The sequence below is a fragment of the Ambystoma mexicanum genome, chromosome 11 (genome assembly GCF_040938575.1).
Source record: "Ambystoma mexicanum isolate Mex_15411 chromosome 11, UKY_AmexF1_1, whole genome shotgun sequence".
In the NCBI taxonomy this organism is placed as follows: Eukaryota; Metazoa; Chordata; class Amphibia; order Caudata; family Ambystomatidae; genus Ambystoma; species Ambystoma mexicanum.
The window spans coordinates 103,177,907-103,322,085 of record NC_090934.1 but is presented as its reverse complement, the minus strand read 5'-3'; positions in this window follow the sequence as shown (position 1 = coordinate 103,322,085).

Genomic DNA, 144,179 nt, shown 5'->3' with positions numbered 1-144,179 from the left:
GGCCGGCAAATTATGGCAGATGTTGAAAGAAAAGAAGGCCAACTTCCTATCGACCTATCTGTGGCCTTTGAACATTCAGCTATGAAATCCACATAGCCTGCCCATCTGCCATCATTATGTAAGTGGTTTCCCTGCCCTAGCGTATCTTGTTTCTTACTGAATGATGTCAAATGTTTTCCCTCACACCCTAGCAACCCAACACTTGGCTCCTCCATTGTGAGCTGCCCCAGGGGTCCTCCTGTGGCCTTACCCTCTACTAAACACCACGTTCCTGATGAGATGTGACAATCCACAGTTGACAACATCCAATGTTGCATCACTGCCATGTACCACTGGATTCACTGTAACTGGCTAAAACACAATGATGATAAACTGAGGTTCTCATTACAAACCACCACCCATCCATGTGGCTTTCCTCCTTCTGGCCTCCAGTTCATGGGCCTTGTATCCAATCAGCAGTGAAGAACCTGGGCTGCCATATGAGGGCAGATTACTCCCTACCCTCTCGCATCAATGCTGTTGTAAGATTCTGCATCTTTGTAATTCACTCTCTCAGAAAAGTTCTATCCATTCTAGTCTGCCCCCCAAACAGTAACCAAAGTGCATGCGTAATCTCTTCGAAACATGATCATGGTATGAGAGCATACTGTGGCCATCCTTCAAGGCCAATGCGCAGATTCCTGAGGGTACAGAAGGTGGCCGCTCGCCTTCAGCTTCATCTCAGAATCGATGAGCACATAACACCCGCCTGATCCTCCTTACATTGGATCCCCATTCACATATAGATCTCCATCAAACTCCTCTGCATCTCTCATCATGCTTTCAACAAGACGGGTCTCCCCTTCTTTGCCTCAAAATGTTATCAAAACACCTCAGCTAGAAATCTCCAATCTTCCAGTTTGCTTCTCACAACCCCCATATTCAACAAATCCTATACTGATTGATTGATATTGATTGATATTTTATTTGTATCGCGCTCATACACACGTGTGTCAGAGCGAGACAAGGCAAGGGAGGGGAACAAGGGAGAACATAAACAGCGATCTTACTAGGCCCAGTGACATTGAGAACGTGCAAGTACATGGGAGAGGAAGAAGGAGAAAGTGCATGGGAGGGGGGGGAGTAAAAGTGTTGAGCAAGGAGAAAATAAACAAAACATAAATAAAGAAATTAATAAATACATAAATAAATAAATGGCAGAAGGGCCTTCATCGCTTTGGCCTCTAGACTCTTCAACAACCTTCCCTAAAAGCATAGAAATATCTGTGATCATCTCTCCTTCCGGAAAGCCCTGAAAACCTGGCTGCTCCAACACCTTTGACCTCCTCACCCTTTGCCGTTTTGGATCATTTTGGTATTATAAAACAATTAGTAAAGCATATGAAGGTAAGTGCCATTCCTAGAATAAACTGCTAGTGACTTTTATCTCTCTCGTACAGGAGAATACAAAATAAGTCAAACGATCAGACAAATTTACAAAATATAACCACAATTATTAGAAGAAAACTACCTATGAATAGACTCAGTGCTCCGGACAGGATTTGGAAGTGGGTGTATATTACTCTCTATTTTTTAAAGTTGGGAGTAAAATTATTTTGTAGTGAGTAAAAATGCAAGTCCAATTCCCAATGAGTGTATTCTATAAGCGAGTAAAAATGTTTTAAAAGAAATGCGGAAATGTGTTTGTAATATTTATTTCTTTGTGACTAGTTATTCATGCACATTACAAGTTACACGTTTACTTCTTCAAATCAGACAGTTAAAAATAGTTTCTTCCTGTGGTACTTTGTGGACTGCTTGTACAAACATATGCATGGAGTTGCGAGGAGGAAAGCACAGGGCACAAGAGTGTACGTGTTTTTTCCAATTTTCTGTTGTCAGTATATTTACTCCCTATTTTAAATTTTTCCGAGTATTTGCTAATTTGTAGGGAATAAAACGATCCGATACCCCCCTTATCTGTAGGGTGTAATAGATATGTTACAGACAAGACAGGAAGACATTCTGGTGACTTTAGATGTGGTTTCCCTCTATACAAGCATTCCCCAACAAGATTGTATAGAGGTGATGTCTGGCTATTTGAACAAAAGAACAACCACATTGACCAAAGTACCAACTGCATTCATTTTAGAATGCCCATGATTGGCACTGACTGAGAACTTCTTCTTGTATGAAAATAAGTTCTTTAACCAACTACAGGGTACCAGCATGGGTGCTACATTTGCCCCATGTCTGGCTAACCTGTATATGGACAATTTTGAGATGAATGCTATCTACCATGCAGACAATCCATTCAGTCCGAATATTAAGGCGTGGTATCAATATATTGAAGACGTTTGCATGGTGTGGAGAGGTTCGACTGACCTATTGACCGCATTTCATGGGTGGCTCAATGCACAAAATCCATTGATTGAATTCACTATTGAACAAAGTGAGCACAAAGTGCCTTTCTTAGATCTAGAAAAACTAATAATGGCACTTTAGAAACGGTCCTCTACGGAAAACCAACTGACAAGAACATGATTTTGGATTACAAATGCTTTCGCTCACAGAGCCTGAAAGAAGGCCTCCCTTTCAGACAGTTCCTGCGAAAACTTGTTTGAATCCGATGAAGAAAGATGCTCTATATAAAATAACATGCGTCAGTACATTTTGTCCGATAAGCAGCTCCATACGTAAAGTAATACTTAAGAACTGGTACATGATTAAGATGGATGATTTCAACCCTCTTACACTGCGGTTTGCCTTTAAAAGACAAAAGAATTTAAGGGATACACTAGTCCATACATACCCTGCACAAGACAATGAGAGAACAGGCCAGGCTACACTATGAGGTCTCCCGCCTGTGGTGGGGCACCACTGATGCCGTAGGTGTTCTGTTTGTCCCCAGAACAAGGACATGAAAAGTATCACTCTAGGAGGCAGAGTTTTACAACTGACACTGTTCACTAATTGCTTAACAGAATGGGCAGTTCATGCTATTACATGCCCTTGAAATTTAGTATACTTTGGCAAAACAAAAAGACAGATAAAACAGAGGATATGCGAACATAAATCTTGCATTAAGAATAAAGTGGATATTAAACCACTTGTAGCCCACTACATACAAAAACAACACAAGTCTACAGATATGTTGTCGTGTATACTACAGATGATCAAACCTTCCCCTAGAAGAGGTAACAGGGATCTAACATTGCAAAGGTGTGAACAAAAATGGATACATGATATGGACACCGTAAAACAGGGATTGAACATATCGGTGGAGTGGAATGTGTTCCTTTAATTTAAAGGCATGCTGAAAAGAAAGCAGCCATTTACCTGCTCATTAAGAACCCCGGAAGCACAGGCAGGAATCATGTTTATTTATAAGAACCTATAATTTTTGGGATAAAAAATATTTCAGAGATACAAATTTGCGAAATGTGCAAACACCTTTTCGGAATTAAGGTTAGACACTATTTTTTCACAAGAACATAAGTAATATTACATAAAAAAAGAAAAGAAAACCTTTAGAAAAGGACCAAGAATCCCTTTTTAGTAATTTTTGTGTCTTGAAAATGTTGATAAAGCCACCAGGATGAAATTGCAACCACTGACTTCCACGTTAGTGGAGAAATGGCACTCAAATCCAAGTCAACAATAAGAAGTCTTATTCATGTAAGACGTCAAAGTGAACATGCTTAAACAAGGGATACTGAAGAAAATGAATATGTCATGCAACAGTGTGTAATACAGTAGTGCTCATAAACCGTTTTCATTATGACATTGTCCTTCACTATTCACAATATAGCTGAGAGACTAGGCAAGAGGACTAATGTATTAAGACTCAATAGATTATTTAGAGTTATCTATTTAAGTATGTTCTTTCACAAAAAATAGCTGGTCACATGATTTTCCGACATCATGTGACCAAACATCATTCTGTTGATGTCGTAGTTTTTCTACATTTACAAATTTGATTTTCAAACAAAGATCGAAATATGAGACTATAGCCAGTTTTTCTCTGAATATCTAGAAACAGATTCATACCCGAACCACTTCTGAGTTCAAGTTAGTTCAAAATGAGCCGTGACACGTGACTTGGTATCACGCTACTTCTTAGGATAGAGCGCATATAGACATTAATTACACGCAATGGCGACCGAGACGCAGACAAACCGAAGATCGACAGATGCACTTTGCCTTCTGAAATAAATGTAAGAACAAGCTTTTGAAACATTCCGTCATGCAATTTATGCCTGATGCAAAATGTAATGCATGAGATCCAGCTAGACGATACCTCAGTCTAGAAGTATGAGACTTGTTGACAAAATGCAGCCGCAAAATAAAAACATTGACAGATCCTTTTACTATTAATGGGCGGCATAACAAAGACTTTAGAGCCTGTTTGCAACTAAGACAAAGGCAATTAGGAGCATTACTGATAATGGTCCAATCGGAGAAGAAAGACATTTTTTGTTCTTTCTTCGCAGGATAGCCTGTTTCTTTACTGTCGAAGGTAGAAAAGTACCTCAACTTCATCCAGAATCATCTGATATTCCTGGAATTGTCATGAAGACACACCGGATTAGAAAAACCTTTTTTTTATTTATTTTTCTTTTCATAGAATCAACAACAAAGGTAAATTGTTTCTAGAATACTTCTCTAGGACACCCAACTAGTTGTACAATTAGACAGAGATCCATAGTCTATCTTTTTGTGTTTTACAGGTAGCTTGGCGCACCTGAAATCGAGACTGAGATTGCTTCATGGTCCAGTTTTGAATTCTCTCAATGTCTCTAATCTAGCATTGTGAATTCCAGGCCAGTAATCATGGTGGAAGTTCTGACTGATACCTCAGACATTGCCTTAAAGATTCTGTTGGGGGTTTTTAATTATGTCACTTTAAGTAAACAAATCACTTTAACTTTTGTTGTAGATTGATGTTGAAGACGCACCTATGTGGGGAGGAATTGAATTCTTGAAAAATCATTTAGTCCTGAAGATGGCCGTAACACTAAGTAGACCAACAGCACACGAGATTGTGCAGTATGTGTTTGAGTGGCCGAAACATATGTCGACTTAAAAGGAAAACACATATCTGTTTTTCTCCATCTTTATTTGCAACACTGAGTTACAGGTTGCTTAAAATGAACTGTATTGTTGACCGTAACAATTGATTAGATCAGAAAGCTAAGGGAAGACAAAATAACCTCAAACATTAACCACAAAAACTCCCTCGCACTGTATGTATATATAAACAAGTGCTAGACTGTATGATCTTTTGGTCCACATCCCCAATTTTTTACAATTCTATCCCCAGGTTTTTCAATGTAATTGTTTTGAAAATGTTTGTCGTATGCTAAAAAATAGGCCTACAAAAAAAACCAAAATGTCTTTTATGATGTGATAACCCACTAACTTTTCTAGTGCGATGTGTGTTCTTTATGATCTATGGTTTTTGATATAAGTGACCAGATGTTTTTTAGCTGTTTTTTTTTTTATAGAAAACGAAAAAAGAAAGATGAAATAAATATACATGTTTTTGGATACTGAGAAATGGTGTATCTTAACAATTTGCTGATTGATCTGTTTATCTGTTTAAAAACAGATAAATATAATGTACTGCAAGGTTTTCACTAAAGGTACAAAAAAGAGGGGTAGTTGGTCTGTTGTTCTTGATCGTGCTAAAATGGTCTCTCAATAGTACAGATCTGCCCACCCCCCCCACCCGATAGCAAAAAATAGTGAGTACCCAATCTGTAAAACCGGGCTGAATAGACAACATACTTAAATGTGTCACACTTTTTGCAAATCAAATGTGCTCAGTGTCCAAACACAAGTCCACTTTCATGCGGTGATCTTAAGATAGATCCAAGTCTACTCCTTTTTTAACACGTTATCCATATCGAATGAAATTGCTCTCTTTACGTGCATGTTTAAGTTTGCCTCCGTTGTGTGACTGCATTTTTAAGTTTCCCGCAATTTTGTACATCAGATGTACTTGGAATTTACAAATTAGTCCACTGTGTAGTGGTGATCTTTAGATATGTCAGGTCAAGATACCACCCCTGTGGTGACTGCTGAGCTTTACACTTACCACAAATAAATAAATAGATTAACCGGGCATGCCCAGAGATAACGTAGGTGACAGGGAGGGAGAACTGGGGATGTTCTACGCACGTGTTGCTTCTGGGAGGAAACGTGCACCAGGGTTAGAGTAGAGGGAGGTCAACTCCTCTCTCCAAGCCAAGGGTGGACTTGCACAGGCTCCAGAGCCAAGGCCATGATCAAACCTTGCTTGGGTGTCTGTGCCATAGCGGCTCCATTGGACTGAGGGTGGTGCCTGAAGAGGCTTGTGGCCCACACATGCTAGTTTTAAGGGTTTTAAGGATGTGTGTAGGGTGCCAGACACAGCACTTTGCCTGCTTCGCTCCAGGAATAGGGCCTGGCTGTGTGTTCCACAGTGAGAGTGTCTCAGGAGGATAGCTCAGCAGCAACGTGCTCGCCTTGGAAGCATGACGACGCGGAGCAACACACGTTCCATCCCCGGGTGCACCTTAGAAACCTCTGAGTATTTTAAATAACCTCATCATATCATAACTCGTGAGGCAGGATCTTGGGTGAGGAAGGCAGGGTGGCACGGGCTGCTTGTTGTCCTATGTGTTGTGACCTGGTTGTAAATGAGTTATTTACTTAAACCCAAGGAAAACTGCACACAGTGCGCCATTCTCTATAGGAAATTAACTCGAGGCACTTCCTGAAAAAATGTTTTTTCACTCTATTTGAAGTTGTACTGAGTCTATACATTTTACTATACAATTTATAACACACTATATTTTAAAAACATTAAATATGTGAAAAAATAAAATAAAAAAACAGTACAGTACATGCATCCAATCTGCAATGCCTTATTGTACATTCCTAGACATCACACACGTATTCTGCTAACCAGGGTTGCACTGTTCTGTGCCATTTGTATTCCTGGATTATGAGCATGGATCAGGTGTTCAAACGTTCCAATGCTCCTATCAATGCCCTACATGTACACGTTTCTGTCCTAAAGGACTCAAATCCTCTAGACATTCATCAGGGGCCTCACACTTCTGGGTATGTGTAGTTTACTTGAGAGTAGAAATCTCCAAGCATGCACCAGGAGTCTTCCCGACGTTCCCTGGCAGGTGTGTCTGGAACTAATCTGTAAAACCACCAGCAACCACAAATGTTGAACACGTAGACTCCGTTACTTCGAGTGTGTCAACCTGTTTTAAAAGAAAGTGTTACAAATTGTATAATAAAATGTATACATTTTTATACTCAGTACATCTTCAAATAGGGTGAAATGTCATTATTTCAGGAAGAGTCTAGAGTTATTCCTATATGGTAGAGAGTGTCTACTCACTGTGCAGCTTTCCTTTGGTTTAAGTAAAGTTGTGTACCCAACAAGCTAGGAAGGTTATTTATCCCGTTCACTGTGGTAGCCGGTTTGAGAATAGTTATGTTATGCTATGCTGTGTTATGTTATGTTAAATGACATTTGTACCGTGCACTATCACCACGGGAGTGGTCCCCTGGCGCTCTGGCGGATCTTACAAGGAAAGGGGGTAGGGCGAGTTAGTGGAACCGGCTGGGCAAATGAGTGCTGCCATAGACAGGTGGATATGTTGGAGACATGAAATGGAAACTGCTGATTGCTCGAGACAGCTGTAAACATAAAAGTCAGTTCTACGTGATCCCACCTAACGTTGGCACGCGAGGCAGCTGCGGCTCAGTGAAGCAACTTACTTAACGCTCCCAGGATCACACTACCTGACTCAGTCAGAATACGAAGCCGCGTCTCCGGATTCTCCAGATGCAAACCTAGCCACATGGACTACACCTCGCCTCACGGCGCGTGCATTAGCAGCCAGAGAAAGCAAGCAGGCAGGCAGCGCATAGAAGCAGAGCGCTTGGTCGCCAGAAGTCTATTTTGCGCCGCCAAGGGAAATGCCCGCAGATGAAATCCTCGTGGCAGCTCGCGGGCAGTCTGCGCCCGGGCTCAGACTCGCGGCAGAAATTGCTTTCTGATCGGGTGCCTGTGTTGAAGGCGGCGTGGCACGGCTATATTTCACTTGTGAGGCTGAGCAGCCAGGCGTGTTATTCATGATTTGACTTCAGGTTAGAGCAGTTTTTGTGTCAAATGTTCCGTTTCCAGGCGATTTAATGGAGTTGGCCTCCCTACCCTTCACCGCTCCGTGCAGTGGCGGCGACTCTGCACATATATCATTCCTATTTACAAACAAATCACATTTATCACACCCGTGGTTACAGCTCGAAACTATTAAAAATGTTTGAGGAACTTGCCAGGGTGAGAAACAACATTTCCGGCGGGGTGTGGAGGTCAGGCGGGACGCAGAGGTGTCGTGGGCGGGACGGTCATTTGCCCGTTTGTTATTTTGGAGATAACGTTTCCAGTTTTTATTTTATTTTTTTATTTTTTTATTTTTTTTAATCCGCACGCCTACAAAGACTGGGTTTGTGGAGGTATGTATCGCTTAATCAAGCCTTAGAGCCCGCACCCGAGGGCACTATTGACGCCACCCAAGTTAATGATCCTGAACCGGAGGTGACGGCCTCTAACGAGGGCGCAGGTCACATATGATGTGATATGGCATTTATAACGCCCCTATAAACATAGTGCACAAAGGAGCCAGATGGTGAGGGCGCTATAGCGCTTTTAGAGTCGATAAAAGGGAAACTTTTTTCCTGGGGCATCCTATGACTGTGATTTTTTGTTTTGATAACGCGCAAAACCGTCGACCTGGGGATCGATCCTGTGTCAAGCCACGTCGTTTTGCTCTCAACGCTAGCGCGTTGCCCCTGAGCTATCTTCGAGGATCTGCTTGCTCATGTCTCCTTGCCCAGTGTGGCCAGTATGTACCCATCAGGAAGGGAAACTTGAACTGCAGCCTGTCTACAGGTAGGCTGAGCCAATGTCCAAACTTTCTGATAGAGAGCCGGACACAGTGAGAAGAATAAGACTGAAACATTAAAATACAGGCTACTATTGGTGATTAGCGCCTGTATTCCACACTTTCTGATTTTCCTATGAGAAGAAAACGTGTTCGAATAAAGACTGGAGATAATGATCCTGAGTGGAGCACGCGTGTTCATCCATTACAGAATTGCAACACAGTCTTGCTGCCTGTGGCACAAGTCCAACTATCACGGACACCAAATTATTCAGCGCTATTTGTGTATTTGACAAATGCGCGCATGCGCAGTCATTCCCGGAAGTGCTAATATTTGGGAAATTATATAATCACAACCTGTATGCTGAGAATAAGCGGAGGTCTGTGCCAGTGTCAGTCTACCAGGGCAAAGTAGAGACTGCGGTCTGTAAACCTCTGCACCCCTGCCTCTCCAAATGTTTGATCTACTTCTTCCATCATCTCTCGTCAGCACAGTCTGTGGTGAGGCATCACGGGACAGTCCGGGGAAATCCGTCCACCCTGTCTGGGGTTTGCATGTTTGGGTGGCTACAGTAATTAATATTGTAATTATTTTTCACAACACTTTCAGAATTTGAAGTTGGAGGGTTGGCTGAACCCCACATTTTTCAGGTACAAGTCACAGCACTTACTGACTGTGCCACAGAGAACAGCAAGCCATGTAATATCAATGAGAGCAAACGCTTGTTCTGAATTAACATGACAAAACTGCACAAATGCATCACACACACTTTATAGAAAGGAGAAGTGCTGGAACTATGATTAGGTGGTGGTTGTGGGGGCGTGTTGGGGGATGGGCGGTAATTGGTGGGCTGCAATGGGGTAGTCCCTCTTTTATGTTGTTGATCGTCCCGGTTTTTCATTTTGGAAATCTGGTCACCCTAGGCATCGCCCGAAACCTCAGTAGAAGCGTGAGTTACAGATTCCCCGGTCTCAGGTGTGAGCGCTTGGTGCACAAAGGTCTGCATTGACACATGGAATTCTTTCACTGCCCTGAGATTTATAAACATTTAAATAAATAAAAGACACTTTTTTTTCATTTTTGCATGTTTGGCGCTGTACAAATCACCCACCATACTGCATGCTATGTTAAACCTAATGAACAGCCAGCATGGCACTTGTCACGGGATACGCTTGAAAGGCTGCCATCACCACAGGCGTAGTTAATGGCCTCCTACCACAACTTGTCCGTAGGCCATGGGAGAGGCAGTTTATGACAGTGTCGGTGGTCTTTCTAGACTTAAGCAGTGACACGTTGGTGCCTATGAGTAGAGGCGGGTAAAAAGGGCAGTTATCGTATCGTGGGCACAGTAGCGGATTTGGAGGAAAATCCACCCCCTCGGCCATCATGCCGGCTAAGAGAAACTCGTGATTTGGCCATTTTTGCAGGCACACATGTACCAATGGGAAGGCACAAAATGTTTCGGCCCCAAATTGGCTAAAATGTTCCCGTAGACTAAGAAAAAGTGATACAAATATATACATCCCGAAGAGGCGGAACTGGCTGGAGTCCTGTCCTGCCAATGGAGTGAAATTACGGGTGATTCTGCCAATTCCACGGCACTGGCAGATATTTCATAGCCCTACCTACGAGAAAAAACATGATCACAGTGTGCTCTAGCACCTTGAAGCGCCTTTTGTGCTAGATGGAATTACAATTAATGATCTCAGACCAAATAATCGGACAGACCCAATGAATATGGCAAAGTACCACAAGACCTGAAAAACATTAAACTGATGCATACACACTCTCACAGTAGCGCAATAACATAGAGGTCTTATACCACAATGTGCGTCATGTACGACATCAATATACGTTGCAAAATACAAAACCTATCGAGGGAAGGGATTGGTTAAGGGAACATACCTACGTATAGGACATATAAGGATTAGTGGATCATTGGCTACCCCTTATCTGTAGGGCATGCCTTGAACTACCTCTAAACACGTATACCATGGATTATAGCAGACAAAATAGCAGTGGATTGGTCTATGCAACATTGTCTGTTAGGTTGCACCTCAAATCCACTGATTGGTTGGCATATTATTCCAATCTTGGACTTTCGGCTCCTTAGCAGCATGTACATGAATCTAAACGTAAGTGTTTGAATTCCATCAGACTACTCCTCATTTTCCCAATTAGTCCATCATCTTTCTTTGGTCGGGTATAGGCCAACGTTTTCCGTCTGTAGTTGACCTTGCAGCCTGCTCACTGTCTTGCAAAGATTCAAGGGAGTGTCTGCACACCACCATCTTCATCTGAGGCTTAATGATTAGCCCTTGTTCTCTTCCTCAAAATCATGTGTTAGCTGACCACAAATGTGCCCATTTCAACCGTCTATTTAATGCTATTTGATTAAATTATGCAGGGTGCACCTGCTCCTCTTGGCCTCTACAGACTTGCTCACCCTATCTCATATGGGTGCACACTTTCAATTGACCATCAGTTGGCTCTTGCAGACGTTTTCTTCTTATTCAATCTATGAGGAATGTCCCACATTCAGAGCTTATCCATTACACTCCCTTTGTGCTCTGTGCTTATTCCTTAAAATAGCATCTGTAATTCTGGGCCAACCTTGACTCATCGTCGGCTCTGCACACAGAGCTGTTCTTCCGCATCCCTGATTCTACAGCTTTGGTTTGTCTCTGAGGTAGCTCAGTTGAATTCAACATGAGCCATCGTCCATTTTCTTATCATCGCCGTCCTAGCCACATTATACATTCCTCTATATCAAGCCTCTATATGTTTCCTTTCGACCTTGCGTTACTGCGTATTTACAGTTATTGGCCATTAAGTTGCTTCATCTTCTTTGTTTCCATGATTACTTTAGCTTTAGGTACTTGTTTCTCTTGGGGCTTCAGTTACATTGTTACGCTTAAGAATGTTCACATTGTTTCACCATAGGTTGATATATCTTCACTCTGCCCGCGTCAGATTTCACTTCACATTCCGTGATGTCCATAGGTGCGTGCTGACATCCTTCCATGTAGCATCCTTCCACACTTTCAGTGCGAGGGTACATTCTGTATGGCTGAGTGCATAACGTCTCTCATACACTCGATGTGGTATGGGAACTATGCAGGGGATCCCATTTACTGCTCTTCTCCGACTATTGCAGTATGATGGTGGTGAGGGGCGGGAACTAGTGAGAAAGCATCTACCTGCTCCTTCACAACAGCACTGCTGTCTTTGCCTCATGCCCACCCCCATGTGAGAAGAATCAGAAAGCTGGAGTAGGGCCTTTGTGAAAAGAGTCCCCCCATATAGAGGACAGGCCAAATCCACTAGTGTAACGCTACAATATTGTAAGACCTATCACTGTGCACTAGCTCCCTAGCGAAGGTGGGAAGAGATTCACTGCGTCTTCCCTCGCCCCGAGGATCCACTCCTCCCACATAGTCAGCGTACGTCTGTGTTGCCAGGTAACACTGTCACAATGTGGTGTTGCTCCTGACATTGAACGCCACAAAGACAAGACAGGAGTACATGACCTGTTGCAAGCTGTCTTAAGCCATATCTACACACTGTGAGTGAAGTCTTGATACTTCTTAAGAAAACTGCAAGTCCTGCCGGACTGTACACTACGAAAATCACTCTGAAATAATGAAGAATGCTGAAATAAAGAACCAAAACAACTTTAACCAATAATAACGTAACTAAAAATGACGAATGAAAAAACAAATTCACTATACTGTTTAATAAAAAGAAACATACATAAAATGTAGGGCAGAATTGGCTATTTAAACAGGAAAAGACCTCTGTGGGCCAACGTAGAGGCGCCACCCATCCCCAGAGTCCAGCCATCAGCATGGATTCACACACTGCATACACCAATTAAAAATAAACAGAGATATTATTTAGCTGCAGTGAAGTGCAAGGGCCAAATCTAAACGGCATGTGGAATGGTACAGAAGTCTCCTGCCATGAGTGTGGGGGTGGCAATTGGATAGGCACATTGGTGCTTATCTACTGTTTCTGGTGTGAGCATCAAGAGCTCAGGAATGCAGCCATCATAAGACATGGCGGGGGAGAGAACGCCGAATGGGGACAGGTGGTGTCTGCAAAATGCAGCCAGTTCCACTTCATGGGGAAAGAGACAGACAACATGCTAGGCCAGACGTCAAAATTGAGAGATACCCCCAAGGCTGTGAGGAGAAAAGGGGTGAACATTGAGCAGTGGACAGGAGTGTGGATAATTCAAAAATAGAATAGGTGTCGCTGAGGGGAAGGAATGTACAAAAACATGGGAGGCAAAAAAGGAAAGGAACCAAAATGAAAAAAAGATGAAAAAATGTGTCCGGCAGAAGGATTAAATGTGACGGGACTGAACGGGGCAGTGAATAAGAAAAAAGGCAAAAGGTGTGATCTTGGGCGGGAGCTGGTGGGTAGCTGGTGTTATGAGTGCGCTAAGATAGCCGAGGCTGGGGTGGGAGGAGGCTTGCTCTACGACAATGATTAGTGGACCTTTTATGAATTGTCAGAGTTAAAGTAAATCAGTGTTGTCAGTGACCCTCTCCCGATCCCACCGATATGCAACATTCATGGGATATGGGCCTGCCTTGAGCTTTTACTAGTTTGATGTCACTAAATATAAAGAGAGGTAGAAGACCCTAACACATTTCAAAACATAACATACATAAAAACTAAGAGAAAATACTTGAACACTTTTGGCTGGGAAGAGTATGCTTTGTAGCATGGGAGGTATTTGGGAGGAAAGTTGCAAGGATACTTGAGGGTATGGGGGTGTGTCCAACATTTTGACAGTATAACCTCAAGGACAGCAATAGTACTAAATTGTTACAAAACCAACAATGCACACATTTAAAAGAAATGCATTTAGTCATACAGAATTGGAGTTGTTTGGAAAACATAAGTGAACTAACATGTTTAGGTATTTTTACATTTCTGATGTAATACTGCTTGATGTGTACTGTTCATGTTACTTTCAATAGAACATTAGTTATGTTTACCTCTTCAATTTAACAACCTCATTTTCGGATTGTTTTGTATTTCAGGGTATTTTACGTGGAACGGCGTTGGTCAAGGACCTCAACATTGCAGGTGTCGAAGATGAACAGGGAGTGGGTGGAAAAGAGTACTCCCGTAGACGGGGGTAGAAAGACGTGAGCCTGACAGACCAACACAGACTTTGTGATTGACTGTGCCCAAGACAGCAGAGAGTTTATAGGAACTGGAGGAAGAGCAATTATGGCAGTAGGATTTTCTTGGGGGGAAGTTTGAACCTTGCATGAGAGCTGTCTAGGAATACAGTCCGCAAATGTCTATCTATAGGAGGTTTTGGAGGTTGTTGGCAGGGATCAAGGGGTTGAGTCTGTTAAATTGCAGCTTCTGAAGGATTTCTGAAAATTAGGGGAAGGGGGAGATGTGATAAGATATATGATATTTTATTTACATTGCGCTGGTACACAGGTGTGGTATTTTCAGGTGGTTGTGGCGTAAACTGAGTGTTTCCTCCCTAGGGAAATGAGCACAGAAATTCTCAAACCACGAGAGTAGGCGCCAAGGAGCAGATATCAAGTGAAGAGCTTACGTGGATTGGTGAGGTGGGGAGGAGAGTGTCGGATAACCTAGGGAGGAAGCAAAAAAGTTCAACAAGATGATAGTGGGGCATAGGTCACCCTAAATATGTGGCAAAGAGGGAACAGAAGGGAGGATGGCATGGCAGGTTGGGCGGATGGGGTGTCTGCATTCAAATGAAGGAAGCTCAGAGGGTCTAAGTTCTTGGAGGTGGAAGGATATACACTTGTATTGGCCTTGGGATGACTGTACCTGCCCGGCTGGGAGATTCGAATCCAGAGTGGAGACCTTGGCTACTGGGGCAATGACCGCAGAGAGGGAAATCAAATTTCGGAAGTAAGAAGGGCTCGGCACAGTTGATGATGTAGGTAAAGCGCTTGAGAGAAGGTTTTAGCATGCTCGGTCTATTGCAGTACAGTTTTTCCACCTAAGCTCACCCTCAATTTAGCCTGTGTATTGAGGTTGAACTGAACAGGAACTGTTTCATGCTCAATATTGCTCAATATTGTGGCAATAAGACCCTCGGCGGCGGGCGATAAGACCCTGTGCGGCAAGCCAATACCGCCCCAGGTAATGCCCCCGGGGTTGTAATTATAGGCCCGAGCGTAGCGAGCGCCTTAACGAAGCCCCAGGGGCCTTACCATGGGTGGAATTGGCCCACCGCCGAGGGTCTTATAGGCATTTGTACCCGGGCCGTTAGACCGGGGTACTAATGGCATTTTTTTCAGTTTTGAAAAAAAAGTGAAAAAAATGGCCGCCTGGAAAGGGAAAACGTAGTCCGTTTTCCTTTTCCATGGTGGCCATCGGGAGAGGACGCGCTGGGAACAGAAGTGTTTCCAGCTCGTTCGCTCCCAAGCAAAGAAGAAAAAAGAAGGTAAGTGGGGTTGGGAGGGAGTGGAGGGGATAGTTTGTAGGGGAGGGGGATGGAGGAAAAAAAGAAACTTACCTGAGTCCCCGGCGGGGGACGAAGGCAGCCTCCAGCCATGTGGAGGCTCGGAGCGGGGATTGGCCCGTTTCAAGCCTCCTCATTGGCTAAGGGGCTGCCACGCTCCCCGCCGGGAACCAAAGGCACATACAGCATGCAAGGGATTCCCGGCTGGGTAATGCCCGGCGAGGGCCAATCGGAATGCATGTTGCATTCTGGTTGACCCTCGCCGGGTACTAATTTCAATTAGATGAAAGTGTAAACGTTATTTGCTTGGAGGTCAAGGAATAGCGGTCGATCCAATATCTGCTGTGGCCTATACCTCAATTTAAATCAAGGGCTTGGCGTTTCTGTATTCATTAACAAGGTGTGGGACAAACCAGGACCAAGCCCTGGGCCTACTCTTTGGCCTTCCTGCAGTCACCACCTTCTTGGCAGAGTTGAATCTCACATTTTGGGATCCATCTGATCTGATAACTTTAACATGTAGGGGGACAGGTCAGCGATGGCACATCCTGGATGTGTGATATAAGCAGGACTAGGAGTAACGTTCACATAGGAACCCCTCATGGTGGGACGGCTGGCATCGGCTGCAGAGCTCTTTGTGGCAGCGGCAGGTCATGGGTTCAAATCCACTAAGGACGGCGTAGCTCTTTATCGATCGGAGGTCAATAGAAAGAGATCATTGAGTTCGGCAATGGGCATTAACCTTACTGGGCATTCCCCCAAAAGCCTCAGTAGAACTGGACTCCATTGCTTAGCGACCATTGTCCATACTGAGAATTTATGGAGAAAAAGTTAGTTTACCCCCTTTATAAGGACACCAGACAACACGAGTGTAAGATTTGTCTCAACAATGATGGTATTGTTGCCATCTGTGTTCGAGACCTTTCCCGTCTTGGCGCCCGTATACCTCCGGGCCTATTTGGTTGCAGCAATTACAAATAAATTAAAGCAAAGCAAAGTAAAGTATTGGACACCTTAAGCATGCAAAGAAAATATGGTAATCACCTATGTTCCGGATGTGGTCTTTACTGCCCGCGCGAGAACACTTCCATTTAGACAGTCATCATTATGAGTTTTATCTCGATCCTTGTTGTTGGATATTTAAATAATTTGAATTCTGAAATAATTTGCCTTATCCTAGAGTTTATACGTTGATAATGGAATAGCTTCATTTAGATACTATGTCATTGTTTTAAATTCTTGCCTATATGATGATTTGTCGAATAAAGCAAATTTGGAGGCAGTGATTAAGATGATGAGGGTACATTTCAGCCTCAACGCTTTGCCAGCAAAAGTTACTATTAAAGATATGATAGGTTATTTATAACGCGCTTAATACCCAGAGGCTTCTAAGCGCGGACCCGGAGATGAAACCTGTGATGCTCCATGTCGTTTTGCTTCCAAGGCGAGCATGTTGCAGCTGAGCTATCCTCCCGAGACAATAATATTAAAATTGGTGAAAATGTGTCGACCACAACCAATATTTGGGCAACTGCACTCCGGCAAGAGGTACTCCATTTAAGGGCGCAGGCTCCCATTTGCCCCATCCCCCTCACTTATAGTTCCGGGGGCTGCCGCAACAGTACTGGGTGATTGAAGTTTATAGCGAAAAATGACTAACTTCCATAATCAGATTTTTTTTTGCCGCTGTGCTGGGAAATATCCGGCGGCGCGTGAAATTCTCTTGTATTTTGGTGCCAATAGCCTAGGCGCTGGATGCGGCGGGCAGGCAATTGTAATGATTTCATAGCCCGTCCATCTGAGCAGATTGCAGTCTGTTTTCATCACCGCCTAGACATTCTGAGTGGCAAGAAGGGGGCGGGCACTTCTCTGCTGGCGGTGAGTGACAGGCCGCGCGAACGGCGGTGACAGTCACAGCACTGCGATTGCTTTAGAGTCTCCGACGCAGCCATTTTGTCTGGTGGCGCCTATGCTGGTCTCTCTCAGGTCTGAACATCCCTTTGGAGTACCACGCATCAGCCACTCTAATTTTTCAACCGCTACCGTTGCAGGGGAACTGCAAGTGTGCCAATAATTTCAAATTATGGAAGGCTATAGCCAAGGATGGACCGGGAACCAAAATATGCCCTGGAAATAATTCTTAAAGTGGCCCCATATTACGCATGTTCATCAAGCCCAACCCTTTTTCATATGAGAATATTAGGAAATAAAACAAGTTATCACACAAAATCAGTGGGGTGTCCAGACTTTTTTGACTGGGGTGTCCAAAGTGAGGCGCTGATTTATGCCTGGGTGGCATGAACTATGAGCGCGCCCACACATAATGATCATAGTTTAGGACAATGCGGTGGCCAATCAGATTCCAGGAGTAGCAGGTGTCACCCTAGACCACTTCCTGGACACGCCGCTGCTCAAAGGAGGCCCAGGGTGCAGAGGCCCACTGGAAAATCTCCAGAGTTCTCTATAGGGCAGTCCAACCATGCCTATAGGGTGTACAGTGGGGACGTGGTAGAAAGGTGCAAATACAGAGATCAGCACAGTTCTGCGCAAGGCAGAGTCAAACGTGGTATTGCATCATACATGCCCACCTCCGTTGGTTTGGGGGCAAACATTCAATGGATGCATGGCCCGGTAGAGAGCTGGCATGAAGCAACAGACCTCAAGCTCTGCCAAGGCCATTACACAAGCGCTCCCTTTGCAGAGCGCCAGGGGACCACTCCGGTGGTGATAGTGTGCGGTACAAATATCCTTTAACATTAACATTAGCATTTGCAGTAAGTCAGTGGATACCCGTGTGGGGCCATCTGGACTCATAATGTACCCCCTGGCCATTATGAAAGTAATGGGATCCTTTGGGCCCCTTCCCACAAATCCCTCTGGTGTGTTCAGTTGTCAGACCATATGTGATGTGATATAACAATTCTACTCACTCACCCTACGCACAACTGCCGTTACATTTCTCTTATCTGGGAACATGGGCACAAGTGGGGGGAACGCCTATTTATAGACATGCACAAATTCCAATCTGGGGGTGTCTCCGCTCCTGCTATTGCACTGGCCTCCAGAGATGATAAGTTTGTCGGCCATGTCATGTTGGACAGTATACTGTTCATACATGCTTTTCAGGTGGTTCCTGCAATCTTGAAGGGGCTCCGAGGTTGTTGGGGTAGTCAGTGAAGTTCCATTTAGTGTGGGGCTGATGTGCTAGAGTGCCACCAGACCTGTGATGTGGTTGGCTTCTGCGTGCTGGGCAACATTCAGTGGGACCCAGGGCTGCCGCTATAACTCCTGCAACAAGAACACCAGTGCTTGGACTACGGTTTTGAAGTTCTGGGAGTGGGTGTAGGGCTTGAGTCAGCGGAGGAGTGAAAGCTATCACTAGGATACCGTTGCTTGATTTGCAATGTGTGGTGTGAAGTTGAGGGACTTTGAACTGGTGGTGCGATGAAGGCAGAATCCTTTGAGTTCCATCTCTGTCAATCAGTTTTGTAGGTGTGTGCATTTGGTCCGGGTTTCAGGTAAGCACCTGACATCCAGGCTTGATTGACTGAGAGCCAGTGTGGCAGCTGGTGAATGTCCTCAGACACCGTGGTCATCAGCATGCTTGTGGCTTTTGATGCCCTGAGTGGCTCCATGTGGATGTTGAAGATGGCTGGAGGGAGGATGGAGCCTGAGGCACTCACTTGGTATTGTTGAGATTGTCAGGTCTCCGACCAGTGAATGGCAGGGGCATCAAAGCACACGCAGGTGGACAGGGTGTGGTGGTGTGCTTTATCGTTGACTGCATCCAACGTGTCAGAGAGGTCGAGAAGAACCAAAAGATAGGGTGTTCTGCATATGGCTTGGAAACTGGGTTGGTCTTATGAAGGAGCGTGTGTAGGGGTATCTTTTCATGTAATTGGAGACTTCTGTTCTTTGTAATGATGCATGCAATTAGGGATAGATTGTTTATTGACAGTAAAAAACAATATTGGTTAAAGACCCTGGGGTGTGCGCTATGTTCACTTTCTTCTTAATAACGGCCAGCTGCGTCGCCAAAGTCAGGACGTGGGTGCACCCATCAGCACCTACAAGTTATAAGGTTTAACTATGATATGACTGGCATGACGCGCTCAACCCACTATTCAAGAGTAGATACAGATGAGTGATTGTATTCCTTGTTCAAAATTCAAATGCAACTGATATCCACATTTTTCAATGTCTATTGAGATGGGATGTCAGCCGACACGTGTTTCGACATGCGTCGTTTTCAAGGCAGTCATCCAGTGTTGTTCGGAATTGTATTGTTGCAATATGTTTGCCACAGTAAGGTCACAATAAGTAATGACTCCAATTTAATAAAGGTTCGTACCTCTTCATATGCATCCCTAACTGATGTGAGGATCATGATAGGTCTTCTTAAATTCCAAATGTGCCGTTAAAGGTTCATTTTATGATAACCTGATATTATGTAAGCTTTTACGCATATCTGTTGCATTTGAATTTTGAACAAGGAATACAATCACTCATCTTTGTGTACTCATGGATAGTGGGCTGAGCGCGTCATGCCAGTCATATAATAGATAGTTTATTGGTTGGTAGTTGTGCAGGTTGTCAGGAATGAGTTTGTGCTTCGTTAGCAACAGCGGAGCAAGACCGTTTTCAAAGTGTCCGCGAGACGCCACTTTCCATGGCATTGGGGAAGATGTCGTGAGTGACGGTGGCGTTTCCAATGTGGACGGATCAAAGTAAGAGACAAACATTGCAGAATAATTGACATATTTCCATAGTGAAAAAATGATTCCATAGTGAATAAATGCAATCTTATTCTTTAATGCGCAGTTCTAATATATTTCTTACCTGATAACATTGCCAGTATTTTTTAATTAAATGGCACACATTTCCATAATTATTCTCCTTTTTGTAAATTTAGTTTTAAAGTTTGCCTCAGCGTTTAGTGGTGTAGCCGATACTAGCAGGCTTCTTTTCAATATCTAAGCATGTTATCGACTTCATGTAGATGTGCAGTGAGGGTGCTGCGCTCTCACGGCGATGTCGCAAATTCCGGACAAGAGGGCACCAACTGCGACATCAGAGCAGGTGAGGGTCGCCCTGCGCAGGCCCCTGGGGAAAGGGAATTTAGTCAATCGAACCAGTCTGTTTTACCAATAGAAACCACTCAAAAAGGAATGGCAAAATGCACATTTACGAACATGGTAAAGAAGAGGGACACCTACTCTAGAAAGACATGCTCAGTTTTAAAAAGTATTCTAATTAAAGAAAGACCAGCGTGAAATGTTAACCGGAAATACATCGTGATATTAATAATATTGGCATCTGGCATACAACAGGCTCACAGGGTAATCAGAATAACGCATGAATTACAGACCATTCACTATTTTAAAACACGACTGGGCCGACTCAGCCTCATCTTTCAGTGGTGAATAAATGACACACGATTGAGTTGGGTAAGACTTATGCGCATTATTTGATGGCCGAATGAGGATCCCACATGTGGTGTGACTTATATAAACAGTGCAAAGATATCTCCTTTTAGGTTCCCAGGGCAATGTACTGTTATGCTGCTGGCATAAGAGCACTGCAAACCCTTTATATTCTGTATGAAAAGCTCCCTCATAAGTTGTTGTGAAGATGTGGTGCTGCCTGTATGGTGACCGGAGAATAATAATATATATATATATATTTTATATAGTGCTAGCTCACCCGAGGGCATCAAAGCACTGTAATAACGGATGATATCATTACCCACGTGGTACTCAATTTTTCGAACTCGGAAGGATGAAAGGCTGAGTTGACCCTGTCAGGAATCAAACCCGTGTCTGCAGACTATCAGAAACTAGCACTCAGCTTGTTGTGCTATCTGACTTGAGTATCGATGAATGAACACTGATGCAGAGCTAAAAGACAATGCGGTGTCCCCCCAACCCCTCTAAGATCAGGGTTGGTAGGAGGCTGAGCCCTGATAACTCAACCAAACAGAGACATTGGGGGTCATTCCGAGGTTGGAGGTAAGGAATTACCGGCACCGGTAAGGGTGCCAATGCCGGTAATCCCTTACCTCCGTATTCCGAGGTCCCTTTGCGGGTCCTTCCTTACCTCCTGCTTTTAGCATGAGTAAAGTACGGGACCCGCAAAGGTACTTCAGAGGTAATTACGGTACGGTAATTTACGGTGCCGTAATTACCTCCTTCCCCATTCCCATTGAGCCCCATGGGGCAGAAATGGGAATGGGGAAAGGCAAAAGGTGAATGGGGAATTATCGATCCCTCCAACCCTGGAATGGACCGGTAATTACTCCATTCACCATGCCGGATTTGGGACGGTTTCGGAGGCAACCATGGAGCTAATTACTCCATGGTTAGCTCCAAACCCAGAATGAGGCCCATAGGAAATTAACGAACTCTACACGACAGAGAGGACACACCTCTGCATTCATTGATTTATTTAAGAAGCCGGTTTTAAAATTAATAATGATGTGTGCACCTAGCATGCTCCTCCCACTCCCACAGGCCCACGCACATGCATGCTCGTGAGCCCAGGTACCTTCTTCGTAGGTGTGTGTCTGTCTGTGTGCGCGTGTGTGTGCGCGCACTCTTACACAATTGTGTGCATGCCGAGCATGCCTGCTTGCTCTCACACCGGTCCCTGCACAGATATCCAGGGATAGAGACCGAGATAGAAACGCCATCTTCAGTGGAATTGGCTACTGTGCAGTGCAGTGATACAAGGTGTCCCTGTAAAGAATGTCAGACTTTTATACATCCACCGATGCTCGTTACTTTGTGACAGTTACTGCGCAGTGGCACACATTCAAACTAAAATGGCTCCCCACAAAGCAGCAGATTTGATTGCTCATTTTGGAGGGACATTTACATAGTCACATTCAATCTATTGCTCTTTTCCAAGGTGGCACTGATGATTATTTCGTTGTAAAACAATAAAACAAATGGAAAGGGCTAAGAAGTTGAAGATGCATTGAACGCACAGTGAATGTTTACGCTATAAATAACGTATGAATGAGGGTGTTCAAGAGTTTACGCAGCAGAGTATTCCAGAGACGGGTGACCCGATGATCAGTGCTTTAAGTGGGATTAGAAACTGAGGGGTGGGGGTGGCGGTGGGCTCTTACAGGTCATGATGCAATATTTGGGGGCGGGCCTTACAAATGGTCCCGTGCAGGCTCAGATCCCAACTAGCCATCACGGATTACTGTGATTTGCTCGAAAAGATTTGACCTACTGGAGAATTGATTGCATTTTGTTTGTTTGATTATTTTTTTTTAAAATGCAGGGGGAGGCTCCCGACTTCCCCTTACCTTAACCTATTCCCTTCCCCCACACCACATCTATATTTAATCAAAAAATAACCAAAATACCTAACAAATTTGACCAAAATATTCGGTCAATTCTCCAGTAGGGCAATTTGGTATTCGATCAATTTGAGTAATACTGCCAGTACACCAGAGATTAAGGAGTGACCTAACAGACCAAATTGAGGTTTTATATGCGCAATGAAAGGGACGAAATTCTACTTTAAAAGATGTCTGCTGCAAAATATTGATCAAAATAAAAATATACAAATGTAAAAAAGACCATCAAATCAGAATGGTTCCGTGCTCCATGCAGTGCCATAGTTCTTTTGATAGAAATCGTTCATTCTTATGCACTAAATAAAATAATTGTAAATACAATACTTTAATACAATGTGTTGCTCAAATCAAACCGTACATTGTCTGATGTACCTTACGTGTTTAAAAGAAGAATACGCCGTTTAAGCCAAGACAAACATGCCAACCACGCTGCCAACTTGTAGCCATCAATGGAAGTTCACCTGCAGTTGAAAAAAAATGAATTCCTTCCAAATGTCTTTAACTGATGCCGTGATTCTCAAACATGGTTAATTCTGACATCTATTGTCAAAGTACAGCATTGCAGCTCCTTTTATTTCCGTTACCACCAAAAGAAATCTGGTCGGGGGGGAGACAGGTGTGAGACCCAGGCAGAGTCCTGGTTCAAAGGTGATATTTGGAGACTTCCAGGGCTGAGCCCTGGCTAGCCCCGGCCAACTTAAATCCCTGATGATGAGAGCATGCCCTGCGTCCCTTCCTGAACGGACGAAACCTTGCAATGTTTGTCACTTTCAAAGCTGCCGATTATGGTATTAGCATACTTGGTCAAAAAACATTTAACTTTTTACCTTTGACTGATTATTTTAATGTTATTTGGGTCAAAATTCAGTAAAATTGTATTATATATATGGGATGGGGTAAGGAAATAGGGGGCGGGTGAGTTTGTGTGTGTCTTCACCTGCATTTTCGAACAAAAAAAGAGCAAAACAAATTCAGTCAAATGTGAAGGTCAAATATTTTCTGCCAATTAATTGTAATGGGTTATTTATTACGCACATCATACCCAAATCCTTCTAAGTGCGGACCCGGGGATCGAACCGTCTTGCTTCCAGGAAGAGCACGTTGCCCCTGAGCTATCCTCCCATAGACCCAACCCGCGGATCATAGCGAGATGCTGACCTGGCAGGAAATATGATTTGCTGCATTGTCTCTCAAAATCATCCACTGGTGTTTATACTGCATAATTGAGCTACTCAAACAATGTAGGGCTGTATTGGGGGTCAACATTTCCAGTTGAATACAATACTGCAGCCATGACCGCTGATTGGGAGGTGGTAGCGCTTATGTTTACGCTTTTGTGCGGCCTGTGGTTTCAGGGAGTCTCGGCCCTTCCTCCCATACTTTGCTTCCAGAGCTCAAGCCTCATTCAGTTCTGTTATTCATTCCTGCGCTGGATTTGGAATATTAAGGTCAGACCCTTTAACCCTTTGTTGATGGAGCAACATGTAACCAAGGACCCAGGGACTGCAGAGTTGCATTTTAACAAGAGCGTTCAAATCTCCGGAAAACGTGCTCCTTCTGACCCCATCAGCGTGCAGACGTGTGTGCCGGGCACTCAGGAAACCGTGCAGCGGCAGCCCCAGGGAGAAGGAAAGTACTTCTAGGCTGTATATATTTTCACGTTGCCGTGAATCCATTTCCGGCTGTGTGCCCGCGCAAAAGGCAGGTGAGAAGAAAGGAGACCCGGGAATGGAAGGTGCACAGTAGCATGGACTGCAAAGGTGGGAAAAACGCTGACTTAACAGCAGGATTTGATGCCTTTTCGCCTGTGTTTACCCAACTGATTACACACAAGAATAATATTCACGCAGAGCCACGCTAGAAAATAGATTCTGACCAAGGGCCAGATTACAGAAAGTACTTTATTTATGTATTTATTTATTTATTTATTTATTTATTTTTGGCTTGGCTGCCTGTGGCCCGGCACAGCACGATCAGCATCCTCTGGTGCAGAACCGGCCTTGGGGGGGGGGGCGAGCCGGGCGACTGCCCAGGGCGCCAGGCCCCCCAGGGTTCCATTAGACCCTGCCATGCCAGCTCGGGTGAGTCTTTCAAGGGCTCCCCGAGCTGGCGTAGTGGGAGAAGGCACGGCATGCAGGCTTTTGATGTAAAAGGCGCCAACGGCGATGGGCTAAATCTGCACCCAGTAAACAGTACACACAAGTACTGTTTACTGGGGAGGCAGGCTGCTTCTGGCAGGCGCAGGACTTGTTGTGAAGTCTGCCGGAGCACCTCTCCACGAAGGAAAAGTCACTCAAAAACCACCAGGAGGTCGTCTTACTGTGTAGCACCTTGCTTCCTGGAGTCATCAAAATAAAAAAAAGTTGACTGTTTGGCTTCCTGTGCTCGTTTGAAAAACAGTGCAGTGCACGTTAGGATTTTCCTAATTGGTGAACGTTTGGAACAGCCTCTTTTGGATTTAGCCTCCCCTTTCATTGGTCCTGACACTGTACCCTTTGTGTTTCCCTTTAGGACTCCTCCTATTGATTGCGCATGTCGCCCCTCCTCAACAGGATATAACCCAGCTGACCTGCGCACCCGCGCGTGTACCCAGAAGTACACACAAGTACTGTTTACTGTTCACGGGGCGCGGCGCAGGGCGCAGGCGGCTGAAGTCTTCTTTTCAGGCAGAATTCAACATGATCATATTGGTGTAGGGTAAGGCGGATACAGGGGGGCATATCTTGTTGTGCTCTCCGGAACTGTATTGTTCTGCTTATCTGCTTTGACTTATATTTTGATTCTTTGCTACAATTTGGGCGGAAATGTTACATTGTGTTCTGTGGGTTCAACTGTAAATTGAATGAAGGCAGTAAAATTTGTATCTTCTATTGGAATATGTGCTGTAAAATGTTATACTGAGTAAACTCAGTCCTATTTTGTTTTGATGGTGGAGTATGGTGGGCACACTCCGAAACGGTAAATTGGTGAGACCTTCACAAGCAGCCAAAAAATTCTACTCTTTGGCCAAACCAGTTTTTGTGTATAAAATGGACAGCCGGATGGTGGAATGTCCACTGTTAGACCCCACCACAACCAAAGGTCCTAGTGATGTTAACTTACCAGCTGAAGAACGGCACCCACAAGTTTTGAATAACTGCACAGGTACTACCCCTTCAATTGGGGGGGCAGGTATTTTGGGAGAGAAATCTTCTTACACAGACCCGGCAGCTATTGCGACACAGAAGAGTATGACGGGCACCGTAGATACTCTCTGGGGCAAATAGAGGAAGGAGGAAAACCCATAAAAGGAGCCTACACCTCTCTCTTGGCACCGGTGGTTAGGGCTGAGTTGGACAGAAGGGTTCGACTGTCAAATGAGCCATCTACACCCATTAGACCTAGAGCTGGGGGATTTGATAATGTCCATTTACACGAGACTACCGAGGAGGGTCCATTCTCCCCTGAGCATCCTCCTATGATGGATAGAAGAAACCGCAATATCAGTTATGGGACTAAGGAGACAGGGCCTCTTTTTGGGGGTCCTGGGGGACAGGGTGGGTCAGAGCCCACCCAGATAAAATCATCCAGTCCAGCCTCACATATGTCTTCAATGTTGAATCAATCCTTTGGTACTATTGACCCCCTTACAGGACCATTTTTTGAGGGCATCAATCAAGAAGACACAGCCTTGTCATATGCCACCTTTCCTGTGTTAACCAGGATCCTGAATCTCCTAGACAAGGGTCACGAATGTACCCATCTGGATATTCAGGAACTTAGATCGATATTATTGGTTAACACAGAAAAGATCTGCAAAATGGAGGGTTTCATTATGGCATTGGGAAGAAGTGCACTTATGGGAGGGCGTGGTAATCCTCACGTGATCTCCCACGACCAGATGGTGCAGACTGATAGCGAGCCCGTGGTTTCCCCCAAAATGCTACGCAGAAGTTCTTTCACAAGGAAATAAGGATTTGCAGGCTGCTTGGCTGCATGATCTGGTCGAGCTTAAAGGAATGGTCTCCACTAATGGCACTCAGATGGTGAGTCTAGGTGAAAAGATCAAACTGGTTTTCACAAATGTTGTAAGAATGGATGAAAAACTAGTATCTAGCATAAGCAACCGAGAGGCCTCAACGAACTTTCCCGACACGGATAGTCCATCTGTATTAATAAGGGCCCTAGAGGAGGGAGTAGAGCCAGGCAGTGATGAAGGGGGCGCACTGGATGGAGACTCGTCCCTAGATTGTTCAAATAATCATAACCCATCGCTATCTCGAAGAGAGAAAAAATGAGGGCTAGGGCCATCAGGCATAGGCTGGCCAGGACTAATGGTACAACAAAAAACTGTGAAAAAAACGTAAGAATCTACAAGCATTAAAAATCCACAATTCCAATACAAATTTGAAAGATATATGTGGTCTGGCGGTTGAGGGTTGTATTGACCTGTCTCAACTGGACGATGAAAGCAAAAAAGCACTGGAATTGAAAGAACTGGAGGCACCAAATAATGCAAGTCAATGAGAATTGAATCATCATACCTAGAGTGCTACTAGCCACTCGGCTATTGTAGAAGGTGATTATGGGGAAGCATCGGATACCCTGATTGATGCCATGACTCATAAGGGAAAGGCACAGGCTCGTAAGCAATTAATAAAAAAAAAAAGAAGAAATAAATAAAAAAGAAAAATCCCTTGATAAGAAACCAACAGGGGGGAAACTTGTTCAGGAGTCTAAAAATGACACAAAGTGATCTAACTGCAATAAAAATGCTAGGGTTGCAAATGACAAGATGGACATTAAGCTTTTTTTCAACCCCAAATCTAAAATTGTCTCTATGAACAGTGAAGAGATTAAGAGCTCCTTGCCCACTTCTACTCTTATTCCACCAAAACAAGGAGTAAATAATCCCCCACCCGTTGAGCAAGAGAAGAAGAAAGGTGATGATGTAACCATTGACATGCTAAGGGGGGAGGGGCTCCTGCCTAGTATGGGGGGAAGACCCAGAGAGTGGAAGCACACAACATGGAAACTATATTGGGAAGGAGTGTGAAGGGGGAATCCATGACATCCTCGACATCCTGTATGGTTCCAAGTGAGGATATTAAAATCCTAGTAAAACAGGCATTACAGAATTTGCTTGAAGATTCAAGGAGGACAGGTACGACAGTTACAGGTATTCAAAATTGGACTGAGGTAAGGAGTTTGAGCAGGGGTAATGAGAAGAATCGAGAAGGTGTTTTCGGGGAGGGTATCGGAACCCGACATACACAGGACACAGAAATAAAAGCTTTACATCCATCTGAGCTAACAGCTGATGATGGACTGGGTCGAGATAAAAGTATTCTGTCATGGAATCCGGGAGACTTTGTTGGACAGGGTGGGGAGCTGAAGGTCTTATCCTCAAACTCGGCTCATGAAACCCAATCTGGTCAGGAAGCCTCCAATATGGCCCCTAAAGCATGGATGAATTTGGTACAAGCTGCACACCATAGTGAGGAGGGTAATTGTAAGGCGCTCTTGACGGAGGATAGAGTTTCCAGCAATGAGCTGTATAAAGAGGTGGAAAATAATACCGGGTCTGAATCTAGGACAGAGAGGGAAGCTTTCACTGCCCCCAAATCCACTAAACGAATGGTAAATAACAGGCTGACTAATAGAATGGACTGGAGACCTCCTGCCCTCACCGACTATCCTAGTGTTATGCTTTACTCTATGTTTTCACAATGGAGTCCTTCCTCGCTGAATCGCCATTGAATTCTAACCTTGTTCAGCAAAATACCAAGGCTCTCCATGATCTCCTCAGGTGACATCAAACTCGTTGATTACATACATCCACTGAGACTGGATTGTGTTAGACTGTTTTTTTTCTCTCAGGCTATCATGGATCTGGTCGCCTCAGAAATAGACTCCTTCCACCTTTTTGGACTTGATTTGGAACCATTCAATAATCATTTAATTAGTAGAGGAGTCGAGGCCGAGTCTTTTGATCAGGTGAATATTGACTTTAACAGGCACCATGAGGGAGGGGAGGGTTCCACTATACAGAAACAAACCTCAGAGACGAATCTAAAATGGCTTGCTCAAACACTAACTGAGACCTTAGCAAAGATACAAGTTTTGAATGTGAAATCATAATCTGAACCAATATTTCTAGTGGTATCCTGGAATTCTCGAGGTAATGAACCCTTGAGGACAGAGTCTGACAGTTTACGCCTTCTTACAGATGCCAGCATTTGCTGCATTCAGGAAACCTGGGCCCTTTCTCCGCTGGTGTTGGATGGGTATAGTTTACATTAAACAACAGCGGAGAAGAAGTCCAGGGGAAGGCCGTCGGGGCGGGGGGGTCGTCTTATTGCGATACGAAACACCATGATTTTCAAGTGTCTTAAAGTGTTTTCTCCACATAAAGGATGCATTGCCATGCTACTATATTTTTCTCCGCCTGTGGCTCTTGGTTACCTATTAGTAGTTAACATTTATTGGAGTCCCAAGTCTGATCTAAAGGAATTAATTTGTTTGGTGGATGCAATTATTCAAGAGCGTCAAATAGCATATCAAATTTTGAATATCATGGTTATGGGTGATTTCAACGCAGATGCGGGTACATGTTCATATAACCCTGGTTCATCAAGGAAACAAATACAGGTTCAACAGTGGAATGCCTTTTTTGAGAAATTGGGGCTTAATCTGTGTAAACAATCATCTAGGTAAGGACCTGAGTGCTTTCACTTGGTCTAATGGAAAGGAATTTTCCACAATAGATTTAATTTTTGTAAGTACGTCTTTAAGATACTCTTTGTGTGATTTTAAAATTATTCCAACTTTGAGTAGCGATCATAGTATCCTCAAACTTACCATGCGGGTTCACCCTTCTCCGGAATCCCTTAGTGCTCTTCCTTTGACGTTGGAGCTAAACTCCGCTAGGAATAGAATAAACTGGCACCGGGATAATGTCAAAAAAGTGAACAAGGTTTTATTTTAGGACTACACCATACATGGCTGTGAAAATAAGATCATGATGTATGCACATGGGGAGTTTAACAACTATGTCAGGGAGGTTATCTTGGCGCCAAAACGGATTGGGAAATCTAAGAAAAAAGGCACTATTCACACCCATGTTTTTGACCCAGCCATCCATCAGCTTAAAAAAGAAAGAAATTGTGAGATTCGGAAACTCCAGAAACTCCCATTCACACAATCCCTGGGAGAAACGATTAAAAAAGTAAAACAATCAATGGAGGTACAGGGTACGTACTTTAAAAGCAAACATGGTGCAAAGAGATGCAGGAAATATACTGGAGGCACTCTCAAAAACCAATACTCGACATTTTTGGTCCCTTGTTAATAGACGAGGGGATGTGCACGCCAAAGAACAAGGTGTGACAATACCCTTGGTTATCTGGGAAGGGCACTTTGGTTCATTATATAAACCCTCGGTTTGTAATTGCATGGTTCCGGATGAGATCTCTTTATGTCCATGGAATCTCCCCTTCTCTTTACAGGATTTCCAAAGAATGATTGCTAGGTGCTCGTCTTCCCGTGCACCAGGTCCCAACATGCCAGCCAATGTGGTTTTCAAAGGCAACCCGATTCTCTGGGCCAAAATTCTCTTTTTATTTTTTAAAAACATTGTCATAACCAAGGTTTTTCCAATCACTTGGCACATGTCTTATGTGGTCCCAATCTATAGAAAGGGCGATAGATCTATACCAACTAGTTATAGACCTATCGCTCTGCTTGACGCTGATTCTAAGATATTTGCCTCCCTGGTTCATGAACATATACATGTGTGGATGGAGGAAAAGGATGTATTGTCAGCACAGCAATTTGGTTTTAGAAAAGGGATGGGAACTGATGCAGGTGGACTTCTCCTAACTATTATGCAGCACCAGACCAGACAGAGAGGTAGCCAACCTATCTACTTGGCTTCTATTGACCTCTGTTCAGCCTTTGATCTAGTGGACAGAGGTACATTGTGGAATAAACTGTTTGCTTTAGACATGCCGTTAGAGCTCCTAGCGATCTTATACTATCTCCACTCAGAAACCAAGATAAGCGTTCGACTGAACACCGAGGGAACTCTGTCTGAGGAAATTAATACAGGAAATGGTCTCAGACAGGGGTGTATTTTTGCCCCCACTGTTTTTAATTTGTACTTGTCTGATGTTGGTCCGCACTTGGAAGAGGCATCGTTTGCTGCACCAAAAGTCGAAGGCACCCGGATTGCGTGGACTGCATATGCAGATGATGTGTTATTGTTCGATTTAACACCCATGGGTCTGCAACGAGTTTTGTCTGCATTTAAAAAGTACACGGCAGACAACACTTTAGACATAAATCAAACCAAAACTTTCATCATGCAACTTAGTCATAGGAAAAGACCAGCAAAATTTGCATGGTTTCTGGATCATGTTAAACTCACCATATGTCGTGCTTTCAGGTATTTAGGTTATTCGATTTTTGAGACCGTTACCAGGGTCAATCTACGCAATTATTTGGATAAAAAAAATGGCACCATTGATTTCTCAACTACTAAAAATTGATTGCAAATATGGGAAATTTTCAATGCAACCATGCATAAAAATGTATTGCAGTAAAACGATTGCCCAGTTTAGCTACGGAATGGAATTGGTTCTGTCCTGTTTTGGGAGCGATTTTGTGAAATATGAGGCACGTTTACTAAGGCCATTGGTTTGGTCTCTCCCGAAATGTGTTCCACTGGCAGCAATTCGTTTTGAACTGGGACTATACTCGCTCTCTAGTGTAATTCTTTGGCGTACAGTCTCTTTGTTCAGGAAACTGCTTATAAGTAAAGAATCCACTCTATATGGAATCCTTGGACGGTGTCTAGTCGCGGGAAAGGAATCCTCTGTAGGAGTGCGTGACTTGGAAAAAGAGGTACATGAAGTATTGGCATTAGTTGGGGTTTCTAAAGTACTCCTTATCAATAACCCCACCAAGGTGAAGATACTTCTCCAGCACGCAGACTGGAACCACACTGTCACCATAATACAAAGCAAAAAGCTATATGCGCATATGATTGGTAACTATAAACAAATTGCAACAACTGAACCCTACCTCATAAGATTCCCCAGCAAAAAGCACAGCCAGGATTTTATGCGTTTTCGTTTTAATGTCCTCAATACAGGTGAGATTATGACTATAAGGCAAACTTTGCCACCTCAAATGGTTAAATGTCTTTGTTGTGATTTAGACATTGGAGAAGTATCTTTACAACATTTGTTGACGCAATGTTTGGGTCTAAGATCGGCACGTATTGATTATTTTATTAAATATGTGCCTAACCCAGAGAATGTTGATCTGGAAGCCCTTTGGAAAGACATGCTGTATGGACCTAGGGTCAAACTTCAATTGGCTATATTACGTTTTCTAAAAGATAAATGTAAACTATAGCGAGGTCGTTTTGCTACACAACACTTTGCATGTATTAGTATCCTGTACTTCTTTATTTTATTTTAAGGTTCATGTGGATGTATACATCATTTATTCTTATTTATTAAGATCTGTTATAAGGAATGCTCTGGATTCAAAAATGTTATGTGATGTATTTTAAAGATCTGTTCTTATGTGTTTTATATATTTTTTTGTAAAGGTTACTCGTAACCCAAACAAATAAAGAAAAAAATAAATAAATGTGCCCCTCCGCCACGGGTGCCTTTGATAAAGGGCGTATTAGCCCCCACCACGCCAGCTCACGGGAGTCTTTCAAGGGCTCCCCCGAGCTGGCGTGGTGGCAGAATGCGTGGCAGGCGCCTCATTGTCATTGAATGCACCTGCGGCGGCAGGCTCATTCAATGACAATGGGCTGCTGATGCGCCCTATTCCTATCATTACCTCCTCGCCGGACTATTCATGAAAGTTTAAGATTCATACAGATTTTTGGTCACAGAATGTTGACATGTATGCATATTAGAACTAGGGCACAGTTTGCCCTATTTCTAAAAACACAGAGACAGAGTAGAAAACCATTACACCATCACAAGTGCAGTTTTGAGTGGTATAAGCATCAGGGCAAAAAATGCGTTACTGCCACATTTTTACCACTCTGCCCACCCCCCTATGAAGCTCAATGTTTATTTTAAACATCCATTAAACCCTCATTTGGAGTCAATGGTACTATAAATTGACATCGACAGCAGAACCCTTGCTCAAGGGTTGAGTGATTGTCTTCAAACCAATAACAGGGGTCAAAGCCTCTTTCAAATCTTCAAGACTACACTCAAAATATTTAAAATGTGACTATCCAGCCAGTGTAATGAAATGGTTACATTGCAAATGAATTAGAAACTAAACATGTCCGTAGTGGTAATCCAGATAGGTTCTTCATGTTGTATGTAGCGCTTCAGGCTGGATTCCTCCAACCTCTAAGCACTGGGATTATCATTATTATAGCTGATAGTCAATTTACTCACTTCCAAAGGTTTGTAAGGCCAATTCGGGACAGACAATATTTGAGCATGACATTATATGTAGATTTCATCATTGACCACTTGCCCCTCTGTGCTACCACATCACCACACTGGCTTACCCGTAAGCACTACTAGTTCCAGTAAATGAGGGATTTTCATTAATCCCCATCAAGCCTGTGCTGTTCCCGTTATATGCATGTGTAGCTTCATTTAACTGTTCAGTGTGGGGGTGCTTGCACTGCTCCATCTAACAAAGATTCTTCTCTATGCAAGGGGAACCTCTACTGTGAGCAACGTCACTGTGGTGATCTCATACTGTTGAGACACATGATGTTCCTGTTCCATTCCAAATTATCTACCATATCTTTTCTATATTAGGAGGGGAGTGTGCACTCCTGCAGCCTATGTTGCAACTGTTCTATAGGTCCATCCCTCATCTGCTCTCTGTGTGGGTATCTTCTACCCTTGCTTAACTTGCACGGATGCACTGCACCTGGTCTACATGTTGACAGCTTGCACGGTTTCAGCCCAACGTGTTTCGTCCCGCTTCACGTTGTGAAACGACTATGGGGACTTCTTCAGGGGTAGTGTCATTGGGTTAGTTTTAGCATACATATTCTGGTTTGCAAACAATCATTCTTGGCGCTGGGATTTGTTTACAGAAACAACATTTCTTTGGTCACTCTGTGTTTAACTTCACTGCAACTTTCTATGTGGATGAATTAGAGGGGCCAAGCACCTACTGAATAGTTGGCTGCCTGTGTACTGGTGATTTGACTGGGGGTTCACAATGGGTGTTGCTTTCGTATTACTGTCACATCGGGCAGCACAGAAAAGATGCTTAAGAGTATGCCCATAGCTCAGAAATGTGTGGTTAGTCGAACCTGTTGCGTGAGGGGTTCCTGATTCCCTCTGTGTCACCCTATGCTGTGGCCTGCTAATGCTTCAGCAGCGCCTGAGGATTTTGACTCCTTTTGGAGTAGTCACCCGGTCCCAAATAGTTAACATGTAGAAATTGGACAGTGAACCTCTCTTGACCATGGAAGTTCGTTCCGCCTCGGAAATGTTCTTCGGGCAAAAGCACGTCGTGGACACCTACTCAAGCTTCATTCTCCTCCTCGGGATCCTGTGCTGACTACAGTGCTCCACCATGGACTTCCTTAAGATAGAGTGTTATGTTATGTTAGTGGGATTTATAACATGCACTGCTGCCTTTTGCATGGTCTCCAGATGCCAAAACTAGGTAGGTACTCCCTTAAAACTCTGCTTCAGCGATCTAGGGGTGCTCTGCATGTCCGCTATCCAGTCTGCAACGTTGCTCTCTGGGGTCCACGTTGTGTTTAAATCCACCTAATCTCAAGTATGCTGCATTTACATAAGGAACAGTCCAATCAGGTCTTACCTAAATCCATCAGATTGGTTCCTGGCGGGAAGCGTTATAGACACTGCTGCATTCTATCGGTTCAAAGCAGATGAACCACCGGCATTTAGATTCCCGGTACCGCAAAGTTCTGAAACAGTTTTTGTCTGTTGGAAGGAACTAGGCGGTGCTGAAACAGTTTTTGTCTTCTGGAAGGAACCTGGCGGTGTTTTGGCAGAGCTAAAATGTAACTCAAGGCCACAATCGTCTTCAGCCATGGAAAGTCTGGCAAATGATTACAGTGAGGGTTTTGGAGACAAATTAGAAGTGAGGAGTCTGTTGATGGATTAGAAGCAAGGGGACTGAACTATTAAAAGTGAGGGGTCTGCTGAATAATTACATTGAGAGTTTTGGTAAATTACTATAGGTGAGGGGTATGGCGAAAAGTAAATGGTCTGTTTGATGGTAACAGTGTGAGGTTACATGAATTATTAGAAATAAGTGGTCTCATCAATGATTAGAAGTAAAGGGTCTGAATATTGTTGGAAGTGAGAGGCCTGTTGAATGATCATAGTGAGGATTTTGGTGAATGATTATTAGTAAGAGGTCAGGAGAACGATTACACTAAGATGTTTGAATGATTACAGCTGAGGCGTCTGATGACTGATTAGAAGTGAGGGGTCTGCTATATAAATTTAAGCGTGTGAGATTAGTGAATGAGAAAAAGTAAGAGGTCTGCTTTACTATAACAGTATGAGGTTAGGTCAGTGATTAGATATTAGTGGTCTGATGATTTCTTCTAACCGAGAGGTCTGATGAATGATTAGAAGGGGTGCTATTTAATTATTTATAATTGAGGTCTCTAGTGAATGATCACAGTGAGGCTTTTGGTGAATTATTAAAGTGAGGGGTATGATGAATTATTAAAGTGAGGGGTTTGGCAAATTATTACAGTGTGGAATCCTTCACATGTTTAGTGTCACGGGTCTTGTGGATAATTAGAATCAGAGTTTTGGTGAATGATTGCATTCAGGTGTCTGGGGAAGTGGTCACCGTGAAGGATTTGGTGAATGGTCAAAAGTGAGGGGTTTGGAGAATTGTTGAAAGTGAGATGTTGGGGAATAATTCCAGTAAGGGGGTTGCTGAATTAATAGAAGTGGGGGATCTGGTGAATGATTAGAGTTAGGGGCCTGGTGAATGACTACTATGAGAAGTTTGGCTAATGATTAGGAGTGAGGGGGTTGGTGAATGGTTAGGATTGGGTCGACCGGAGTCAGTGGGTGTGTGAATTATTTCAAGTGAGAGGTTCAGGGAAGGAATGCAAATATGAGTTCTGGTGAATCATTAGATGACAGGGGTGTTGGAGAATGGTTAAAAGGGAAGGGTTTGGTGAACTATTAGAAGCGCACAGTGAGCCTCATTCTGACATTGCCGGTATTCTGGCGGTAGAGTCCGTAGAGTGTTTATACTGTGTTTAAGCTGCACACCATGGGCTTTTTCCCCATTTCCAGAATGCAGCACCCTGGCCATGCCCTGTGGCCATGGACATCAGCCACTTGCAATAATTATGGGCTGAAACAAAGTGTGTGTGTGATTTGCCATGTTTTGCAGACTTTTGAAAAAAGGTACGTTTTTTGTCCCTGAAATAGTTTCCCAGTAGAAAATCCTGCGAGAGCATTATAGCATTTTCAACTTTTCACCAGAATACTTCTTGCGGGTAATCACTGCTGGCAGTTTGGCACCCCTGCCCTTACTCTTTCCGCAGATACATCATTGACTCAGTACAATACACTTTAGAGGCATTCGCCCCAAGAATCTTTCAGTTTCTTAGATGGCTTCATATTAAAAAAACAATTGTTTTAATTATGTTTTGAATAAAGACATTACGGCTCATTACGAGCTCCCCGGTACGGTATCCCACTGGTAATTCGGGCAGGATACAGGGGAACTACCGCACAGTCTCCGCCACCCAATATCCCCATAGAACTCCATGGGATGGAGTTGTCCAAATCACCAGCACTGTTAGTAACAGTGCCAATGATTCAGCCATTGTTCTGTCGGTAGGGGCCTGAGCTACTGGCAGGTCAGGCCTGCTAGTAGATCGGAGCCACTACCAGCAGACTTGTAGTTTGACGGTGCAGAAAGTTGCTAGTATATGTTATTACTGGGATCTTATTTCTGGACCGGCAAACTTATAATGATCCTGATTGTGAGGAATGGCCATCTGGCAAGGGTGCAAAGCCCTGGCTTTTTAGATTTTCAGTACCTAAAATGATGCAGGTGATTTCTTCTCCGAAGGCGTAATCTGCTAACCATGTCTGCCTTTGTCTAAACCAAAAGCATAGTGCACTTGTGCCCTGCTGCATCAGTAGCCTGATCCACAGCACCCGCTCTGCTCGTAGTGCAGAGCAGGTTCAAAGGTCACAAAATGCCCAATCGATTGCCACAGTCACAGTAAAGTCACTGCAGAACAGTGACAACAATTAGGAAATGCCCTCTACCGAATCTACGATGATAATGAGTACCCCATGGCAGGGTAATCTCTAAGAATAATCAACGCCTGGGGTTAGGCACACTGCATCATGATACTTATGATCATGGCCACCACATCTCAATCAATATTGCACATGTTTCAGCTCATGTGAGTCAGCTCTGCTGTGGAAGCGAATGTGTATTCGGGTCAAACAGGCTGATACTGACACACGGCAGGAAGCAAACCCAGAGAACCCTGCCTCGCTTTGATTCTCTTTGTGAGGGCTGGTAACCCCCTCCTTCAGAGACAGCCACACAGTCGGCAGCTGTCCCGGGCTCAGTTATCAAAGGAGCACACTCATTCAGAAGGAGTAACCGCAGACCAGGGTATTGCAAATCTAAAGGTATTTGTTGTCATTAGGATGGAAGGGGCAGGAGTAGGATAGGTAGGAGTGCTCTGGCCACAGGAAGAAGCCTTTCATCATCTTGTTTCTCACTGTCTCACTTTCCCTTTCCTGTTTCCTCCACTTCCTCTAGAACAAAGCCCTTTGGGTGCAAGATCAACAGGGCAAAGTGCACTCCAGCCTGTTGCAGGAATTGGTCCCCTAAAGCAGGCTAGCATTAGATCAATCACATTGGTTCTTGTGCCTTTAAAAGAAGGAGTCTTGCACCTCTTAAACAGAATTCCCTCAGTTCCTCAAAGATCCTTTTAGGCCACAGGGACTTTCTGAACATTCTCACATGGATTTCCTTTAGGACAGTTGCTCTGTCCAAAGCCCCCCGCCGGAGATGAAGAAGGAGCTGTCTGAGACAGAAGGATGATCTGTCCTCTAACCACTCACAAGGGGCATTGGGATTGACTTTGCTGTGGACCAGGACTAAACATTCTGCAATGGATCTTCTGTGTCAGAAGTGCAGACCCTGAACTGGAGAATCCTGTCCTCGAGTCCTTTGAGAAGGCATCACAGCATGGCCTAGCTACCCCAAGAACAGCTCCCTCATTGATAACACATCAACGCACCCTTGATCACCCCTTCAATGACCATCGCCCGCCGACTCGAACTGCTGGAGCCTCACTCACCAACCTCTCCCAGTAGCTATTGCCTGACTGGGCCTGGCCAACTGTGAAGCATTATTGGGACCGCCCAATCTGCATCATTGAACGACCGTAATGCAACCACACAGAGCACCTGCATTCAAACCTACTCGATGCCCTCTTGCTGCCAGGGCCTCAATGATCCTACGTGCCCGACTGAGCCTGATCAGCTCGCATCTTTCTTTGAACCCGGGTCTGATGCGTCAGCCTACCAAGAGCTGAAATCCAGATGCTGTGATGATGAACTGCCCATATGATACACTGGGACACTACTAGAGACTGGTTAGGTCATGATCACTCCTGTTTTCAACAAGATTTCCTTTCTATGGTAGTACCTTACCTGTTAGGGGAGTTTACCTAGAGTCCACTTGAGGTAAGACTTCATAAAACTATCCCGATGGTATGCAGGTCTCCAACTCTTAGTATCAGTCTGTACTGCTCATGGAACCTTGGGAAAGTGGCAGAGCAGTCAGACTTATCATAAGAGGAAGATGTGAGCTGTAGGTAAGTACACTGAACCTAGCTAGTAAATCAGATAAAAGAAACACTTACACCAATAAATACACATATATATATATATATATATATATATATATATATATATATATATATATATATATATATATATATATTATATTTACACAGGCAATATCTTAAAATACTTAAATTATTAAACCATAGATACTTTTCAAAGGCCACTTCTTAATTTGTAGTTGCTCGTGTTTACAATTGTTACAGAGTTTGACACTAATAACAGTGCTACCGTATTATTGGTAATGCCGCGCACTCGCGCACAGACAAAGTTATATAGTAATTGTATTTAGTTAGCAAAACCACATAAGATTAATTCTTATTGGATAGAACACAGTTGGTTAGTGAAACAGTAGCAGAGCGTAAGGTTATAGAAACAGTTTCAGAGCAAGCTGATGCTTTTAAAGCCCGATCCCTAACTCTATCTAAAAGCCAGTTCGGAGCGAGCTCAAAGTCTTACGAAGCAGCAGAACAGTAAAGGTTCCTGTTGATACTTTCAGTCTCTAGGTAAGGATACAAGAAGAATAACAAAACAGTGGAGACCCTATAAAGGACTTGCAAAAGGGGCACAAGCTGGAAGCTTGGTTCAGAGGTAAGGTTGGACACCCTGGACAAATCTTCATGCACTCCAATGCTCTGGAGCGACTTCTCGGTTTAAGGAAAGCAATATCTTTTCACCCCACAGTACCTGTGGCATGAAGACACATTTGTGGCTGGTTTCTCCTCTCTGCAGCAGTGATCGACACGGTCTCCAGATTTCTTGGTCTGGTGACAAAAGGCAGGACAATGAACGGGATGTCTCAGCAGAAGTCTTAAGAGAGGACCTCTGGCGCAGAATTCTTCAACTCCTCTGTTCAGTCTACGGTTTTGGTGACTTTTCTGTAGTACCAACAAAGAGCTTAATTTGCCAAGGCAATCTTCTTGGATTCCTGGAGTCCTGCACTTTGGTGAGGGGACTTGGGTGAGTTGGATTGTGTCTCTGGAGTTTCACCTGGAGCTCAGAAAAGACTTGGACGGATTCAGGCTCGGCAAGACGTTGCAGTATGATTGGCTGTGCTATTTGGGAGGTGCTGGGTTTCTTTTGTTTTATTCAATGGACTCCTTCCCACATAAAGTCCTTAAGCAGTCTAGTGAATAAAACAAAAGAAATCAGGGAGGCTACCAGGGTGTTGGCAGCCTGAGCCCAGAGCTCCCTAGCCCACCAGACCGTTTTGGGACTTAAATTCCTCCTAAATGGCCCGCCAGAGGAGAAAGGAGTGTTGGGCCAAGGTGTGAACACCCCCTGACCAGCTGGGTGCAACCCCGGGCTCTGGGGCCGCCTGTGAGGGGTAGAACCAGACAAAGCCGTAGAGTGGGGAGGAGCGTGTACTGATTATAACCGTGGCTGCGACAGAGAGCACCCGGCCCCCCCTTCGCCAAGGGCCTTGTCGGAGCTGCCCCCACCCTGGTGTGGTCTCTGGGTGGAGTGAGGTCTTGACTAGGAGCTGGGATCACCATGGAGCGGGACAGTGACGGTGTCCCGGCGAAGTGCAAAACCAAATAAGTGAATCAGAGCAACGTTAGAGCTCCGGTGGGCTGCTGGAGTAATGCCACGAAATAAAGAGCTGGACCCCTCTCCTGCAAGCTGAGCAGAGCCAGAGGAAACGGGTACGTCGGGCTCAGCGTCCACTCTGGGACAGAAAATAGAAGGTGGAGTGCCTGGCGAGATGCGGAAGAGCTTGGAGTGCTCAGAGATCTTCTGAGCAAGACCCCAGCCAGAGCGTGTGGAGGTAGGAGGCCGGGAGCATCAAAGGGAACCACTGAAAACTGGGTGAGGTTGGAGTCCTCCTCTCCCTATGCCCCGCCGCCCCCACCGAACATTGAGATGCCCAGCACATGGGCCGGTGGGAATGTGTAGGAGTGCAGACGGCGGAAGCAGTAACACAAACTGAACAGCGGGCAGCGAGTCTGTCTTCCCCACGCTGCAGCAGAGTTCAGTAAAACGAAAAGAAAAGGGGAAAAAGGAAGGCCTGAGGGGGGAACATGGACATGGACTCCACTTATAATGAACATTCAACGCGCATAAACTGAAATGTGTACACCCCCCCTTCCTGGACATATACGTGGGCCCAGGCTCACCCCACACTGCGCAGCTGAGAGAATGATAATGCCCAAAGGATGCGGCACCATGGTCCCCTCAGGCACATATCAATGAGAACCTAGAGGCCCCAAGAGGTGACCCCCTCACTGGAATCACGAGGGGAACGCACTAAACAAGAAGAATTCTTCCAGACTGCTACAGCTGCGAACAGGGCGATACAGCTTGGACTAAGCAGAGGCAATTCTCTCCCTTCACGCCCCGTGAGGGCCCCCTACTTGGGGGTGTGTGCCCGCCTCCCCTGGGGGACAGCAAGTTCAGGCCTCCGAGGAAGGTGCCCCACTGGTGAAGATCAAGCGAACTGAGCAAGGCCCTCTGGCTGCATGAGGGGGGGAGGCACTGAGACCAGGGCTCATCTTGTAGCGACCCCAGTTGAAAGCGACCTGGGTGAGAAATTAGAGCGCCCAGGCCCCTGGGACAGTACACATCGAATCAGTTAGGGAACACACTTGTAGGGACAGCCCACCCGAGAGGGGATCCAAGAACTGCCACCAAGGAACAGGGGCCTGAACTACACTCCCCAGAAATTGAGGGCCGCTTTGGGCTGCATTCGGGGTAGCCCAAATCTCCCATATCAGGGAGCAAACACCTAAGTGAGGCGCAACAGCACAGGAAGAGGACAGCCCGGTGACCCACCGGGGAGTACAAGGGGGCGTTCACTTATACTTCTGAGAAAGAGGGGGGTATTGGCCCCCTGGAAGCAGTGGGCCCCCGGCATTTATTCCACACTTGGGGTGAGGCGATAAAACTCAGAACAGCACCCAAAGTATATTGTAAAGTTAGGGAGAGGTGGGACCCCGATCTCGGGATGTGTGCTCAACCTCCCAGACCAAGCACCACGGCAATTCCCCCAAATAATGGCATGCTAAAGCGCAGGTCGAGAAGAGAACACTGACTACCATCACCCATGGATCATAAAGGGGGGACACCCCCCAGAGGGCCTGATGGGGGACGTGCGAAGAGGTACATGGAGGTGAGGCAGAAGTTGGCAGCTTATAAGTACACGTTGAGTGAGCAGGCTGTCCAAGATACATCGCAATCCAAAATGGCCACTGCACCGGAAGAATCTGCGGCCACCACTCATGGAGGAAATAATGAATATGAGGGCTGACATTGGTAGTAGGGTGGACAGGATCACCCAACAAATTGACAAAATGGAAGAGAGACTTGAGGAAGCAGAGAATAATCCGTCTTCCTCGACACCCTCAAGACACACATGGACATGCGGCTCACCACAAAAACGTAAGGAAGAGGTCAGGATTAAGATTGATGACCTGGAAAACAGAGAGAGGCGGAATAACCTCAGACTTTTTGGCATTCCGGAATGAGAGGGGGAGACAGAACTCGACCTGAGGAGAGTGCTATATGAGGTCACAAAGCTGGTCTTTGAGGATGAAACCATCGATGAAGCAAAGATTGAGAGAATCCACAGAGTGGGTGGGGCTCTGGGAGGCACAAGGTTGATCCTGGTCAAGATCCATAACTACACTGATAAGATGAAAATCCTGCAGAAAGCGAGACAGAGAGGTCCAGTCACATATGGGGAGTCCCGAGTTACAATTTTTCAAGACCTGTCCTCCCTGACGCTGCCCTAGAAGGAAATGTACTCTTCCCTGACCAAATGGTTGAACGAGAAAGGGATACGGTATAGGTGGGGGTTCCCGTTCTCCATCATCTTGGCGCTGGAGGGCCAAAAATATAGATTGACGATGGAGGCAAACATTCAGAGCTTCACTGGGGAAGTGCTGCGTGACACTGGCACGTCAGAGAACCAGGGGGACAAGGCAGTAGATGACAGGCAATGGCTCATCAAGGGACCAAGAAGGAGACAGATCCCTGGATCCAGGAAGTACAGAAAGTTGAACACATCTCCGGGTGCGGACACCTGATTTAGGTCGGAATCAATGAGGCACTGAGCAGAGAACCAGCCTGGCTCTCACCAGGGGATAGAAGGGGGTTGTTGTGCTGGCAGGATAATGCCCTTGCAGTGGAAGCACAGACAAGTGCATGTGGAGGGGGTGGTAGGCTGTTGTGAAACCATGACACAGGGTGTGGATGGCAGGGGTGTGTGCATGAGGTTGATGTGACCAGGGGATCAACACAGGGCTCCAATAGCTGAGGTAGGATCACACAAGGGGTCATATAGACTGTTAAGAGATCTAGAGAAGGGGGGCTTGAAGTAGGATAGGTGTGATGTGCAATGGACCAGAAGGGAGTGGTTCCACCTGGTGGTCTGATATCTCTCCAGTGATGTTAACCAGGGGGATTTGGGCACCTAGGAGGGATAAGAGGAGGGTTTAACGTCAGGGGGTAAGGCAAGGATTTTCTCAGGAAAATGTTTATTGGTTGTTGGGGTTGGGATTGAGGTTAAGGGGCCGCCTTCTGTGCCGGTCGGTAAGTGGATAAGAGGGGGCGGTGGTAGTTCCTGGGGACAAGGGAGTGGCTCTCCTGAGTAGGGGACTTTGAATATGAAAGGATTGAACTTGGCCACAAAGAGGTCACTGGTGGCCAGGGAATTCCATAGGGGGGTTTTGATGTACTGTTTCTTCAAGAGACTAAATATGCCAGAGAGGAAGAAAGGATGATACCGGGAAGGGCACTGGGGCAGGAGTTTTGGGGATCGGGCCCTCTGAGGAAAGTGCGGGTAGGTATCCTTATGGCGAGAGGTCTAAAGATGGAGGTCACAAGGGTGTGGGCTGATGGGGAAGGCAGGGCTCTCCTGATCACAGGGTTAATTAATAAGGTAGGGTTCACATTTGCTACAATATACTGCCCTAACCAGGGGCAACAGAGGTATCTACTGCAAACACTCCCAAAGGTGATGCTTGAAGAAACTGGACATACAATCTTTGGGGGCGACCTAAATATGTGGGCAGATTATCGAAAGGACAGACAGACTTCTCCTCAGAAGAAGGGCCTCGACCAGCGCAGAGGGAGGTCCTGGGTATGTTGGAAGTATATGGGCTACGGGACATATGGTGGCATTTCCACCTAGAGGAAAGGGGGTACACCTTACAATCCGCCCACCATGGCACATTTACCAGAATCAACTACATCTACATATCTAGGGGACAATGGGAAGAGGCAACGTGCTCAGAGATTTCTCCAATCTCATGGTTGGACCACGACTTGGTCCTGGTGGTCCTAGATTGGCTGGGGATGGTGCCCAGAAGCTCTAAATGAAGATGTAATGACTCTCTATGGAAAGATTGAATGAATGAATGATACAGGGCAGGTTTCTAAGTTAATGGTGTGGGAAGCGACATGGAGGGGGGTCCTGATCAGGGTGGGGGCCTGGAAAAAACTGAAGTGGACCCTGATAGAAAACAAGTTACGGACAGAAATTGCCCAGTTGGACAGGAGGGTTGGGGACACAGTGGAGGGGAGTGAAGGGTGGTGCTGGAGACCAGAGGGAGGAACTGAGACTCCTCAAGGAAGGACTGGTGATTCGGAAAGTGCAATTTCTGAAACAAATGTTTTATGAGAAGGGGGACAAGGCAGACGCATTGCTAGTGGCGAGACTAGGGGGCAGCGAGCTGACGGGTGGATTGAGTCCATAGAAGAGGTAGGAAAACCAGAGGACTAAGATGGGGAAGGAATTTGGGAAGCATTTGCATCCTTCTACGAGGACCTGTATAAAACAGGGGTCAACCCAGACCCCACGAGGACAACACGGTACTTAGAGGGAATCCCGATGCCCAGGCTCTCCCATAAGGATGCGGAGGCACTGGTAGCCCCCATAATTGCAGACAAAATAAAGATGACAGTGTCAAGGGTTCCCACGGGGAAGGCCCCAGGAGAAGATGGTTTTCTGTGAGCTTTTATAAATCCTTTCTTACCCCCCTTTTCCCATTCATGGTAGAACTGTTTAACAACATTCTGGAGAGGGGGGAAGCCCTGGGAACATTCTTCCGGGCAATGATTACAGTAATCCCGAAGAATGGTAGGGACCCCGGGAAATGCAGATCATATTGCCTTATCTTACTCCTCAATATCGATGCCAAACCCGGGTCCCAGCGGCAAGACTAGAGATACATATGCCTCATATGATACACTCGGAGCAAGTGGGCTTCATAAGGGGACGCCAGAGGGTGAACACATCAGAAGACAATGCACTTGATCCATGAGGAGAGGGATATGGGGCTAGGGGGCATACTCCTATCTGTTGATGTGGAAAAAGCGTTTGACAGGGTGAAGTGGGGTTTTCTCAACGAAGTACTGAGCAAAGTGGGTTTGGGCCCTGTGTTCATGCGAGGCATCATGGCGGTATATGGATCTCCCCGAGCATGTGTGGCGGTAAATGGTGGCTTCTCTTGATGGTTCACCTTGAGTAGAGGGACAAGGCAGGGGTGCCCCCTATCACCAATTCTATTTGTGCTATCACTGGAACCACCAGAACAAAGAATCAGGGGAGATGCAGGGGTCATGGGATTCAACATGGGGGGATGGGAATACAAGGTGACCTTATACGCAGCCGAGATGCTCCTGCACATACAGAACCCCCTGACCTCCATATCCAGGGCATTCGAGTTGATAGAGGAAAACAGAGATCTCTCTGGGTTTAAAATTAACAAGTCGAAATCTATACTCCTTCCAGTGGACGGAAAAAGGTGCCAGGGACAGTGGGAGGTTCGCCCCTTTGGGACTAGTGGTCAGACGTGACACATTAAGATACCTGGGAATTAATCTTACAAGGGTCTTGGATAATCTACTCAGGGCAAACTTCCCCACGCTTCTGGAGGGATTCTGAACAGACCTGGAAACTAACCATCTTGTGGCTCGGACACCTTAACACCCTTAAGATGCTGCACTTACCGAGATTCCTATACGCGTTTCAAGTTCTCCTGATCGATATCCCTGAAAGATTCTTCCATAAAATAAGGGTGGTTATGATGAAATTTCTCAGGCAAGGGAAAAAGCCTAGAATATCTTTTGCTGTCCTTACCTTATCGAAGGATAGGGGAGGTGTTGGGCTCCCCAACCTGAAACTGTATTACAGGGCCTCACAGTTGCGGATCCTTGTCCCCCACCTTAGACTGCCAAAAGAATATCAATGGGTGGGCTTGGACAATTTACATCTGTCCCCCGCCACAGTTGGGGAATGGCTATTGGTCCCCAGAAAGAGGATCCCCCGCAGAATTTGCAACCACCCCATTCTGGGCACAATGTGGGAAGTGTGGAGACAGGGTGTGGAATGGAGAGGGCAATGACCTGACCATCCCCTTTAAGCCACTTGTGGGCACCAGATATACAGGACGCCATTGCGGATCCGTGGATACTGATATGAGGCGAGTCTTGAAGGAGTGGGTCAGCTATGGAGGAAGGATACATTCATCACTATAAGTAAATTAGAAGAGGAACTGGGCCTGGGCGCACTGTCAGTTTTTTCATATCTCCAATTGAAGGGAGTGCTCATGTGTGGAAAATGGAGGGACAAGATACAGAGGGACCTTACTCCCTTCAAGCAGAACTGGCATGAAGGGCCTCATCTCGGTTATGTGTAGAGAACTTGTTGAGGCCGGGAAGGGGTCAACAGAAAAGCTGAGACAGAAATGGGAAAGGGGCCTCGAGAGGGAGCTGCACCCCGCGGAATGATTGCAATTGTGTAGATTGGCCTCTCAGATGTCGATCTCCAGCCAATATAAGCAGCATGCCATTCAACTCTTACACAGGTGGCAGTGCGACCCCGTTAGGCTCTCTAAGATGTTCCCGATCACGAGCCCGTAGTGTTGGCATCGGTGTGGGGCAAGAGTTGATTACTGGCATATGTGGTGGGGATGCCCCGGGTACAGATGTTCTGTGACAAAGTGTTGAGCTGGATGAAGGAAATTGATGGTGTTCAGCGCACAAAAATGCTGATTCTGACCCTGTTTGGAATGGAAGATTTGGAGGGGAGCTGAGCAGGGCTGGGGGGCTGGTGGCACCGCTGCTGCTTGTGGCGCTGGCCTGCCTGGCAATAAAGTTGAAAAGTGCTCGGGCCCCTGGTAAAAGGGAATGGATCAATGTGTCTTTGAACATATTCATTATGCAAAGGACCACAGAGGCACTGCATGGGAGGGCGGCATCACATGAGACCATGGGGGGAGTTCATAGCCAAACATTTGAACAACTGATAAGATGGCTGCATGATATTGAGGGCAGGATACAGGAGGATGGGCCGGCATGGGTGTGAGATGGCGAGGAGGACGGAGAACCCCAGGGCACCTCCCAGTTCATCGGACTGCGTCCAAAGACTTTGGGGAGGCGATGATGCGGCCACGTACACAGGCACACATTGTACTGCGTTATTACCCCATTTTAGACAAAACGAACAGTTTTGTATTTTTTTTTTTTTTTTTATGAACAGAGAAGATCCTGCTACCCCGGGGGAGGTGGGCATAAGGGATGGGGAGCGCGAAGGGGGTTTCTTTGTTGAAGTGTTTATACGTTTTTCTGGTTTGTGAAGTGAAAATACAGTAATAAAAAAAATCCAGCACCTCCCAAATAGCACAGCACTGTGCTATTTGGTAGGTGCTTGATAGGTTTTGTTTTATTCATTAGACTGCTTCTCACATAAAGCCTGTAAATAGCAGAGTGAATGTGACACTTGATTGTCACTTGCATGGTTTGGGTTCGAATCCAGTTAGTGGAGTGGAAAATAGCCCCATTACTGGCTTTTTGTGGCAAGGAGTCTATTGATTGAAACAAAAAAAATCTACCAACTACTGAATGGCACAGTGTGGTGTGTCATTGACTGGTCCTCGTCACTGCTCGGGTTTGAATCCCCAGCATTGGAAAAGAACAGAAGAGTGTCTTTTCTTGCTGATGAGAGTGGTAGATGATTACATTTAATATGCATTTAAATGACCACCATTAGTGTGTCATTGTGCCCCGCAGCATGCAGTTTTATGCAGTCACAAAACTGCATGCTGTGGGGCACAATGACACACTAATGGTGGTCATTTAAATGCATGTTCTTTCTGCTCATTCCACTACTTATTTTATTTACTTTTTTACACAATTTCGACTGCTGGGGTCAGCCTGCGAGTTACGGGAGTGCAGCAGCACAAAATATATAGAAAAGTAGACGAGTTGTTGCCCAAATCTATGTTCTCACTGCGTAAGATAAATAGATTTGGGCACTAACTTCTTCGTTTAGCAATGTTTCAAAATAGCATGAGACATGCTATAGTGTTAGCTAATCGTTAATGTGTGGAGGTTGGTGCTGGTGAGTTTAAACATTTTTAAAATTTTTATTGTAATTTTATTTGATCACTTTAATGTGTTTTGATGCTTTGTAATTGATGTTGTGTTTTGATTTTAATACTTCGTTTATCTCTTGTAAATATTGTAAAGCTGATTAAGTTCAGTTGAATCAATAAAAAAAAATATATTTTTGCGTACCCCACCTTGCACGACATGCACACCACACGTGAGGTCACGCCCATCATTTAGACAACACCCTCTCATTACAGCTCCCCATAGATTTCTCACCTCACTTAAAGCACTGCATAGCACCGTGAGCGCTGTCCCCCACAGTTCCATTGTTTCTGTGGAAAAGTAGTGAAAAATCCCTGAGTTTGCTGCATGCCCGCTCCTCACAAAATCCCCTCGCTGCCCCACATGACCCTCACTGCTTAACCTCACAGTAGCAACAGGGCAGCAGACGAGGACTTTCACTTGTAGCCCAAAGAAGGACCGTCAGCCAATCAGATCCCCCTGAAGGTTTGTGATGCAAGTGCAACACACAGAGGTTTAGTGTGGGGGGAAACTGCATAGTTTGGTTTTGAACATTTATTACGTTAACACATATATCACTATAAATTGAGTCGAATATACCGCTATGATATGATATGGCATTTATAACACGCCGATACACAAGTGTTTCAAGGCGCGACGAGACAAGGGAGGGGGAACAGAGGGAAGACGGAGACAATGATCTTACTAGGCCAGGTGTCATTCAGATCGCCAAAGTGCATGGGAAGGGGGAAAGGGGAAAAGTGTGGTGGGGCGGGGGAGGGTACAGTACAGTACATGGGATAAATAGAATGAATAAAACAATAAGTAAAAGTACGGCCAGCTGGTGGCAAGTGCAACGGTAAGTGCAGACAGCTGGTATTTGAGAAAGAGAGCGGTGTGAAAGGGTGTGAGGCAGGGAAGAGAACCAGGGAGAAAGAAAAGTGGGGCAGTAATGGTGAAGAGGTAAGATGGAGAAAATGTCTCTATAACGAGCAGGGGGCTCAGAGAGATTATTTCTGCATAGAACTGTATGGTGCCATTAAAAAAACGAGAACAGAAGATGAATTGGTTGAGGACAGGGGTGGCTGGAGGAGGCAGGATGGACTAGGTGAGAAGGGAAGATTAAGCAGATGAGGAAGTGGGAAAGGGGACAGGGAAGAGCTGGGTGGGCCCACTCCAGTCTAGCACAGAATACTGGGCTTGTTGTGTTGCCTAATGTTATTTGCTAACCAATAGCTACAAATTGAAGACTCATTCCTATGACCAGTCACTGGCATCATCTCATTGTATTCCAGTCAAGCCTTTTATTACATTTCACGAGTGGTGTCTCATCCAGAACAGGACTGCAAGACTTGTCCTTGTCCTCAAGCCCAGGGACCGTATCTCTCCAGGACTGAAATCGCTACACTGGCTCCCTGTGGTTGCGAGGATTACGTTCAAAACCCTCTGCATTGTCCACAAGGCCTTCTGGGGCCTTGGGCCAAAATACCTTCAACTCTCTCTTCCTAAATATCTTCCTTCTCGAGCTCTTTGCTCATCCGCCTCCAACTCCCTCAGGGTCAGCCGCTTCTCCAAGCAACGAGCTGGGGGGAGATCTCTCTCTGCAGCAGGGGCCTCCCTCTGGAACAGCCTTCCTGCCTCCCTGAAACTTGAAGAGAACCATCTCCGGTTCTGGAAGCACCTCAAAACCTTTCTCTTTGCTTCTGCTTTCTCTCCCCCTCTCCCCTGCTAAATCACTGAAACTGTACTGAATCAGCAACTGGGTCACTCACCAATCTCGGTCCTTGGCCCAGCCACTCTCCCCTGCACTGCGGGACTGTCTCTGTATCCCTACAGCCCCCCTTCCCAGCACTTGTCTTCACTTATACTGCACTTGCCACCAGCTGGCCCTTATTATTTATCTTGTATTTTACTAATCACTTTGTACTGCACTTTCCCCTCTCTGTTTCCCCCTTGCACTTTTTCCCATCCCCATCCCCTCTACCCATTCACTTGCACGATCTGAATGACACCTGGCCTAGTAGAATCATTTGTCTGTCTCCCCTTGTTCCCTCCTCCATGCCTCGTCGCGCCTTGAAACACTTGTGTATAGGCGCGTTACAAATGCCATATCATATCATATCATATCAAATGCAGTGGTTTGTGTAACACATGTTCAGGCCAGATGCAGTGAGCATTTTAGCCATTATTCCACCTATGGAATCTTTGCGAAGATGGCGACCAAAGTACCATACTGCCTTCTTTTCTGCCAGGAAAGTAGAAAAGGGTTCAGATTGCAGGTCACCATCAGGGAGTTTAGAGATATCATTTTTCAGGGAAATAACAGGACAAGTAGGGTCCTCTGGCCATGCACACATGGCTCTCTGGTGTTTGGATCCAATGCTTAAAACGTGGGCCTCATCACAAGTACGGCGGTCCTGAAATAAGGGTGCAGGTAGCAATGTACGGTAACCTTTTCCGGACCGCTTTTCTATGAGAATGCCGGTTGGGGCCAAGGATCCCCCAGCAGGCCTGACTTGCCAGGAAATCAGGCCCTACGCATGTCTCTCACAAAAGCACTGGCACCTCTAAGAAGTCAAACTACCAACTGACCTCCTCAGAGGTATTCTTCCTTTCCTCTCCTTCCCCCAGAAGTTCACTGTCTCCAGATCTCTGGTTCTCTCTAGGCTGGACTACTGCAACAGCCTCTTTCTAAATCTGCCTGCTTCTACTCTCCGCCCTCTGCAACTCATCCAGAACAGGGCTGCAAGACTTGTCCTTGGCCTTTATCCCAGGGATCGTATTGCACCAGAACTGAAATCTCGGCACCGGCTCCCAATGGCTGCAAGGATTAAGTTCAAGACCCTCTGCATTGTTCGCAAGTCCTTCTGGGGCCTGGGGCCTCAATACCTCCAAATATCTCTTTGTAAATACCTTCCAGCTCTTCGCTCCTCCACCTCCAACAACCATCAGGGTCAGTCGCTTCTCCAAGCAACGAGTAGGTGGTAGATCTCTGTATCTGTAACCCTACCTGCTGTCTGCACCTACCCTTGCACCTGCCGCACTTCTTGTTATTGTTTTGATTCCATGTACAGCACTGCTTGTACAAATCTGTTTCCCCAAGGACACCTTTCCTTTGTATAATCTGGGCCAGTTAAAGTGTGCAAAGCTTCCATAAAATTAAGGATGCAGTGTATGAATGGGAACAAGGGAAGGCATAGAATTGGTCATTAACACACACAGAGGGTTAAAGATTTGTTACAACAAAAACATGTGAGGATACAACATTGGGGTGCAAAATCTGGGAAGGGAATACAGTACGGAGACAGCTGTTCTAGCAGTTCATGAGGACTGGTTGGAGGCTGTGGATAAAGGGGGGGGGTCGACGGTGCTGCTGATGTTGGACCTATCCGCAGCCAACTGTTCCCGTTGTAGCCCCAATTTTAAAAGTTCAGTCTTCAGGGCTTCCCCCTGAAGAGCAGTGTTGGGGTTTGGAACAGAGGCAGCAGGAATGGTGGCATTCCCAGAAACAGATTCAGCAAAAACCGCAGGTGAAGAGTCCTCATTGGTAGCATCCCCCCCTTCAAGAGTTTCACCATCAGTCTGGTAGTCCACCAGGGCAGCTCTCAGCTCAGCCCTAGACCTATCCACAAAGTCTAACTACCTGGCTTCACAAGCACTCTGGAGAGCCTCTAAGCTCATCCTAGTCAATTTACCATTTGCAATATACTCCATTGCTTGTAATGCAGTTATCTTGTACACAACTAAACTTCAATTTAACAAAGTGCAGATATTTGGTAAGTGGCACGGTTTGTCACCCGCAGGCGTTCCGCTTGGCGGCTTCTCCCGCGTTGGAAATTGGGACACAGGTATGTAAGGCACTAGTCCCTCCTTTGTGTCCATCACGCTTCCTCCTCACGACGCGGGGCCGCTGGGAGTATAATTTTCCTTCCCGGCCCAGTGGTCCCTGCGTTGCAACTGTCCAGTGGAAGCCCTCGCACTTCCTGGTTCTTCGCTCCTACCCCGTTCAGCTTTCCGGCTGCTCTGCTCTGCTCTGCTCTGCTCTCGCGCCCCTTCTCGGTGTACGTTTTCTCTTACCTCTCTCTCCTCCAGTTTTCCCTGTGGTCGCCGTGCCTCGGCGACTTCTGTTACATTTCTCTGCGGTTCCGTCCTCGCGGATAGGCTCCGCCCCTTTTTCCTTCGTTCCTCTGCTTTCTCTCTTGTACTGCCTGGCCGGCGCCTTGCCGGTGCTTTTCTCCTGACCTCCTTCCATTCCTGGTCCTCGCCCCGCGTGTTGCTTGACAGGCAGGGGCTTCGGGGATTCCTCCACTCAGCAGGACCCTCCTGCTGCTTTGCTGTTCCTGCAACCAACGCGGATCCTGCTTATTACTTTCTCCTGCTCACCTGCACGGCCACGTATCATAGAAACATTACTACCTTGCTGACGACCTGAGGAGTCCCAGGGTTTTTTCCCCATCTGGGGTTTTTTCCCCTATTTTCGGCTTGGTCCCGGAAGGGAGGTCCCCGGACAGCTGTTCCCAGCAGCAGTCAAGGTGGCCTCCCTCCGTGACAAGCAGGCACATCGAAAAAAGGAGAAGGATTATCTTACTCGACGGCGGCTACAGGAACCCAGCAGTAATTCCGGCAGTTCAGGTGAGGAGAGCTGGACAGAAGGGGGAGAAAAGGGAAATCAGGCACCTAAACCGTCACAGATTGCAACGCCCAGTAAAGACACGATGTCCGCTGAAGGGCAAGTGCAAGAGCTTTGGAAGGCGATCCAAGCTATGTCTCAAGAACTCCAGGGGGTCAAGGCTGAGAACGCCCTCCTTAGACAAATGGTTTCCGCCAGGGAACCCCCTCCTCCAGAACTACCGCCTACAACACTATCCTCGGGAAAGTTTGACGGTGCCCCCAAGAAGGTGAAGGAATTCCTAGAGGCATGTACTGTCTACTTTACTTTCCGACCCCGCACTTTCTCTACAGATCAAGCGAAGGTCGGCTTCCTAATCTCGAATATGACAGGCAATGCTCTGACTTGGGCTACTCCCCTAGTCACAAGCAACAATGCCATACTTCAAGACTATTCAGCATTTCAGAATTCTCTGAGACAAACATTCGAACGTCCAGAACTATCATTCACTGCTTCTGAAGAATTGTTGGATGTCAAGCAGGGTTCCTTGGATGTCCTGTCATATATTTCGGCCTTTAAGACAGTAGCTTCTGGCGCCGGCTGGCCAGAACCAGCACAATATGCCATTTTCAGGAGGGGTCTCAAAGAGGAAATTAAGGACGAGTTAGCCAGGTCTACTCGCTCGCCTACATTTTCGGACCTACTAACGGCTGCACTGCATATCGAGTATCGTCTACAAGAAAGGAAGACAGAAAGACGCAGACAACGAGGCTCAGGATTCCCCCTGGATGTTCGGGCATGTTCTCCCCCTCGTCGCTCTTCCACTGCCGCGTCAGAAGAACCCATGCAGATTGGCGCCACAAGAGCACCTTTGACTGCTGCCGAAAGACGGCGAAGAAGGGAAAAGGGACTTTGTGCCTATTGTGGGTCAGACCAACACCTTCTTAAGGATTGTACTGAACTGCCTAGCAAGAGGCAGGGAAACGAACACCCTCGGCATCAATAGGGACTAGTGTCCGGGGGTTTCCAGTTCTCTCTACTCGTCCCTATGTCTCGCTTACAGTTTCTTCTTCTGAACCCAAGGAAGATACCAGACTCATAGTAGTTACTGCCACTCTTACGGTAAAAGGCGAGAAGGTGGAGACTCTCGCGTTACTGGACTGCGGAGCAGCAGGAAACTTTGTTGATACCCTGTGGGCAGACCAGGTCGGTCTACGCAGGATACCCCGGAAGGAAGGGCAGAAGATAGAAGGAGTCGACGGCTCTCCCTTATCATCCGGACTCATCACCCATACCACTGAAGATCTGTCCTTAACAGTTTTTCATCATTCAGAAGTGGTAAGATTCGACATTATCCGGGCTGCGCATTTTCCAATCATACTGGGAATCACATGGCTTCGCAAACACAATCCCCAGATCGATTGGACTAAGAACCAGCTGAGCTTTAGTTCTTCATTCTGCACCGAACATTGTCTTCCTCCGAAGAGCCAGAAGGGCCCTGAATCCGTTACGGCCTATACCTCGGACTGTGTGAGAGTGTATGCGTTGCCCAACTATTGTTCAAAATACTCTGAGGTGTTCCGGGAGAGCCTTCACTCCAAACTGCCACCCCACCGGCCCGAAGACTGTACCATAGATCTGGTACCCAATGCCCTAGTTCCCTTTGGCAGAATGTTCTCCCTTACTCTGGCGGAGAAACTAGTGTTACGACACTATCTGGACACTAATATGAAGAACGGGTTGATTCAGCCTTCAAAATCCCCAGCAGGGGCTCCTCTGTTTTTTATAAAAAAAAGAGACTCTACTGATCTGAGACCCTGTATCGATTACAGAGGTCTCAACAAGGTGACGATCCGTGATCGTTATCCTATGCCACTTATCTCCGATATCATCGAGGCGGTACAAGGGGCCAGAATATTTACTAAACTTGACCTCAGAAACGCTTATCATCTGCTCAGAATCTCCCAGGGTGACGAATGGAAGACGGCATTCCGCACTCCATTCGGCCTATATGAGTATAAGGTGATGCCATTCGGGCTAGTTAACGCCCCGGCTGCGTTCCAAAGATTTATGGACAGAATGTTTTCTGACATGCTCTCTACTTCCGTCATCATCTATTTAGATGATATCCTTATCTACTCCTCCAACCTACAAGAACATATCGTGCATGTCACTCAAGTCCTGGAACGTCTACAAAAGAACGAGCTGTTAGTGAAGGCTGAGAAGTGTAAATTTGCGGTCCCTTCCGTGCAGTATCTGGGCTACCAGTTGTCCGAAGAGGGTATAGATATGGATCAGAGGAAGGTTCAGGCCATCCTCGAATGGCCCGCCCCCACATCTGTCCGGGAGGTGCAAAGGTTTCTGGGACTTTCCAATTATTACAGAAGATTCATCCCCAACTTCTCTGAAGTAGTATATCCCATCACTCGCCTACTCAAGAAAGAGGCCTCTCCGTTCTACTGGTCGCCCGAGACCGAAAACAGTTTCAAGCTACTCAAACATCTTTTCTGCTCGGCTCCGATCCTCCACCACCCAGATCAGACTTTGCCTTTCATCCTGGAGACTGACGCTTCTGCAATCGCGATTGGAGCGGTTCTACTTCAGACTGTCAACGGTGTGGAGCATCCAGTAGCCTACTTATCCAAGACTCTCTCACCTAGCCAATTGAATTATTCTGTCCTAGAAAAGGAGTTGTTGGCTATGAAATTGGCTTGCGACGAATGGCGCCATCTACTCATGGGGGCCCGGCATCCCTTCCTCATCAGGACTGACCACAAAAACCTGAAAGCCCTCCAAGAAATGGAGTGCTCCAATTCCAGGCAAGCACGTTGGACCTATCTTTTCTCACAATATGATTTCCAGATCTCTTACATTCCCGGTTCGCTTAACCGTCTGGCAGACGCACTATCTCGCAAGGACTCCAGCAAGGAAAGGGCTTCACTAACCACTGAACCCATGTTTCATCACAATCGGATATTGGCCCAGGTCAGTACTTTCCTACAAGAGGTTAAGACCGCCGTGATTCAAGAACTTCCTCGAATTGCGTTGCACCCCACTTCTCCCTATCAAGAGAAAGACGGCTGGCTGTTCTTCAAGAAACGACTATACATTCCGGAAGGCCCGCTGCGGAAGAAGATTCTGGATTGGTGTCACACATCCCGCCTTGCGGGTCATCGCGGGGGAATCAACACTCTGGAGCTCATCTCGAGAACCTTTTCCTGGCCCACCGTGAGGAGAGACACCCTAGACTTTGTGAAGACCTGTCCAATTTGTGCCCGAGCAAAATATCTGACGGGGAAACCGTTGGGATTACTTACCCAGGTTGAAATGCCTACTCGCCCTTGGGGGTTGGTTTCTACGGATTTCATTGTAGACCTCCCGGAATCCGGATCATGTACCTGCATCATGGTCACGGTAGATGCATTCTCCAAGATGGCACACTTCTCCCCTCTTTCTGGGGTTCCCACAGCCACCAAGATGGCTGAAGTATTTGCACGAGACATTTTTAGGCTTCACGGTCTACCCGACAAGATCATCTCGGACCGGGGAAGCCAGTACACTTCGAGATTCTGGACAGCCCTGTGTACCCGTTTAGGAATTGAGAGAGCACTCTCTTCGGGTTTTCATCCCCAGTCCAACGGGATGACGGAACGACTTAATGCCACTCTCGAACTATATCTGAGATGTTACGTCACTCAACACCAGGACAATTGGGTTTCCCTACTCCCTACTGCAGAATTCTCGTATAACAATACCAAACACTCTGCCATAGGTCTTTCACCTTTCTTTTGTACTTACGGGGTTCACCCTAAGTCCTTTCTCCCTGAAGTTCCCAGTTTTACCAATTCTCCGGCGGCCGAAGAGGTGTTAGATCAGATCAAGGATGCCCATGACACAGCATTACAGAGTTTGGAGAACAGCAGGAGACGATCTAAGATGGGAGTGGATAAACATCGCAAAGAATGTCCGGACTGGAAGCCAGGCGACAAGGTGTGGCTGTCCACCCGGTTTCTACCCAAATGGACGAGACCCTCTAAACTTTCCCCTCGTTATCTGGGTCCTTTTCCCATTCTTCTCAAAATCAATCCTGTGGCTTACCGTCTTCGGCTGCCGCCTTCTCTAAGTCGCATTCACCCGGTCTTTCATTCCTCTCTCCTTAAAGACTTCTATTCCGATTCCCATCACAGACCAGTGCCCAGACTCGCTCCATCACAGACCCCCACTCAAGCAGAATATGAGGTCTCCAACATTAGGGACTCTAGGTTCTATCGAGGCAGGTTGGAATACCTTTTGTCCTGGAAGGGTTATCCGGAGTCGGAGGACTCTTGGGAACCTGCTTCTCAGGTGCATGCGCCTCGCTTGCTCGCTAGATTTCACCGCCTGCACCCAGGGAAGCCTGGGGTGATACAGTCTGGAAGGGGGCATACTGTCACCCGCAGGCGTTCCGCTTGGCGGCTTCTCCCGCGTTGGAAATTGGGACACAGGTATGTAAGGCACTAGTCCCTCCTTTGTGTCCATCACGCTTCCTCCTCACGACGCGGGGCCGCTGGGAGTATAATTTTCCTTCCCGGCCCAGCGGTCCCTGCGTTGCAACTGTCCAGTGGAAGCCCTCGCACTTCCTGGTTCTTCGCTCCTACCCCGTTCAGCTTTCCGGCTGCTCTGCTCTGCTCTGCTCTGCTCTGCTCTGCTCTCGCGCCCCTTCTCGGTGTACGTTTTCTCTTACCTCTCTCTCCTCCAGTTTTCCCTGTGGTCGCCGTGCCTCGGCGACTTCTGTTACATTTCTCTGCGGTTCCGTCCTCGCGGATAGGCTCCGCCCCTTTTTCCTTCGTTCCTCTGCTTTCTCTCTTGTACTGCCTGGCCGGCGCCTTGCCGGTGCTTTTCTCCTGACCTCCTTCCATTCCTGGTCCTCGCCCCGCGTGTTGCTTGACAGGCAGGGGCTTCGGGGATTCCTCCACTCAGCAGGACCCTCCTGCTGCTTTGCTGTTCCTGCAACCAACGCGGATCCTGCTTATTACTTTCTCCTGCTCACCTGCACGGCCACGTATCATAGAAACATTACTACCTTGCTGACGACCTGAGGAGTCCCAGGGTTTTTTCCCCATCTGGGGTTTTTTCCCCTATTTTCGGCTTGGTCCCGGAAGGGAGGTCCCCGGACAGCTGTTCCCAGCAGCAGTCAAGGTGGCCTCCCTCCGTGACAAGCAGGCACATCGAAAAAAGGAGAAGGATTATCTTACTCGACGGCGGCTACAGGAACCCAGCAGTAATTCCGGCAGTTCAGGTGAGGAGAGCTGGACAGAAGGGGGAGAAAAGAGAAATCAGGCACCTAAACCGTCACACGGTTATACACTGATTCTTAAATCCATAAACATCCCACCGCTGCCACCAGTGTAAAGACCAGAGGGGGGTGTCTGTACTTCTGCTCTCTATATGGCAGAGGAGAGGCACAGAGGACCCCAGCCAAGATTCTCTATTATTAGTACGTGGTTGAGCAATCAAGGCCTAGCTTCTCAGGAGGTGATGCAGGCTGGTTCTTAAGTACAGTATAGTCCCCAAGCCCCCACAAAGGAATGTCCACACACTGTATTAGTTAAAACATAGTCTTTATATAATTAATATTCAAGGTTATGTACAATATCACGATAACTCACTTTGTACTCAGTTATCTATAATGGCAAATATACAGTTCTACGCGGTACCACTATTACTATTAGATCTCATTAACGTGCATCAACTGTATGGTTAAATGTCACACAAATCAGTTTGTAAAGGAAACCAGCAATAGATAGAAGAGGAAAGCAATTGGTTAGAACAATAGGCAGAATATTGATCCCATTTACCTAAACACAGTTCTGTGTGGAGATCACCCCACCTGGGCAACCTGTAAAATAAAGATATATCACAAGCCCAGTCCATATATTGTTCACAAGAATCTTTCCAATAGTTCAGCAACCCCAAAGTACCTGGTGTTGTAGAGTTCCTCATCGGGAAATCGACAACCCTTTTTGGGTGCACTCCCTTTAAGGCAGGAGCCATTGGTCGTCAAACGTCCGGCAATGAACAAGGTGAACTACGGCGGTGAAGTGGCAGCTTCATTCCTAGCGGTGCTCGTCGACGAAGGTGCGTAGATGTCCTGCAAGGAAGAGGCGTGCAGGGCACCTCGATGTCAATAGTTCAGGACTGCAAAGAGTTTGAAGAACTGTGGCCCAGCAAGGGCGTCGAGTCGTCAGCGTCTCTGTGGTCTCTAGGAGGTGGGAAACCCACTGATAGATGCTCCTCAGCGCATCAGCAACCTCAGCTTTCTCCGGCGGGACAAAGGGGTCAACGGTGCAGGCGAGAGCGTCCTTGGATGAAATGAAGTGCTTAAGCAACGGCAGCATGGTGGCTCCGGTCGGCGATGGCGGTCATCGACGGTGACAGACAACGGTGTCCGAGTGCTTCTGCTTGTGATTCCGCGGCGGTCCCCGTCTCCGGTCGGCAGCTTATCATAGGTCTGTCTACCAGGGAGCTTTGGCAAAGATCAGCTGCTACACGATGGTTCCTCGTAGCTCGGGAAGACGGCGCCTTACCAGGTCCTCTCTGGGTCAGTCCTTGGAGACACAGAAGCTTTCAGATTGATGTAGTAGAGCAGCAGCAAGACGTTGCTTCCAGCAGGGCTTCAAGGTTAGTTTCAGTTTCAACTCCAGTTTCTCTTCAGCTTCTGAACACCAATTCTAGCAGTGAGAGGCCCCAGATATACTAGTTGATCTCCCATCCATTCTGCTGGGTCACACTCAGGCAACCAATCGGTCAGAAGGGTATTCATGCAGGCAGGCATCCAAACAGGTGCATAGTGCATTCAGGCCATTCACTTCTCTCCAGACACTCACATAATTTATGTGTATTGGGACAAGTACCCAGACAATCAACACTCCACACTACATTCATACCAGTTTCGGGAAGGGCTGTCTCAGTCATTGTGTCAAACACCAGATACTAGACATCCACAACACAGAATGTGTATTCGTCACACACTCCATTCACCCAGGTCCCACCCACAGGGTGTACCCACAACATACAGTCACTGGGAAGGCTCCAGCCAGTCTGGCCTGGACTTCACAACAACACCATATATGGAACTTCCACCCAATAGCCAGTCAGTCAGGGGGAAGGGACAGAGTCAGGGCTTCCCAGGACTTTGGGAAATCAAGGTAACAGGCAATAGAAAGCAAGAGGCCACAGGGGCCATCTTGTTTCCTATCAGGAATCAACTGATTCCAATGGCAGGGCCTGGGTATCCCCAAATAGGAGGATACTCAGAGCACCTGTCAAATTTAGCATGAAGCTGCCACCAGCCCATACCCTGCTCTGTGGGCCACACACAGGTGCCCAAAAACGTACACTAGGGGCACAGGGTTGTACCCCCACCCATGGGTGCCATAAGTGTATCCCATGGGCCTGTACACCAAACCAAAAGAGAGAGCTGCACCACCAGGAGTCCCACATGAACTCCTCCACGGAAAACACGACAGAACACACAATGAAAGGCAATAAAGGACAAGGATACAGAGGCCCTGTCCTTCTGATGCATTTCCAGCATCACAGTTTGCCATCTGGCTAAGGTGTAAAATCCCTAGATCATTATTTTTTCTCTTAAATAAAACGAGTTCCCCATTGTTTCCATGAAAGTTATGACTTTGATGTAATTTACTTTGAACTAATTACTTCGAATATACTTTGAAAAATGCATGTAGTTGTACATTAAAACGTCAGAGGGGTTGGGGAAGGGGTTGGAGTAGGGGAGGTGGTAAAGGGGAAGGACCCCTCCCAAATAAAAACAAAATATCAAAGTGAAATATTGAAGTAATTACTTCAAAGTAATTACTGGTGTGAAAATGACATGGAACATAAAATGATTCATGTAATCCATCTCAGAAAGGGTGGTCTGCTAACCAGACCCCTTTTTATTAAACTCCATACCAAAAGCCGCACCTCAGAATGCCTTATCACTTGTCTTGCTGCATTCAAACCAGTAGGGCCCACCGATCTTGTCTTTGGCATTCACTCAAACTCTGAATCACAGCTGCTTGAGTAATCGAACCGAATTGACGCCATATCACCTCAGAATACCTTATGACCTGTCTTGCTTGAGCAGCAGCGGACCATGCAAATTACTTTTCACCAAGCATCACACTGACAGTACTTTGCATCTAAGCTCAACTCAAACCACTGAACCATCACATCACTTGTCGAACCAAACCAGAGATACTCATCATTTTGGACCATGCCCAATCATGTTGCCACTCCTGGGGATCCATTGGACCTTCAATGGGCATTGCTACCTCAAACTGCACAGAACATCCGCACTCATATGACTCAATGTCAACTCACTGCCTGGGACCAATGTGACTTGATGTCTTCGAACTCGCTTCAACCCACAAACTACCTAACATTGGAATCAGGGTCCTTCAAGTAACCTTGTCCCTACCTTTAGGGTGCCTAACAACTGGCTAAGTACCTTTTGCAAGCAAGACATCCTTTGTAAAAACACTATTGCATTTCTTGCTCCTTTTCCTCTCTGACAAAGTATACACGCCTGTTCTGCATCTTCTGTATTCTTTTTACAGAGCTCGGTTTTTATTGTGTTTTAATAGTTCATTGTATAATAGTTTTGTTTCATTAAATTATCTATGTTTGGATAGAACATATTTTTATTTTTAAGGTAATATACAAATTATTTTTGGGTTGCTAATGACTGACATTCACAACCCTTTTCAGAGTATAGGCTGCCCTCATTCCACATTTCCTTAAAAGGTGAAGGAGGTATATCTCTTATTTGTGCCAGAGGTGACTCCCCTCCAAAAACCTGCTGAATCCTCCATCAATGTCACTATTAGTATTATTATGATATTTATTGAACACAGACCTAGCTCCAAGAAGTAACAGAGAGCTTTACAGAGGTATACAACAATACAATACAGATACATAATGGATCGCTTTATCGAGGTATACAGCAGTGCAGACGCATAATGGAGCACTTTTCAGAAGTAACAGTAAAACAGATATACAGTGGGGAATAGATTACAGAGGTGCACAGAGAAGGTTGTTAGGATAGAGGAGTCCTTCAGACAGCACAGGTAAGGCAGTACTTGTTACTTCATTAGTTACATCAATTAGACACATGAGATGATAGGTCACATGTAGGAGCAGGGAGGAAGCCCGCTGGCTCCCACCACCCAGGCTACATGGTTTCAACTGCCTAAGGTGGAACACTCACACAAGACAACATTCCAACTCATCCAACATTCCACACATGACATCACTCAGTCATTGACATCATTCAAACTCTGCACGCACGCAGGTCCAGTCATAACATACTCAAGTCCAGTCATAACAGAGGGGTACAGCTTTACCGGGTGGCAGGTAGGAGAGGAGCGGGAAGCATCTAGCGAGTCAGGTGGTGTTAGGGGCGATGTGATGGCCTAGGTGTTGAAGAGGAGAGATTCCTTGAAGATGTAGGTCTTAAGTTCTGTTCTCAATTGTAGGAGCATGTGGGCAAGTCTGATGCTGATGGGGAGGAGGTTCCTTAGTCTTGGGGCGTAGGCAGAGAAGGTTTGTTTTCTGGTCCTTTCCTTTCTGCAGCAGAATTCAAGTCTACACATGTCCTGGCTTCTGGTGGTGCACTGTCCATTGGAGTGCTGAGTTTCTCCATGAGATAGCTGGGTGACTTGAGGGTGACTGCTTTATAGTTGAATGCAGAAAGGATGAAGGTGATTTATGCATGCAGCAGAAGCCAGTGAAGGTCGATGAGGACCAGGGTGATGTGGTCGTATCTGCGTAGACCCTTTATGAGACATACGGCTGCATGTAGGACCCTTCTCAGGAGCACAAGGGAGGACGACGGGAGGCATTCGAGGACTTCCATGCCAACAGGAGCACTGAACAGCACCATAGGGTCAGGGGGGCATCATTTAGATGGCAGTTCCTCAAGCCAAGAAAGAGCCTTTGCTGTGCGGTTCTGCTCCTCGCACACTGCTTTGACCTATCATGTCAGTGAGAAGGCATGAGGGGACGGAGTCAAGGAAGGCCCGACAAGAGGGCACGCCAGCGCATGCCAGAGCAGACCGAATGGAGCGAGAGTAAGGAGCATGAAAGCCTGGCTGTGGATCGCTCACCCAGCAGAGTGCTGCCTCCTCCGTAATTTAGTATAAACCATACAGATTGCATAATAATGATATCCTCCTGTAAAGAAACTGAGTAAAAGAGGATGTGTGCAATCAACTTAAATGGCTTATGTCTTCCTGAAGGTGGGTGAAATAAATGCTTGTATGCGGGAGAAGCTTAGACTCCACATCGGTAACAAGGATGGAATTCAAAAACCCTAATTAAGTCCCACACAAGCAGAAATATTCCTGGGACACAACCTCCACCAGAATTTTTACCAAGCCCAAGAGATCCTTCCATGCCATGGAACAGATGGCTTAAACTGTTTGATACATAACGGGGAGCTTCGGTTGGAGCAAAATATGTTTATGCCTGGAATAAGGCCACGCTGTAAAACAGCCTATATGTAGAGGGTCACAGGATACTTGAAAGCCTATTGTGACAAATCTGGAGGTTTTGTCCCTTCTTCTTTGGGGGAAGCCCCACCCCCATTGAGGCTAAGGACGTCATCCTGCAAAGCAAAACCCTCTGTAGAAGATTGGGAAAGCAGGAACTCACTGGGAGTGATCCCCCTCAAGGGGTCTAGGATTCTCATTCTCATAAGGAACTCCCTACAACTAAGACATGTTCTGCAAACACGAGAAACAGTGTAATTGATCTTACATTCAACTGTGGGACTCAAAATAAAATTCGAGGTACTTTCAGATGTTTGGCTTAAGACAATGCTGGTCTCTCTGTGAGCTTGACACCTGAACATCAACAACACCCTCCTTTTGCGCCATAGAGTGATAACAAAAACACTATTCCCTTGAATGGAGCAGAACAAGACAAAGCAATACACAGATGTGAGCCTCCGACGTGCCAAAGTCATTAAGAATGTGACAAATCAACTTCCCGGGTACCAGTGGTCCAGGGATGAATATTAGTTTCTAAAGCATCCATCAGCCCCACACCTCTAGTACACCAGAAGTGATCCAAACAGATTGGAAACACAAGCAAATAATAAACCTCCTTGTCCAATTTTGATAATGTGGACGGAATGGCAGGTTTATGTCTGAAAGGTTGTGGATCGTTGGTTAGTTGCAACAGAGCTAAATACAATTATTACCGAATGATAAAAGGAAGAGTCCAGTTAAGGTTGTATACAAATATCTACTTTATTATTATCACAACAGACAGTTCTAAAACTCTACAAATTAAAACCCACCGTGGAAAGGAATGCATAGGACAGACAGTTTCAAAGAAGGAAAAGGGATGCAATCTGGATACTGACAGGTGGGTAGTCGGTATAGTAATTAATCACAATAGTTCAAGGAAACTTGGTTTCATCACAAAGGGAGCAATGGGTCGTACACTGTCACTAGAGGCATTTGGAGAATAACCAGTTGACAGAAGCATAATGTACCTTTGCTGGAGATGTTCTTGATACTTGATAGGGTCGAGTCAGTTTCAGGGCACCTTGCAGCTTCCATGACAGAGTTCAAGATGGGGGACAGCTGCAAGTATCAGGCGGCAGAAAGTGCAGCGAGTGAGGCTGGCCTACACAGCGGCTTGGGGTCAGGAATCATTGTCTCAGTTCTGGTCGACGGTTTTGAAGCACTGATCGAGGCATCTCGGATGACTTTAGCGACTGCGGTGTAACAACAGTCAGCAGTGCAGTTGGTTGCAGCTTGAGGGTTACGATTGGCGCAAAAATGTCCTTTAAGGCAGACATCAGTAGATGCTTGTCAATGCACTCCTATCTTCTTCACTGAACTTGTGTCATCCATTAAGGCGGATGGCCCAAAGCTGAGGAGAGTGTTGTAGGCAGCTGTAATGTCCTTGGTTTGTCTCAGAGATGCTCTGGCACGTCTCACCTAGGAAGATTGCTGCAGAGCCTAGTAGGGCACGTTATGTGCGGGCTAGGTACCAGTTCTGGAGCTGCTAGACGGTCCTCTGGTTCCGGTATCTCCCTCTGTTCGCTGGTGGATGTTTAAGGGAGGGATTTTGATTCCCTCTTGGAGGTCCTGGCTTTCCTTCACTGGCGTAAGATGTAAGGCATACTGTACCTTCAGACAGGGTCCAATGTTGAGTTATTCTTGTGATTCCTTGCAAAGTCTTCAGATGATCTGCCAAAAGAGGGGCTTGGCCCTCCTTTAAAGTCAATTGGACCACAGGGATTGGTGTATGCTTAATGAACAAATCCTGGGTCCCCACCAATAATCTCCTCTATGTGTGAGGTCATAACCAGGGTGCTTTGGAACAGAAAAGGTACAGGGTTGAAAACATATAATACTAAGTTCCACCCATCGACCTATCTGTTGTGGATCAAAGGGACCCTCTGGATAATGGAACACTCTGTGGTTCCTAATTAAAGTGGCAGGTCTCCCTTGAAGCTTCAGACAGACCAGACTTTCTGGCTCCATCAAACCACATACTCGTACCTTCTGAATGGGGACCCCCTGCTGGGATGACTACTGTAAACACCCAGTCACAGAAGGTTTGACGTTCCCCCTTCTGGAGATGCATTGTTTACTCCATCTCTCAGATCCCAACTAAATATGACAGGGGAGATGGCCCGAAATGATATGTCCACCCAGAGTACATGGATCTATGCATATGTCGTGCAGTGTGAATAGGAAAATGTGTGAAGATTAACCCCAATCATTTTTCGGAGGTTGATCTACTATCATTCAATTTCATTTAAAACTTCAAAACCCTATGTGAGATCAAACCCACCATGCAGACGGTAGAATTCCTCACAGAGAGGCAGAGCAGGGCGGTACAGCGGAGCCCGCTGTGTCATGGAGAGGAACCAGAGAGAAAATGAGATGCCACCAACCAGGCACTGGACAGTGCCAAGTCGGCAAGGCCAAGGCAGAACAGAGCCGGCCTTACATGGAGGCTTGACCACGCAGAGGTCGTGGTGAGCCTGGGGCACACAAAACAAGGCTGAACCCAGAGATCAAGGGAGGTATGAGTCTGACACTTGCCCCAAAAGAATCAAGCAGGGAATATGTGCTGAGATGAACGAAGCAGCAAAAAAAAGCACCCATATCCGAAAGAGAATGTCAGGAAGCTTGAAGAACGCCACTGTTACCGAGCAACCAACAGCTCGCTGGAGCAAATGCTGTGACGGAGAAGGTACACTGGTTGCTCATTTTGAAGGGGGCTGCAGAGACCAGAGAGTGAAAGTGGGGAGAAGGCAGGAATTTCCTAAATCCCTACGAGGGGCTTCAAGGCACAGAGAGAGAGAGAAGGAAACAAGTAACAATAAGGGTTACAGGAGCCCAAGAATCCCGAATAGTGCAACCAACCAAAGGGCTCACAGCAACTCCAGAGAATCAAGAGAGGCCTATGAAAAAGTGGGCTTTGATACCCCTGGGATATAGGTGTAACAGTGGGACAGAGAAACCCAAGAGGCAAAGAAAGAGAGAAAGAAGCACTTGACAATATGGGTTACAGTAGCCCAAATTATAATCAGGCAAACAGCTTGCACAAATTCCCAAGATTCAAGTGAAACATATATAAAGTGGGTGTCACCAATACTCCTGGGAGATAAGGGAGACATTGGGATCAAGAAACCCCAAGTAATGGTATCGATCTCCCAATACTCACTGCGGAGCAAACCAACATGTTAGACAGCAAAATAACAGTGGATGAAATATCGGCAGCCATCACACAACTCCAAACAGGCAAAACCCTGGGACCCAATGGCTTCCCACTTGATTTTTGGAAAAAGATAAATCATTTAGACATACCCACACATTTACTCAATATGTTCGAACACTCCCTAGCAAAGGATGAGCTCCCACCTGATCTCCGTAAGGCCACCATTATAGTGATCCCCAAAAAGGGCAAGCCCCCAGATGAATGCACCTGCTATCGGCCCATATCCCTAATCAACAGTGAAGCCAAAATACTGGCCAAGGTACTAGCCAATAAGCTACAAACGGTTATTACAGCGTTAATCCACCCGGACCAATGCGGCTTCATGCCTCAAAGGTCAACGAGAATGAATATTCGCAGGTTGCATCTGGCATTGGAGCGGACTCCCGCGTTACAACATTCATTGGCATTATTGGTCATAGACTTTGAAAAGGCATTGGATTCAGTTTACTGGGAGGCCTTATGGGCAATAATGCGCAAGATGCAATTCGGGGAAGCATTTATAAAATGGGTACAGCTCCTTTACAGCAATCCGTCAGCAGAAGTGAGAGTAAATGGCTGGCCCTCGCGCAGCATACGACTGGGAAAAGGCACCAGGCAAGGATGTCCGCTCTCGGCAATGCTGTTCGCATTATAATAGAACCATTAGCGGTCATTCTGAGGGACACGACCACGTGGGCTGTCTTCCGCTGGAGTCCAAGTTAGCAGGACAAGGTATCCCTTTACGCAGACGACCTCCTGGTATATTTAGGCGACCCGGCCATCTCCTGCCCTATAGTTACCCAAATACTAATAAACTATGGAGCCTTCAGCGGTCTCAGAGTGAACTGGGCCAAATCTGTGCTCCTCCCGGTGAAGGGAGTAGACTGTATACCGTCATCTGAATCCCCATACCAAATTGAAACCACACAGTTTGGCTATCTGGGTATCATAGTCACAAACAGGCTGGACAATTACCTCGCCCATAACCTACATCCATTAAGTAAACGATGCGCGCAAGATGCGGCCCACTGGGAAGCACTGCCATTGACGTTATTAGGCAGGGCAGCGCTTTTCAAGATGTTAGCCCTACCCCGGTTCTTATACATCCTCCAAAACGCCCTGCTCCATATCCCCGCCGTAGAGTTCCGTAAAATATATAATACAACGTGTAAACTCCTCTGGGGGGGGAAACACCCGAGAATAGCTCTCAAAACCCTTCAGCGTTTAGTCTGGGAGGGGGGAATAGGTCTCCCGAATATCCAAGTATATTACTGGGCATCTCAAACGGGACAGTAAATGATATACTACATGGTGACCCGACCACCCCATACATAAAGGCCGAACTAGCGGCAAGACACTATATGTCCCCGATTGAAAGTTTCTACATTAGACAGACTCGCCCTCCCGAAAACACAATAGTGGCGCACATGGCCCTAGTTTGGAAGGAATCACACAAACACATAGGATGGGACAACAAACTCACCCCTGTCCAACCCATATGGAACAATACCCACCTCACAGGTCTCCGTAACCTCCAGAGGTGGCCGAATTTGGTGACAGCCGGTATACAAACCGTCCAGCAAATTTATGCAAACAATCAGATAATACAGTTCGCTGAGATCTTGACTACATATGAATGTCCAGCCACCGAAAGCTATCACTATGGGCAACTACAGCATGCACCCAGCGCACACAGGGATCAGCTAGCGGACATGCCGGAGTGTACGCCAATTGAGAGAAACATAGTCTTAGACAGTGTCAGCAACAAGGTCACATCCATATCCTCTTTTGCCACAATGGAGCTGGCACACCTGAAAGCGAAATGGGAAGGAGATGTGGGACCGATACTACCTGAAGATTGGATCTCGGCCCTGATGTATCCAAGAGAAATTGCAATCTCAGCGAGAATTAGGCTAATACAGTTGAAAATACTTCATAGAATATCATATCCCCGAGTAGCTCTGAACAAATGGGGTAAAACAAGTGACCCCAAGTGCCTATGATGCAGACGAGAAGAAGGAACCTTTTACCATATCCTATGGCAATGTACGCGAATACAACACTTTTGGCATAAATGCAGTGAACGACTCTTGAGGGTCATGGGCCGCCCGATCCTGACTGACCCCAAACTCCTTCTCCTGGGAATTGAAGAAGGAGACATGTCCCGCTTCGAACGGCTACTTCTCTCAACATCCACAGGAATCGCTAAAAGAAATATAGCACAGCTGTGGGGCTCAGACATTGCGCCAAGTTATGAACAATGGACCTCAGATGTAGATGCCATCATTCCAATGGAGCGCCGAGTCTACCAAGCATGGGGCTGTATGTGCAAAGCAGACAAAATCTGGGGGAAATGGGAACAGACATTGTAAGACACGCACAGCTCGAATCACCGAACTTGGGAGCGCATGTCTTCCACGGCCGCGGAGTACTACATCGTCACCTGCCACTGTTCACTGTTCACTGTTTCAGCTCTACCTGTATCTTATACCATCTGTGTCTCTAAATACGCAAATATAAAGGTAGTACCTGGTCGCACTGCTCTAGTAATGCTAATTGTATGCGACGATATATGGTTGAGTTTTGTATGTCGTGTTTTGTGAAGCGAAAATCCAATAAAATTTGTTATTAAAAAAAATAAAAAAATAAACCCCAAGTAGGAGTAACAGTGATCTCATACACCCAGAATAATACATTAAACATTGAAACAAAGGAGTCAAAGGGGGTTCAAGGGATCTAAGTGTTACATACTGCCAGTCAGCCTACCAAAACCCCCCGAACCCCTCAAGAGCTGAGAGAACCACACAAGAAAAGTGGGTTGTACAACACAGAGAGAAAAGTGAGAGACTGAAACAGAAGGATTTCCAGACGTGTGGAGAACCAAAAAAGCTATATATTGTAATCAGCCAAACACCTCCAGGAAACTCCTGAGGCCTACGAGAGACACACATAAAGAGAGGGCACCAATACCCATGGAAGATAAGTGGGAGATTGGTACAGAGTAAACCAAGGCAGCCTTGGCGGCCCAATAAGACAAGGGAGAAACAAATACAAGGGAAATCAAGAAATGAGTAAGACATGAACATAGTGGGGAGAAACTCAAGCAAGTGGTGGAAAGCGATTCAGAAGATATCCGTGCATCTATGACAACTGGGAGAGTTCATTGTGTTGGAGCCTGAGATTTTACTTATAGACCTGAGAGACTTTGGGAACTTTTAAACCAGGGAAAACTGTTTCCTATTGAAAAGCAGTGGCCCTGAAAGCAGGAGGGATTCCTGGTAACCCTGTGAGAGGTCTGAGTGAACAATCTTGAAGACAGGACATACTCTCCAACTTCCTGTTAGTGGTAGGGCTAGCTTAAAGGTTAGAATATGGACGGAGGACTTTGGACAATTGGCAAACACATTTAGCATAGTTTGTTATAAAGGAGACTCACCCTTTTAACAACGGGGGCAGAAAGGCGTGTTCATTAAGTCAAATAAAACCCTTTAAGAACATGTCCTCTGATCTGAATGCTTCTTCTGGCCTGCCACACCACCCATATTCACAGCAGCAAACTCAGATTAGGTGCTGGATGTGTTCAAGGAAGCCAAAATGTGCACGAACAAAGGCTTTGCAGAAGCACCCAACAAAATGCTGCACCAACCAAGATTTGACTCCAAGAAACAAGGACCTACAGAATCAGTGAATTACTTAGTCATGGTGCTTAGGGAAATGGCTTCTCCCTGTCACTTTGGCAATACAGATGAGCACAGAGTCAGAGACATGATGGTGACGAAACGTAGGGACATGAAACTACAAGGTAAAAGGACAACCACAAAGTACTGTACACTTGAAGAAGCTATATCAATAGGTAGAGCAGTAAGAAGGAAAACTGTGGGGAAACAAGAGCACGCGGAAATCAAAATAGTATCGAGGAAGGCCAAGTAAAAGAAGAATACAGAGTCAAAGATCAGGAAGCATGCCTCCAATTTGTATTTGTATTTAGTTTATTTATAAAGTGCAACCAGGCCCAAGAGCAACCAGGCGCATAGTCTTTCATACACAGTGAAAGTACATTACAGTAATGGTCAATGACAAGAGGTTCAAGCGAACCTTTAAAGATGCAGTGATAACAGGCATTTAGCAGAAATTGTCCCGCAAGACAAGAAACATGTACGATATGCAAAACAGTATGTCATCTCACAAAGTGTTGTGTGTTCAAGAAAAGGCGGGAAGAAAGTGTTATACCTACGTCATCCACTGACTCTGACCAAGACGCTACAGAAGGACCGACCATCTTGGCAGTGCATGCCATAAAAAGGAACCTCCATTCTAAACCTTATTACGGCGTGATGGTCAGTGGAGTGAAAGTGTCTATGCTTGCAGATTTGTGGTAGGATCCTAAAATACTTCCCTTGGAACTTTTGCAGAAATGCATGCATTCAGATACTGTGCCCCCCAAACTCTCGGATGTCAAGCCAGGTGTTTGTGGAGGAAATATGAACATGTTGATAGGTTGCACCAGGCGCAGGTTGACATTCAAAGGGAGATCCACAAAAAAGGGTGTATACAACCAGCTTTGGGCAAATGGTCGTAGGGTGGCACGAACAGAGGAGCCTCGAAATAAAATTGGATTCCTTCAAGGAAGAACATGTCTACAATGTCACGTTTTACTGAGGAAGAGAATCTACGGTCACATGAGGAAATATTTAAAAAGGGCAGAGGTCATATGATGAAAGTCACGCATGAAATTGTGCTGGAGTTGGACGCATGTCTCGTGAAGCACAAGGCGAGGGAATTGCAAGCCTTCCTGAATGACATGGGAGCATAAGGTATAATTGAAACGGTAGAGCTGGCCAACCGGCTTTGCCCAGTGTTCCTCACAAAAAAATAATGAAACAGGGAATCTGCGCTTATGTGTTGATCTTAGAAGTCTGATTAAAAACATCATCACAGAGAGCTATAATCTACCGAACATTTCTGAACTCATGCATGTCATAGGGAACACCTTAACCCTTTCAAAACCAACATGGTACATTGGTTTAGCTACATCAATGGCATTTTTAGACTTTGAGCTGTCACAGAAACCGAATAGTTTGTGCAGTGGTTGAATGAACAGAATGGATATCTCAAATTCACAGCCATTATGAGCAACGTGGAAGTGAATTATGTGGATATCACAATATACCATTCCCAGGGCTCACTCTTTGTTAACCCCTATATGAAAGAGACATACAAACAAGTATCACTCCATTACTGGAGTCATTCTGCTAGGCATGTCAAGGATAATCTTCCAGTTGCCCAATATTTGAGGCTTAAACGTAATAGCAACACTATAGAAGCTTTTGAAGTGGAAGCCAATAAGTTAATCAATAATATGTACATTAACACCAACCTACTCCTTTAGTTAAATATGTAGGACCTTTATCCTCTGAAAACCGACCAAGATCAACCTTCACTGTCACAATTCTCATCTACAAATATCTCCAAGATCTGGCATGCAGCAACCATTCAAGCTGCATCTCTCGGGCAGGGAGGATAGCTCAGGGGCAACACTCCAGCCTTCGAAACAGGATAGCTCTGTGCAACGTGGGTTCAATACCCAGTCCAACAGTTGGAGGCTGGGGATTGGCATAAAGCAAGTTATACAAGCAATTGCATGTTTAATCACCGAAGCTTGGCAAACGTTTCTCCTCAATCTGTGCCTTCACCCCAGTGGCTCCTCCAGTTTCAGCTTCTTCACTCTAGTCATCCCCCTCCATTAATAGGGATGGCTTAAGGCCTAGATCTGCTAATTACCCAAATAATGATTACCTCCTCCATCCCCTCAGTGATCCTCTGATCAGAGCCAATCCCAACTGAACATCCCACTGCTGACAACCAAGTGGTGCATAAGGTTTGCATGAAAAGGCAGCAAGTCCTCTAATCTATTTCATATTACCTTTTCATGAACTTACATACTGCGATTCAGACATCCATCCTCCTTTGCAAAAGACACTTTAAAAAGTAATTGCCCATTCGTATTGCTTCCCATCAACGACATGTGTTCGCATTCATGCCATTTTAACTGTACTATACATTCATACAATTTTGCAGCAACTCATACTGCAATAAACCCTTCCCTGAAGCGAAGAGCTTGGAATCTGAAGTGAAGAGTTTGAAATCAAACAGCACTGCCACATGGAACACGCACTCTCCTTCACAGATCTGAAATGGGTTATCCTAAAAAAGTGATAGGGAACTCCCAAGAGGAGATCACCACGATATTATTTAATCTGGAACAGAAATTGATATTTCAGACTAGAAGCAACAATATTGGGCTAAAGAAAAATGTGGTGTGGCATAATGTGCCATAATGATTTGTTTACCATGCGACAGCTTCTGTGTCAATAGCTTGGTCTTTGGTAAACAATAACTTATAAGATTCATGTGCCCATCCAGGTTTGTCACGGTTTTATTCCACAGCACCATCCAGCCAGGGATTCCTTCCCCTGACAATGAATGTGGAGCACAAAAAAAATGCTTTTTTATCTTTAATAAACCACAGATTCGTTTTGAGGAGGCCTCCAACCGGTCTCGTAGCCAACCATCACAAACACCCTGTGTCATAACGGACTAGGAACCCGGCCGGTGTGTATCAATAATATATTTATTAATTTATGGTTTAATGAAAAAGAAAAATCAAACAATTTTACAACAGCCAGCAATGTTGTGGCAACACAAATACAATGATTCCTAAAGGAAATTGGTTCAGAAAACCTACAACAGTTTACACGGATCTTTAATGGCAAAACAGGAAAAGAACAGTTTGAAAGCAAGTGATAGCACCAAGGGTAAGCACCCCCCCTGCAACACTCACCCCAAACATCAGCTACTTAATTCCTTTGAATGGAAGGCAGTGGAAAAGGAGCAAGGATAGAGAGTGGAAAATTGGATTAGGAATAAAGGCCACCACCCCAAGATGGGAAGTCAGAAAATAAAATCAAAACCCATTTTTGGAGTAAAACGGCAGAATCGGATTGTGCTTATTACTCGCACGGCTACTCACACTGCCATGGGACAGCTAGAAAGGAAATTTGTGTTCCTACACTTGAGGGAATAGGGTATTTTAGAGACTACTAATCAGAACACAGAACAACATGGAAATTAGGTAATGAAATCGATTTTGGGGAGAGAGCAAATGCAAAAGAAAAATACAAACACCAAATAGAAATTCGTTTCACACAGGATTTACAATGACAGGCAGCTAAGATAAGGGGTTTAGCTGTCAAAATCGGGAATTGGTTTTTAAAGACAGGGACAGAGGCACATGACAGATGGGAATCTAGGCAAAAGGTATTGCTCTCAATGGGACTGTGGTTTGGGGTAATTTGCAATTTAGGAGTTTGTGGGGTAATGCACACAATACACGGGCAAATTCGGTATTCAGTTACACAGTGACTAATTCTGTTGAGGCTATACTTTGATGACTATGGTTATTAAAGAAAGACACTAGACACAAGGGGTTAATTTCGAATTTTAACCTACTCATACTGTGAATTCCAATGGGGAATTAATTGATTTACTTCAGAAATAACTGAGAGATTTATCACAGGGAATACGCTAACATACACAGACAAATACAGGTTCTACTATGGGAAGGTGAATGAATTATAAAGGCAATTAGGGACTTTCAATGGAATTTCAATGGGGTTTTCAATGGTGTTTCAATGGGGGGAAATATTGGATGCAATGTTACAAAAGGAAAAGATTATGTTATGCAATTTAAGGCTGGGGTTACTTGCTACTTACAACGGAAGCCTTGGTTTGGGATTCTGGAAAGCCAGCTGGACCTCAGGACTCTCTAGACAGCTAGGGCAAGGGGTCTCGTCTCTGCACTCTCCTGGATGGGATTCTGGACAGCCAGCTGGATCTCAGGATTCTCTGAACAGCTTAGAAAGGGATCTGGTCTCTGCACTCTCCTGGTTGGGATTCTGAACAGCCAGCTGGATCTCAGGACTCTCTGGACAGCTAGGCAATGGGTCTGGTCTCTGCACTCTCCTGGAAGGGATCAGCTGCCTCTGTCCTTATTCTCCTGTCTCCCCAGATTCTTGTCTCTGTGTCTGGCCCTTGTGTCTAGTACAGTCGCCCCTTATCTTATATAGCCCAAATTACATCATTCATTTTACAATCTACGGTGAGTACTCTAGAATTACTCCTACCCTGGTGTAGAACAGTTCACCATTCCTCGCTCCGCCCCCTGGCCTTATTGGTTCAAGGGGAGCAAGCAATATCTGTCAGTTTATAATTTATTATCGTTCTTCGTTCCCAGTCATTTTTTTTTTAACAAAATGGAGTTATGTATCATAACTTCAAACTTATACTAGCCACCGCCATAAGAAATAGGTAGGTGGTTTCAGGGGGTCATATGGAATTAGGAAAGCTGATCACCAACTCCGTGCGAGGTAGCATGGCCCCTTGGCACCGTTTTGTCATTTTCATGAAATGCATAATAGTTACAGTTCTGCAAATGTTTAGGCATGCTCATACTCACATTTTCCATCTTTCCACCAATTTTCATATTTGTCTCATTCATAAATCAGCCAGAAACAAGTCTTTACTGTCCATTTCAGTCCACAACGTTCCTAGAAACATGCACTTAGTCACTTCAGAACACCCTGGAAATCGCATGGAATAATATCATAAAACAAAAATGATTTCTTATTCTGTGTGCTGCAAAACAATGCCTACAATGAATTAATCCTTTAATGTCAATTTGGAGGATCTGTCACAAATTGGAGGGTGGTGCTTCATCCCCCACAGTCAAATGTCTACCCCTGGCTCAGCTTTCAGCAAAAGACTTTCATGACACCCTTTGAAGTTTGTCAGTTTGTCCTTGGGAGTGGGTGCTGGAGGAACTCACACTTCTTGGTCAAGCTCTGGCCACACTTTCTTTCTTTGTCCTCCCTGCTAGTACTGCTTTTCAGTCTGGCAGAGCAGAAAATTATAACGCCCTCATCCATATCACATGTCATTGCAGAATGGTTCACTTATTGGTGCGACTTCCAGTGGGAGGCAAAGCTTTTAATTGAGTTTTGTCCCGGGGCCCAAAACTGGTTTTACTGGTATTCTGAGCCTTTTCCAAGGTGATGGCGTCTTGTGGGGGAAAATATAATGTACATTGCTTAGCCTACCCCCAACTCAAAACATATTTCACTTACATTTCTGTGCGATCAAAGCTGTCCTTTCATATTTTCTTTCACACGTGTGCAAGCTGTGTCTTTCATATAATGTTTGAAATGCAGTTCTTTCAGTCGTGGGATTTTTTTAATTTGTCCTTTTGAGTGGGTTTGCATTTTACTGCAGGTCTATTGACACAGAGTGGTAGGCCCCCTGCACACTTTTTGATTTGACACAGGATAAAAATACAAAAACAAGCCATTTTTCATTTGCAATGCTGTTCATATGAAAGGGAAAACAGAAGCTGTGTCGGATTGCAATGTTTAAATCCTTGCCCCTCATGTGAATTAACAGTGAGACAAGGCCATTTTGTATGCAGTGCATAACTTTGATGTTCAGATGCAAGAAAAACAAATTCAGGGCCGTTTATGAATGCAGGGCATAACTTCTTATTATTCAGATGAAAGAAAAACAAATGCAGGGCCGTTTTGAATGCAATGTGCAACTTGTTCGTATTCATATGAAAGAGAACTACACACAGGGTGATTTTCTGTGAAATATTTAACTTTTGGTCATTCAGCTGGAATAAAGCAAACACAGAGTCATTCTTTGGATTGCAGTCTTAAAATGCTTGCCACACATGTTCCAGGGAAAGCAAAACACAGCTGTTTTTTGTGGCACTGTTTTATGCAATTTTTCAGGTGCCAGGGATTTCTGTTTCAGGGCCTTAAATGCACCCCACAGGTTCACAAACAGTTTGTTGTTAATGAAGAGATGGTCAACACTGACTTGTTGTGTTAGTACAGAAAATTATTTGAAAGTAAATGCCTGATCATATTGTCTAGGTAACTGTGGATCTATTTGGATATGTCCACGCCAATCATGTGTGCCAGTAATCCCTTAGACCAATTTTGGATCACAAACTACCTATGCAGAACTTTAAATATCAATAGAATGTAACACATAATGTTATTTTTTATATGGAATTAGTAAATTACAAAATAATGTGTCAATTTTGTATTTAATTTATTTGCCAAACACGCAAGGTCTGAGTGTATTGGTAATGTCCACACATTGATGATTAGTGGTGACATATATTTCATCCAGCTATATTTCTTAAACATCATGAAAACTATTCTGCCATTCATACATGTGATGTGATGTCATTGTGCTGTTTTCATGAAGACGTCACTATGTCACGTTGTATATATAGCAGCACCCATTTTAGAGGCTGCTTGGGCCCGCCTGGACAAGGACACCAGATCTATGTCACGACCTGGGTGTGGAAATGCCAGACAAACATCTCCTAAAATTGAACAAAGCATTCTATGAAAATTTGAATCGGAAAGAAATCTCCCTGATCAGGAATCTTGCTGGTATGACCACAAACCCATTTGACCGCTACCCACAGCCCATTGCAGCATTGAACCTGTGAACTGCTGCATCCCCACTGTGTAGCGATGTATCGTATTCCTAAACGCGACTTAAACCTTCAACCAGCTACATTGGAATAATAAGGCGAAAGCCTTGGTATAAAAATAAGCACTGCTAGAATATCTCTGGCAGTGAGAAAGAAGAATTCAGAGGCTGTCTGCCCAGAATGCTAGTAAAAAGGCCAGGAATCAGATGATTTAGTGTAGCTTGGTGAATGTGGCACAAGTAAGTAAAAATTGGGACAATGCTCTGGGATGTTACCCTTTGATGCCCATGGAGCTATAGCAGATATGATATGATATGGCATTTATAACATGCCTATGCACAAGTGTTTCAAGGAGTGACGAGGCAAGGGAGGGGGAACAGAGGGAAGACATATACAATGATCTTACTAGGCCAGGTGACATTCAGATTGCGCAAGGGCAGGGGAGGGGGGAAGGGGACAAGTGCAGGGACATGAGGGAGGGGGCAGTGCAATGCATAGGATAAACAGTAAATAAATAAGAAAGATACTAAATAAAAGTGCAGCCAGCTGGTGGCAAGTGCAAGGGTAAGTGCAGACACCAGGTGTCAGGTGCTGGTGGGGGCTGTAGGGATACAGAAACAGACCCCGAGTGCAAGGGGTAGTGTAGGTGTGCAACTGGCAGGGAGGGGACCTGGGCCCAACATCAAAGGGTATCCAGGTAACCAGTGCAGTTTCAGTTTCTACCAGGAGATCAGCAGGAGAGAGGAGGAGAGAAAGCAGAAGAAAAGAGGAAGGTCATGGGGTGCTTTCAGAACCAGAGATGGTTCTCCTCAAGTTTCACAGAGGCAAGGAGGCTGTTCCAGAGAGAGGCCCCAGCAGAAGAAAGAGGTCTACCACCAACTTGTTGCTTGGAGAAGCGACTGACCCTGAGGGAGTAGGAGGTGGAGGAGCAAAGAGCTTGAGAAGGAATGTATTTCTCAAGGGAGAGGTAAATGTATTGATGCACCAGGCCCCACAAGGCATTCTGGACAATGCAGTGGGTTTTGGGTTTGAACTCAATCCTCGCTGCCACTGGGGGCCAGCAGAGAGATTTCAGTCCTGGAGAGATATGATCCCTGGGCTTGAGGCCAAGGACAAGTCTTGCAGGCCTGTTTTGGATGAGTTGAAAAGGGCGGAGAGTAGAGGCAGGAAGATTTAGAAAGATGCTGTTGCAATAGTCCAGCCTAGAGAGAACCAAAGCTCTGGAGACAGTGAGCTTCTGGGGGAAGGACAGGAAAGGAAGAATACCCCTGAGGAGTGCAGCTGGTAGTGGGACTTCTTAGAGACATCAGAGATGTAAGGAGAGAAGGAGAATGTGGAATCAAAGATGACCCCAAGGTTTTTAGCCTCAGAGGTGGGAGAAGGAAGAGGGCCAAGAGAGGCCGGCCATAGTGAGACTGGAAAGGAAGGAGCAGGTGTGCCTATGAGGAGAATCTCGGTCTTGCTGGTATTAAGGCAGAGATCATTGGTGGCACACCACTCCTGGATAGCAGACAGACAATCAGAGATGAGAGAAGGAAAGGAGGTGGCGGAAGGGAGCCTGAAAATGAGTTGACTGTCATCTACATAGCACTCAATGTTGGGGCAGAGAGCGGCAATGCGGTGGGCAAGAAGTGCCAGGTATTGGTTGAACAGCCAAGGAGAGTGGTTAGAGCCCTGGGGAACACCACGGGTAGAGATAGAGATAGAGGAGAGGAAGGACCCAAGTTTAACCTGGGAAGGTCGATCACTGAGGAAATAGGTCAGCCAAGCCAAGGCCTGATCAGTGATACCCAGGTTTTCAGAGATGGTTAAGCAGGATGGCATAGTTGACCGTGGCAGCTCTGAAGCCAGACTGATGGACATGGAGACTACCAACAGATTCAGTGTTGAGATTAAGCTGGCATATGGCCAGCTTTTCAAGGCGTTTACCCAGGAAGGGAGTGAAGGGAGATTGGGCGATAGTTAGCCGGGCAGGAAAGGTCGGCAGAGGGGTTCTTAAGAAGAGGGTGCACAAGGGAGTGCTTCAAGGGGAAGGGAAGACTCCAGTGGCAAAGGAGTGGTTGCAGAAGTCAGCCAGAGCAGGAGCCAGAGTGTCAATGTGGTCCTTGATGGTTTAGGAGGAACAGGGGTGAACCTGTTTTGACAAGACTTTCATAGATCAGATTTGTCTAGAAATCACATCTGGGGAGAACAGGGGAAAGGCAGAGAGGAGGGAATAAAGGTGGCTCAGGAAGGGCCAGAGGAAGAGCAGGGAGTAGAGGGAGGAGGAGGAGAGGAGGAGAGAGTGGACAGGATGTCCTGAGTTTTAGAGAAGAAATGAGAAGCCAGGGCCGTGCAGAGGGCCTGGGAGGGGACAGGAGATGTAGAGACTGCAGCAGGATTGGCCAGCTCCTTACAGATTTTAAAGAGTTCGGCCAAGTTGTTAGATGCAGCAGAGATGCAGGCTTAGATGTGGGCTCTCTTCTGGGTGCGGACAGAGAGCTGGTATTGCTTTTGAGCAGACGGCAGGCCAGTTTGTCAGAGAATGTACCTAATGTGCACCATTTCCTCTTAACCACCCTGCACTTCCATTTAAGGGTGATGAGGTCTGAGTCGTACCAATAGTTGCACATGGCTTTGGGCTTCAAACGGATCCTCATGACAGGGCAAGAACATTGAGAGTATCAGATATAGCAGAGTGGAGAATGGAAAGGGCTGAGTCAGGATGTGAGTCCGCCGGCGCGGGAGGTGAGAAAGTGGAGGTAAAAGCCTCAACTGACACACGCTTCATGGGTCGGATAACCGAGTAGGTAGGTGGCAGTGCTGGAGTTGGCTTGGCCTGAGGTGTGGAGAGGGTGACTAAGACACATGAGATTGGAACATTTGGGTGCAGCCAGTTTGTTTACCTGCTTCCGCCCAAGTGCTAGTCTGAATAATTATTGCACATGATTAGAGTTAAGCACTTGTGTCACTCTCTATAAGAACATATTAATAGAGAGTTTATTAGAAGAATATAACTAAACAAAGGTTCTTGTGGGTTCTTTTAACAGAGTAGCCAATTGATGAACGATTAATCAGAACCACACATATTAGTTATAATAGACCTAATTTAGACTAAGTATGTCACTCTCTACTTTTACAGGTAAACCTGGAAGGAGCTTGGATGACGTGTTCTTCCAGTAAACGTGTTGAAGTGTTCAATGCTACTAAATGCTTACTATACATTTTCTAGATAATTGTGGCCCCTGAGTAATGTCCAGAATAATAGGGCTTTTGGGACAGAAACTTGTAGGGCAATGCAAGAGTGTTGATAGGTGTATTTGTACTGTTCCATACTCGAGTTCCAAGAACATTACATTGGCAGAATTGTTGTTCGTGTTGCTGTTTAAATATGTGTTTATTTGTATTGATGTATGTGTAATTGTGAATAATATTTTAACGAATCATGATATCTTTTATGTGACATTTATAATAAAGTTATTTTTGTATATTTCTCATGTTACCACCACTGTGGGGGTCGATTATTTCAGGACTGCTTCTCAGTCAATTTAGACCAGGGTAAGAAGAGTGATTATTACTAGAGATTTTTTTTTTTACTGATATTGTATCAATTCCAATACCCAGGAGGTAGGAATGTTAAATGATCTACTTTTCTGGGGTTACTGTTTGGGGTTTGGATTGCAGCTGTTTACTACATGTCTTAGTGGATGAAACTGAAATGTGTGCACAACATTTCCACCACAACAACTGTTAGTTTCCTGTCAGAACTCTTCAGTAGAGAGGCATGTCCTTCTGAGCTGGTCACGGACAACAGTGTTCAAGTAGTTTCCCATGAAATGGAGAAAATCCTCAAGTTTGGTAACATAAGACAGTGCAAAGACAATGCAAAGCAGCATATTACCACCCACAGGCTAATTGGCAAGTTGAAAGAGCCAACATATTCATTAAGGAAATCCTGCAATTGGCTGCCCACTTCTGGCATGGATTGGAAAAGTGCTACTGTCGAAGCGGTAGCACCTCACTGAGCACCCCCAATAGCATCACAGGAATTTCACCTTTTGAGATGAGAGGAAGAAAAATGAATAACTGTTCTAATGCCGAAATGGCTATCAGATATAAGAGAACGTCCACATGGTCTATATTAAGAAATTAGGTACTGAGCAACAAAGAAACAGCACAATGAAAAGTGAGGTATGAAATCAGACAAGCTATCAAGGCTGCTGGGATAATTCCAGGAGACATGATGTAGACAAGACTCAAAGAAAGAATAAAGAAACACTGTCAAAATACAGTCTGCCTCTAAGAGTGTAAAGATCAGGAGAAGGCTGCATAGTGACAATGGCAGGAAAGCAATGGGACATAGTATGTGTGGAATTATAACAACGTATGGGTGGAGTTATAACACAAAAAAATAAAGCGAGTCAAAGGAGCCAGGAAGAAGTGTTGTCGGAGCAGCCAGGAGAAGATCGTACTCAACATATAAAGGTGGGACAGGAGAATGCACATGTGAGTATGGAGCAGAAGCCACAAGGCCGTCACAAAGTACTGTGAGAGGTAAGCAGAGAAAATGGTGGAGAAGAAGCAAATGAGTAGAGAATGAGAATAAGAGAAGATCCAGAAAGTGTACAGCGACCTCCTCAAAGGAGCAGAAGAGCTCCAGAAAAACGGAGTAACTATGAACTGTATTCATTTTCTTTATCATGAGAAGATGTGTGATGTGCAGCTCTGCTCCTGGCACTCTATTATGACGTATCACATCAGCACAGAGGCATGAGGGGGCAAAGCTAAGGATGACACAGCAAGAGGGCGTTCCAGAGCTGACCGAACAGAGCGAGAGTAGGAGCAATGAAGCCCAGCTATGTACTGTGTCCCGCTCCCAGATCACCGGAGCGGGACACCGTTGTCGGAACCATCCGACAGTGACTCCAGGCAACGAACACGCAGCAGACCAAACAGAGGGGCACCCCCTGGTCCCTAAATCACCAGGGATTATTGTGCTGGGGGCACCCAGCCACGTACACACACACCCCCGGCTCAGTCGGCACTCCGACCAAGGGGCATCCAGGCTGTGATCACATGGGAACCAAACAATGAGACAAGATGCAAATGAATGCAGGAGCCAGGAGTTGCCACTAACTGGGTCTCCACTGTCGTGCCGCGTGTGCCTACAGTGGTCCCTTTTATTAACATACATGACGCGGTGATGACAAGCGTCTTGTCATGATTCAACACGCCCACATTTAAAGGGGCACTAGATTACACCATGGAACGCTCCCCCAGCAGAATTTAGTCTCTGCCAAAAAGAGTAAGAAAGTGATGATTAAATATTGCTGTAACGAACCAAATAACAGGTGATGTGTGCAACCAATTGAAATGGCCTATGCCTTCATTAAGGTGGGTGAAATAAATGCTTGTGTGTGGCCGGGTGAAGCTAGGACGCCACAGAGCCTGCTGTCCTGATGCGCTCAGTGACTCTGTGAGACCCTCGCCACCAGACGGATGTTAGAATTGAGAATCTCGTGTGTGAGCGGATAAGTGTAATCCCTTTCAGGGGATTGACGAAAAATAGCGGTTTAGCATTACAAATGCCAACGGGTGGCACTGAAGGCTTATCATGGGATTCCGGAAACTTTTCCAATGGCTGCAACTGCGGCGATCAGGCGGTGAGCCCCTGATTTTGACAGAGCAATTTACAAGACAAAGAGGGGCCTTTCGACCTTTACAGGAACACGAATCCCCGGGTGCAAATGCGCGGAGTGGGTACCTGCTTCTTCAAGGACTACAGTCTCTGCCTATGTCACTTTCTGCTAGTAGTTTAAGATGCGGAAAAGAGGGTCACACATAGTGTGGGGGCTATGTGCGCTGTGTGTCCTGCCCGACAGACGTGTCATGAAAACACTGGCAGATCTTGAGTTCATCCAACAAGATTACATGCTCAGTGAGGTAGAGAGTATGGGCCTCATTACGAGTCCGGCGGCAACCAGCCGTTTTTGCCGGCTCGGTTACCGCCAGACTCGCATTAACATTCCACCTCCATGACTCCCGGAATTACCAGGGCATTACAGCCCTGGTGTCCCGGGAATTCCGGAGGCGGAATTCGGTAAATCCCCATTCCCATTGAGTCCCATCTCGTGATGGTGCTGGTGTTTCCATGTCCGCCTGCAGGTGGGCGGTGTTAAACCCACCAGGTCAGACCTGGCGGGAACGCCACCTCCCGCCTGCAGGACTCGGGATCGGGCGGTCCCGAAATAACAGTGGTGGTGGGTTTACCGCCACTGTTATTTCCGGACCGCCTGACCCGTAATGAGGCCCTATGTCTATTCAGCACCACAGAGAACAGACTGTTCTCAGTGGGCTAGAGAGCATAAAGCAATCAGTGAGGCAGCAGGCATAGAAGCTGAGTGAGCTACAGACTATGCAAGTCTAGCAAGTTAGTTGTTGCATGTCACCCCTCCTGGGAGCATGTTAGCTCCCAGGACTTGTGCCTGGGTCACATAGGAGTAACGTAACCATGTGACACTTGATAAAAGGGACGAGCCGTTTCCGGCTCGCCAGTCTAACAAAGAGCTGATTCCGGTGTTGTTGTTTCGAGCACCATGCTGGTGCTACACCGAGTGCAGGAGGACCAGTGGCGGGGCCCTGTACGTGGACAGTGGCCTTGCTGGACAACACCGTCCCACCTTAAGGTATTGGCCCTGTGACCTGTGACCAAGGCCATCTTAAGCATCTTAAGCACTTTTGGGGCCCTGGGCATGGACATCTTTGGGGCCCCCCTCCACCAAACCAAATGAATTAAGAGATCAAGAATACGTTGCGCTTACATCCTATAGGTTGATATGCTGTCTCGCAGCATTATAAGCATGTTTACTCCCTTTAAGTCCCCTTGTCCTCGTCATTCTTGCTCTAATCAGAATGATAAACAAGTAGCATTTGAAGACCAACATTATAAATAACACTGAGGACGGTAGATGCAGTATTAATACAGGACAGTATGTAAAAGGTACATGTAACCCATAATAGACAGAGAACTCACATTAGCTGCCTAACAGAATGCAAAAGTGCTCATTAATGGATAGAGACCACCAATTGGAAGGAAGGAGAACACTACACATACCATAGCATGGATAGCGGAGGCAGATTAGAAGCTACCAGGAAGGTGTCTTTATCCAGACAGAGATTAGAAGTGGGATGTGGTTTTCAAATGGTGTTGCCATTAGATATCAAAGGAACAAATGTGCTCACTATTAACACAGTGAAACCATGAATAAGGCTTTTATGAAGATTATACCATGAGAAGGAAATCACTCGGAAGGGCTGACAATTTTGAAAGATTTAGGGATTGGAAATATTGAGAGGTTAGGCAATACAAGATTAAATAAGATACCATTCACACATTGGTTAAGGGTGGAGGGGTGAAGCTGGGGTTTGTGCCAACTCTGCAATTTCTGCATTTGAACACTTCCTTTTCCAGTTCATACCATGAACTAAAACAATCTCATTTTATTAAAAACAGACTTGGAAAGTACACAAATCACATTAGCAAACATGACCCCTTTTAAACAAAATATTATTAGAAGGGTGATATGCAAAATAGGAATGATTCTAGCTTCATTCTCTTCATCATCAAGGGAAGTATACAAGAACCAGCATACCAATTTATGTGATTTAACAAATTTACTCTGGGTTTGTCTTTTGTATTTTAAAGCTTTAAATAGTTCCAAAACAATGGCTTGTGGCATTTTCATTTTTAAACGTACATAAAAACCTTTGACTTTTACCAAAAAGAAAACCGTTTTTTTGTGTCAAACAAGCAGACCTTAAAATATGCTGCCTGAGGTCTGCAACATATGGTCCGCTCCCTTCTGTCTACCAACCCTTCCACCCAAATGGCCTACACAAGAAGAAAGATCAAGTAATGGGCTAAACGATACCAGCAGCATGCAAGACGGCAAACCTGACAGAAGACAGCACAGTAATGTAAGATATATTAAATGATTTGACCAGGATCACTGTATCATCTGCTGGCAAATCCAGGATATAAACATGAACACTGTCGTTCCATAGTCTTGAATTTGGATACTTATTCACCTCTTGGTGCCATCATTGGGGGCAATTGCCTAGGTTTTTCAACACCCTATCTGAACAATTCAATTTCTAGACCTTCACCATAAGGATGATATTTTAGTTTTTATAGCAACCCCTATCTGCTACAGGTGCATTGCTGATAATAGCAGATATTGTTCTGCAAAACCAAGTACATATGCAGGCAGGTTTATAAACTTCAGACATAGAAAAGGCTCAGCCAGCCTTGCTGGAATGTGATATTGTAATTTTGCATATGAACACGTATCTATGGAATGGGTGCTTCACACACTGAGCTAACCATTGTGGCACTCAGTTTATCAATATGCATTTCACCATTGCCTATTGCACATGATGAACATCATTCCCACAGGAAGGAAAGAATGCTACAGAGTTGTACTATAAGCAACACACAAACTAGGTATACCACAGTGAACACAGAAAGCAATACATGATGAATTGATCAAGGCAGAATGCACATGCCAAAACAGAAATGCAATGGGTTTAGAGCCTCAGCAGCACCACATAAAATATCCTGACGTGTTCTATTTAGGACTGGTGAACAATGGAATCTCACTTCCTCAGATCAGCTAGCCTTGTGGGGGCCCCTCCAAGGTGGGGGCCCTGGGCAAGTGCCCCTTTTGCTCTCCCATAAAAACATCTCTGCATGTGACCACGGCTCTCTGGGAAACCCCGGGCTGGGTGCCCCCTGAGCCAGGGCTGCGGTGGGCACGTGTCCTACTCCGGTGATCCGGAGTCAACAGGGTGACCCCTGTCTGGTACAAGCTGCATGGATGCGGCGCTACAGTTTCTGCCGGGTGATCCTGATATCAGCTGTGGCCCGCTCCGGTGATCCGGGAGCGGGCCACCACAGAAGAGGCAGGTGAAGTGAACTCGGTCACATATAATGTGCAGTGAGGGAGAGAGAATGCAGGCAAAATGAGGTAGAGAGCATACAAACCCAGTACGCTAGAGATCATATAGTGCTCAATGAGGCAGAGAGCATACATGTTCACTGAGGCAGAGGCCATACTGCCTCAGCTAGTTATGCATGCAGACTCGGTGAGGTAGAAAATATGCATACTACTGAGCTTGAGAAGATACTGTGGTCAGGCACGCAGTGACCCTATATTGCTCAGCGAGCTAGCGACTACTCGGGTCCAGAGAGGTAAAGAGCACATGGAGATCAGTGAGGAAGAGTGCATTCATGTCCAGTGAGGTAGAACACACATGATATTCAGGGAGGTAAAATGAAAACAGAGCCAATGAGGTTGTGAGGGTAGAAGCCCATTGAGCTAGAAAGCATTTGGAGCTCAGTGAAGTTCAGCGCACACCTGTCCAGAGAGGTAGGGAGCATATGGCACTCAGTGAGGCGTGAGAGCATGCAGGGTCAGTGAGGTAAAGAGCATTCAGATTCAGTGAGCTAAGGTTCATATAGCGATCAGTTAGGTAGAGGGCATACAGGCTAGAGGTGGTACAGAGCGTGCAGAATCAGTGAGGTAGAGTGCATATAGGTTCAATGAGTTACAGAGTAAAACGTGTTACGTGAGACAGAGAACATACAGGCAAAGTGAGGTAGGGAGTATATAGGCTCAGTGAGTTAGCGAGCATAAAGCGTTCAGTGAGGCAGAGAACATACAGGCAAAGTGAGGTAGAGGGCATACAGGCTCAGTGAGGTACAGAGCATACAGACTAGAAAACACACAGCTCATTGAGTTAGAGAGCATAACTCATTCAGTGAGGAAGAGAACATACAGGAAAAGTGAGGTAGAGAGTTTACAGGCAAAGTGAGGTAGAGAGAATACAGGCTCAGTGAGGTACAGAACATACAGACTCGGTGAGGTAGAGGACACACGGCTCATTGAGTTAGAGAGCATAACGCATCCAGTAAGGCGGAGAACATGCCGGCAAAGTGAGGTAGAGAGTGTACAGGCTCACTGAGGTACAGAACGTACAGACTCGGTGAGGTAGAGGGCACGCTGTTTCAGTGAGTTAGAGAGCGCAATGCGTTCAGTGAGGCAGAGACCACACAGGCTAAGCGAGGTAGAGATCGTACCGGCTCAGTGGGAAAGAGGGTGTACAGGCAAAGTGAGGTAGACATTGTACAGACTCAGTGGGGAAGAGATCATATGACGTTTAGTAACATAGACTTCATGCAGACCTTAGGGGTAGAACACATAAGGTGCCAGCTAGCACACAGACCCAGTGACGTATGGAGCCTACAGCATAACACGAGATGGAGAGTTCTCAGGGTGTGTGAGCTCAGGAACATATAGAGGTTGGGTGGCCATATAATGCATAGGTAGGGCTAAGACAAGCCATGGGGAATCCTGGAACCAAGTGCGAGCTGAGCCTGCAAAAGAATGGTGGTGCAAGTCTGGAACCCAGCCCCCCGAAATGGTGTCCTGTCTCCCAATCGTAACACAGTCCGCCAACTGGCATTCTGGCTCCCCAGCAAAATGGCCCAGCCCTTTTTGGTGTTTGGCTCCACTACCCCTCTAATGTCTCGGGAGGATAGCTCTTGGAAGCAAGACAACACGCAGCAACACAGGTTCGATCCCCGGGTCCGCGCTGAGAAACCTCTGTGTATTAAGCGCGTTATACATGACATATCATAAAACACTAACCCATACGCGAGGCAGCAAGGATTTCAGAGGATCAATACGTAAACATTACGTTTCTGGTGCGCAATACATTAATGACCATTACTAATACATTTAGCAAAAGCATATTCTAATAAACTATGGGCCTCTTTACGAGAATGGCGGTATCCACGGAGCTATAAGCGCCATGGCTGCCTCCGTTCAGGGCTTCATTACCGGGTTCCTGCAATGGGGACTTACCGGGTTACTCCGACATAGGAGGATCCGGTAATTCCTCCTTGCAGGAACCCATCCCCATTCCCATTTGAGCCCCCATAGGGCTCAATGGGAATGGGGAGGGAGGTAATAACGGGCCGATTACATCTGGCCCGTTATTGCCTCCCTCTTCCCCTCGCGGGACCCGGAAAGCACAGCTGCTTTTAACAGGCGTGCGATCTGGGTCCTGCGATGGGAAGCTCGTAATCGGCGCTCCCGGAATGAAGGGGGCCGGTCCCGTACTGGCCCCCTTCATTACGAGAGCGCCAGCCTTATAATGAGGCCCTATGGGTGATGCTTCCGTTGAATAGCGTTCACTGTTAATTGAATCACATCTATCAGTTTACAATGTTTGACAGATAAGAACACTTAACCAGGACCAAACACTTCAGTTAAGCAATTAAGTTGGGATTTGAGTAAAGTCTGCAATTTAGGCACCTGATCACATACCTTCTCTGGTTCCAGTTGGTAGACATATATGGTAATGTTGGGCTTTCAATAACACTCAGTTTAATGGAGAGGGCTTTAAAATGGACCAAATCATATTGTAAACCAACCTGTCATACTACATATAAAACAGTAAGAGATATGATAAGAAAAAAGAGTGTGATTATAGTTTCATTTACCCATATTGAATAGATACCACAAGTTCTGTAATGCGAAGCAATGAGCCCTCCATTTAAATATGTTGCTCATGGCAAAGTGATGTGTCCAAAAAAAACATTTGTGAGGTCCCAGTGGGAAGGAAGGATGTCCTGCTGCATTTCCTGGGGAACAGGTGCCAGTCACTTGTTTGTATCCCCGGTGCACTTGTCTAATTGCACAATCAATATTTGATAAGCCGGACCTGTGGCTTAGTGGACTAATGCACCCACGACAGGGGCCAGTGTTTGAATCCCAGCAGGTCCAGACAGCTTTTCATTCTTCTGAGGTCGATAAAATGAGTACCCTTAGGTTGGGTGACAATTCACATCTGTTATCTGTCAATTGCACCAGGATGGACCTCTTGGGCGTGGATGTGTGCTCTACACATACACCTGTTGTTATGTTATAAGGAATTTGAAGAGTTTCTGGACAATTATCTGTTTCGTTTCTCATACTTCACAACATTTTAAACACAGTTCTTACATGATTAAATGGTGGTTCCCTAGTGATAAGCATGTCCATAGGCTCAGCTTGTGTTTTGTTTCTCAAGAACATCCAGAGACGAAGAAATGCCGGGGGCCTTGTGGCATGCAGATTATCAGGGGACATGGCTGTTGGCCTCTGCACAGCAGAACAAAAAAGCTTCCCAAAGTGTGGGGGCCCATTTTCATTATAACGTTGCAATGCCCTGACACCTGCCAAGTGTTGATTAACCTGCCAGTTATAGGCATTCACACCTTAAATCACAGCTTTGTGCCTAGTAATGGCAGCGAGGACCTGTGCAGTCACAAAGAGAGAGGCATTTCCCCAGTGGCCTAGGCATTGCATCAGCCCATCTGCTACCTAGTGCCCTTCCTTCCCTCCACCAGAAATGCCCAATCTGGCATCTTGCATCTCTTTAACTCCTGCCCTCCAAAACAAACCCCCTTTAGTAATATTAGTCTTAAACATATCTGCCTTTCACAACTGTATTTTCAAGACTAAAAAAACACAATGAAAGAAAAGGCATCATATGATCACCTGCTTGTAGTCATTGCTTTCTGCAGTAATACAGCTTTATGCCCCCCTCCCCATTCTAATCACCCACCCTTTTCAACTCTTGTTATGCTATGTTATGTTAATGCATTTGTAAAGCGCACCTTGTACCCAAAGGCTTATGGGCGCTGACTCACATATATAGAACACAAAGACATAGTGGAACACCTAGAGAAAGCAAGGGCCGGAGGAGGCAAAGGCTGAATCTGATTATGTGGGACTAGGAGAAGAGCATCGGCTTCAGTTTTCTCTCGAAGCCCGCTGTCGAAGATATGAGTCTCAATGCTGGCGTAAGTGCATTCCAGGCCAGTGGGGCCACTATACTAAAAGTTCTGTTTCGTGCTTTGTTGGTATTGAGGTGAATGGTGTTAAGAAGGTTGGTATCATCTGATCGCAAGGACCGTGTACTGTGTTTTATTACTATGGCTTCTGTTAGGCGGAAACCTGTGCAGTTCCCTCTGGGACCACTGCAAAAGATTTAGGACTACAGGTGTTTGGCAGTAAACCCACTTGGTAGCAGTCTTTACCACACAGATTCACTTGGTAGCTGTGGCTGAGCAGTCAGACTTCTCTCAAGAAAAGTTAGGCCGTATGTGGAGTATACAAAATAGGGCAATTTACACAGTAGAACAAGCAAACACGGAACAGAGCTTCGGTGAAAAGATATATAGTTATTTATTTATTTATAAAAACACATCTATGAAAAACACACTGGCACTAATACGGTAAACAACTTCAATCACAATTACTATAAGTATCTCACTCCTCTAACAATAGTTCAACAAGTCTAGGTTCAACGGCACCACTTATTTGCAGACAGAGGTGAATGCTTTAACCTAGATGGCACTCTAGTATTCGTTAGGACGGGAGAGAAAAGGCAGGGTATGAAATCAACTCGGTACCAACACTTTTAAGAACAAATGCAAGGCAAGTAAGGCAGGGTCTACTGTAGATCGCAAAGTTCAGAGGCCAGGCCCACTCGGAGAGAGGCAAGGCGATATGTCCCAAAAAGTATCACAGTGGAAATGCACTTCGAGTCTTGGTCGCAAATTGTCACAGAAAGATTGGACCAGTTCAGAACAGAAAGAGAAGGCTTGGAGGTGACCCAATGGAGAGGCAAGGATAAAGACACCTCACGCTAACCGTCACAAGGGAAGCCAGGCGGACACGGTACCTTGTATGTTGCGAGACAGCTCCGGCGGGGGCAGTTGTTCCTGGTGGTGGATGCAAGTCGGGGCTTTGCCAAGAGACGAGATGATCTCGTCATCGAAGGAAAGTTGAAGATCGTTGCACGACCAGGGAAGAGACCAGCCACGGAGTGCTCCGTCACAAGGCACCACGTTTTGGTCGCGGTACGGGTTAGTGGCTATCCGGTTGCGGGGGTGCTCAGCACGGGCAATTTGACCACTACGCCCTGGAAGTGAAGAAAAAGCAAAGGGGACTGGTTGTGCCCACCAGTCAGGGGAAGAAAACTCTCCGGCGGGGAGATCTCCTCTGTCGTTGGGAGGTGGTGAGTCGGTTCAGCAGGGCTCCACCGGAGGTGTCGTCGTTGCAGGTCGGCTCAGCTTTACCCTCGTCGGATTCTTAGGTCCTGTGGCGACTTCTGAAGATCCAGTCCCAAAAGCCCTGCTTTTCTGCAGGAAACCCCCATTCATTCAGCCTAGCTGTCAATCAAAACACGCTAAGTGGTGAGCGGGGTGGCTCACCACTTGGGCCAATCACACTAGAGTGCGACATGAGTTGGCAAGGCAACTCAGTCCAGGGTGCCTAAACCCCCTCCGACACCCCCTGTGGTACCCAGACAGAATGGCACCACTTTGGAGGGCTTCTGTGTAGAAGCCCGCCAAAAGTGGAACAAAGGGCTCAACCTTTGGTTCGGAGTTACAGAGACGAACAAAGACGCCATTTTAAAAACCGAGTTCTGGCAGAAAATACCAACCGGTAGATTTATTTAAGACAAATAAACCGCCGGTAGGTTAGAGACTAACGAGAAAAAGTATTAACCTCCAACAATGGGAAGAATGCCATAGAGTTATATTCGGAGTCGAATATAACAAGTAGTTTCCACTGCCACCAGCCAAAACTCGACGAGGGGGGACGGGACAGTGCTCCCTCGAATAACAGACCCAGGGGCAATCGAATTACCCCTACTAATACGTCCACAATAGGATGGTTTGTACTAGTTCTGTTAGTAAATTTAGGTCTAGTAAAGCCAATGGTGACTTTACATGCCCTGGGTGACAGTAGTCAGTCCCAGGGTATGGAGTCTATGGTGGAGGTCCTCTAGGACGCCCCAGTGTTACGGCACGGAGGGTGCGGTGTAACACACATAGCAAAACATACAAGACCCTATGGAGTAAAAGACCCATAGCCCATAGAACACATTGACATTCAAAGGAATTATCCACATTCATGTCCAAGAGTGGGGGAAAAAGTCTCACTCTTGGCAGGATGGAAAAAAAAAAAACTCCAGAAATCCAGCAAAGCCGCTGGAGGACTCACTAGGTTAGAAAATTCAGCCTAAACAGAGAATTCTCCCTAACAACTTCCATCAAGTAGACCGGCATTTGGCTCTGCAGGCATTTGTGGGTTATGAGTAATCACCTAAAGTATACCCTGGCTTGTAGAGGGAGCCAGTGAAGATTTCTTCTTGCTTATGATAAGTGGTCTCTCCCGTGGAGGCCCTTCAGAACCATCACAGCCCCATTCTGTATGACCTGGAGGCATTGGAGTTCGGTTTGAGAGATGCCCTCTAGCAGACTGCAGCAATAATGCAGTTTGGATTCTATTATCGCCCTGGCTAATGTCTCAGAGTTCTTTTCGGATATGAGAGGGCGCGTGTGGCAAAATCGTTTAATAAAGTAGGAAGTGGAAGAGATCAGGCTATTCACATGGGCTTCATATCCAATTTTTTGTCCAGAAGAACACCCAGGGTCTTCACCTTGCTCTTGACTTCAATATTACAGCTGTCTATAATGAAGTTATTGTATATCAGGCTCAGTTTTTCTAATTTGGCATCTGAGCCAACAAGCAGGAGTTCTGTTTTTGAACTATTGATGGCCAGGCCATTTGCCACCATCCATTTTTGTATCCTTAGGTACACTTTATTGATATATATTACGTCCTCGCAATGCGTGCCTGTGATGGGGATAACGCATTGCGTGTCCTGCGCGTAATTTGCGAATATGATCCCTTTCTGTTTCAACATATGGAAGAAAGGGATCATAAAAATGTTATAGAAACACGGGGAGACACAAGCTCCCTGCGAAACCCCATACAGCAGAGTGGTTGGTTTAGCTACTGCAAGGTCGTTTGCAATTCTCACTTGTCTACCCTTCAAAAAGGAAGAGATCCATTGGATTGCCTCGTTGGAAAAATTGGCATTCTCCCTTAACCTGGTGGTCAGGATGGCATGGTCCACCAGGTCAAAGGCTGCCGAGAGATCTAAGATTGTTAGAAGGGAGATTTGGCCTTTATCCATACCTTGATGGAGATGGGATTTTAAGGCTAGTAGGGCGGTCTCGGTTCCATGATTAAGGGACATGCCAAAGACTATAGCCACCTCGCCCACTTCCTACAATCAGGTTTGCGCGCAGTAATATTTAATTATGCTTAAATGTAAAACAAACAAAAACTAACTGGAGCAGAGCATGTCAAGCTTGGAAATTAGCCTTTGAGTACTGGGAACATCTGATCGCTGAAGTGCAGTGCTGTATGGGGGCTCGGGAATTGGCCTTTACATTCCGAATCCAAATACATCGAGCCTAGTTCCATCACTGGTAATGTCCTAAGCAGGTGACTGGTACAATCTCAAGCAAAGGCTGTGTCAGCACAATTGTTCTGTGAACTATGACAACAATATGCATTTATCTAAGCACTGGATTCAACCTGAGTTGAGCAGGAGCTAGCTGTTGAGCCCAGGCTGGCCTGAGCCTCCCCTGTCCCTTCCAGGTCAAGGAACATGAGGCTCTGAGAGAGTTAGAGAGCATACAGTTTTCAGGGGTTTAGGCGCGTAAAGCAGAGAGCATAAGGGCCTAGTGGGGAAGGGACCAGACAGAGCTCAATGAGGTAAGGAACATACAGAGCTCAGTGAGGTAGGGAACATACAGAGCTTGGTGAGGGAGGGAACATACAGAGCTCAGTGAAGAAGGGAACATACAGAGCTCAGTGAGGGTGGGAACATACAGAGCTCAGTGTGGGAGGGAACATACAGAGCTCAGTGAGGGAGGGAACATACAGAGCTCAGTGAGGTAAGGAACATACAGAGCTCAGTGAGATAGAGAACATACAGAGCTCAGTGAGGTAGGGAACATACAGAGCTCGGTGAGGGAGGGAACATACAGAGCTCAGTGAAGAAGGGAACATACAGAGCTCAGTGAGGGTGGGAACGTACAGAGCTCAGTGAGGGAGGGAACACACAGAGTTCAGTAAGGTAAGGAACGGACAGAGCTCAGTGAGGTAGGGAACATACAGAGCTTGGTGAGGGAGAGAACATACAGAGCTCAGTGAAGAAGGGAACATACAGAGCTCAGTGAGGGTGGGAACATACAAAGCTCAGTGAGGTAGGGAACATCCAGAGCTCAGTGAGGGAGGGAACATACAGAGCTCAGTGAGGGTGGGATCATGCAGAGCTCAGCGAGGGAGGGAACATACAGAGCTCAGTGAGGGTGGGAACAAACAGAGATCAGTGAGGGTGGGAACATACAGAGCTCAGCAAGGGAGGGAACATACAGAGCTCAGTGAGGAAGGAATATACAGAGCTCAGTGAGGGAAGTAACATACAGAGCTCAGTGAGGAAGGGAAGATACAGAGCTCAGTGAGGGAAGTAACATACAGAGCTCAGTGAGGAAGTGAAGATACAGAGCTCAGTGAGGTAGGGAACATACAGAGTTTGGCAAGAAAGTTAACATACGGAGCTCAGCAAGGGAGGTAACCTACAGAGCTCAGCAGGGAAGGGGACATACAGAGCTCAGCAAGGAAGGGGACATACAGAGCTCAGCAAGGAAGGGAGCATACAGAGCTCAGTGAGAAAGGGAACAAACATAGCTCAGTGAGGAAGGGAACATACAGAGCTCAGTGAGGAAGGCGACATGCAGAGCTCAGTGAGGTAAGGAACGGTAGGATAGCTCAGGGCCAACATGCTCGCCTTGGAAGCAAGACGACACGGATCACCACAGGTGCGGCCCCGGGGTCCATGCTTAGAAATCTCTGGCTATTAAGCACTTAATAAATATCATATCCTAACGGTATTGTCATAACATACAGAACTAAGCGAGAAATAGAGCATACAGAGTTCAGCATGAAAGAAAGCAGAACAAGCTCAGTGAGGGAGGGAACATACAGAGCTCAGTGAGGAAGGGAACATACAGAGCTCAATGAGGTAGGGAACATACGGAGCTCAATGAGGAAGAGAACACCACTTGTACCTTAATTTGGGAGGGAGTAGTGGCCAAACTCCAGTACAAGGGGGTATGAGAAATATTTTAACTCATAAGTATAAGTGCTTAAAACTTGAATATGATCAAACTGTATGCAGATTTATTGTATAATATGATACCTTGATTGCATGAAATATCGTAGAGTAAAATAAATGTTACCTTAATATCAAGGTGATATTCTCTCTAAGTCAAAATATTGAACTACCATTAAATATGTTAAACCTGGTGCTAAAATATAGTACCATTGTGTTGTATTTCTATGCAAAATGTTGACTATTAAATTGCATGCAATGTGTATTCCATCAAAAGCTTGTTTGGTACAACTTTACCTGGGAAAAAAAAACTCTCCCTTTGCCTGCGTTTGCTTTTTACCTCTCAGTCACATAATATATGGATTAACTCTATTAAGCCAAGTTGTTGCACATTTACAAGAATCTGATTACAGGCTGGAAACAGATATACATGATTACTGCTGCGTGTAACAGTATATCCTCCAAAGCCTCCTCTAACGACTCACCTTGAGGGTAGTGCATGCCGCTCTGTTAGGCACTTTCTTAGAAGAGTGGATCAAGAAGCAACGGAGTATTGTGAAACTAAAAAGAAAATGTGCATATTGTAAAGTGAAGGTGAAACTAAACTACCAATATAGAATACATACATGAAGGAACCTCAGTAAAGGTCAGGCTTGATGCAGGGGGATATCCCAGGAAACTTCTGCACAACTAAAGGTTTGCGGCAAGGCTCTGTATTTGCCCCATGTTTTTATAACTTATACTTGGCTGACTTGAATTGTGGAAATCGATATAATATTGTGACCCTAATCGCATTTTTTAAATGTATATTGGCCTACGCCAAGCTGTCTAAAGAATACTCTGTACATAGGTTCCGCGGCAAGGTCTTGACCTTAATGTATCGTGTAAGCCGCCATCTTGGATCTAGCCGCCATTTTAGGTACTCTTGTAGTGTGGAAGTCACCTCGAATCACAAAATGGAGGCCGAATGACATTTCAAGTAAGACTTCGGCCATGGTGACCTCCGCACACGTGAATGAATAAAATGTCCGCAGGCTACTTGTTAGGGTCATGAACTAAGACCCTGTCCTCTCTTTAACCTATGTGTAAATATGTAACCGTATCAGTGGAACTGATCTAATATATGCAAATTGTGTGTTCGACCTGGCTACGAACCCTAGCCATGATTCCAAGAATGGTTAACTTGCAAGAGGGCTGGCCAATGCAGGACAAAATATATAAAAACCCAAGCATCCCGATGATCGGTCTCTCCCACTTTCAGTGCGAACCTAACGTTGAAGGTTCGTGTGTTAGTCAGAGGGCCGAATAGCTATTCGCATGTCAATTGACTTTGGTAACTTTGTAACTTTGAAATAAAGCGCTTTGTATGTCCTTTGTAACCTGTGTTGGTGTGTTTCCATTTGGGCTTCCCGGCCTCATATCAATTTCTCTGTTTCCACAGTTGGCGCCCGAATAGGGACCCTCAAGATTGATGCCGGATCATTGAAGGTTGACGCAGACTATCGAATCGGGATCGGACGGTGTGATTCTGCGGGCCCGACCGATCGAGACGCGATACCTCGGCAGCGCTGCACGATCCGATCCTTGGGCGATAGTCGTGCGGTCTGACACGGCATCTTGACGAGGGTCCAATTCCGAGGCGGGCAGATTTGCCGAAACCACCGAACGCAGGTAAAATGTGTTAGTTGAAGTCCTTTGTAAACCGTACGGTCCTCCTTAGGTTTGGTCAGGTGCAGCCGTGACCCGGCTCTTAATTTAACCCTGACAATTTGAATTTGGCGTATTGTATCTGCAGACACAATTATTGGACCAGGTAACACCAATTCTTTGAGAAATGCCTGGGAAATTGTCTAGCTGCTTTAGGGCTCTGTTCCGCAGCGATCGACAATCTTTGGAATTTAGCCGTCCGGCACCACAGGAGGGGTCGCCGGCGTGTACTATGTACTGTAAGTATGGCATTGGTAGTATTGTATTTAATGACATTTGGCACAGACAGACCAGAAATGCCTCCGAATTTCAGTGGCCAATCAATGGTAGTTTTGAGATCCCCCGTATTGAATACTTAGAGTCGATCTTGCTTAAGAAAAAGGCTAGGCCAGCAGCCTTTGATGTGTTACAAAATTGGAAAAAGGAAGCATTACAGCAGCTTAAAAGTAGGGATAAACATGCACGACGTCATAAAACGAATGCCGAAAAGGCATTGTTGTATGACAAGGAAAAGCGATTAGATGAAACCCAGAAAATGGACAGAGCTTTCTCGCTCGGAGTCCAGAAAATTTACCCCTCTAAAGATTTCCATGTTTCCGAGGAGTTTATTGAGAAAATATTGAACGAACGGAGACCTGATTCTTCAGCGCCACCTCCGTATGCTCCCGTTGTGGGCACTTTGCCCATTCCTGTTATTGCTCCCATCGCTGTTCCTACTCCTCTTGCGCAGCCTACTGCCCCTAGTTCTTTGGTTGTCGCGCCTCCGTCTATTCCGTCTATTACATTATCTCCTTCCCCTGCACCCTTGTTAGGTTCACCTACACTTACGATTCCGGGGAGTCCTGTGTTCACTAAATCAGATCCCGGTGCAGGGTCGAGAATAGTGACTCGTAGTACTGTTCCTGCGGGCAGGAAACAGGAACTATTTGCTTGGGCTAAACATTGTATGGAAAAAGGTGATCAAACTGATGTATTTTCAACATTATCCAATTTGCACGATTTTCCCGAGAAAAACGTTTTTATTGAAGGACTTGGAATTCACTTAGGGGTAATGTGGGGTAGATTGCAGACTTCGGATCTCCCACAAGGGGTGAGAGATCTGAACGCTTTGGCACTCTCGAGGGATACAGAGCAGAAGGTATATGGACATGTTGATAGGTTGTTTGAGTTCAGAAGGGATTTTGAAAGGTTACAAAATGAGAATGATGAGGACGATAGGATATATGTGCAGAAACGGTTCCTTTCGTGCCGAAGATCAGCACCTGAGGAAGTACGGATTTGTACCAGAGATGCGATTCGGTGGATCTCGGATTCATCGATACCGCCAGATGAGGTATATGACACATATAGCCAATACACGGTAGAGATGCAAAGAAAGGTAATCCAAGTGATGGTACAGCACTTACAGGAGGAATGTATAAGGAAGAAGGTTGGTTGCCCCACAGAGTTATTAGGTGTTTGTAAAAGAGCTTTTTCGCCCGACACTTCTACAGCTGCTTTAGCGCTCGATTTGGCCTTATTACTTAGTAAGCGGTCGGAGGTCCCTATATCTCAGTTGCCTATGAGAGAGGTCCCTCCGACCCTTGTCCCAAAAGTAGAAATCCCCGCCAACGCGGCAGCCGGTATTGCCGCGGTGGATATCCCTGCACATTACGTATCACAGTTTGTTCACGTCCCGTTCTTTCGACAGGAAGTGAACACAATTAGACAATCAGTCCCTGATATTAGGAAGAACCCGACAGGATTTTATAAAGAAATAGAATCCGTTTTGCAATCTTCTGTGTTCACCTTAAGTGACATGGATTTGTTGTTTCCAGTGCTTTTGCCCGTTGATGTATGGAAACAGGTACGAACAGTAGATGATGTGCCGGGGTTAGGGGATACATGGGTAAATTTGACTAGAATAGATGGGGAACGACCAGCTGGTGAGAAACCACCCCAGGTAATACTCACTTTACCCGATAGAATAGTTGCCAAATTAAAAACTATAATTCCAGAAAAAAGGATTATTTGGGACAAGCTTACGGCCTGCGTCCAAGGAAAAACTGAAGGTACTACTGAATTCTTTAATAGATTCGAACAGGTGTTCTCCGACTTCAGTGGACAGGATTTGGGTACAGAGTCGGGGAAGAGGTTGTTTGTGGACAAATTTGTGCGTGGATTGTTGCCTGACATCCAGTCACAAATTATGTCCTCAGAGAGCGCTTGGCAGGCAAAATCTCAGTCAGAGGTCTTGCATATGGCTCAGTATTACGAGAATCGGGTTAATAACGAAAAAGAGAAAATTGAAAAGAGAAGGGGAGATTTAAAGACTAAGGTATTGTTGCAGCAAATTGTCAGAAACCCCAGAGGGGGTACAACACAAACTAGAGGTCAGTACATTCCAGGAGGAAATACTCCTCCAAATTCTATAAATATTAATCAGTGTGCTTATTGCCGCCAGGAAGGTCACTGGCGAGCACAGTGCCCTGCCCTCCGTCAGAGGTCAGGAGGCACATTCGGAGGTATGGGTAGGCGACCACGTGGCCGCCCTGGAGCAGGGGGCCCTGATAGGGGTCAGCTTCTACAAGATCCCCAGCAACCTTTTTCACAGGAAAATCAGACTCCAAGTATGGACTCGAGAAATATATTTGATCACCCTTCTGCTGCCTATCTTTCTGAGGAACTTCCCTTTGATGAAGTTCTGCCTTATTAGGATTGCCCGAAGCAGCGTTCGGAACCTTTACCTATTCCCGTTATTCAGAAGGGCCCCTACGTTGAATTATTGGTGGGGAATAGGAAACATCAGTTCTTGATCGACACTGGAGCACAAAAGTGCTCCATCGACCATTCGAGGGTTCCAAACATTCCACTGTCAGGGTAAACAAACGTTTCTATAGGGTTCTCTGGTATACCAACTGTTTGTCCGGTTTCTGCGCCGGTATCCGTTTCTTTGGGTCCTTTCACAGACCAGTGCCCTTTTCTTCTTACTTCAAACTGTGGAGAAAATTTGCTGGGGTTGAATTTGTTGAAGAAACTGAATGCAGTGATTCATTGTTCCCCTGACAGAATAAGATTGACAGTTTCACCACAGCAACCCTTTAACTCCCAATACTTGACCCGACCTCTACCTCCCGAATTTGACACTGTCCCAGAATGTTTGTGGGCAATAGACGACAATGATGTCGGGATATTGCCCATCGACCCTGTTAAGATAGTATTGAAACATGGGGTTAAGCTACCGCGCATTCCGCAATATAAAATTTCAATTGAAGGTGAGCGCGCCCTGAAATGCATTGTCTCCGATTTTGTACATCGTGGAGTGATCGAAGAGATTACAGGTAGCTTATGTAATAGTCCGATCTTGCCGGTATATAAGAAAGGCGATAATGCAATTCCGTACCGGTTTATAATAGATTTTCATGCTATTAACCGGGTAGTGGCCCCACAATTTCCAATCGTGCCTGATGTAACAACAATCTTAACAATGATCCCTGCTGCGGCTACACACTTTAGTGTAGTAGATTTGAAAAACGCCTTCTTTAGTATTCCGATACATGAGGAGAGCAGGTATTTGTTCGCGTTTACCTTGGGGGGACGCTCGTTTACATTCACAAGGGCACCTCAAGGGTATACTGAAAGTCCTAGTATCTATAGTAGAGCCTTAAAAGAGCAGCTTGACACCCTTGAATTGCCACCTACTTGCACGCTGCTTCAATATGTAGACGATTTGCTCCTGGCTGCAGACTCTGAGAAAGCTTGTAAAGAAGGCACTATATTGTTGCTTGTTCATTTAGCTGAAAATGGTCACAAAGCTTCACTTAAGAAATTTCAATATTGTTGCCAGGAGGTTGCCTATTTAGGCTACCTCCTGTCAAAGGAGGGGAGAAGATTGACACCTGAACGAATAAAACACATTTCTGGCATGTCTGTCCCAAAAACACAGAAGGAAGTCAAAGCCCTGATAGGGATGGCGTCCTACTGTAGACTGTGGATCCTGAACTTTGGCCTAGTGGTAAAACCGATGTTGGCTTTGACGAAGAAGGGCATTTCTCTGCCACTGCCATGGGAATCGGAACATCAACGATCATTTGAGCTTCTCAAAGCCGCGCTGTGTTCAGCACCGGTTCTGGGTACACCAAATTAAGATAAGGCCTTTGTGTTGTTTGTGCATGAATGTAATGGATGTGCTTTGTCTGTGTTAACGCAGGAACATGGAGGGAAGAATAGGCTGTGCGGCTATTATTCCTCCGCCCTCGATCCTGTTGCATGCGCTTTGCCGCGATGTCTGCGCGCTGTTGCTGCTGCCGCTGCGTCTGTAAAACAGAGTGAGGGGATGGTCCTAGGCCACGATTTGATTTTGATGGTACCTCACTCTGTTGATATTCTATTGAATAGAACTCAAACGCAACACCTTACCTCTGCCCGGTTGACCAGGTACGAATTAGTTCTATTTGCTCCTCATATCGAAATTAAAAGGTGTTGTGTTCTCAATCCGGCTGAACTTTTGCCTTTCCCGCAAACTACTGCTTGCGGCGATGACGAATCACATGACTGCCTGTATGCCACCGAACAAGAAACAAAGGGCAGAATAGACCTCTCAGATACTCCTTTGGAGAATGCGGAAGGGGAGCTGTTTTGTGATGGCTCCTGCTTTAAACTTCCTAATGGCACATCTACAGCTGCTTATGCAGTTACTACTTTGAACAAAGTTGTAGAAACTAAAAGGATTCCGCATAACTCCGCGCAGGCCGCGGAGATTATAGCGTTAACCCGCGCTTGTGAGCTCTCCCAAGGGCATAGAGTTAACATTTATACGGATAGTCAGTACACCTTTGGGGTGGCTCACAACTTCGGAAAACTGTGGTCGGAAAGAGGGTTTCTGACCTCACACGGGACCAAGATTAAGCATGGTCCCTTAATAGTACAACTACTTTCAGCGCTCTCACTCCCTGAACAATTAGCGATTATGAAATGTGCAGCACATCGCAAGGTCATAGACGATGTGGGCAGAGGAAATGCTTTTGCAGATTCGATAGCTAGACAAACAGCCACAGACCTTAGCACAGACATGTATACCTTGAGGGAAGTGAGAGATGGTTGTATAATAGATGAAGGCATTGGGTCTGTGCGAGATATTCAGACCGATGCCTCTGTTGAAGAATCTAGGAAATGGGCTGAAGGCATGGGGAAATTGGATGACGAAGGGTGTTGGGTGGACGCATCTGACGGGAAATGGTTGCTTCCTGATTCTTATGTATTAGCAATGGTCACGATGGCACACGGTCCAACACATGTGTGTGCCCAGCAAATTGCGAAGATATTACAGCAGGTTTGGGTGAATGATAAAATTTTGGAAACTGCAAAAAGATATGTTCAGAATTGTATGATTTGCCTGCAGCACAATGTGGGTAAAGGGACAGTGACACCAAGGGGAAGTTTCGGGCCCCCCTCTGTCCCCTTTGAAACCATTCACCTTGATTTTATTGAAATGGAGCGATGTAATAACTTGAAATATGTTCTTGATATCATTTGTGCTTTTAGCAAATGGGTCGAGGCTTTCCCCGTCAAAGATGCTACCGCCATGACCACCGCAAAGATCTTGGTAAAAGACTATTTTCCTCGATTTGGGCTCCCGAGGATAATCTGGTCGGACAATGGCCCCCACTTCATCGCAGCCGTAATGTTGCAAATATGTGTTGCCTTAGGGATTGAGAAACGTTTTCATTCAGCTAGGCACCCTCAAAGTGCGGGGTTGGTAGAAAGACACAACGGTATTTTGAAAAACAAACTTGCAAAAACATGTGCCGACACTAAATTAAAATGGCCAGATGCTTTACCTATTGTGTTGTTAGCTATGCGCACCACACCCCAGACTAGAACTGGGCTCTCTCCATTCGAGGTAGTAATGGGAAGGCCTGCTAATATTTGGGGTCTCCCTAAACCTAAAGCCCTGAGGGATGTGGAGAATGTATTGCTCATAGATTATTGTAATCAATTGACTAAAAACTTGTATTTCATTTACCACCAGGTGAATGCTGCCTTACCTGTACGGTTTACGGGCCCAGGACACGATTTATTGCCCGGCAGCTGGGTCCTGGTAAAGGCCTACGAAAGGTCTTCCTGTCTCGCGCCTCGGTGGCGGGGACCCTACCAGGTTTTATTGGTCACCAGGACGGCAGTGCGGGTGGCAGGAAAAAAGAATTGGATACATGCAACGCATGTTAAGAAGATCCCTCACCCGACGCCACACGTTACAGAAGAAACAGAACCCCTCGCTGATGCTACGATCTCTGATCTCGGAGTAGCAGGCAGCGCTGTGAGTGCCTCGGAGAAGTTCTCTGAGCCCGAGGAGCTCGGGGAGCCGTCCATTCTGTCTCCGCACTCTCTTGATCAATCACTTCCGGAAACTCTTGTTTCAAGCTCTGCGACTTCCGTCGCCACCGACGCGACGCTCCCCTCGGGGAGCGACGATACTTTGTTTTTGGATTCAGCAAACTTGGGTACCATCAGGTACAACCTTCGACCACGAAAATAGAATCGCCGCACGAGTGTCGTGATTTTGGAAGAAAACGGAGTGATTGAAAAACTATTGTCTTTCTTTTTTCGAACAAAGAAAAGGAGGGTTCTCTTGGCTAGGGTTGGGAAGGACTAAGAAGTCGCGCGGCCGAAGTGCCGCCAGCAACGAACATTGGGGCCGTCGATCGGGATGACCATGATGCCTGCCGCCTTCACCGCTGCTCCTCGTATTGAACTATTAGATAAGGAGGTGACCAAATCGAACAATGGACAATGTGCCTGGGCCCTGAAAACGTACTGTTGTGTTCTCGTTTTGATTATTGTTAGTTTTGCAACTGCTGCCGTGGGACTTTGGTACTTTGAAGAAATCTATCCTTTGAAGCCTCTGTTACCGACCAAAATTGTACCAACTGTTTTGACTCCCTCTGTACACCTTCACACTCTGTCCCCTAGGGACTCTCGGCATAGACAGAAATATCATAATAACACTTTGATGATAGTGATGAATGCTACGCATGCTATTTTTAATAGGAGTAATTGTTGGATTTGCACTCACTTACCACAACATGGGTCGAGGCTTTCCCCGTCAAAGATGCTACCGCCATGACCACCGCAAAGATCTTGGTAAAAGACTATTTTCCTCGATTTGGGCTCCCGAGGATAATCTGGTCGGACAATGGCCCCCACTTCATCGCAGCCGTAATGTTGCAAATATGTGTTGCCTTAGGGATTGAGAAACGTTTTCATTCAGCTAGGCACCCTCAAAGTGCGGGGTTGGTAGAAAGACACAACGGTATTTTGAAAAACAAACTTGCAAAAACATGTGCCGACACTAAATTAAAATGGCCAGATGCTTTACCTATTGTGTTGTTAGCTATGCGCACCACACCCCAGACTAGAACTGGGCTCTCTCCATTCGAGGTAGTAATGGGAAGGCCTGCTAATATTTGGGGTCTCCCTAAACCTAAAGCCCTGAGGGATGTGGAGAATGTATTGCTCATAGATTATTGTAATCAATTGACTAAAAACTTGTATTTCATTTACCACCAGGTGAATGCCGCCTTACCTGTACGGTTTACGGGCCCAGGACACGATTTATTGCCCGGCAGCTGGGTCCTGGTAAAGGCCTACGAAAGGTCTTCCTGTCTCGCGCCTCGGTGGCGGGGACCCTACCAGGTTTTATTGGTCACCAGGACGGCAGTGCGGGTGGCAGGAAAAAAGAATTGGATACATGCAACGCATGTTAAGAAGATCCCTCACCCGACGCCACACGTTACAGAAGAAACAGAACCCCTCGCTGATGCTACGATCTCTGATCTCGGAGTAGCAGGCAGCGCTGTGAGTGCCTCGGAGAAGTTCTCTGAGCCCGAGGAGCTCGGGGAGCCGTCCATTCTGTCTCCGCACTCTCTTGATCAATCACTTCCGGAAACTCTTGTTTCAAGCTCTGCGACTTCCGTCGCCACCGACGCGACGCTCCCCTCGGGGAGCGACGATACTTTGTTTTTGGATTCAGCAAACTTGGGTACCATCAGGTACAACCTTCGACCACGAAAATAGAATCGCCGCACGAGTGTCGTGCATTTGGAAGAAAACGGAGTGATTGAAAAACTATTGTCTTTCTTTTTTCGAACAAAGAAAAGGAGGGTTCTCTTGGCTAGGGTTGGGAAGGACTAAGAAGTCGCGCGGCCGAAGTGCCGCCAGCAACGAACATTGGGGCCGTCGATCGGGATGACCATGATGCCTGCCGCCTTCACCGCTGCTCCTCGTATTGAACTATTAGATAAGGAGGTGACAAATTCGAACAATGGACAATGTGCCTGGGCCCTGAAAACGTACTGTTGTGTTCTCGTTTTGATTATTGTTAGTTTTGCAACTGCTGCCGTGGGACTTTGGTACTTTGAAGAAATCTATCCTTTGAAGCCTCTGTTACCGACCAAAATTGTACCAACTGTTTTGACTCCCTCTGTACACCTTCACACTCTGTCCCCTAGGGACTCTCGGCATAGACAGAAATATCATAATAACACTTTGATGATAGTGATGAATGCTACGCATGCTATTTTTAATAGGAGTAATTGTTGGATTTGCACTCACTTACCACAACATGGGAACAAGGGACTGGGATGGTATATACATCCCTTGCCTCTAACGACTTCCTGCTATGCCTCTCTTAGAGCACTCTTCTTTGGCCGATGGAATGATAGCATCTCAGGGAACTTCGATGGGACTAATTTGAATGAATTTGAAAAACGTGAATTGACTCCCCTGGGATGCTCGCTTTTCGCAAATAGGAGTAGACCTAATATCGCTTCTATTAGGCCGTCTGATAAACTTTCTTTTCCTTTTCAAAATCTAGTTTCTTTCAAGATGGCTCCGATAGGCAATAAGGATGCCATGCCTCCTTCTTATTCTGTAAATCACAGTCCTGATTCTGTCCCTTTCTGTGTACAAAGAAATGGCACTAGGCCAATGGGAGATTTTGAGCCTTGTGTAAATATTGTAAATTTGACTGGGGAAAATAGGCCTTTGTATGTAGGGGGACCCGTTTATTTTGTCTGTGGTAGTTTAGCTTTTCCCTGGTTGCCCAAAGATTGGCAGGGAACTTGTTATTTAGGGATATTGTTACCAGGTGTGTTTATAGCCAGTACCTTAGAAGTATCTAAGGCTCGCCCGCGACGGGATAGTGATGGAGATACCCCTGGACAAGTGTTCGGGGATATAGCCAAATCAGTAGTTCCCTTTTGGGGACAAATAGCAAATTCAGAAAACATTAGGGGATTAGCGAGGGTGTTGGAGAAAACGATCAACCGGACCACGGACATACTTTACAATATGACCTTAGAGCAAAAGGCGATAAGATTGGTAGCACTTCAGAATCGAATGGCATTAGATGTCATTTTAGCTGAACGAGGTGGAGTATGTAAATTAGTGGGGTCCGCTTGCTGTGTTTTCGTACCAGATTCTTCACCAACAATATTTAAAGCAATTCAGAATTTACACACTCTTAGTTCTGAAGTCCATATCCCTGTAGGAGACTGGAGCCTTAGTACTTGGTTTTGGGATTCTCTGCGATCTTGGGGGTGGAAGGTGCTTTCTGTTATTTTAGGTATTTTAGGGACTCTGTTATTTCTTTGCTGTTGTTTTCAATGCCTCCCGAGTATATGCGGAATGATGGGGGGATGTTATGCCCAGGTTATGAGCGCAGTAGGGCGTAAGATATGCACCCCAAAGACAGCATCTAAAGAGTTTATGTTGCAAGAAGTTCTTATGAATAACTTTATGGCTATTGACATTTCAGACAATGACACGGAACCTATGGATGATAATGCCTTCAAGTATTTTCAAAAATATTAGGAAATGATGTTTTAGCACTTGGCATAGGCCAAAAGGAGGGTCTGTGGAAATCGATATAATATTGTGACCCTAATCGCATTGTTTAAATGTATATTGGCCTACGCCAAGCTGTCTAAAGAATACTCTGTACATAGGTTCCGCGGCAAGGTCTTGACCTTAATGTATCGTGTAAGCCGCCATCTTGGATCTAGCCGCCATTTTAGGTACTCTTGTAGTGTGGAAGTCACCTCGAATCACAAAATGGAGGCCGAATGACATTTCAAGTCCATGGTGACCTCCGCACACGTGAATGAATAAAATGTCCGCAGGCTACTTGTTAGGGTCATGAACTAAGACCCTGTCCTCTCTTTAACCTATGTGTAAATATGTAACCGTATCAGCGGAACTGATCTAATATATGCAAATTGTGTGTTCGACCTGGCTACGAACCCTAGCCATGATTCCAAGAATGGTTAACTTGCAAGAGGGCTGGCCAATGCAGGACAAAATGTATAAAAACCCAAGCATCCCGATGATCGGTCTCTCCCACTTTCAGTCCGAACCTAACGTTGAAGGTTCGTGTGTTAGTCAGAGGGCCGAATAGCTATTCGCATGTCTATTGACTTTGGTAACTTTGTAACTTTGAAATAAAGCGCTTTGTATGTCCTTTGTAACCTGTGTTGGTGTGTTTCCATTTGGGCTTCCCGGCCTCATATCAATTTCTCTGTTTCCACAGAATGAGGCCTTGGGGAAGGCAGCCCTGATTAGCCCGAACGTGGGGGGGCTACCACATTAGTTGGTTGTCCTACGCGGATGACGTAGCACTTCTGGACCGCTCACCTGTTGGGCTGTAAAGGCTGTTAGGAGCCTTGAATCTACGCAAAAACGAATGAGCTAATCATTCATTAAAAAAAAACGAACATTATTGTGTTTGGAAGCTGTAAAAAGGACGGTAGGAGAGTGGGTTGGACCATTGACAGCATGAAGGCAGAATCTAGGGAGACAGTAGTATATTTGGGCTTCAATCTGTATTGAATTTAATTGATATTTTTTTTCTATCGCGCTCATACACAAGTGATTCAGAGCACGACAAGGCAAGGGAGGGGAAACATCTTACTAGGCCCAGTAACATTGAGAACGCGCAAGTGCAAGGAGGGGGAGAAGGTGGAAAAGTGCAGAGTAAAAGGAGAACAGAATGAATACTAAAGAAAAATAAATAAACAAATAGATGATAAAAGCAAACAAAGGTGGTAGTGGTAGTGCAGCCTGCAAGTAAGTGCTCAGTTTAAGGCAGCAGACAGGGTAGGTCAGATAAGTGCAAAAAGGGGAACTGTATGGGTACAGATACGGCCCCAATGCAAGGGGTGGCCTGGAGGCAGTGAGGGAGGATGGCAGGGTGAGCAGGAACCTGGGCCCGGAGGACAGAGTGTGGCCAGGTGCAGAGTGCCAGGAGAGAACAGATCAGCAGGGGAGAGGGGTGGGGAGGGGCGAAAGCATAAGCAAAGAGGAAGGTCTTGAGGTGCTTCCGGAACCAGAGAGGTTCTCCTCATGTTTTAGAGTGGCAGGGAGGCTGTTTAAGAGGGAGGAGCCAGCTGAAGACAGAGATCTACCCCCAGCTCGTTTCATTGAAAAACAACTGACCCTGAGGGAGTTCGGGGTAGGGCAACGAAGAGCTTGAGAGGGGAGGTATTTGCAGAAGGATAGCTGCAAGTATTTTGGACCCAGGCCCCAGAAAGTCTTTTGGACAATGCTGAGAGTTTTGAATGTAATCCTTGCATCAACTGGGAGCTCATGGAGAGATTTCAGAGCTGGAGAGATACCATCCCAGGGCTTGAGGCCAAGGACAAATCTTGCAGTCCTGTTCTGGATTAGTTGCAGAGGGCAGAGAGTTGAAGCAAGTAGGTTTAGAAAGAGGCTGTTACAATAGTCCACCCTAGAGAGAACCAGAGCTTGGGATACCATGAGCTTCAGGGGGAAGGAGAGGAAAGGCAGAGTACCTCTGAGGAGGTGGTGTTAGAAGTTTGACTTTTTTGAGGCATCATAGATGTGGATGGAGAAGGAAAGTGTGGAATCAAAGATGACCCTGAGATTCTTAGCCTTGCAGGTGGGTGTAGGAGGAGGGCCAAGGGAGGCCGGCCAGAGAGTGAGGGGAAAGGATGGAGAAGGTGTGCCGATGAGGAGGATTACAGTCTTGCTGGCATTCAGACAAAGATCATTGGCGGAACACCAATCTTGAATGGCAATAAGGCAGTCAGAAATGAGAGAGGGAGAGGAGGTGGCTGAGGGCAGCCTGAAAATGAGTTGAGTGTCATCAGCGTAGCACTGGAAATTTGAGCAGAACATGGCAATGCTGTGGGCGAGAGTTGCCAGGTATTGGTTGAACAGCCAGGGCAAGAGGTTAGACCCCTAGGCAAAACCACAGGCAGAGAGTGAGATAGATGATAGGAAGGTCCCCAGTATGACCTGGGAGGGTCGATCAGAGAGGAAAGAGGTCAGCTAGGCCAGAGCCTGATGGGTGATACCCAGGTTATCACGGAGATGGTTGAACAGGATGGTATGGTTGACCGTGTCAAAGGCAGAAGAGAGATTGAGTAGGATGAGGACAGAGGGAATGCTAGAGTCAAGGTTGGCAACTAGTCTTCACGGATGTTCAGGAGAGCAGTTTCCATGCTTCAGCCAGCTCTGAAGCCAGACTGGTGGTCGTGGAGACAGTCAACAGAATCGGAATGAAGGTTACGCTGGGAGATGGCCAGCTTTTCCAGGAGTTTACCCAGAAAGGGAGTAATGGAAATTGGGCGATAATTCACTGGTCAAGAAGGATCAGCTGTGGCTTTCTTGAGAAGAGGATGCACAAGGGAGTGCTTCAGAGGGGAGGTGAAGGATCCCGAGACAAAGGAGTGGTTGCAGAAATCGGCAACGGCTGGAGAGAGGGTGTCAATGTGGTCCTTAATGGTTTTGGAGGAACAGGATGAACCTGTTTTGAAGAAGCTTTGATAGATTGGACTTGTCTAGCATCCTTATCGGGGTAGAAAAGAGGAAAGGATGAGAAGGGGGTGGTGGGATGGCTGAGGGAGAGTCAGCAAGCACATCCTGCACAATACCTGTACAGATCTTCGAATTGCTTGTTAACGGCCAAGAATCTTGAAGGAAAAATAGATGAATTAGCCTTCCAGATGAAGCAGACACAAATGAAATTATGCACAAGTTCCATTAAGCCCCTTATTCTATTTTATGTACGAAAAGTGATACCGAAGACCACATATGGTATAGAAATCATCTGTACTGCCCAGGGGATCGAATGGGATCAATTGTAGGACACATTTCAGAAAAAGGTCTTGGGTCTGCCCTTTTGTCTTCCGATAGCTTCTCTACGATTTTAATTGGGTCTTCTGTCATTGCAGTATTGGTTCAATTGGTGTGTACTTTCTTTCCCTTGTTGCATAAATTGTGTCACCAATGAAAAACACTCTTTATTCAAATCTAAATGAGTGTATGGCAAAGAAAGGTTCACCACTCCTGGACATGATGTTATCAGTGTGGGAGAGATTGATAGCAGGCATTGATAAAGACATAAGGAAGGTATTAAAGGAGAGGGACTGGATTGCAACCATTGATCGGACAAGAGAATAGAAACTTGAATCAACCTTTTCAATGGTGGACAAACCACTGGGACAAATACCGAACTATCTTGGCCATTCCTTGTGTCCCGTCACAAGACAGTGATTCCTAGGATTTTGTCTGAACCTTTTGCTAACAGGGGAGGTAAAATGTGCACAAAGTCATCAAAGGGTCAAGGAGAACAATACCTGTATGTGTTGTAATAGCAAGGATAAATCCAAAACTTTGCGCCACATACTTGTTGAATGTTCGGCTGTCAGGTCGGTAAGAACAACATTTTTGGGAAGTTGCTTCAGCACCTCGAGTGCACTTGTTAATGTTGATGATTTATGGAATGGCATGTGTGCGGGGATGGGATTATTTTTAACGCATGCTATTGTACACATTTCAGATGAATTGGATTTATTTGTATAAATGGATGATACATTACGGAATTGGATTATATGGCATATTATTTTTGTTGAGTGGAGAGTTATCTAAATGTTTTATTCCCGCAATAAATGTATGTGGACCATATATATGTGTGCTTTATTTTGACAAATTGATTTAAAGTGTATATATATGTATATATGTGTGTGTGTAAGATCACATTTTGATCAAATTCACAGTAAAAACAAAGCTTGTTTGTTAAGTGAGTGCTTATTCAAGGAGCTCTCCGGTAAAAAAAAAGTAGAACGGAAGAAACTAAAAGCAAGACGCTTCAGTATAGCCTGCTTTTCATAAACTCTTGATTCCAAAATAGCGTTACTGTCTCAGATATGAATCTTCAAGGTTTTGGAAATGGACACAATAGCTCAACATTCAAAGTAGTGAAGAATTAGTGAATGACAAATTTGGGAAACCCACCTCTAGAGGCGGGGAAAGGCTATTGGATCAAGCAGGGTGAAAGCATGGTTCAGTTGATCATGTCACACACTGATTGGCTCAGAGTATACAAAAGCCAGCCAGTCCTGAGGTTTCCTGCTGTTACCTTTAGGAGTCCACCAGGATACTCCAGTGATCTAAGGGGGCGTTCGTCTGGAGCACTGGTTGGTGGGAGTCTGGATCCAGGTAACTCTGATAGGATCATGGCCTCTCTGCGCGCTGTCTAAATCTAGTGCTGCTGACAAGATTCCCTGTGAATAATGTCCGGCCTGCCAAGAAGCCACAAGGCCATTCTCCTTTAGCATAACTTGGCTGCATTTAATCACAAAATGCAACAGGTAAGCAATTATTTATCACAATTAATCAAACATCATAAACATTAACATCAGTTCAAATCATTAAACATTCTTTGGAGTGGAGCATTGCCCTCCACACCCGGACCATAGCCCCCACCAAGCTCCGGGAGCGATACTAGGAGACCGTAAGCCAAAAACCTGAACCGTCTGTCTCCTGATTCCGCTCTCCTGCCCCTGTGCCAAATGAGAAATAGCAACTCAAGTCAATACTTGCTTTCAAGAAAAAATGTGTTATTTCATTCTCTTTTCATTATTTTTTCTTTTTCTATTCTTGATTTTGTTATCAATATTATTAAAAAAAATGTTTTCAATCTTTCTTTAGAAATGTGAAGAAACTGTTATGGGCAGATGATTGGAGAGAAACAGAAGAGCAGAGGTCAAAATCGACTCTCTACACATTATCAAATAACATCGTTGGTTCCCCCAATCTGACTCCACAATATCTGCAAAGATTCCCCAATAGGAAACACCGAAACCTGTTCTTAAGATTTCGGTTAAACATCTTACACACAAACGTTGCATTGAAGAGGTATGGGTATAAGGCAGATAGTGACATGTGCAGATACTACATAGAGGCAAGCGAATCTCTGTAACCTCTAACTCTGCTTTGCCCTAATCTAAGAGATATAAGGACGATACATCTATACAGAGTATTTCATGAGAGACATGAGCTAAACGCTGAGAACTGGTGGGAATCTCTAGATGAACGGCAAAACAAAAAAATGACATACTCACTCGTAACATTTTTGGAAGTAATTCAGCCTTCAGCTAAGACATAAAGAAAACTATCTGCCCTATTAAATGGGCGATCCACAAAGATTGTGAGTGCGACTACAGCTGACTATCGGCCACAAAGATGTACGATATCTAGAGTACATGGTTGTATGTTTGTCCTTGCACAACTGATTTTATGATTTGATGGATTTTACGTTGATAATAATGAATTAATATAGGAATGTGACTAAGAAGTTTGTAATAAACTAAATATGTCAATAAAAATAAAATGTTTTCACATAAGCAGCAATAATTTGATATTTCATCAATCTGGGCACTTGTAAACGGGAATCTCCTGTGCAATTCAATGCAGCATTCACATTTATAATATAAAGTAGTAGCACACTGGATAATTGTTACCCTGATTATCATTCTAGGTAATAAATAAACTTCACATCACACGAAGAAGTCATCACAAATCATCAAATATTATAAACATCAGTTCAAATACGTAACATTATTTGGCACAGTGGGGCATTGTCCGACCCACCACGGGCTATGCCAGTGATGAATTGCCATCTGGCATGAGTGTGAAAGAACTGGCTTTTTAAAATAGTTTATTAAATATTAAAATGATGCACGTAATTCCAATTCAGGAAGGGAAATCTGATCAGATTTCCCTTTCATAAATCTCCACAGCATAGTGTAAACCTGTGCACTTCTGCCTCAGTTGTCTGATGCAGGGTCTACCCTACGGTGGCACAGAGCAGGTTTATGCCACAGGTGCCCTCTTGATAGCTGCAGTGACAGCACAGGGGCTGCATTTAAGATATGCACCCATGTTCCAAAAACTGCATAACTCTGAGGATCCTGCCCTGGTGGCACGTTAAACTGTAAATATAAATTACACTTTAGTTTGGGTATGGTGGCCAGCATCCCTCAAAGTTATCCCAGCCACATTACACTAATTTAACACATGTGTCAGCCCTGTGGGCCCCTTTCAGCTGTGGAAGGGTTATCCGTACTCATTCCAGACAAGGCCCTCGCTACCCACTGGCAGGACTGTAGCCATGGGGGATTGCCTCTCTTTGTTCCTTTTTAAGGGCAGGTAACACCCTTTACCCTGCGACAGCCTTTACACAGGAAGCTGGCATAGGAACAAGAATAAAAGGGGCACACCCATTCATAAAGGGATAGGCCTCACGCCAGGGAGTTTAATTTCTAAAGGCTTTTCATTCTATTTAGAAGGTTGGGATATGGGTTTAGTGTAGCCAGGGAGACACCTGTATAGGTTGGGGTAGATTCTGCCATCCTATATCTCTCTGCCTCTCTTGCTCGTTCCTGTCCCCTCCAATTCCTGCAGCCAAAAATCCCTTTGTATGTGATCACAGAAGGGCAAAGGGGAGCCGGGCTGAATGGAGCTCGTGTGCATGATAACATAGAGCCGAATAATAAAGTTGCTGGTTTCCCAGTGAGACTTTGATGCATGTTTGTTTACGCTATTTGCTATTTGATACTGTTCACTGTCACATAGCGCCAGCTGAAGCACGTCGTTGCCTCGGCTTGAACCAATGAAGTACTGCTGCCCTTTATTGTACAAAGTCACTGTTCGCAGCACCAGCTTATTCATTGCCACTTTTTTAAGTTGGACGAACCGACCGAACAGCGACCTCTGAGGCACCACATCAAAACGACTCTCCTGCACATCCTGGCCCACTTGACCACCCACGAACCAAGACTGCTGATCGAACCTAGTGACTTTGCCATCTGCACAGCTCAAGTAGACTTGTCGAGACCGCAGCTACCTTTCCTATGACCCAAACTAGACGTCAGCTTGCCACTGGACTATCGCCACTGCCGCATCCTTGAACTAAAGAGAACCCACAATGGGCAATGAGAATCCTGGTTTGATGCCGTCGAACCACCAATTAATGTACAAAGGTAATATTGTTTTCTAGTTTGTTATTGTTGTGCATGCCCTGTTTGATTAAAGTATATATTTTTATCGAAACTTGATTAAATATTTCTTTATTTTGTACTATTATACTTTGCTCTTTGGGTTTCTACTGAACCTCATTCACACCACTCTTCAGAGTAAAGCCTTCGCTTGGCCCACGTTATCACAAAAAGTGAAGGAGGTATATGTCTTAACTGTGCCTGTTTTACTTTATGATGGATTTGGTTGCTGGTTTGTAGAAGTGTGAGGGCTGAGTAGCTTCTGCTCATCCTTAAACTACTGCAGGGCAGGGTTCAATTCTAACAATTCCTCCAAGCCACACCCTCAGAGAAATACCAGGAGACTGGAAATGTGAACCCCGAACCACCTGTCTCCTGATTCCACTCCTTAAGAACCTGTGGCGCCTACTGGCTCGGAAACCTCTGGTGAGCGTAGGCCTGACAACTTCACCAGATTACTAAATTTAATTACGTTTTGAATGACTGCATTGTGCTATATGTGAATTATTGTGTGCAATGTGCTAACATTTGCTCTGTAACCTTGCCGTGATACCTAAGGGTCTGGGTGTGTAATAAATGTAATAAATAAATAAATAAAATAAATAAATGTCCCGGATCACCAAGATCTACCACGGGTGAACATTCCTCTGACTAAGCAATCCTTTTGGAGCACCCCCATCCCTGCAGTTCACCGGACCAACCTGTCAGAGGCCTTCCCCCAACTCATTGCCGGAGTACCCCGTGTGACCCTTGGCAACGAACCACATCATCTGGACAAAATCTATCCATCAGCAAAGATCCCGGTCCCTTTTCAGCACAAATGGATGCCCTCTGAAGGAAACCTGTCCTGCCCCTTGAGCAGTCCGTGAGCCATCACTCTGAAATGCCCCGGATGGATGCCAACCTAGCAATGTCACTGTTTACCTTCCTTGCAAAGACATTCAGTGGCCTTGCCCACGGGTCCTTTCACCACGAACGGCTGGGCATCATCTGCTACCAACTGTCACGCATCCTACTCCTGCTCCTGCACACGCCACTAACACCCTTGGGGTTCCCACAGTTCGACCATGTCACGCATTTTCTCTGCACATTACTCACATGAGTCGGGGCTCACCTCTGCAGCTGGGTGTCCTTCAGGGACGTGCGCGGCATGCCAGGTGTATTGCGCAGTCCCAACTGTGCCCGTTTCTCCACTGGCAATTGGCCTGGCGCTTTGGAGCCGGGAAACACAGACGGGGGCTTCCACGTCACGTGACCGCCTGCTCCTGCTCACGTGAACCGAATCTTCGTTCACGTGATGTTATTGCGCATCACGAGACAAGGAAGAAACCGGTACTAAAGCGATGATTTGCTTTACGCTAATCGCTTCACAGCTGTTCTTTTGGAAACTCTGTTTGGCGCCACTTACCTGCTTCTGCTTGATGAAGCCTACGACCTCAGATTTGTTACACAGACTTCTTTGGATTACCCTTTTGCTTCTGGCACCCTGTTTTTGGACTTCTCCTTGCCGATAACGGATTCTCAGGATTGTTTCACGGACTCCATCGGATCTCCCTCCTGTTCTGGCATTTTGTTATCTGAACTTTCACTTCCCGTTGGTGAAACCCCTGGACTGCTTTACGGATTCTGGTACTGGTCTTCAGCTCAAGTCACAGGTGGGCCATTTAGTGTTACTCAACACTCCAGTGGGCACTCCCATCACCCTCGCCATCTGCGGCTGCTGCTCACGTGCCCCCCACAGACCCATTGCCCCAGCCTTGCATGGTTAGCAGTGACCCCACTGCCATCACTTGATAAGCCTCTTTCCTTCTCCTTCCATACCGTATTGGTTACTGTCATTGCTTGGTGCTGATTGCTATTTTCTTTGCAGCGGCTTCGGGTTTACCAGTGTTCTGTGGTTCCGGTCTTTCAACATCTCCCACCTGTGGCCTCAAGGACTGCACAGAGAGTGGCCTTGTTTTCTCTCTGTGGGGTACTTGGGGACAGAGGTCTCTTATATCTTCACGACAATCAAGTCTCGACAGACTATGAAGCCTTTGTCGTGTTGATTATGGAGGGCTCCACGGATGACCCCATGGCCGCTATGGTTCAGGCTATCACAGTACTGCGGGCTGACATGGCCGCCGCTAACACAGCCATCCATCAACGCCTTGACTCTATACAGAGTGTTCAGCATCCCCGCCCCGCAGATCCTGAATTCGGGGATGCCGCACCACAACCCCCTCCACTCCCGGTTCCCAACCCCCAAAACCCCGTTCCCGTGGTGATTCCCTCTCCGTTCCCGTTAGCGGCCCCCGAGAGATATCATGGTGACCCCAGAAAATTCCAAACCTTCCTTAACCAATGCAAGATGCATTTTTTGTGTAGGCCCTTGGCTTTTCCTGACTCCACCACTAAGGTGGCTTTCACTTTATCTCACTTGGCTGGTACTGCGGACGCATGGGCTAATCCCCTGCTAGAGAATAACAGCCCTACCCTCTACGATTTTGATCTGCTTGTGGCTGAGATGTCATGTGTTTTTGACACTAGACACAAGGTCCAATCTCGTGATCTAGAATTGTTGGATTTGAACCAGGGTAGGGGGACCCTCACAGAGTGCATTACCCGTTTCAATCAACTGTCAGCAGAAACTTCCAGGCCAGAGAGTAAGAAAGCGGTGGTGTTCTATAGGGGTTTGAGTAATTCCATGAAAGACACCCTCGCAGTTGTCCCCTCTTTACCAACTCAGTTCCCTGAGCTACTGGATTTGGCTCTACAGGTTGATGCTCAGCGATCCAAACGTAGGGCTGAAGACGGATTTGCCCACCCATCTGCCTCATCTGCCCCCTCGTCCTCCTCTGACCCTTCAGGGGAACCTATGCAGGTTGGGGGAATCCGAAGCCCCATCACCTTAATGGAAAGGGAACGGAGAAGGGCGGACAATGCCTACTTTTATTGTGGGTTGAGCGGGCATTTCGTTAAAGAATGCCCTCGTCGCCCAAGACCAAAGAATCAGGTTTTTGGGACTGCTCGATCATAGAACCGGGGGCTGGATTGAGCGCTCCTTGTCACACCCCGGACCCAGTACCTGCTTTTGGTCGCATAAGACCCGTCATTGTACAGGCTATCCTGCAACCTACACCAGGAACCTCACACCCGGTGACCATCATCATTGATTCAGGAGCCACCGGGAACTACATTGATATCGTGTTAGCCCACTCTCTGAACATGTATGGAACAGGTACAGGCTGTTGATGGTACTGCCCTGGTATCTGGTCCCATTAATCAGCAAACAGCACCCCTCCTCCTGACGATCCAGACTACCCATAAAGAGACGATAAGTTTTGATCTGATATCCATGCCACAGTTCGGTCTCATCTTGGGTATACCATGGTTACAGGAACACAACCCGCTTATCGATTGGAAATTGGGTCGGGTACACTTCGAGTCCGAACTATGTCAGAACTTCTGTCTCCCAATGACCAGGGAGGACAAAACGCCAGCACTGGCATTGGGTGCTATCCCTCACCTTACTTTGGAAAATACCAAGATCCCCTCAACCGGCTCTCACGTAGAAGGGATGGTCGCCATGAGTATTCTTGTGGTTTACCAGGATTTCGAGAAAGTATTTGATCATGGCTCTTCTGAAGTTTTTCCCCCACATCGTCCCTAAGACTGCCCCATAGACCTGATTCCCGATTCCACCATCCCTACAGGCCGCATTTATTCCCTCTCCCCCTCGGAAGAGCAAGCCTTAAATGAATATGTACAGAAATCTCTGTATTTAGGACACATACATCCTTCCACTTCACCCGCCGCTAGCCCAATATTCTTTGTCCACAAGAAAGAAGGCGACCTTCGTCCATGTGTGGACTATCATCGACTCAACGGCATCACAAAAAAGAACCGATACCCGATAACCCTTATAACACCACTACTCGATCGTTTGACACACGACTCTGTGTATACCAAACTGGACCTTCGGGGCGCATTTAATTTGGTCCGCATCCGCAAGGCGGACGAGTGGAAGACTGCGTTCTGTACCCGCTATGGCCTATACGAGTATACGGTCATGCCGTTTGGGCTGTGCAATGCCCCGGACACGTTTCAGCGTTTCATGAACGATGTCTTCAGTGACATACTGGATGTGTTTGTGGTCGTTTTTTTGGACGACATCCTCATTTTTTCTCAAATTCTGGATGAAGACATATTGCACGTCCGTGAGGTGCTATCCTGATTAAGTAAACATTCCCTTTTTGCAAAACCTGAAAAGTTTCAGTTTCACGTGGACGTCGAGTTTCTTGGGTTTCATATCACGCCTGGTGGGTTGGTCATGAATCATTCCAAGGTTCGGGTGGTGCTGGATTGGCTGGCACTGCTTACTCTTGAGGCCCTGCAATACTTCTTAGGGTTCGCCAACTTTTACAGGTGTTTCATATCTGGGTTCTCTTCCATTGTAGTTCCACTCACCGCTTTGACCAGTCCCCTTGCACCCTACCACTGGTTGGAGGAGCACCAGAATGCCTTTGAGGCTTTAAAAGCCGCCTTCACTACAGCCCCGGTCCTCCAACATCCCGACCCGGAGCTCCCTTTTGTTGTTGAGGCAGATGCCTCCTCTTTTGCTTTAGGGGTGGTACTATCCCAGGCATGCCCCACCACGGGTCGGCTACACCCCATAGCGTTCCACTCCTGCAAGTTTAACACCACTGAGGCTCACTATACAGTAACGGAGAAGGAGCTCTTGGCGGTGAAGGACGCCTATCAGGTCTGGCGGCACCACCTTCTGGGGGCAAAGCACTGAACAACCGTGTTTTCGGATCACCAGAACCTCCAGGACCTGGCCTCCCTGAAATGTGTCAACAGTAGACAGGTTAGGTGGCACCTGTTTTTTGCAGCCTTTGACTTCCAGATCAAGCATCGCTCTGGTAAGGCTCATGGAAAAGCTGATGCGTTGTCTCGTTCCCCTGGGGGCGTTTCCTTGCCAGTGTTCCCAGATACCCTCTTGGACAAAAGCAACATGATCTGCCTTTGTACCCCACCCCTGCCATTATTGACCTCTATTCGCACCTGGGTGGCACAACATCGCGACCAGTTGTCCTAGTGGGATCCGGTATATCATGACGGGTTACCTTTTGAGCAAAACCGATTAGTACTCCCCACGACTGACGCCTGCAATCTTGCCCTAGAATGGTCTCACGATGCCACCATTAACGGTCAACCCGGTCAGAGACGGACACTGGCCCTCTTGAAACGCTGGTGTTGGTGGCCCTCCATGAAGCGGGACGTCGACTGCTACGTGAACACCTACTCTATTTGTACTCAGTGCAAACACTGTAGGGGACACCCGGTGGGCTTATTACATCCATTACCTGTACCCCCGAGGCCATGGCACACACTTAAAATGGACTTCGTAACTGACCTACCCCGGGTACAGGGTTTCGACACGATATGGGTGGTAGTAGACTCTTTCACCAAAATGGCCCGTTTCATCCCATGTAAAGGCATCCCTTCCGCTCCTGTGTTAGCTGAGATGTTTTTCAAGTCCGTTTTTTGTTTTTTTGGGTTGCCCTCTGTCCTAATCTCTGATAGGGGGTCCCAGTTTACATCCCGCTTCTGGCGTGCATTCACCAGGTTGCTTGGTGTTGAAGCGCGTTACTCCTCGGCCTACCACCCGGAAACGGACGGTCAGACCAAAAGAGTCAACCAAATGATGGAACAGTACTTAAGATGCTTGACGCTGCAACATCAACTGACCTGGCTTCGCATTTTACATCTCGCTGAGTTTGCTTACAACAATGCTGTGCACGCTTCCACAGGTTTCTCCCCTTTCTATGCCTTGTATGGTCAGCATCCCCGAGTCCTGCCCTTTCCTGACCTCTCCCTTCCGACAATCCGGCTGCAGCCGCCTGTGTCCGGGGCCTGTCCTCAGTTCATTCCCAGACCATTGTTCACCTCCGAGAGGCCCAGGCGACCATGAAGACCGTGGCTGACAAGAAGCGATTGTCGGCCCTGACCTACCCTGTAGGTGCCCGAGTCTGGTTGTGTACTCGCCACCTTCATTTGGCGGGTTGCCGCAAACTTCTGCCCTGCTTCATAGGCCTTATGTGATATCTCGGGTGGTCATCCTTGTGGCCTATCAGCTCTTGATCCCGAGTTCTTGCTGTGTCCATCCTGTCTTCCACACCTCGCTGCTCAAGCCATGCCCTGGTCCTACCCACCTCCGTGCCGCAGCTGCCCCGGTGTCCCTGGGTGCCCCCGATGTGTTTGAGATCTCCGGAATTCTGGGCTCCCGTGCTTGTAGGGGTCGCTTGCAGCACCTGGTGGATTGGTCGGGTTACGGCCCGGAGGAACGCTCCTGGGTCCCTGCAGTGGACGTGCGGGCTCCCCGTCTTGTTTCCCGTTTTCACCGGGATCATCCGTCCTGCCCACGGGGTCGTGGGCCTTTGGGGGGGGGCTCTGTCACGCATCCTACTCCTGCTCCTACACATGCCACTAACACCCTTGGGTTTCCCACAGCTCGACCATGTCCTGCATCTTCTCTGCACATTACTCACATGGGTCGGGGCTCACGTGTGCAGCTGGGTGTCCTTCATGGACGTGCGCGGCATGCCAGGTGCACTGCGCAGTCCCGACTGCGCTCGTTTCTCCACTGGCAATTGGCCTGGCGTTTTGGAGCCGGGAAACACAAATGGGCGCTTCCGCGTCACTTGACCGCTTGCTCCCGCTCACGTGATCCGAATCTTCGTTCACGTGATGCTGTTGCGCGTCACGTGACAAGGAAGCAACAGGTACTAAAGTGGTGATTCGCTTTACGCTCATCGCTTCATAGCTGTTCTTTTGGAAACTCTGTTTGGTGCTACTTAACTGCTTCTGTTTTGTGAAACCTACGACCTCGGATTTGTTACACGGACTTCTTTGGATTACCCTTTTGCTTCTGGCACCCTGTTTTTGGACTGCTCCTTGCCGATAACGGATCTCAGGATTGTTTCACAGACTACATCGGTTCTCCCTCCTGTTCTGGCATTTTGTTATCTGAAATATCGATTCCCGTTGGTTAAACCCCTGGACTGCTTTACGGATTCTGGTACTGGTCTTCAGCTCAAGTCACAGGTGGGCCATTTAGTGTTACTTAACACTCCAGTGGGCACTCCCATCACCCTCACCATCATCTGAGGCTGCTGCTCACGTGCCCCCCACGGACCCATTGCCCTAGCGTCACCCAGAGTGCCCCAAAATGGATAGACTCATAAACCACTGACCCCGATCCAGCAGAAGGCTAAGTTCCTCGTAGCTGGGGCCCTCTTCTTACATGAGGTCGAATGCCCTCTCAAAAACGGAGTGTCCAGCAATTCACACCACACCATCGGCCATCAAGATCTGCACAGAGAAGATCAAACCAGTTCAAACATCAGCATACCAGCAGCTCGCCCCCTTTTCCTCCTGAACCTTCCTGCAGCGCTGCCACGCCAAGAGCCCTGCAAAAAGTCAACTTCCCTTGCACTGCAGTGGAGGTGGATGACAGTGTGTTGCAGGAATCCCGCTCCTACCATACATTGGCCCGCTCCTCCAAATAGGCCTCATTAATTAACCAACAGACAGGAGGTCTTGATAAAGAGTCAAGCATTTATGGTGCTCCATTTACTTTGTTGCTTTCTCGAATTTGATGGGGGTGTTATTCCTTTTTGGGGGGTATTGGCCTTTACTTAGCCCACTAATATTCCAAAAGGGATGAGCAATATACTACAAGTAGAGACAGGTTTCATTACGGGTCCTAAATCCTTGCCCTAGGACACCATCCAATCTGTTGCCAACCATTAGGCACTGCTCTATGGTGACCTTACACTCAGGTCAGAGGCGTAGCCAGGGTAGGCCCTGAGTGGGTAAGGCCCACCCAAAATCTGTAATTGCCCACTCAGCAGCGCTTTGTGGGCATTTACAGATGTTAATGTCACTGCGGTGGGCCCAACTGCATAAGCTTCAGGCCCCACTTGTCAGACAATCCTGGCTACGCTTGTGACCCAGGAGCAACCTTATGGTTGGTATTCAGGAAGCTGTACGACTCTCATTGAAGGCTCTAAGTGTTGTGTCTTGGACCCTCCGTGCCAAGGGGCCGTTCCTGGTGGAGCCATCCTGTCCAACTTGAGCTGAGCCAATGGGAGTCAGGGTGAGCTGTATCTGGCGTGTGAGTGCCTAGATAACCGGCGGCTGTGGAGGTTCCAACCCCTTGGCACCATGGACAGGCAGGGTCTGCCATCAGCCTGGCTCGGGACATCATGACTATATCGGGCTAAGCTTGCGCAATCCTATAGGAAGGGGAAGCTAGACACGTTCTTATTGGGCTGTTGGATGGTCCAGCTAGTCCTCAACATGATGTACCCTTAGGTGGCCTCAAGAAAGGGGCCTGATTGTCTGGAATTCAGGATTAAGAATGGCATTAAAAAATCTGTTTTTCCTAAGACTGAGGAAGTCTCAGGGGGTAGGAATGTGCATAATATACATTCTATCCCTCACCGACCGTGAAAGCACTTTAAAATTAGGCTGTTATTTTTAGGGTATTTATTGAGCGTGTTTAGGGTATTTAATGAGACTTCCTCATACTTTTGTAAGAATGAGGAAGTCTCAGGGGGTAGGAATGTGTTTAATACGCATTCTATCCCTCACAGACGTGTCTGCACTTTATAATTCGGCTGTTATTGTTGGGGTATTTATTGAGCGTGATTAGGGTATTTAATGAGACTTCCTCATACTCTCCTAAATATGAGGAAGTCTCAGGGGGTAGGAATGTGCATAATATGCATTCTATCCCTCAGAGACTGTGAATGCACTTTAAAATTAGGCTGTTATTTTTAGGGTATTTATTGAGCGTGTTTAGGGTATTTAATGAGACTTCCTCATACTTTTGTAAGAATGAGGAAGTCTCAGGGGGTAGGAATGTGTTTAATACGCATTCTATCCCTCACAGACGTGTCTGCACTTTATAATTCGGCTGTTATTGTTGGGGTATTTATTGAGCGTGATTAGGGTATTTAATGAGACTTCCTCATACTCTCCTAAATATGAGGAAGTCTCAGGGGGTAGGAATGTGCATAATATGCATTCTATCCCTCAGAGACTGTGAATGCACTTTAAAATTAGGCTGTTATTTTTAGGGTATTTATTGAGCGTGTTTAGGGTATTTAATGAGACTTCCTCATACTTTTGTAAGAATGAGGAAGTCTCAGGGGGTAGGAATGTGTTTAATACGCATTCTATCCCTCACAGACGTGTCTGCACTTTATAATTCGGCTGTTATTTTTGGGGTATTTATTGAGCGTGTTTAGGGTATTTAATGAGACTTCCTCATACTCTCCTAAATATGAGGAAGTCTCAGGGGGTAGGAATGTGCATAATATGCATTCTATCCCTCAGAGACTGTGAATGCACTTTATAATTAGGCTGTTATTTTTAGGGTATTTATTGAGCGCTTCGCGAAGCAACGAAGCGCTTTACACTCTCTGTTACTCTGCCACACATATCAAAGAAGCACAGTAGCAAGGCTGGCACTAACTCGGGGATTTCAGGATATCTTTGATGCCACGAGAATCTGGCAGACTCCCAGGCTCGACCTAAAGGTTAAGGCTTCAGGGGTACTGCTAAAGCCCGGATGAAATCAGGAGCACTGCTCGAAGGTTCGAGAATGATGCTGCCTCCACTACACAAGCAAGCGCCCCAAAGCTCAGGATGGAATGTATCCGCTTGGATATATGTTTTCCAAATAGCCCCACATCATTGGGGTCGCATTCATTCAGGCGAGTATTTGCCTACCCATGTTTCCATGCTGGGACTTTACATTTGGGGTTCTCCGTTCGATTTATAGAACTACAAGTCCCAGAATGCATTTCACTGTTAGCCTATAAGCCAGGACCCGGAGAAAATTGATCTACAGTAAATGGGTCTGTTTTCCAAATCTGTGGATAAACCTTGCATGTGTTTGTTCGAGGTCAAGCTCGGGCTTTAACGTTGGCCCCGGGGCATTACCTTATGGGAATGCCCCCTGCAAGGGTTATATTGCTATAAATACCCCGGCACGTTGAACCGGGGGTATTGATAGCACTGCTGGATGGTCATTAGCAAGCAGGAGCTGAGCACAAGGGGTTACATCTGTGCAGTGAGATAAAATGAGATTAATTGATGTGTGCCAGTAGGCCTGTATAAACAGGCCCTGCCCGCCACCCTTTCCCAAATAAAGGGGACTCGGCGTCTGCGCCTCGGCACGCTGGGAGGGGCAGTCTGGCACGCGCGGCCCAGCGCGCTATTAATATCATAATACGGCTAGACTAATTGCATTGCATGGCTGGCGAGGCGGGATCGCGGCGCGGGCACACATCAGTATTGCAGGAGCAGCTCCCTGGCGGGGGCCGCGCGCCAGCAGATTGCCGGGCGCCATTATACGCCTATCAGCCCCCGCTCGCGCAGGTTATTCCCGGTGTGTGCGCTGGAGCAATAAATTAAACTCTAGTGCCTTCATCATGATTAAGTTAGCTGATATTTTAGAGGGATTTTGAGCGCGGAGAGTCAACTCGCTCGACAGCTGGGGGGGGAGGGAGGGCGAGGGTTGTCACAGCCCACACTCACCCACACCTCTGCACCTATTTATTGGCGATGCTCATGCATTTCCTGTGAGTAGGGTGCAGCATTCACAGCTGGTAAGGTTATGGCTGTGGACAGTGCAGAGAGAATGCAAACGCACCTATGTTGCCTGGCAGCTTGCCAGCTGGCACGGCGTATCGGAAAGGCGTGTATGCCAAGGTACCCTGCTCTGCGTGCATTGCATAGCGGGCAAGCCATTAGCTGCGGGAACCAGTGCGTTAAGTAGGATACAAAAACGAAGGGGCCCTCTAGAAAGCGGGCGTGGCAAAAGTATCCTGGTCGTGACCTAAAAAGAGAGGCTGGTGGCTTTGTGAAGGGCCACCGCACCTGCCTCAGGCGTAAAGGTCGCGTAAAAAGCCCTTGCGCTCGCTCTGCCCGGGGCATCTACAGAAAGAAGGCCATTCCGTGCCCCTGAATCAGGAACCCACGAGCCCCTCCGGTGTCAGCCTGCACGGAGATGTCGGCATGTTTTAAAATAACAGATATCGGCTGTAATAGTGTGTTCTGGGGACCCAGAAGGCGGCCGCTCCCTGGGACAGGGGCCATTTAGCAGGGATCACGTTTCATCAATTTTGACTGTGCTGATGAGAAAGCTCTCTCACCCGCTCTGCAAAGCGCCTGATCTCCAACCCTGGCACGTCCCGCCCCCTTCTCATGCCTGCAAACGAAGCAGGCATGCATTGTTTCCCATGCAGGGGGCACATCAGGGAGCCAGCTAGCCCTGGCCCACTTAAAGTCCTGGTGGGACCAGATGTAGCTTTTAACATTGAGAGCCTGAGCCCAGTATTTACACATTTCCAAATTACACAGAGGTCTTGAGGACGATATGCATGAGAGGTGATTTGTGTGGTTATTTTGGATGGCTGTAGTTTGGGGGGAGTACTTGGGGTAGCAGGTGGGGTTTCGGCCTCGTTTTGAAGAGTTTATTTTAAGAGTTGGTCACGGGGAGAGCATTCCAGTGGAGTGGGGCAAGCAGGGAAACGGAACTATGACCACAATCGATTCCTAGGCAAGTTGCAGGATTATAAAGAGAAAGCACGTTTTAAATTCTGGCATCATATCAAGAGCAGTATCCCAAACCCCCTCCAGTACCACTGCCTACCCAAACAGTAAAACCTTTGAAACAATTCCTTGGACACTATATTGCAGAATTGTGCTTCTTCAGCAGCAGCGCCTGCAGCTGGGAAGCACAGGAAACCAACATCAAAGGCAGGAGGAGATATTGCCTGGGGGCTTACAATACACCTTGTAGAAGAAATGCACATTGCACTGGACAGCAAGACTGGAACAACACAACAAGCTAGAATGCTACCAGTCATTGGGGCTAAACTATAATCTTGCAGATTTCCTCTTTTTGGTTAAAAAAAAAAGGCAAAGAGAAATACTCACCAAATACAGACTGGGTGCCCACAAGCTGGAAACAGAGACAGCTCAAACACAAAGCTCAAGGGGGATACAATCTCTCAACCATGTGATTTAGACAAGTAGAAAATGACAGACTCTTTGTCATGCACTGCCCTGCATACACACCCACCCAGGACACGTCGCCCTGCATTCTGCAGTCAAACTGGACAGGAGCAGCTCTGCTGCACCCTTGGACAATGACCTGGATTATGCATGGCGCCATAAAGGACAAAGTGCGTACAGCCATGTGGACATTTAGAACAAAGCTGAAAACAAAACAAATATCACTGCTTAAAAGAATCTAACATGTATGCACACTATCCATCTACTTGGGCAAGCTCTCTCTACCTTGTCACGTCCATAAGGATGACATGGTGAGGCACCCAGTTTAATGGCAATAGGGAGGTAAGTAGGTCGCTATTAGAGTAGTTGACATGCAATGCATTTTAGTGACGATTAGAAGCATCATTTTTGAAAATTCTGAAGACTCCAGTAGGTTGCACTGATGTGCAGGCAAGCCGGGCCTTAGGACCAGTAGACACAGGGTGCAATTCTGACATTATTTGTCTTAAACGTCTCTGAGTTACCAAGGATCTGCATACTACAAGAAACGGGCAACGATCAAACATCAAGCAAGACCCATGAAAGAATCAGACTTTCTACACATCATGAGATTGTGTACATTCTAAACAATACTGGGGCGTGGGGGGTGGAGCGGGTCTGACGGTTCGCTGTTAGAGCTACCACCCTTAAGTAGCTGGGTCAGTGGCTCAGTGGACTAATGCATTTGCAGCAGGGATCTGTGTTTGACCTCATGGTCACAGGCTTGAATCCCAGCAGATCCACTCACCCCTGCGTTCTTCCAAGGCTGATAAACTTAGCACCACTGAGTTTGGTAGCACTACGCTTCTGTTCTGTCATGTGTCAACAGCACTATGATCATGATTATGATGTGTTATTTATATAGCGCCTTAAGCCAAAGCGCCTTTCAGAGAACATATTTACATACATTTATCATCCCAACCGAAGTTGGTACTCATTTAGCGACCTCGGAAGGATGAAAGGCTGAGTTGGTCTTGCTGGGATTCGAACCTGCGACCTGCAGGTCACACATAAATCGCAGCAGCGAGCGCTGAACCCGCTGAGCTATCTTACTGGCATGATGACCGTGTATGGTTCAAATTGCACTTTACAATTACACGTGTGAGGTTAAACCCCTAACCTTCTTTCCTTGAAATGAAGAAAGTTACCATTGCTTCTGATGGCTTTTCTCATTCCTGTTTTAAAGTTCACCTCAATCCCTTTTGGCCTCCCTCCCATGCACTTCTCTCCCATCGAACCCATTGTCTTTTCTCTGGCTCTCATGCTCTGAAGCGCTCATCCAAATTGCAAGAGTGCTTTATAAGAAAAATAAATAAATAAAGATATATATCCCATATCTCCATTTCTCACAGTTCCTTTACCTACCAAAAAGATTTATTATAAGGCTGGGGTGAAAACACTACAGTGGTCTGTTAAAAAGTGAATCTCATACCTTCTTGAATGTATTTGTAAGGTTTATTCCAGCTTCTTATGACACCTTGACAAGCAGTTATATTATTCTTAGTAAGTTACATAAAGGACATTAAACACTGGCAGCCCATCACCCAGGCAGGGGATTCACCAACTGACCAGGCTAGAACCTCCACTCACACATTCCAACACTCAGACATCAACACTCCACATGACATCACAACATTTCTGTTTAACCAGGCAAGACATAGACAACACATCTCCCCCTTTACATTGACACACTAAACACCAAACACTACACTACACACCTCCCCTCCTTGCATTTATCCACAACATACACAACACAACAGGACACACCTCCACTCTTACCAACACACCCCATCCACACCGACTCGGATGACCAGGGCAGGCACATAGCATGTGCACAAACGCTCTGACACTCAAATAACTCCCAGTGTACTGGCCAGGCACACCGGGACCAACAACTACATACTGGCACACTCTGGACCCTGAAAGGTGGAGCGAGTCTTAAATGGGCACACAGTGCGGCCAGGAACAACCGCCTGCGCGCAAAAGAATTAAATACACGTGGTACAGAACCACTAGATCGAAATATATGTGTGACTTCTAATGCACATCACCAAAGAAGTGCCCTCACCAAAATCCCGGGGGCGCTACCACCCATCACACATACCTCTTTTACCATGCATGACTACCACTGTCACACCCTGACTGACTGGGGGCGCTACCACCCAGCAATTACAGCTATTAACCTTGCATGACTATCAACACGGTCACACCCTCACTGAAATGGTGGCGCTACCACCATGCACCAGCATACATGGCTTCACCATGCTTAACCAAATTACAGTTGTGCCCTGACAGAACTAGAGGTGATACCACCATTAAGCCACGTACACTGTTAACCCATGCACGCCCCTACCACAAACGCACCCATACCATACATTGCTGATATTACCATCCAGCCACCACATGGTAGGTCAAACATGTCGGCTAGGCACACTCACCAACAGCCAAAGCACATGCTCCTGACATGTATATAAGCACCATCCATTAACCAGGATTGAAGATACTCTTAACCACTCCAATCCATACCCAACCAAACCATATGTCACATAACACAATATGCAATGTTCTTTACATTAGAATTGACGTATTCCTTGACCATTACATATGTTTTCATGAAGCTTAAATAAAATAACCTCCAAAAACATTAGTTGCAACAAATCCATCCCAAAACCAAAGCTAAAAGTCCATGTCGCTTCTGCAGGACCTAAAACCTGCAAATCCTCAAACGGTTATCACTAGATTTCTCACATGCCCCGTACACCCAACATCAACAAACATTGTGGTGCTTATGTTTGAAATGCTATAAGTCCATGCCAACTCTGCGTAAGCGTAAACTGGAAATCCTCAAAGGAAAGTTAGAAGCTAAAAAAAATTAGATTCTAAGTACTTTACACTATATCCACATCATACCCAAACCATCCGAACTCCAAACTCCAGATATGCTTTGAAAGTCAAAAACAGGCGACCATCATCCGGTCAAGAAGAGTAAACATAAGCATATATAAAACAGCAAAAGATACATCATGCTGCAATGTAAGGAAAGCGTCACCATTCTGTTCAGTTCACGAACGTCTAGATCTGTCCCACACCATACCATACCTTAGTATTGGTACACGTTACCGCATAACTCCGACAGCGTTTTCCGTCTTTCCATCCCTATACTTCTGTTGGGGAGATTTCCGCTCCTTCCCGTACAATTTTGCCGGGTCCTCTAGAGTCATTGCAAGTGACCACAAAATCCACAATCTTGCATCGTAGTAACCCTGGTCCAAACTTTTGTTCACTGCAGTCTAACCATGACCGCAAGAAACAATGCCGTTTCCCTGCGTGCCGGCCATCTCACTGCCTGTCACATATTTCCTTAATCCAAAGAATCCTGATGGAGCTTCTTGCAACGTGTCCAACAATGCAACACAGCCTTGTGTTGGCCGCTGTGTACTTCTAATACTGCTGCCGTAGACTTCCTGGTCACGTTTTGACACGTCCTTGGGTGCTTTACTTGAAAGTTCCTGTATTACGAACCAAGTTGATTACGTTGCCTTGCAAGGGTGCATTGGGAATAAAGTTGTGGAGGCAACGGCCACACGCGCTAACACCTCCCTTGGAGTTATATCCATCGCCATCACCAGCTGCACTCTCTGTGACGTCATCAGTCGACCTCGGCATCGTAGCAAGGCACATCTCCTGCCTCTAATGGTCACACAGCTACCCAGCCATACGCCACCATTCCTGATGTAGTAACAGTCCCCAACAGGTACCGGACAATTTCAAATTTGCACGATTGCACAACACTTTAAGCATTAGTACTCATTAACCATGCGCTATTGTACTAAGATTGCAGCTTCTCCCATCCGCAACTCATGATGATCCGTTATCGTCACACTGGAGCCCAGTCCCTTTCTTCACCTTATGGAACAGTGCATCTTGCCTTTCATTTTATGGGAGCAGCCTTACTCCTGTGTTCTAATGCCAGGGTCATCCCTTCTCCTGTCAGTGGGGCACCTTCCCTGTCTTGCTTCTCCTGCTGCTCCAAGACGTTGCTCGCCCAGGCTCTCATGGGCAACCAGTCCCTCCTTATGGGGGCTTTCTTTCCCCGCCTTAGGGCCCTGAGATTAGTCCATACATGGGGGCTATGTATTTCTGCTTCCCCTTTCCGCCCTGGGTGATGGGCCTTACTTGGTATGGGGGCAGTGTTGTCCTTCTCCGTCCTCCTGCACCCTCCGCAGCGGGTTCACCAGCTTTCCTAGCGCAAATTCTTTGGAAGACCGCCTCGTCGCCATCGTTAAAAAGTGACTCTCATACCTTCTTGAATGTATTTGTAAGGTTTATTCCAGCTTCTTATGACACCTTGACAAGCAGTTATATTATTCTTAGTAAGTTACATAAAGGACATTAAACACTGGCAGCCCATCACCCAGGCAGGGGATTCACCAACTGACCATGCTAGAACCTCCACTCACACATTCCAACACTCATACATCAACACTCCACATGACATCACAACATTCCTGTTTATCCAGGCAAGACATATACAACATGGTCATGTACAAAAGTTAACTGAATAGTGTGTGGAGCATGATCACTCTGCAAAGTCAGGGTGGCTTCCCACATAACAACATCCCCCAGGTACTGTGGTATAACATTTTTTACTAGGCATCTTTGATAAATATGGCATGATAAGTGTTATTATCTGAAAAAGGCTGGTCTTTTTTTTGCAGTCGGACTATAGGCATTTGTGCCATGATATCTTTAACTGGGCATGTTCGATAAAGTTGGCATGATAAGAGTTATTACCTAGCTAGACTAGGATTTTGGTGCAACCATTCTAGCTATTTCTTTAGCATGGCATGTTTTGCTGGTCCTCTCTAATAAATCAAGCATAATATGTGTTATTATGTGGATAAACTGCCATTCTGGGGCAGCCAGTGCAGCTATTTCATTTGGATGGCGTTTTTACAAGGCATCTATGATAAATCAGGCATGATAAGTGTTATGTGGCTAAACTGGCATTTTGGTGCAGCCATTGCAGTTATTTCATGTGTTGGGATGGCCTTTGTACTGGGCACACGTGACAAAGTAAGTATGATGAGTGTTATTACATGACAAGACTTTCATTTTTGTGCAGCCAGTCTAGCCATTTCTTTTACTGCGGCATGATATTTTTTGATGGGCATCTTTGATAAAGCTAGCATGGTAAGTGTTATTACCTAGCTAGACTGGGCTTTTTGTGTGGCTAGTCTAGCCATGTTTCTACCGTGCCATGACATTTTTTTACTGAGCCTCTTTGATAACACTGGCATGATAAGTTGTATTATCTGGAGAGACTGGCATTTCTGTGCATCCAGTCAAACCATTGTTACTGTGGCATGACATTTTAACTGGGCAAATTTGATACAGTTGGCATGATTGGAGTTATTACCTGTCTAGACTAGCCATTTATTGCAAACAGTCTAGCTATTTCTTTGGCATGGCATTTTTTACTGGGCACCTCTAATAATGGAAGTACGATAAGTGTTATTACATGGCTATACTGGCATTTTGATGCAGCCAGTCTTGCTATGTCTTACTGTAGAATAACCATTTTTACTGGACATCTTTGGAAGCAAGCAGGGTAAATCTTATTGCTTGGCGTGTCTGTCCTTTTGCTGCAGCTAGCTTAACTACTTCTTTGGCAGGGCATTATTTTACTGAGTTTCTACGATAAAGCAAGCATGATGTATTATTACATAGCTACAAAAAAGGTAGCAAATAACCCTCTCTTGAAAGAACACAGCATGATACCATTTTCAGTGGTTTTTGACCCCTTTGAGAGATCGCAGCCTTCTCCTTTTTGCTCACTGTACCTTTGACAAATGGGTAATAATCATTTGCATATCTGTCTTTGTCCCACCCACATGGGCAGTCCAGCACCGAAATTATATGACAATTCCCTCCTGAACAAGAATTTCAACAGCAACCCCATACACATGTTTCAGCCTTGTTGGGCCTCATCAGTGAGGTGAAGCTGTGCCTCTCTGAGCATGGTGAGCAGGGAGTCCACGTCTGGTTGCCCCGAGGGAACTTAGGGTGACCAACCCCAAGTTCCTTTCAAAAATACAAAAAAAGTTAGCAGGCGCCCCTCTCCCGAAAGAACACAGCATGATAACCTGTTCAGTGGTTTTTAATCCATTTGAGAGTTTGCAGCCATCTGCTTTTTGCTCACGGTACCTTTCACAGATGGGAAATATTCATTTTGCATGTCAGTCTTTGTCCCGCCCACACGGCAAGTCCAGCTCCGAAATGCTACGACAATTCCTTTCTGAACAAGAGTACCGACAGCAACCCCACACACGTGTTTCAGCCTTGTTGGGCCCCCATCAGTGAGGTAAAGCTGTGCCTCTCTGAGCAGAGTGATCAGGGAGTCCACGTCTGGTTGCCGCAAGGTAACTTAGGGTGACCAACCCCAAGTTCCTTCCAAAAATACAAAAAAGGTAGCTGTTCTGATGTAGAATCATATGATGTATATAGTTCTGTTGTCCCTAGTTACACTGTCTTGTATGGTTCTGGAATCACATTCCAGAACCATACACAAAGATGTCTGGCTATTGAAGGTTGGCCTCTTGGGGACTTCCTTCCAATAAACGTATTGAATTATAAATTTATGAATTGTGAGTTTCATCTCTACAATTGGCGACGAGGATTCGTTTTGAGGGAAGTCCCCAGCTGTGATTGTGGCATTGGATCCTGCCGTGGCGAACAACCAATAAGTGTAAATGCAACTAAACAGACCTGTGCACAAGGATTAGGCAAGTCATGCAAGTGCGGCGCTGATCGAATTCGAGAAAACTAGAAGAAATTACCTTTATTTTGTGCGTGTCGGCAATTGCATTATTCAAGTGGTGCAAGAGACCAGGAGGCCAACAGAAGCGAAGTTAGAACAAAGCACCCGGAACGTGGTTATGCGCGACATTGCAGCCTACTGAGACGTTGAAGGTACTGCAGGAAAAGTTAGAATAAAGTACCTTCCAACGTCGACTGCGTGCCGCCATTTTGTGGATCGGGTTGTGTTACCATGGTTATCATGTAACGGATTGCGAAAAAATGGATTAATACGTTATGTGAATGCGACAAAAGAGTGAATAAGTTACAAACACGCACCGGACAGTGTGATATGAACACAGTGCACCAGAATAGTAGCTTTGGCATAAAAAAAAGGGAAATACATTGTTTACATTGTGAACATTCAGATAGAACTACAGTTCACCATGTCATTGCATGTCATTTGCAGAGTTGCAGAAACATCAAGGGAAAAGAAATAAAATGGCCACTTATTGAAATATGTTCCTTGAGTTGCACAACATTGGTACATTTCAGTTGAACAGAGCCAACTGCGGAGTGTGTCTGGTACAATAATTACACCCATCAAAGACAGAAAATAAACTAAGTTGGTTGGATACAGCTAGGAACCTGTTTTCAAAATGCAGAACTTTGCAGCCCCGATTAAATTTGTGGCGCAACCTAGAAATCCAATATGCTCTTGGGAGCAATGGCAAGACAACTTCCAAGTTTACTTGAGAGCGATTGGAGGGGCTAAATATAATGATGACTTGAAGGAGGCCACTCTGCTCAATTGTATGGGTGCAGAAGCACTAAGGATTTTTAGGACATTACCTGAACTGGAGGATGCCGAAGAAGGCTCTGGAGACTCTGCAAGTGGGGCTAGGAAATATGAAACTGCAATGGCAAAATTAAGCAAGCACTTTGGAAATAAAACCAACATTGTTTTAGAATGGTACACATTCTTCTCTAGGAAACAAAATAAAGGTGAAAGTATTGATGCTTACATAGCTGTATTAAGAGGTCTGTTATCGACATGTGACTTCACAGGAGTGGCAGATGAATATTTGAGGGATCAACCTGTCTTACATGTAGCAGATCCTCGAATTCAACAGCGTTTGTGGCAGGCAAAGAATCCGACACTGGATCAAGCAGTTGAAATTGCCAGATCAATAGAACTGGGTGAAAGATGTTTGAGAGAAATTCCAAATAAACTGGAATGTGCTGAAATAAAGTCAGTCCAAGACATCAATGATGGACAATGTAATAAGGATGAGGAGGCTTTGGTTGCCATTGCAAAGAGAATAGTCAAGTCAGATTTCGGAATGGGTCCCAGACAGGATAAAGAAAACACATATAGACCACAAGGTAAATGCTATAAGTGTGGTTGGCATAGACATATAAATACAGAATAGGATTGTCCAGCACTCTCAGCTGAATGTTACAAATGTGGACAAGTAGGTCATTTTGGCAAAGTCTGTCGCAACAGCAGGGGAAGAGGCAGATTTAATTTGCGTTATATGAATAATGCTCAGAGAAATGCTGGTCGCTATGGAAGAGGTGCCATGACAAGCATAAAAGCTTTGGAAGAAATTGGTGGTCCGAGTAGTTTGTTGGCAATCACAAATGGATTTGAAGAAGAAGTACAAATACTAGCTTTTATGCCAACTCAGAGCAGTGTTGGTCCATGGGTGCCCATGGCTATAATTGGTATAACATTACAAGTTATGGTTGATATGGGTTCTCCATATACAATGGTGGATGTGGAAACCTTTCTGAATGTATTAAAAAGAAGATGGAGGATTTGCATTTAACCAAAGTAAAAGCGACTATTTATGGCAAGGCACCTATTAATATTATAGGTTATACATGGATACACTTGGACTTTGGAGGAAGAAACACTACTGCAGGATATACGTGGCCGAAAATGGGTTTTCCATAGTTGATTGGTGGGAACAAGCGTAGCTAAGAAGTAGGATACATCCTGGTGAAAGTGTACCCACACTATGCATAACTGAAAATAGTCGTGACATGTCTGAAAATTTAGCCAGGAGTTTTCCCAAAGTGTTCAATGATAATATTGGAGTCCTTAAAGGTTTCAAATATCGCATTGTACTCAAAAGAGGGGCAAAACCAGTGGTACATAAGGTAAGGAATATACTGATTGGCACTAGAGAAGCATTACAAAAATAGCTGGAAAAGTTATGCATACAAGACATTATTGAACCAATTGAGAGTTCCGAATGGCTATCCCCAATTGTCATTGTGAAAAAACCGGATGGGTCGATCAGAATGTGTGTTGACTTGAGAGATCTTAACAGCAATATTTGGGTGGATCGTCACCCACTACCAAACATTGGGGAAATGCTTACCACAATGAAACCAGCAAAGTTTTTCACAACGTTAGACCTGTCTTCAGGATATCATCAGGTTGTATTGGACGAGGAATCCAGGCATCTCACATCATTCATAACCCCGCTGCGGGCATTTAGGTACAAAAGGATGCCATTTGGGATAGCGTCAGCAGCTGCTGTTTTTCAGAGACTAATGCATCACCTGTTAATGGCCTCCAAGGGGATTATTTTCAAGACGATATATTGGTGTCTGCCATGTCCGAAGATGAACATGATGCAAAGTTGTTAGGTGTGTTACAAGTTATCCAACAGAAAGGCCTGTCACTCAAAATTGAGAAATGTAAAATAAAGAAGAATGAAGTAACCTAACTGGTTCATTGAATCAATGCTGAGGGTATAAACCCTAAGGAAGCATTGGTGGACACCATTCTTAAAAATTCCTGATCCGACCAACAAAGACCAGCTCTGAAGTTTTTTGGGCCTAACAGAGTATTATTCTAAATTTGTAGATCATTATTCAGATACAACCAAACAAATGAGGGATTTGATGTGCAAAGGTACAACATTTTATTGGGCTGAAGAATGCAAGAAATAATTCAGTATGATCAAAACATTAATTAACAAAGCACCACCTCTCAAAATGTTTTACTGTAGTGCCAAGACCATGATATCAGTAGACGCCAGCAACATAGGTTTGGGGGGCATCTTGGAGCAAGTGCAAGGGGGATTTGTAGTTCCAATTGCTTTTGCCTCCAGAACCTTGAGAGGTGCAGAGAAGAACAATTCGACTATTGGATTTTAGAACACTTTAAAGGGCTCATTTGGGGCATTCCTATTGACCTCAAGAGTGATCACAAACCACTTATACATGTATTGAATTCCAAGAACCCACATTTGACATCTCCACGAATAAGGAGGTGGACATTATGCTGTATAATGTTAACATAAAATATACACCGGGAAGAAGAAATGTAGTGGCCGATTGTTTTTCTCGACTGCCATGTGACATTGATAGTGATGATCATAATAACAAGGAGGAATTAACAGAAGATCAAAATATGGAATGTATTATAGCACATATACATCCCAGCTTCTCGAAGGAGGAATGGATTGAGGCCAGGAAGCAAGATACAGAGCAAGAACTTTTGAGAAAAGCGATTGGAAATGGTTGGAGAGATGTGAATGAGAACATTAGATCCTGGGAGAAGATAAAGGATGAGTTATCATGTGATAACGTGTGTATTTACCGAGGGGATTGTATAATTCCTCCAGTGATGAGGAGAGAGAGAATTAAGGAAATTGCTCATGAAGGCCATGTGGGAAGAAACTTGATGAAGAGAAGGGTGAGAGAAGCCTACTGGTGGCCTAACATGTGGGGTGAGTTAGAAGCCTTAGTCAAAGATTGTACTGAGTGCATAGTAAATGATAAAGGGAAATTGACCCGGATTACTGTTACGCTCACCTGGTTCCACGGGGGCCCCACCCAGCAGTTGGGACTCAGGTATCCTTCTCTGCGGTTCTCAGGTGTGACCAGCGGGAGGGTCCTGCCTGGAATACAGGTGGGCAATGTTCAAGACTGGGCAACTAGGGTAAACAGTCCCACACCACCCCGTATACCCGCGGCCTCACTGGACCTCTCCTCACCTTGTTTTTAATGCAGGTGTGTTTGTGGAAATCGAAATAATATTGTACCTCTAATCGCATTGTTTAAATGTATGTTGGCCTACGCCAAGCTGTCTAAAGAACATCGTGTACATAGGTTCCGCGGCAAGGTCCTGACCTTAATGTATTGTGCAAATCGCCATTTTGGATTAAGCCGCCATTTTAGGTACTCTTGCAGTGTGGAAGTCACCCTGAACAACAAAATGGAGGCCGAATGACAATTCGAGTGGGATTCTGGCTGTTGTGACCTCCGCACACGTGAATAAATAATATGTCCGCAGGCCACTTGTTAGGGTCGCGAACTAAGTCCTTGTCCTTTCTCTGACCCATGTGTAAATGAACAACTGTATCAGCGGAACTGATCAAATTGCATATATTATGGGATTGACCTGGCTACGAACCCTAGGTTAGGTTCCAAGAATGGTTAACTTACGAGAGGGTTGGCCAATGCCGGACAAAAGGTATAAAAACCCAAGTATCCCGATGTTCGCTCTCTCACACTAACACAGCGAACTACCGTTGATGGTTCGTTCTGTTACTCTGAGGGCCGAATAGCTATCCTATGTCGATTGACTTTTTGGTAATTTTGTAACTTTGAATAAAGCGCTTTGTATGTCCTTTGTAACCTGCGTTGGTGTGTTTCCTTTGGGCTTCCCGGCCTCATATCAATTTTTCTGTTTCCACAGTTGGCGCCCGAATAGGGACCCTCAAGATTGATGCCGGATCATTGAAGGTTGACGCAGACTATCGAACCGGGATCGGACGGTGTGATTCTGCGGGCCCGACCGATCGAGACGCGATACCTCGGCAGCACTGTACGATCCGATCCTTGGACGATAGTCGTGTGGTCTGACACGGCATCTTGACGAGGGTCCAATTTTGAGGCGGGCAGATTTGCCGAAACCACCAAACGCAAAGTAAAATTTGTTAGGTAAGTCCTTTGTAAACCGTACGGTCCTCCTTAGGTTTGGTCAGGTGCAGTCGTGACCCGGCTCTTAATTTAACCCTGACAATTTGAATTTGGCGTATTGTATCTGCAGACTCAATTATTGGACCAGGTAACACCAATTTTTTGAGAAATGCCTGGGAAATTGTCTAGCTGTTTTAGGGCTCTGTTCCACAGCGATCGACAATCTTTGGAATTTAGCCGTCCGGAACCCAGGAGGGGTCGCCGGCGTGTACTATGTACTGTAAGTATGGCATTGGTAGTATCGTATTTAATGACATTTGGCACAGACAGACCAGACATGCCTCCGAATTCCAGTGGCCAATCAATGGTAGTTTTGAGATCCCCTGTATTGAATATCTAGAATCGATCTTTTTAAAGAAAAAGGCTAGGCCAGCAGCCTTCGATGTGTTACAAAATTGGAAGAAAGAAGCATTGCAGCAGCTTAAAAGTAGGGATAAACATGCACGTCGCCATAAAACAAATGCTGAAAAGGCATTATTATATGATAAAGAGAAGCGGTCAGAAATAGTTAAGAATATGGATAGAGCCTTTTCACTCGGGGTCCAGAAAATTTACCCCTCTAAAGATTTCCATGTTTCTGAGGAATTTATTGAAAAATTATTAAATGAACGCAGGCCCGATGCCTCAGCACCAACTCCGTATGCTCCTGTCTTGGGCACTCTGCCCATTCCTGCTGTTGTTCCTGTTGCTATTCCTGTTCCCTCTGTACAATCTATTGTTCCTAGTCCTCTGGTTGTCGTTCCTCTGCCTATCGCACCTCCCCTTCCCCCTGCACCTGCACCTTTGTTAAGTTTACCTATACCTTCGCTCCCGAGTGGCCCCGCATTGATTGGAGTCGATCCAGGTGCAGGGTCAAAGATTGTGACTCGTAGTACTGTTTCTGCAGATAGGAAACAGGAATTATTCGCATGGGCTAAACATTGCATGGAGAAAGGTGATCAAACTAAAGTTTTTTCTACATTATCTAATTCGAATAGTTTTCCCGAGAAAAATGTTTTTATTGAAGGTTTGGGGACTCATTTATGTGTGATGTGGGGTAGATTACAAAATTCGGATCTTCCACAAGGGGTGAGAGATCTGAATGCCTTGGCACTTTCGAGGGACACAGATATCTGTTCGCGTTCACCTTGGGGGGACGCTCATTTACATTTACAAGGGCACCTCAAGGGTATACTGAAAGCCATAGTATTTATAGTAGAGCTTTAAAAGAGCAGCTCGACACCCTTGAATTGCCACCTACTTGCACGCTGCTTCAATATGTTGACGATTTACTTTTGGCTGCAGACTCTGAGAAAGCCTGTAAAGAAGGCACTATATTGTTGCTTGTCCACCTAGCTAAAAATGGTCACAAAGCTTCACTTAAAAAATTTCAATATTGTTGTCAGGAGGTTGCCTATTTAGGCTACCTCCTGTCAAAGGAGGGGAGAAGATTGACACCTGAAAGAATAAAACACATTTCTGGCATATCTGTTCCAAAGACGCAGAAGGAAGTCAGAGCCCTGATAGGGATGGCGTCTTACTGTAGGTTGTGGATCCCGAATTTCGCACTAGTGGTAAAACCGATGTTGGCTTTGACGAAGAAGGGCATTTCTCTGCCACTGCCATGGGAATCGGAACATCAACGATCATTTGAGCTTCTCAAAACCGCGCTATGTTCGGCACCGGTTCTGGGTACTCCAAATTACGACAAGGCCTTTGTGTTGTTTGTGCATGAATGTGATGGATGTGCTTTGGCTGTGTTAACACAGGAACACGGAGGGAAGAATAGGCCGTGCGGCTACTACTCCTCCGCCCTTGATCCTGTCGCATGCGCTTTGCCAAGATGTCTGCGCGCTGTTGCTGCTGCTGCCGCGTCTGTAAAACAGAGTGAGGGAATGGTCCTAGGACATGATTTGATTTTGATGGTACCTCACTCTGTTGATATTCTATTGAATAAAACCCAAACGCAACACCTCACCTCTGCACGGTTAACAAGGTATGAACTGATTCTGTTTGCCCCTCATATCCAAATTAAGAGGTGTTGTGTTCTCAATCCGGCTGAACTTTTACCTTTCCCGCAAAACACTGTTTGCGGTGACAAAGAATCACATGACTGCCTGTATACCACCGAGCAAGAAACAAAGGGCAGGATAGATCTCATAGATACTCCTTTGGATAATGCAGAAGGGGAGCTGTTTTGTGATGGCTCCTGCTTCAAACTTTCGAATGGTACATCTACAGCTGCTTATGCAGTTACTACATTGAGCAAAATTGTTGAAGCTAAGAGAATTTCGCATAACTCTGCGCAGGCCGCAGAGATTATAGCGTTGACCCGTGCTTGTGAACTTTCCCAAGGGCGAAGAGTAAATATATATACCGATAGCCAGTACGCATTTGGGGTGGCTCACAATTTCGGAAAACTTTGGTCGGAAAGAGGGTTCCTGACCTCACATGGGACCAAGATTCAGCATGGCCCTTTGATAGTGCAATTACTTTCAGCGCTCTCACTCCCTAAACGATTAGCAATCATGAAATGTGCAGCACATCGCAAGGTCATAGATGATGTGGGCAGAGGGAATGCTTTTGCAGATTTGATAGCCAGACAAACGGTCACAGACCTTAGCACGGACATGTATACCTCGAGGGAAGTGAGAGATGTTTGCATAATGGATGAAGGTATTGGGTCTGTGCGAGATATTCAGACTGATGCCTTGATGGAAGAATCTAGAAAGTGGGCTGAAGGAATGGGGAAATTGGATGACGAAGGGTGTTGGGTGGATACATCCGAAGGGAAATGGTTGCTTCCTGATTCTTATGTATTGGCAATGGTTACGATGGCACACGGTCCTACGCATGTGTGTGCCCAGCAGATTACGAAGATGTTACAACAGGTTTGAGTGAATGACAAAATTCTGGAAACTGCAAAGAGGCATGTCCAGAACTGCATGGTTTGGCTACAGCACAACGTGGGTAAAGGGACAGTGACTCCAAGGGGAAGTTTTGGGCCCCCCTCTGTCCCTTTTGAGGTCATTCACTTCGATTTTATTGAAATGGAGCGATGTAATAATTTGAAATATGTTCTTGTCATTATTTGTGCTTTTAGTAAATGGGTCGAGGCTTTCCCCGTCAAAGATGCTACCGCCATGACCACTGCAAAGATTATGGTAAAAGAATTCTTTCCTCGATTTGGGCTCCCGAGGATAATTTGGTCGGATAATGGTCCCCATTTTATCGCAGCAGTAATTTTGCAAATTTGTGCCACCCTAGGTATTGAGAAACGATTTCATTCAGCTAGACATCCTCAGAGTGCTGGGTTGGTGGAAAGACACAACGGTATTCTAAAGAATAAACTTGCAAAAACATGTGCTGATACCAAACTAAAATGGCCAGATGCTTTGCCCATTGTGTTGTTAGCTATGCGTACCACACCTCAGACTAGAACTGGGCTTTCTCCATTCGAAGTGGTAATGGGGAGACCTGCTAATATTTGGGGTCTCCCAAAACCTAAAGCCCTGAGGGTGGTGGAAAATGTATTACTTGTAGATTACTGTAACCAGTTAACTAAAAATCTGTATTTCATTTGCCACCAGGTAATTACCTGTACGGTTCACGGGCCCAGGACACGATATACAGCCCGGTAGTTGGGTCCTTGTGAAGGCCTACGAGAGGTCTTCCTGTCTCGCGCCTCGCTGGCGTGGACCCCACCAGGTTTTATTGGTCACTAGGACAGCAGTGCGGGTGGCTGGAAAGAAGAACTGGATTCATGCGACGCACGTCAAGAAACTTCCTCACCCGACGCCACACGCTACAGAAGAAGCAGAACCCCTCGCTGATGCTACAGTCTCTGATCCTGGAGTAGCAAACAGCGCTGTGAGTGCGTCGGAGAAGTTCTCTGAGCCTGAGGAGCTTGGGGAACAGTCCATTTCGTCTCTGCACTTTCTTGATTAATCACTTCCGGAAAACACTGTTTCGAGCTCTGCGACTTCCGTCACCACCGACACGTCGCTTCCCTCAGGAAGTGACGACACTTTGCTTTTGGATCAGACAAATTTGGTTACCATCAGGTACAACCTTCGACCACGGAAATAGAACTACAGCACGAGTGTCATGCATCTGGAAAAGGAAGTGATTGGAAAATTGTTTTGTTTTATTGAGCAAAAAAGGGATTCTGCTGGCTAGGGTTGGGAAGGACTAAGAAACCACGCGACCGTAGTGTCGCCAGCAACGAACATTGGGGCCATCGATCAAGAAACTACGATGCCTGCCACCTTCACCGCTGCTCCCTGCACTGGACTTTTAGATAAGGGGGTGACCAAATCGAACAATGAACAATGTGCCTGGGCCCCGAAAACGTACTGTTGTGTTTTGATTTTGATCATTGTTATTTTTGCAACTGCTGCTGTGGGACTTTGGTATTTCGAAGAAATCTATCCCTTGAAACCTTTATTACCGACCAAGGTCGTACCAACTGTTTTGACTCCCTCTGTACACCTTCACACTCTGTCCCCTAGAGACTCCCAACATAGACAAAAGTATTATAATAACACTTTGATGATAGTGATGAATGCTACTCATGCCATTTTTAATAAGAGCAATTGTTGGATTTGTACTCACTTACCGCAACATGGGAACAAGGGACTGGGATGGTATATACATCCTCTACCTTTAACGACTTCCTACTATGCCTCTCTTAGAGCACTATTCTTTGGCCGATGGAATGATAGCATCTCAGGGAACTTCGATGGGACTAATTTAAATGATTTCGAGAAACGTGAATTGACTCCCCTGGGATGCTCGCTTTTCGCAAATAGAAGTAAACCTAACGTTGCTTCTATTAGGCCGTCTGACAAACTATCTCTCCCTTTTCAAACTCTGATTTCCTTTAAAATGGCTCCGATAGGCAATAAGGATGCCATGCCTCCTTCTTATTCTGTGAATCATAGTCCTGACTCGGTTCCCTTCTGTGTACAGAGAAATGGCACTAGGCCAATGGGAGATTTTGAAACTTGTAAAAATATTGTAAATTTGACTGGGGAAAATAGGCCTCTGTATGTAGGTGGACCCGTTTATTTTGTTTGTGGTAGTTTAGCATTCCCCTGGTTGCCCAAGGATTGGCAGGGGACTTGTTATTTAGGAATATTGTTACCCGGGGTATTTATAGCTAGTACCTTAGAGGTATCTAAGGCTCGCCCACGACGAGACAACAATGGAGATACCCCTGGGCAAGTATTTGGGCACATAGCCAAATCAGTTGTGCCCTTTTGGGGACAAATAGCAAACTCAGAAAATATTAGGGGATTAGCGAGGGTATTGGAGAGGACGATCAACCGGACCACGGACATACTCTACAATATGACCTTAGAGCAAAAGTCGATAAGATTGGTAGCACTTCAAAATCGGATGGCATTAGATGTCACCTTGGCAGAACGAGGTGGAGTATGTAAATTAGTGGGGTCCGCTTGTTGTGTTTTCGTACCAGACTCCTCGCCAACAATTTTTAAAGCAATTCAGAACTTGCATACTCTCAGTTCTGAAGTCCATATCCCTGTAGGAGACTGGAACCTTAGTACTTGGTTTTTGGATTATTTGCGATCTTGGGGTTGGAAAGTGCTTTCCGTCATTCTGGTTATTTTAGGGATCCTGTTATTTCTTTGTTGTTGTTTTCAATGCCTCCCAAGTATATGTGGAATGATGGGGGGGTGTTGTGCTCAAGCAGTGAGTGCAATAGGGCGTAAGATATATACCCCAGATACAGCATCTAAAGAGTTCATGTTGCAAGAGGTTCTTATGAACGACCTTATGGCTATTGACATTACAGACAATGAAGCGGAACCTATGGATGATAATACCTGGAGTCATTTTCGAAAGTATTAGAGATGATGTTTAGCACTTGGCATAGGCCAAAAGGAGGGTCTGTGGAAATCGAAATAATATTGTACCTCTAATTGCATTGTTTAAATGTATGTTGGCCTACGCCAAGCTGTCTAAAAAACATTGTGTACATAGGTTCCGCAGCAAGGTCCTGACCTTAATGTATTGTGCAAATCGCCATTTTGGATTAAGCCGCCATTTTAGGTACTCTTGCAGTGTGGAAGTCACCCTGAACAACAAAATGGAGGCCGAATGACATTTCGAGTGGGATTCTGGCCGTTGTGACCTCCACACACGTGAATAAATAATATGTCCGCAGGCCACTTGTTAGGGTCGCGAACTAAGACCTTGTCCTCTCTC